We start from the raw sequence: 137,691 nt of genomic DNA, 5'->3' as shown, positions 1-137,691 counted from the left end.
CCTCCCCGTCGGGGAATTGAACCCCGGTCTCCCGCGTGACAGGCGGGGATACTGACCACGAGAGACAGTTTCATCATAGCGCTTGATTGTTTTTGCGACTGCGCTTGGAGAAATTTTCAAATTTGTTGAAATTTTCTGGATTGACTGACCTTCGTGTCTTAAAGTAATGTAGTAAGTTTACAACAGTGGCGTGCCGTGGGCCTGGGGGCTGGGCCTTCAGTGAGGTCCTACACAGTCCCACCCGAATTAATCCACCTCTTATTACCATCATTATGATGCCATGGTTCTAGACACTATACATTTAGACAGAAACGCAGTATAAAACCAGGCGTTGCGTCACATTGAAATGGACATTTTTATTCATTGAATTGCAGGGGAAGAGTACAATACCTTTTCATTGTGCAGCTCCCGTTGCCCTGCGCGCTGGTTCAGTGAGCTGTAGATCCACTCGGGTGTCCCCAAAAGTTTTCAAAAGCACCATTTCTTGTAAGTGCCCAGCCGTGTCTCATTGCTGCCTTGGTTCGACAACTCAAGTTTGCAAAGCCAGTGTGGCTCCAAACACCAAATCTATCACTTGCAAATAATTGGCATTCCCAGCAGTACAGTTTGCAGTGCTTCTCGGAGCCTGTGAGCCATTGTTGTACAGTCTATCTGTGCGTTTTAGTTCCACCAATAAATCATTTTCTATCGACATGGAGGCTAATACTGAAAGCCGAGTCTGTCCAGTAGCATTTCTGGAATACGTTTTGATTCGCTTTAAGGCCGAGAATGACCGCTCGACAGAAGCCGTGGACACACGGATGGTCACTGTCACACATGCCAATGTGTAAAGTTGCCCCATGTCCTCATTCAGATTTTTCTGCTTAAGGAAATCAAGGAGATCAGAGGGACTTTTCCCTTCAAAATCAGTCATAGCATACATTACAGTCAGTTCTGTTTTTAGCTTGGATAGGTCTCTGACTCTCTGTTAAACTGGAGAAGGCTGTTTGCGGGATTTTTTTCCGGTAGGTCTGAAAGTGCTGGGGGTCCAGGAGGGAGAGAAACATACATTTTTCGTGGTCTTGAAACATGTGTCGTATCTGGCAAAGAATGTTGTCCAGAATATTGCTGTGGAGTTGTTGGTTGGTAGTATGTGTGAGGGTCTCCTTGTGCTGGGCCTCTTGCGTGCGCTGGGTGAACTTGAGATGCGCGCTGTGTCATCGTAGATTTGACTGAACCTTGCGCTTCTCTCGCTCAATTGTAATAATAGGCATTCCCAGCAGTACAGTTTGCAGTGCTTCTCGGAGCCTGTGAACCATTGATAGCGCTCGTAGTTGGAACTTTGAAAGTGGCGAACGAACCCCTTTCCCGCCTGTGACAGGCTTTGTAGCGTCGGCGTCGACCTCTCTTGACAATGTCTAACTTTTCTTGAAAAGTTTGTCTTGAGAATGGCGTTATAATTATATCCTCGACCAAATCGATATCTTCTCCTCCTTCCGCCATTGTGGGTTAAAAAAAAAACTGTTTAGTAGTACGCGAATTAATTTGTTTATCAAATTCAGTTTCCTAGTTCTGAGGTTTGCATAGACCTGCCCATATAGGACCTGCCTCTCGATATTGGTAATCCAATCAAAAGACGTGCACGCACTACGCCTGCTAGCTGGCTCCTGTGTAACACTGGAGCCAGCCAGCAGGCGTACAATAGCCAACTCTAAAGCTGATTGGGTGACACTAAATTTTCATTTCCATTCACTTTAAGCTACATGCGCCCGCACTGTTGATTCTGAAGGCCTGAGGGCAGATTTTAGACCCCTGGCAACACATGATGGCTGAATATGATTGGATAAAAGATCTGACATAAAGACCAGCCCTCCAAATCTCAACCTGGGGCTGGAAGCAGTGCAACCAAGAGGACAGCTATGAAATGAAGAGTATAACTCTTACTCTGGGGAATAATTTAATACATATTTGTGGGAAAATATATATATTTTTTAATTATATTCTGATGATGTTTAGGCCAGCAGAGACGGCCCACCACTGGTTTACCATGAGGCTTATCTCACAGACAGAAGTCTAATAAAATCCAATACATTCTCCCCGTCGGGGAATAGACAGAGAGTACATGAGGGAACACAAGTATATATAAATTATATACAATGGACAATTGAGATAGGGGGTACAGTATTACACACCTTAAGGGACATACATACACTTATAATTCCAACAGATTTTTGGTTAGTAGAGTATTTAATCGTCTTAAAATACAGTTCAATTTATTTTTGTAGGTTAAGAAAATTTGTTTTTTTGTTTGTAAATTTACATTTGTGAATATGAAATTTTGCCAAAAGAAAAATGAAATTAATTACATAAAAATGTTTCAGCTTATTCCTATGGTAGGTAAAGAATCCAAGCAGTACATCTCTCCACAATAGTGTAAGACCTTCATAAAATTGTTCAATTATAAATCTACTGATGTCTTGCCAGTTTTCTTACATGATTGCAGAAATTGACCCACCATCCCGTTTACTTTCTACATTTACGTGATTTTGCTGAGTCTAAATCGGAAACGGAATGAGCAGCTTGAAATGACAACAGAGCGGAGCAACCAGGATTTTTAAGCTGCTCTTTCATGCTCCCTCACCTCTAAAATCTTAATTTATCAAAGAATATAAAACCTTCCTTTTCCCATAGTGCTGTGTCTCTGTGGCGCAATCGGCTAGCGCGTTAGACTGTTAATCTAAAGGTTGGTGGTTCGAGCCCACCCAGGGACGTGTTCTTTTTTTTTTTTTTGCAGTATAGGGTTTCATTCTACAAGTCAGGAAATGATCCTCAGATATATTTGTTCATGTATAAGTACTCTCTATTGAAGTGTTACCTAGTTTGTGTTAGTAAACCATAAAACCATGTTTTCCCCCCACTGTTGACTGAAAAGAAAAATCGCAGACAATAACATAGCAGGAGTGGTGGCTGCATTAAGAATAACCAAACATAGAATACTGTTGAAAAATGTGTGATTTTTAAAAAAAATGACTGAAAAGAAAAATCGCAGACAATAACATAGCAGGAGGGGTGGCTGCATTAAGAATAGCCAAACATAGAATACTGTTAAAAAATGTGTGATTTAAAAAAAAATGAAATCACAATTAATCCTACAACAGAGAGGACAATATTACCACAATCTCAGCACAGATTCATTCTGATTTGAATGAGTATTTTTGAGGATAATTTCCTGACTTCAAAACAACTGTTTTATGAATACTTACTGAAAAGATTGCGTCCCTGGGTGGGCCCTAACAGGATAGTCGATTGCGCCGCAGAGACAGAGATGATCGCAAGTAGCTAAAACAAAGAGTTTTGTTTCTGAGAAAGCGCTCACGCTTCACGAGGAAGTGACGGCTTGAGGGAGTAGGAGGCGTACATACAAAGGGCGGGGCTTATCATACAGTGCCCGGCTAGCTCAGTCGGTAGAGCATGAGACTCTTAATCTCAGGGTCGTGGGTTCGAGCCCCACGTTGGGCGTTTACTTTTGATTATAAAGTGGTTTCTCAACCTCCCCAATCGCAACATTTTGCAGCTATGCAATTGAATACCTATACATATAATTTAATTAAGAAATCAAATAAAATACTAAACACAAGGGAGGTGTGCTACAATCTTGTGTTTACGTATATGAGCACAGCGAGGTTAGAAACGTTTAAAAAAAGAACGCCCAACGTGGGGCTCGAACCCACGACCCTGAGATTAAGAGTCTCATGCTCTACCGACTGAGCTAGCCGGGCAATTAGCAAAATGAAAGGAAGAGGTTAATAAGTACATGACAACAAACACATATAAAATTCCCAAAATATGACTGTTATCATAATGCTTCAGTCACTCAGCATAGCATAAGAACAAGGTATGTGCCATGGCAAAATGTGTCAAATTTTCTCTCAGCCCCACGGCAAAATCATTTTAATGCATTCAATATTATTATTCCAGTACTTCCGTTCTCATTGTCGGAGTGGACACAGTTTATAGCTTCAAGCTTTTATCAACTACCGAGATTAGGCTGGCAATACTAAAGTGCCTATAAGAACATCCAATAGTCAAAGGTATACGAAATACAAATGGTATAGAGAGAAATAGTCAACGCGTCATAATTCCTATAACGACTACAACATAAAACTTCTTAATTGGGAATATTGAACCACCAGCTTTCAAATGTTCTCATGTTCTGAGTAAGGAACTTAAACGTTAGCTTATTTAGATGGCACATATTGCACTTTTACTTTCTTCTCCAACACTGTGTTTTTGCATTATTTAAACCAAATGGAACACGTTTCATTATTTATTTGAGATTAAATAGATTTTATTTATGTATTATATTAAGTTCAAATAAAAGTGTTAATTGTTCATTCAGTATTGTTGTAATTGTCATTATTACAAATATATATATAAACATCAGCCGATTAATCGGTATCTGCTTTTTTGGTCATCCAATAATCGGTATCAGCGTTGAAAAATCATAATTGGTTGACCTATATATTCTACATTAAATAACCGAATATGCCATGAACAAAAATATAAAAGCAACATGTAGTGTTGGTCCCATGTTTTAAGAGCTGAAATAAAAGCTCCCAGAAATGTTCCATATGCATCGAAAGCTTATTTCTCTCAAATTTTGTGCACATCCCTTTCAGTGGGCATTTCTCCTTTGCCAAGATAATAGCTTCCACCTGACAGGTGTGGCTTATCAAGAAGCTGATGAAAACAGCATGATCATTATATAGGTACACGTTGTGCTGGAGACAATAAAAGGTCACTCTAAAATGTGCAGTTTTGTCACACAACACAATGTCACAGATGTCTCAAGTTTTGAGGGAGCGCGCAATTGGCATGCTGACTGCAGGAATGCCCACCAGAGCTGTTGCCAGATAATTGACTTCATGTCTCTACAGTGGGGCAAAAAAGTATTTAGTCAGCCACCAATTGTGCAAGTTCTCCCACTTAAAAAGATGAGAAAGGCCTGTAATTTTCATCATAGGTACACTTCAACTATGACAGGCAAAATGAGGAAAAAACCCAAGAAAATCACATTGTAGGATTTTTAATGAATTTATTTGCAAATTATGGTGGAAAATAAGTATTTGGTCAATAACAAAAGTTTATCTCAATACTTTGTTATGTACCCTTTGTTGGCAATGACAGAGGTCAAAGGTTTTCTGTAAGTCTTCACAAGTTTTTCACACACTGTTGCTGGTATTTTGGCACATTCCTCCATGCAGATCTCCTCTAGAGCCGTGATGTTTTGGGGCTGTTGCTGGGCAACACGGACTTTCAACTCCCTCCAAAGATTTTCTATGGGGTTGAGATCTGGAGACTGGCTAGGCCACTCCAGGACCTTGAAATGCTTCTTACGAAGCCACTCCTTCATTGCCCGGGCGGTGTGTTTGGGATCATTGTCATGCTGAAAGACCCAGCCACGTTTCATCTTCAATGCCCTTGCTGATGGAAGGAGGTTTTCACTCAAAATCTCACCCCATTCATTCTTTCCTTTACACGATACATGGCCCCATTCATTCTTTCCTTTACACGGATGAGTCGTCCTGGTCCTTTTGCAGAAATACAGCCCCAAAGCATGATGTTTCCACCCCCATGCTTCACAGTCGGTATGGTGTTCTTTGGATGCCACTCAGCATTCTTTGTCCTCCAAACACGACAGAGTTGAGTTTTTACCAAAAAGTTATATTTTGTCTGTCATAGTTGAAGTGTACCTATGATGAAAATTACAGGCCTCTCATATTTTTAAGTGGGAGAACTTGCACAATTGGTGGCTGACTAAATACTTTTTTGCCCCACTGTACCTCCAACATAATTTTAGAAAATTTGGCAGTATGTCCAATCGGCCGCGCAACCGCAGACCACATGTATCGTGTCGTGTGGACGATGGGTTTGCTGATGTCAATGTTTTGAACAGATTGCCCTATAGTGGTAGTGTTTTTATAGTATGGGCCAATGAAAGCAATTGTATTTTATCGATGGCAATATGAATGCACAGAAATACTGTGATGTCCTGAGGCCCATTTGATTTCCCTGTTTTACATTGGAATCCATTTTTTTATTTTTTATTTTAGTAAATACTTAACACTTATTTTTCTTAAAACTGCGTTGTTGGTTAAGGGCTTGTACGTAAGCATTTCACTGTAAGGTCTGTTGTATTCGGCGCATGTGAACAATAACATTTGATTTGATTATGGCCTAATGAATTTATTTAAATTCCTGTCACTCAGTAAAATCTTGGTAATTGTTGCATGTTTATATTTTTGTTCAGTATAATAGCATAGTATAATTTTACTCTACGACAAAAACAGCATTGTATTCCATCGTGAATTATAATTCTTCAAGTTTTACCGGTGAAACACCCATCCAGCATCTGCATACCAACCATTTGATCTCAATCAGTTTCATGGGGATATGCATTTAGATTTTCTTGAGTTATACAGTGTTGTTTAGAAGTAGACTACAGTGTTGTTTAGAAGTTGCCTACAGTGTTGTTTAGAAGTTGTCTAGTGATGTTTAGAAGTTGTCTACAGTGTTGTCTAGAAGTTGTCCACAGTTCTGTTTAGAATATTTGGTGTTAAACTGTAGCATAGCCTCTGTGTATTTTGCCCAGCGGCGCACACTGTTGAGTTATGACCACATAAGAGAAAAATGCGGTGGTTTTTGTCTTACAGTAAAGTTATACTATGTCATTATATTCACTTCTGTTACGTAGAAAACTACTATTATGTGATCTTGCAGACAGATTTTTTACAAAATAAGTGTTGCCAGCTCACTTACATGCTGACCACACTGCTCACGTCGCAAAATACATGTACACATACATGTTATTCAACCATTGCACCCACATTGTGCGCTAACGATCGTCTGCATTGCCAAGCCCTAAAATAGAAGTTGCTTCTATTTGTGGTGCAGAATGCGCTGCAAGTCCTGCCTCTCCGATTTTCTCAATGGCCTTTGGAAGCATATAACCCACGTGCCAGCTCCTCATTGGTTATACCCACGTGGGTGATTGAAAGATGAACTGAGGTCAGTCGGTTGTGGTAATACACCTTATTATGAATGTTTGATGCCAATCGCCATAAAAAGTCCAAAGAAGAAAAGGCCTGGAAGGAGGAGAGATGACTAGAAACTATTCAGTTGACCGTTTTATGTGTGGATTAATTGTCGGAGTAGAGGACCTTGTGCATTTCAGGTCAAATAACAACTCAACCTTTATATCCCAGGAAAAATTAGCTAGCAACAGCAAGCAGGCTAGCTAAATAGGACAAACTAGCTAGATAAATTGCCATACATGTTGAATGCTTTTCAACCGGTCCCCAAATTAATATAATTGGTTCATAGTTTGTTTTGATATTTTAACCTCTGTGTCGTGATCGCATTTGGAGTGGGGGGACAAAATCTATTTGCGCACAAGCGTGCCCGGTTTGGGCATGGTGTTAGACAGATATTTCCTGTCAGATCCAAGAAAAAACTGGCAACCCACAGGTTGCTGGCTCACCTCTCTAACTGCTAGGCTACCTGCAGCCAAAAGCATGATTCCACTGGGGATCGAACCCAGGACCTTCTGCGTGTAAAGCAGACGTGATAACCACTACACTATGGAACCACATATTTATTACACCACCACGCTCAGTATCGAATCATATTACACATCCTTTATGCCTCAAAGCAGTACGCCAATTATCAATATGTGATATGGATTTTGTGGTTGTTTGGTGTGATGCTGATGTTGACTTGGTGATGTCTTGTTTGCAGGGGAAATTCTGAATAAGAGCAAAACAGTGCAACACTACAAACTACGAAGAGGAAGCTCAGTCAACCTTATTCATCGTTCCTGTGAAGAATAAGTCAACACATTACTTATTGTTACTGTATATGCTATCGTGGCTGAAGAAAGCAAAATGTATAACATTCATATTTATCTTTATGTTAACACTAAGTGAGATAAGATACACAACACTATTATTATCACTATTACTATTACATTATTTTATAGCGGCATCACTGAACAACCAGTATATAAGCTTCTACTTGATCATAACCAATGATGTATAATAGTGGGTCCCAACCAGGGGTAAACTGGTTTTGCATTAAACAACATTTTCAGCCATGACCTTGTCTGAAGGACAAATGGATAAACAGGTTAATGTCAAGCCCTGCATGGAACGTAGGCCTACATTAAACACCACACATTGGCTGCAACAGTAGGCTGAAAGATAGAACAGCATTCAAGCATTCAACTTTCACAGCATTCTAGTTTGTGCTCAGAAGACCTGAAAATTGCTCAGTGCTGAAAAAAACCATTACACACTACATACCATTACCACAGAGTTGTAACAAACACACAAACACAATATTTTGTGGCACTCTTTGCATGTCAATTTGCTTTTAAAAATAAAACGGTAAATTTGCTGACTTGGGACAATTGTAGGGTACTTATTCTAGAAGATTATCATTAGTCTAACTCGTATAAAGCTGGAAGGTAAATAAATGCAAAAAAAATCATTAAGATTTTAACTGCAAACTAGGCTAAAGTCAAACATTGGGCTTACGGGTCTACAATGGTCCCCTTGTTAGGTTCTAATTTTTCAGAGTAAATAACTCACGGACACCAGAGAAACTTAAACAAGTTTAATTATTCCCGAAGGGTCGTTACAGCTGCAATTCAGACAAAAACATGTTCTCACCATCACAAATACAGTGGGGAGAACAAGTATTTGGATACACTGCCGATTTTGCAGGTTTTCCTACTTACAAAGCAAGTAGAGGTCTGTAATTTTTATCATAGGTACACTTCAACTGTGAGAGACGGAATCTAAAAAAAATCCAGAAAATCACATTGTATGATTTTTAAGTAATTAATTTGCATTTTATTGCATGACATAAGTATTTGATCACCTACCAACCAGTAAGAATTCCAGCTCTCACAGACCTGTTAGTTTTTCTTTAAGAAGCCCTCCTGTTCTCCACTCATTACCTGTATTAACTGCACCTGTTTAAACTCGTTACCTGTATAAAAGACACCTGTCCACACACTCAATCAAACAGACTCCAACCTCTCCACAATGGCCAAGACCAGAGAGCTGTGTAAAGATATCAGGGAGAAAATTGTAGACCTGCACAAGGCTGGGATGGGCTACAGGACAATAGGTAAGCAGCTTGGTGAGAAGGCAACAACTGTTGGTGCAATTATTAGAAAATGGAAGAAGTTCAAGATGACTGTCAATCACCCTCGGTCTGGGGCTCCATGCAAGATCTCACCTTGTGGGGCATCAATGATCATGAGGAAGGTGAGGGATCAGCCCAGAACTACACGGCAGGACCTGGTCAATGACCTGAAGAGAGTTGGGACCACAGTCTCAAAGAACCATTAGTAACACATACCAAATCAGAAACATATGGCCTCTGTTCTATGATCACACCATACACTATTTTATTTCCATCTCACATCACACAACAAAATGACATTCCAACTGAATCTGCTGTCTTGTTCCATGTCAGCTAGAGCAGCCTTTTGTTTCTCCACCACTTTCTCCTGATAGTTCCTAAGAGAGTGATAGCACAAGACTTGGAAAGCAACAAAAATACTTAAAACATATGTTTTTTTATGCATTAATAATATGTATGCACAGTTATAATATAATAATATGCACAATTATATATGCATGACAACCAAAAGTTTGAAAACATGACAATTCCCACTCTCTCTTAGCTTGACTATGTCGTCAGGATACTTTTCTGCTGAGGTTGGCAATAATGAAAGCTCTAAAAAAGCTTACTCATGCTTCCGCCCAGTCTTCCCCTCCAGACTACATGATCCAAGAGGTGTTCTCAAGCCATGGCATTCTCACTTTGCTCCCCATCGTCTTCCTCCATAGCCACCCGATATATAAGTGCGGTAGCCTTAATCATTTTTACCTCATCTTGAGGTAACTCAAAAACTGTGTATTTGTTTTAACATCAATGCCCTCAGCACATGATACCAAAGTAACCCCTGCTATGACTAACACTGCTCCTGACACACATCTTACAATACCCCTCATTTGCACTGTAGTCCAGTTCCATGCTGTCTATATAGCATCCTGCACTACTAGTACTGCTCTTTCTGATACTGTCTCTACAGTGACTGCCGTCAGATTAGCTATCACTTGGAGTCCATCTCTTGAATTCCTATTATTTTTGTGGTTTACGGATAGGTCTAGGACTGAACTTTTCAGATACTCCCTACCTGTTTCCCAGTTCATACCCTGGTCCCTAGCCACCAACATCTCCTATGTTCTGCTGCAGTTGGTACCTGTGATAATACTTTTCCATGCTCAAGTTAGGTACACATCTCTCATCCCAAGGCCAATCTACCCCCCACCCATTTGTGAACACCCTTGTTACGGTGTAGACTTTGGGCCCCAACAGTTGACGAGCAGCCACATTCTGACACTTTCTGTTTACCAACACTCAGTCCCAATCTTCTGGGAGGTATGTCAAGTGTTTTTTTTGGTAACCTTTATTTAACTAGGCAAGTTTAGAACAAATTCTTGTTTTCAATGAAGGCCTAGGAACAGTGGGTTAACTGCCTTGTTCAGACAGATTTTTACTTCGTCAGCTCGGGGATTCAATCTTGCAACCTTTCGGTTACTAGTCCAACGCTCTAACCCCTAGGCTACATGCCACCCATGTCAAGTGTTTAATAGCTGTCAGAAATGGTGGAGAGATTAGTGGAGTTGGAAGAGTATCCAACCGTACAAAACTCTGAGTCACATGTTTCATCATCACACTCTGCAGGAGATGTGATGCTATTATTACAGCAAACTGTAATTCTGGTGATATGGCCTCCCCTTTACAGGGATCAGTTGCTATTCTTTCAAGTGTTATGCCTTCTGTGACAAATGCATTACTGAAAGTTGACAACAGTGTCTGAAATTACAACACTATCTCTACTACTTTCACCATGATCTGGGTATGTGTAAAGTTAAATTAATCTTCGTAATAGTCCCTATATTGAACACAACTAGCTGTCCTCCCTTTTCTATGAGCTATTTCCTGTAACAATATACATAGAGTGGTATCGTTCCCAGGAGACTCTAGTACCCACTTCTTTAGCTTACTAGCCAGACAAACTTCCGCCCCAGTTATATTCCATTCTGCTCTTCCAATTCCTTGTAACGTTAACGCCTTGGTTTTTGGGACTGTATAGAATGCACTGATATCGTTTTTTCCCAGAATCCGTAGGACTGACCTTTGACCCCTCCACCATACCATCTACATTGATGGATGTCTGTCTCTGTAACTAGTTCAGCCCCTAAATGTGTCTGTAAGTATGCCTTCATCTGCCCATATGCATCTTCTTCCCCCTGTCACTTGACAGTAAGAATAGTTTGGTTCCCATGTTCCCCGCCTTAGGAGGTTGTCCAGAGTACGATTACCCCAACAAGCTATCTTTCCCCAGGTTCGTGGTCTACTGGTGTCCAAAACTTTCCCTGACCACTTCACTCTCCTAGTTGTTGTACTAAAGGGCATTACTGGTGAATACAACCTCCTTTTACGAGATAGCACTTCCCCACAAAATCCTTTGTTGCTCCATCGTCAGCACTGGTTGTGTCCACGCTGTCGACCTCCTGAAATATTTTAAGTTCTGGAAACATTAATCTGAAAGTTATGGACTGAGCTTTAGCTGATCTTGAAACCTGGCACATGACATCTATCTGTGGCAACAGAGAAAATCTAGTTTTGTTCTGTAAACTCTCAGTATTATTACATTCCTTCCACACTCCTGTCTGTAATAAAACCAAACCTTGTTTAGAACAACCTATGTCCAATGTGCTAGTTCTGTTATCAAGTGGCTCCACCCATATCACCATACCTTTGTGATTAGTGACCTGTCTAGTATTCCAAGCTAATAGTCAATCTATCGTCTTTACATGGTTCATTAACCATCAAGCAACTGACACTAAAACTGTGGAGGTTAAAACAGCTCCCAGACCCAACCCAACAGCTTGCCTACAGTGAACTCTACTCTTCCTCTCTCTCTTTAGCTCCGCTTCAACTCTTATGGCGACATCTAGCTCACCCATTATGCTGCGGGATCTCGCTTCACGTGAGAAGTGTGAACCCACCGAGGAAAGGCTGTGGTCTTTATCGCTGCGGGTGCAGTAAGTAGTTAGGTGTGTGGTACTGACCAACGCTGTCCCAACACCCCCGCCTGTTGGATCTTGATGTACAATCGATCTCCAGGAGTCAACCCGTACTCTCGGTTATCTCCTGGCACCTGTTCCTTGTGTGCTGCTTTCACCTGGGAATATACATACTGCAACACATGGGTCATTTTCTGACAATATGACAACATAGGTTCTTCCATTATTGCCAAATCACTCATTTGTGGTATGTGAATAACAGCCCCTGGTACCCTCATCGGTCTGCCAGTCACCACCTCCTGTAAGCGTGAGTCCGGTAGTGGCCTTAGTTGATGCCCTCTTTGACATCAGTACAATGGGTAAATTCGTAACCCAGTCTTTCCCTTCAGTGCCTAAAGTCTTGGCGAATTTCTCCTTAATTGACCAATTTTGACGCTCCGTAAACCCTGCTGCTTGCGGCCTATATGGACAATGAAAAGCACAGGAGACTCCCAAAGCCTTACATACTGCTTGTAGCACTTTAGAAGTGAAATGCGTTCCATGATCGGATTCTATTGTCCGAAATGAGCCCCATCTCAGTATCACTTCCCTTAACTTCTCTGGGATATGTGGGATGCTAGCCAGCCAGTGAAATTACAGAGCACCAAATTCAAACAACAGAAATCTCATAATTAAAATTCCTCAAACATGCAAGTATTATACACCTTTTTAAAGATAAATGTCTTGTTAATCCAGCCACATTGTCTGATTTCAAAAAGGCTTTACAGTGAAAGCACACCTTGCGATTATGTTAGGTCAGCGCCTATCCAATACCACAGAAAAACATACAGCCATTTTCCAAAGAAGGAGAGGTGTCACAAAAGACAGAAATAGAGCCACATCAAATTACAAAAATACTCATCATAAACATTAATCTAAGATACAAGCGTTATACATACGATTACAGATAAACTTCTCCTTAACCTATCTGGGATATTGGGACGCTAGCGTCCCACCTGGCCAAAAGCCAGGGAAAATGCAGAGTGCCAAATTCAAATAAATTACTATAAAAATCAAGCTTTAATTAAATCACACATGCAAGATAGCAAATTAAAGCTACACTTGTTGTGAATCCAGCCATGTCAGATTTCAAAAAGGCTTTTCGGCGAAAGCAAACGATGCTATTATTTGAGGATAGCACCTCCGTAAACAAAGAGAGTAACCATATTTCAACCCTGCAGGCGCGACAAAATGCAGAAATAAAAATATAATTCATGCCTTACCTTTGACAAGCTTCTTTTGTTGGCATTCCAATATGTCCCATAAACATCACAAATGGTCCTATTGTTCAATTAATTCAATCGATATATATCTAAATGTCCATTTATTTGGCGCGTTTGATCCAGAAAAACACCGGTTCCAACTTGCTCAACGTGACTACAAAATATCTCAAAAGTTACCTGTGAACTTTGCCAAAACATTTCAAACTACTTTTGTAATACAACTTTAGGTATTTTCTTTTGTAAATAATCAATAAAATTGAAGACTGGATGATCTGTGTTCAATACAGGAGGAAAACAAACTGTAGCTAGCTTTCTGGTTTTGCGCCTCTATCTAACAGTACACTTCAAGTGACCCTCGTTCAAGATTGCCGTACTTCTTCATTACACAAAGGAAAAACCTCAACCAATTTCTAAAGACTGTTGACACCCAGTGGAAGCGATAGGAACTGCAAGAAGGTCCCTTAGAAATCTGGATTCCCAATGAAAACCCATTGAAAAGAGAGTGACTTCAAAAAACAAAATCCTCAGGGTTTCGCCTGCTAAATAAGTTATACTCACAGACATGATTCAAACAGTTTTAGAAACGTCAGACTGTTTTCTATCCAAATCTAATAAAACTAATAATATGCATATCTTATCTTCTGGGGATGAGTAGCAGGCAGTTGAATTTGGGCATCAGAATTGAATAAGGACAAGCGTAGTTGCGTCCCTGATGTGTCTGACTTGTAGCCTGTGGAAAGACCCGATCCAAATCAAATCAAATGTATTTATATAGCCCTTCGTACATCAGCTGATATCTGAAAGTGCTGTACAGAAACCCAGCCTAAAACCCCAAACAGCAAGCAATGCAGGTGTAGAAGCACGGTGGCTAGGAAAAACTCCCTAGAAAGGCCAAAACCTAGGAAGAAACCTAGAGAGGAACCAGTTATACCCATGTGGGTGATTGAAAGATGAACTGTTTTGCCAGTAGTCGTGGTAATACAATGAATGTTTAGATGCGATCACCATATAAATTAAACAATGAAAAAGCCTGTAAGGAGGAGAGATGACTAGAAACGATTCGGTTGGCCGTTTTATGTGTGGATTAATTGTCGGAGTAGAGGTCCTTGTGCATTTCAGGTAAAATAACAACTCAATGTTTATATCCCAGGACAAATTAGCTAGCAACAGCAAGCTAGCTAAATAGGACAAAGTAACGTTAGCTAGTGTTAGGGTTGCGTCAATTCGAATCTGGTATCAGGATAAATATGACAATGAGTCACCGATTGTGTACTATGTATTTTTTATTAGCTAAGCAATAAGTGGTAAATGCAATTTTAGTATTTACGGGCTCTGTATCCCACCTCGCAGGGCAAACAAAGAACTGACTTATTCCTGACAAAGATATTATAAATATACTCTGACAGAGGTAGTTCCTGCTTCCGAGCCGGCCTGTCAGAGTAGAGACTGGGCGTGGTTTAGACTCACCCAGCCTATTGTTGATTGTTGGCGCAGAGGCTGGTCCCATTCCTCTAAGCGCTTCAGCGGTCAGTCGTTGTAGCTGTGTAGAATATACAGTTATCAGGCACCTGGCTCCTGTTATCTAACAAAAGACTGTTTGTTCTCGCAACACTACGTTCTGAATGTGCCCCCCCCCAACTCATTGCACAGTTCCTGTCTTCATGTTATTCTGTATTTTTCCATCACGAGAAAGGCACATGGCCCTGAAACTGTTAACAATGTTTCAAGACAGAAAAGTTGCATAACACATACATCCACTCAAGCCAACAGCAGATAATATTCAATCACATATATGGTAATGGGCTATAGTGCATAACACAGAATCCTCATACTAGCAAGTGCACGATAGCAGCCGGTTTGGGTTCTGTGTAATGCTATCCTAAAAGCATGCTATACTTTTCTTCTGAAAGAGTACATTTTCTTCACTTCATGCTTCTTTAGACCTGTCTAAAATAAATAATGGATTTATTGTGAAGGTGTAGGACATGTTACATGGATGTATTTATTCAACTTTTTAAAATGGCTTGTAGGCTATGTGTGGGAGCCAGGAGATGCTAAATGTGTTTGTTAATTACGGTCAATTACCGTGAGACCGACAGTTATTTGCTTGACAATCACCGGCTGATGAAATTTCGTGACCACCACAGCCCTAGTTGAGTCCCTGACCGAGTTCACTTGTTTGATCTCCAGATACAAAGTGAAAGTAAACTATACTGTAAACTGAAAGAGGGGAAGGGCTCAACTATATAATAGGTAGAGGCAGCACACGACACTCGACTCAGAAGAAGCTATAGACCGACAAACTTACATTTACAAGATGGGAGCAATCTACAGTTATTTCTTCCCAGAGGTAAGTAAGTAACTTACATTTCACTATTCTTACCTTGTTTATTCTGCTCTTAGATCATTTCTGGAGTGAACTAGGCTGTAGGATTGAATCTGCAAATGCATAAAGATTTACATTGAAATGAATGATTTGTTGCTTTTCATGAAGAGATACATGATCAGGAATTATGACTAACTTGTCACCAATTAGTGAAGTAACTATTGTCTGTTTTGTCCCAGTATTCAGAGGAAACCACAGTTGTCCCTCGAAGTGAGATCACTCAGGACACATTGGTTACGGACAGGTGAGCCTAGTCTCTCTCTCTCTAGTCAATCAAATGACTCTACAGTACATATGGTTACCTTGCCTAAACCCCAAAGTATAAGTGCCCTTGTCTGTCTGTCTAGCTTTAATTGTCACAACAATTAAACTTCCCTTATCTCCACCCAGGTCACCATGGCAACAATGTGATAAGGCAAAGACAGGTGATTTCGATGTTGAACCTCAGTCCGAGTGTTCAGACAGCGAGGCGGGACAATCCAATCAAAACACAAAGTCTGCAACACAGGTTACAAACAGGTGAGGGCAATCATTAATATCCGAGACCGAGAGACTGAAAAACAGCTTCTATCTCAAGGCCATCAGACTGTTAAACAGCCATCACCGACATGGAGAGGCTGCTGCCAACATACAGACTCAAATCTCTGGCCACTTAAATAAATGGACTTAAGAAAGGTATCATTAGTCACTTTAAATAGCGCCTCTTTAATAATGTTTACATATTCTACATTACTCATCTCATATGTATATACTGTTCTATACCATCTACTGCATCTTGCCTATGCCGCATGCCATTGCTCATCTATCTATATATATATTTATCCCTTTACAAGGTAGTGTGTATAAGGTAGTTGTTGTGAAATTGTTTGATTACTTGTTAGATATTACTGCATAGTCGGAACTAGAAGCATAAGCATTTCGCTACACTCGCATTAACATCTACTAACCATGTGTATGTGACCAATAAAATTAGATTAGATTTGACCTGCATGTGACTGAAATACTCTGGTTTAAGCCTTATAGACTCTTTTACTTTCACTTTGAACATTGGTTTCTGTTGTCATGCAAATTCAGTACTGAGACAGACTTGGTCTTAGTCATTTCTTCAAACAATCATCTTTATTTAATATTGATTAATTATTGCAATAATGAGACCGTCAGCCCACAAGTCTTGACTGACTGTTAGGCTGAGAGTTTAGCCTTTACAGACGATGCACAGTTTTTATGTAGCTGATACCAAGATTGCTTAGTCAGTCACTTCTAACCTTCCCATAAGCCACCTTGGTTATCTACACAGGATGGTATTTTACTTAGTTTCCCAGATGCTAAGAAGATGAGACAATGAGGCATTGTTCTTAACTCTTCCAGGCTCTCTCTATCTCGAGTCACGCACACCACATCATGTCTATAGAATGCTAGCTTTTAGGTTTTTATCACCAACACAAGTCAATTGTCAGCTTCAAGCTCTCTCTAGTAGAACCCATGTCCTCAACACCCAGACTAGCTGCTGGGTGGTAGAGTGGAGACCATAAAACACAGCATTAGCAGGACAGAAATATCTTTCTGTTCGTTAAGTAAATCATTTTTACATATCCAACAAATAAGGTGAATACATCATTTTTCCCTCACACTGTCCACCCAGGTCACCAGGGCCACGAGGTGATAAGACTAACACAGGGAATATCATGGGGGGATCCCCAAGTGCCTTTGGTGTAAGTATCTCTAACTTTTACTTGACTGAAACAAAGACCAACTCATGGAAATGGTGTTGATGGGAGTGGGGTTTTCCCCCCTGACCAAAGTAGCTGGTTGGATAAATATTTGTACAAAAAACGTTGTTATGGTTTTATTATTTTTATATTACTAAACAGCAGGTGGCTATCCCCAAATTATATGAACCTTTTACCTTTTAAAAATGAATCAGTCCTAAAAAAAAATTCTGGTTATTAAATATTCACGTATGCCCTTTTCATTTAGGCTCATGATAACATTGAGGATGTGGACAAGTTCAATGTCTATGTGAAATGTGCAGGAAAGACCCTGGATATGGAGGTGTTCCCTCTGGAGAAAATCACAGTTCTGCTGGAAAATGGATGTCAAAAGGCAGGGAAGAACCCCTGCACAATGCAGCTTGTTTACAATGGTATTTATCTTTTAACATTAAGATTACTTTATTCTGCAATTTCACACAAGGGCCAACCAACGAAATCTGACTTCCACATGAATCCAACCCCTCTGAAAGACACACATCAATACACAGGTTGGAGCAGGGGGCTGCCACACTGGGTGCCAGTGGAGCAGTTGTTGTGGGGGGTAAAGTGCATTGCTCAAGTGCAGAAAGCAGGCAATGGAATCTAGGATTTGATACCACACTAACTAAAATGTTTTTGTGGAAACTCATTGCCTAGACCCATTCAATTAACCTAACACAAAATAATTGATGTGTTCAATATTTACAGTAATGAGGTGACATCACCACCCATTTGGTTATCTTATTAAGTTGTAAATACTTAACTGTTTCGTGTTTCATGAACTTGATACTAAATCGCATTATGTATTCTGAACTATAACGATTGAAGTTACTTGAACATGAATTTAGTTCTAGGGAACCTCAGAATTTAGGGTCCACTTTACGCGAAGAGAACAGGCTACTCAGGCCAATGGTGCTCATTTAATGTTCATCAAAGCTAAATCAATGTCTGCAAGATCACATCATGATAGTATTCTACATTAAATAACAGAATATATACTGAACAAAAATATAAATGCAACATGTAGTGTTGGTCCCATGTTTCATGAGCTGAAATAAGATCCCAGAAATGTTCCAGATGCACAAAAAGCTTATTTCTCTCAAATTTTGTGCACATCCCTTTCAGTGGGCATTTCTTCTTTGCCAAGATAATCCTTCCACCTGACAGGTGTGGCTTATCAAGAAGCTGATGAAAACAGCATGATCATTACATAGGTGCACGTTGTGCTGGAGACAATAAAATGTCACTCTAAAATGTGCAGTTTGTCACACAACACATTGTCACAGATGTCTCAAGTTTTGGGGGAGCGCACAATTGGCATGATGTTGCCAGATAATTGACTTAATTTCTCTAACTTAAGCGGCCTCCAACGTCGTTTTAGAGAATTTGGCAGTACGTCCAACCGGCCTCGCAACTCCAGACCACGTACGTGTATGGCGTCGTGTGGACGATGGGTTTGCTGATGCCAATGTTGTGAACAGATTGCCCTATAGTGGTAGTGGGGTTATAATATGGGCAGGCATAAGCTAGGGACAATGAACACAATTGTATTTTATCGATGGCAATTTGAGTGCACAGAGATACTGTGATGAGATCCTGAGGCCCATTTTGATGCCTTTTTTTAATAGGTATCCATTTTTCATTTTTTATTTGAGTAAATACCTTACCCCTTATTTTTCTTAAATCTGCATTGTTGGTTAAGGGCTTGTACGTAAGCATTTCACTGTAAGGTCTGTTGTATTCGGCGCATGTGAACAATAACATTTGATTTGATTATGGCCTAATTTATTTATTTACATTCCTGTCACTCAGTAAAATCTTGGAAATTGTTGCATGTTTATATTTTTGTTCAGTATAATAGCATGGTATAACCTTACTCTACGACAAAAACAGCATTGCATTCAATCGTGAATGATAATTCAAGTTTTACCGGTGAAACACCCATCCAGCATCTGCATACCAACCATTTGATCTCAATCAGTTTCATGGGGATATGCATTTAGATTTTCTTGAGTTATACAGTGTTGTTTAGAAGTAGCCTACAGTGTTGTTTAGAAGTAGCCTACAGTGTTGATTAGAAGTGGTCTAGTATTGTTTAGAAGTAGCCTACAGTGTTGTTGAGAAGTAGCTTACTGTGCTGCTTAGAATTTTTTTGCAAATGGTGTTAAACTGCAGCATAGCCTCTGTGTATTTTGCCCAGCGGCGCACAATGTTGAGTTATGACCACATAAGAGAAAAATGCAGTGTTTTTTGTCTTACAGTAAAGTTAAACTATGTCATTATATTCACTTCTGTTACGTAGAAAACTACTATTATGTGATCTTGCAGACAGATTTTTTACAAAATAAGTGTTGCCAGCTCACTTACATGCTGACCACACTGCTCACGACGCAAAATACATGTACACATACATGTTATTCAACCATTGCACCCACATTGTGCGCTAACGATCGTCTGCATTGCCAAGCCCTAAAATAGAAGTTGCTTCTATTTGTGGTGCAGAACGCGCTGCAAGTCCTGCCTCTCCCATTTTCTCAATGGCCTTTGGAAGCATATAACCCACGTGCCAGCTCCTCATTGGTTATACCCACGTGGGTGATTAAAAGATGAACTGAGGTCGGTCGGTTGTGGTAATACACCATATTATGAAAGTTAGATGCCAATCGCCATATAAAGTCCAAAGATGAAAAGGCCTGGAAGGAGAAGAGATGAATATATTTGGTTGAGCATTTGTGTGGATTAATTGTCAGAGTAGAGGACCTTGTGCATTTCTTGTAAAATAACAACTCAACGTTTATATCCTTGGACAAATTAGCTAGCAACCGCAAGCAGGCTAGCTAAATAGGCAAATTAGCTGGGAACTGCAAACTAGCAAACAAAATCTTCCGCGCACACGTGTGTCTGGTTTGGGCATGGTGTTAGACAGATATTTCCTGTCAGATCCCAGATAAAAACTGGCAACCCTCAGGTTGTTGGCTCACCTCTATAACTGCTAGGCTACTGCCGCCAAAAGCATGGTTCTACTGGGGCTCGAACCCAGGACCTTCTGCGTGTAAAGCAGACGTGATAACCACTACACTATGGAACCACATAGATTTAACCCCACCATGCACAGTATTGAATCATATTACACATCCTTTATGCTTCAAAACAGTGCACCGATTATCTTAATGTGATATCGATTTTGTTGTTGTTTGATGTGATGCTAATGTTGACTTGGTGATGTCTTGTCTGCAGGGGAAATTCTGAATAAGAGCAAAACAGTGCAACACTACAAACTACGAAGAGGAAGCTCAGTCAACCTTATTCGTCGTGCCTGTGAAGAATAAGTCAACGCGTAACTTATTGTTACTGTATATGCTATCATGGCTGAAGAAAGCAGAATATATAACATTCATATTTATCTTTATGTCAACATTAAGTGAGATAAGATACACGACACCATCATTATTTTATAGCGGCATCACTGAACAACCAGTATATAAGCTTCTACTTGATCATAACCAATGATGTATAATAGTGGGTCCCAACCAGGGGTAAACTGGTTTTGCATTAAACAACATTTTCAGCCATGACCTTGTCTGAAGGACAAATGGATAAACAGGTTAATGTCAAGCCCTGCATGGAACGTAGGCCTACATTAAACACCACACATTGGCTGCAACAGTAGGCTGAAAGATAGAACAGCTATTTTCCATGTTAAAATGTTATGGATGCATTTTCTCCATTGTTTTTGATGGTAGGCCACTCTGGTAGGCCTACATTATGGTCAAATAGCCACTGTTAAAAACAAGATAAAGTGGGTACAGCCTCAGTGTTCACAGTAAATGCACACCAGAAGTTTGCACAGAACTTTCACAGCATTCAAGTTTGCGCTCAGCAGACCTGAAAACTGCTCAGTGCTGAAAAAACACATTAAACACTACACGCCATTACCACAGAGTTGTAACAAACACACAAATAACTGTCAATTTGCTTTTAAAAATAAAATGTGTATATATGCTGACTTGGGACAATTGTAGGGTACTTATTCTACAAGATTATCATTAGTCTAACTCGTATAAAGCTGGAAGGTAAATAAAAGCAAAAAAACATTCAGATTCTAACTGAAAACTAGGCTATAGTCAAACGTTGGGCTTATGGTTCAGACTTCCAATGTCCACTAAAACCTGTGCAGCGAAACTGTGAAATGTACTTCATAATTAATCAGCTAAAATCTATGACCTAGGGCAAATTATATTTCTTACCTCACAAATTACTATGGGGATAGTAGATTGATATAGGCTAGTGCTTTTGCTGTTCGTTAGGCCTACTCATCTTGTTGGCTGACGAAAAGTAATTGTGGACAGTTCTTTCAATATCTTCAATATGCACCTCGGAATTGGATATGGACAAGCGTAGTTGCGTCCCTGATGTGTCTGACTTGTAGCCTGTGGAAAGACCCTGGATATGGAGGTGTTCCCTCTGGAGAAAATCACAGTTCTGCTGGAAAATGGATGTCAAAACGCAGGGAAGAACCCCTGCACAATGCAGCTTGTTTACAATGGTATTTATCTTTTAACAATAAGATTACTTTATTTGGCAATTTCACACAAGGGCCAATCAATATCTGACTTCCACATGAATCCAACCCCTCTGAAAGACACACATCAATACACAGGTTGGCGAGGTTGGAGCAGGGGGCTGCCACACTGGGTGTCAGTGGAGCAGTAAAGTGCATTGCTCAAGTGCAGAAAGCAGGCAATGAAATCTAGGATTTGATACCACACTAACTAAAATGTTTTTGTGGAAACTTGTTGCCTGTTCTGTGTAACTTAAAGGTCCAATGTGCAGAAATCGCTCCCCCATTTCCTGTTTGCTAAAATTCTAATAATTTGCCTAATTACAGTTTGAGACAAAATAAGCACTCAGAGTGTAGAGAATCATTGTACCATCTAAACCGATGTGAAATATGTTATCAATTACAAAAAAATATAGTATTTTCAGCTGTTTTAAGGTGGTGTACAAAACCGAAAGTAAAAGACGCAAAAACCTTAGAACGGAAGCATAGAAATAGAGCACAAACAGATCTACAGCTTCTTAGACTTGCTTTCAATGAGAATGACAGATTTATAAATCCCATTTCTATGTGAATTTGGTCAAGTCGCCCAAAAAGGTACATATTGCAGCTTTAAGGGTTTTGTGTTTTATGACATTTTTGACCCCACATTGCATTAAATATTCTGAACTATAACGACTGAAGTTACTTGAACATTGAGGCGGCAGGTAGCCTAGTGGTTAGAGAGTGTTGGGCCAGATTGAATTCCTGACAAGTTAAAAATCTGTCATTCTGCCCCTGAACAAAGCAGTTAACCCACTGCTCCTAGGCAGTCATTGTAAATAAGAATTTGTTCCTAACTGACATGCATAAAAAAATATTTTGTTCTTGGGAGCATAGAAATGTAGGATCCCTTCTAGTTAAATTATTAACCGTCATTAGGAAAAAAATTCAAGTGTAAGTAGTTCTGATTAGTGATTTTGCATGGCCATGTCTTAATGTTTAACACTGAGTTACTATTCTAGGAGTCTTTAGTTCACCGGGCTAAAGATCATGAAGCTTCTGCGCATGTGCGGATCATGTTCTGCACATGTCTATATTTTAGGGCTGACCACATGTAGTCAACTGTTCGATTGTTTGGTCATAGGCTGTTGGTCAACCAAGATTTTTTTAAAGGAGCAGTGGCAAATATATTTCAAAAAGTATTATGGCACACGAGACACCTGTCTGATTCACACCTGTCTGATTCACACCTGTCTGATTCACACCTGTCTGATTCACACCTGTCTGATTCACACCTGTCTGATTCACACCTGTCTGATTCACACCTGTCTGATTCACACCTGTCTGAGTACACTAATCCACTGCTGCGGCCGTGGGGATGGCACACTTGCCTTTTGTTTGGAGAGCTCCTGTCAATCTTGAGTAAGGACATGCACCTAATTACGCATAGAAGTAGGACTAGTCTACCTGGTCTGTGCGCAAACATAGGCCTATAAATGTGCCCATTTGGGGATCTGATACGATTTCTGATTGTCATAACTCACAATCACTGTAGGGCTTCTCAAAGTACTTTTTTCTTCGCCTGAAACAGCAAGTAAACAAAGTCTGTTTTTACATCCATTGAGAATTAAATAGTTCCTCAGCATAGCCTATTTGAAAAACTTTCCAGCTCTCTCCCTTTTGATTGCCACTCAGCATGAAAGGGGATAAATACTCAATAATCTGATCCGGTGGAAACTTCATAAAACAGGTCAACTTCTTATCCCTTGCGCAAAATAGCCTAAAGCTGTCACGCCCTGGTCTTAGTATTTTGTGTTTATATATTTATTTGGTCAGGCCAGGGTGTGACATGGGTTTATTTTGTGTTGTGTTTTTGTATTGGGGTTTTAGTAGGTATTGGGATTGTGGCTGAGTAGGGGTGTCTAGCATAGTCTATGGCTGAATCAGGTAATTCTCGTTGTCTCTGATTGGGAACCATATTTAGGTAGCCTGGGTTTCACTGTGTGTTTGTGGGTGATTGTTCATGTCTCTGTGTGTGTTAGCACAAGAGAGACTGTTTAGGTTTTCACGTTACGTTTGTTGTTTTGTTCGTTTTTTCTTCATCATTAAATATGTATCTAACTTACCACGCTGCATTTTGGTCCGACTCTCTTTCAACGGAAGAAAGCCGTAACAAAAGCAATGTCTGTCCAGAGCTCACTGGCACTGGAATCTGAGGGCCCAGAATATTTTCTACAATGTTGCAAGTTTGCACCAGACCAAGTAACAAGTGCTACAATAGTTGATGCAATGTATCAAGCTTCTTGCAGACAGGCCAAGCGCAGCCAATGTGATTTATAAGATATTTATTTTTAATAAGGATATTTTCTACCTTCAGGCCACAATGTTTTGATTTGTTGCCTTTATCTATTTTTACATAGTTAGGCAATGGAAGTTAGTTTTTAGGTTTGTATAATTTTCATTTGCATAGAATTTTGATTAACCACATTACAATTTTTTTTAAATATTAATTATATTAAACGGTTTCACAAAAATGTGCATATGAAAACCATAACTGGTATGTAGAGGGGTAGAAATTGTAAGATAAATTGGCATTCTATTTAAGGTTGCCGACTCCTTGTGTAGCCTATTACCGGAAATTTCAGGAGAGAAATGGCAGAATCAGCGAAAGCGGGAGTTGGGTCAGGTGAAGTTTTTTTTCTCTTCTGTTATCTATAGATCTCTGGCGCCCTCTTGAGGCATTTGTCTTATCTCATCAAAATATAAGCTTTTAAACATCAAACAAGTTCAATGCATATAGATGATTTTATGAAAACACATAGGGTGTGTCTATATCTAGTGGTTAGAGCGTTGGGCCAGTGACCGAAAGGTTACTGGATTGAATCCCTGAGCTGACAAGGTAAAAATATGTTGTTCTGCCCCTGAGCAAGGCAGTTAACCCACTGTTCCCTGGGTGCTGACGATGTGGAAGTTGATTATGGCAGGGGTTGGGTTAAATGCGGAAGACACATTTCAGTTGAATGCATTCAGTTGTACAACTGACCAAGTATCTCCCTATATGGAAAATATACTTTTAAAAATGTTGAGTCCATGCCCTGAATAATCGAGGCTGTTCCGTAGGCAAAATGGGGTGGGTGGTGGGGGGTTGCAACTCATTATTAGGTTTCCTAATGTTTGGTATACTCCGTGTAAATGTATATTGTGTATGTAGGCACCGGAGCTGAGCCATAAGTGAAACTGGGTATCTACCACCCCCCTATCAGATAAGGGGGGAAACGTTTGCTTTTTGTCCGCACACTTTGGATCGGAAATCACCATCACCCACTAAGTAATTTTGGCAATTCAAAGTGTTTGAGCGAGTAATATATCAATATTTATCTTTAAAAATGTGTTATGACATAGCCAATGAATATATAGCTCAACTTTGGATTTCAACCCTGTTTCAAAATCGAAAGGTTTAGACAGTTTGGGAGTTTTTACCGAGTGAACTTTTCTTTTCCTCCCACTTTGTCAATATAAAAAAATATGCATATACACCGATTGTTTAAAGCAAACTACCTAAATTATTGCTACTGGGGAATCTGAACAATCGATATGAACGATCAGCAGGTAGGCTATATAGCAGGGATGTGACAAATGGATATAAACAGACATGTTTTGTATCATTTTTTCATTAATACGATAAGAAAAATATCTTACAATTCCACATCAATTCACAATGCAGAATAATTATCCTATTACGTATGTATAACTCCTAGGGCCGGGCAGTTAAATTATATCTTACGCACGCCTTTACAGACATAAAACGCAGCTACAGTAACAAGTCAATAGCGACAATTTGTAACTTTTCAGACCATTAAAAAAAGTGACAGTAGAATTATGCTTTTTCCCTGACAACAATAAACATCGCTGAATGATGTGCTGCTGTGTTAATTTGTATGCTTTTTTTATGGTATGGTAGCTAGATGCGTTTTATTTATACTAAATGTCTTGGTAAGTCATGGTTTTTAACTAACTTTAAAGTACTTTAAGAGATATGCGCGCAGGCAACAGGCAGGCAGGCTGCGCAGAGCAGCAACTCAAGAGTATTTTATTGGCAGTTCTGGTTGCCGAGTGATGGATGTTAGTCCTTTCTAGCGAGTTTTTCCTAGCCACCGCGCTTCTACATCTGCATTGCTTGCTGTTTGGGGTTTTAGGCTGGGTTTCTGTACAGCACTTTGCGACATCGGCTGATGTAAAAAGGCTTTATAAATCACTTTGATTGATTGAACAGACCGAAGACTGAACACACACTTGAATCATTAGCAAAGAGACAGAGCAGGCAGGCCAGCAGAGGGAGGGAGATGAGTGGCAGGCAAAAAGCGTGGGATTTGTGTCTCAGGCGGTTGCTTAGGCTTCTTTATACTGGTAAAACAATTTACAATTAGAGGTCGACCGATTATGATTTTTCAAAGCCGATACCATTATTAGAGGACCAAAAAAAGCCGATACCATTAATCGGCCGATTTTTATATATATATTTGTAATAATGACAATTACAACAATACTGAATGAACACTTACTTTAACTTAATATAATACATAAATAAAATCAATTTAGTCTCAGATAAATAATGAAACATGTTCAATTTGGTTTAAATAATGCAAAAACAAAGTGTTGGAGAGTAAAAGTACAATATGTGCAATGTAAAAAAAAAAACTTTAGGTTCCTTACTCAGAACATATGAAAGCTGGTGGTTCCTTTTAACATGAGTTTTCAATATTCCCAGGTAAGAAGTTTTAGGTTGTAGTTATTAAAGGACTATTTCTCTCTATACCATTTGCATTTCATATACCTTTGACTATTGGATGTTCTAATAGGTACTTTAGTATTGCCAGCCTAATATCAGGAGTTGATAGGCTTGAAGTCATAAACAGCACAATGCTTGAAGCACAGCGAAGAGCTGCTGGCAAATGCAGGAAAGTGCTGTTTGAATGAATGCTTACGAGCCTGCTGCTGCCTACCATCACTCAGTCAGACTGCTCTATCAAACCATAGACTTAATTTTAATATAATAAACACAGAAATATGAGCCTTAGGTCATTAATATGGTCAAATCCAGAAAGTATCAATTCGAAAACAAAACGTTTATTATTTCAGTGAAATATGGAACCGTTCCGTATTTTATCTAATGTGTGGCATCCTTAAGTCTAAATATTGCTGTTAAACCGCACAACCTTCAATGTTATGTCATAATTATGTACAATTCTGGCAAATTAATTACGGTCTTTGTTAGGAAGAAATGGTCTTCACACAGTTCGCAATGAGCCAGGTGGCCCAAACTGCTGCATGTACCTTGACTCTGCTTGCACAGAACGCAAGAGAAGTGACACAATTTCCCTAGTTAAAAGAAATTAATGTTAGCAGGCAATATTAACTAAATATGCAGGTTTAAAAATATATACTTGTGTATTGATTTTAAGAAAGGCATTGATGTTTATGGTTACACATTGGTGCAACGACAGTGCTTTTTTCGCGAATGCGCTTGTTAATTAAATCATCGCCCGTTTGGCAAAGTAGGATGTGATTCAATGCTAAATTAATTAACAGGCACCGCATTGATTATATGCAACGCAGGACAAGCTAGATAAACTAGTAATATCATCAAACATGTGTAGTTAACAAGTGATTATGTTAAGATTGATTATTTTTTATAAGATAAGTTTAATGCTAGCTAGCAACTTACCTTGGCTCCTTGCTGCACTCGCATAACAGGTAAAAACAATAACCTAACAACCTAACTAATAAAGCCTGATATTGAGCAAGCTATTTTACAAACATTTGAATGCTAAAGGTGACGCGCAGCCTACCTGCTGTTGGACAGGCGCGCAAATCAGTGCATTGTGCAGTTTGACTAGGCTACTGATATTGCCAGGGTTGTTTGGCATGAAAAATGGCTTGTTGATCAATGACTGTTACAGTTACATGTTTAGTTCGAGAAAAGATGAGGTATTTTCACAAGGTAACAAGAAAGTAATATGAGCAACAACAAAATTGTGAACCCGGCATTTCGGAACATTTGAATACATTTTCTGACTGATGCAAGCTATTGGATTGGTTTGGTCTCCTGCCACAAGATGCACTCACAACTTAAACATTTGGACCAGGGACTGATATGATCGGTTAATCTTTACATTCCTAACAGTGAATGATTTTTTAGAGCGGATTAAACTGCAGCAAAGCCTATGTATATTTGGCTTTTGGCTACATAAGAGAACAATGCAGTGGTGTTTTTTTTAATCTTACAGTAACGTTATAATATGACATTCAGTTCTGTTATGTATAATACTATTATTATGTGATTTACAGACAGATTTTTTTTTACACTGCAGCAGTACTCCGGTTGCCAGCTCACTTCCAGACAGATTTTTCCTGTCAGACACGAGATATATGACCTGGCAACCCTCCGGTTGCTGGCTCACCTCTCAAACCGCTAGGCAGCCTGCCGCAAAAAGAATGGTTCTACTGGGGCTCGAACCCAGGACCTTCTGCGTGTAAAGCAGACGTGATAATCCCTACACTATGGAACCACATGTATGGTACAGCCATGTATGCATTAATGAGTCAATTATACATTCACATTATACATACATTCAATTTGACTTTGTTTTACCAATCTAACTACATAACAACATAATGATAATAATTTATTTGAATGGTAAATATCTATGGATTATCTGGGTAAATCAAGATGTAGTTGAATTTGTTTTTACGGCCAGCATCCCGGAGTCGCCTCTTCACTGTTGACGTTCGAATTCGGTATAACAGACTCGTTAGAACTTTGACCACACGCCCTCTAGATGCACTACATGCCCTCTATCAAATCAAAACGGAATTTTTACTAAAAACAAAAGTTGAAAAAGCTAGACATTTATAGAATACCTAGTTTGATGTTTCTGTGACAAAGGATGAATTAGTTATTGATTTATACCACTTATACCAATTATAGATTTGATGTATTTCTATCAAATCAAAACTGGAATGTTTACTCAAAACAAAAGGTTGTAAAAGTATGCTAGACATTTATATAATAAATCATACATAGCTTGATGATTCTGTCATAAATAGTGAAAACGTTATTGATTTATATAGCTTTAAATGGCATTTTATAGATGTTATGCGTTTCTATTAAATCAGAACTGGAATGTTTACTCAAAGGTTGTAAAAGCAAACTAGATATTTATAGAATAAATCATACCTAGTTTGATGAATCTGTGACAAACGGTGAATTAGTTATTGATTTATACTTCTTTAAATGGCATCTTATAGATTTAATGTATTTCCATCAAATCAAAACTGGAATTTTTATTCAAAACAAAGGTAGTAAAAGTATGCTAGACATTTATAGAATAAACCATATCTATTTTTATGTTTCTGTGACAATCGATTAATTAGATAAGGATTTTACAATTTTAAATGGCTTTTGGTGATTGTCTGTTGATTGAATGTCTGTTGAATGTCTCTTGAATGTCCGATTGTGTGAGTATAAAACCAACTTTACTTCGGTGACAAAAAGCACATTAAAACACTAATGCAATTATGCTATACAATGGTTTGACTGTTTCTATTTCAATTTTTTTGTCTGCTATTTAAATATTTTTCACAATGGCTTCTGAACTTCATGTTACCTACCACACTTTGAAATGGCGAATGGAAAAGCCTGCGGCCTACTCATACATTTTAAGTGCGTCATAAGACACAAAATATATATTATTTGACCAGCACATGTTAACACGAATGCAATTATGTTTCTTGTTCAAAATGTGTCTGGGTTATTTATTTACTTTTGCCATATTTGCCAACTTCATCTAATTGTCATACCTTCTATGTAGATCTGAGGCCTACTCTTCAACAATTACTTCTCTCCAATTTATCTTGATAAGGGCGTTAATTGGACAATTTTCCTGTCCTGGGTGTCACTGAAAATGTATGGAGTAATTACGTGTCACCGAAAATGTATGGAGTAAAAAGTACAACATTTTCTTTAGGAATGTAGTAAAGTAATATTAACAGTTGTGAAAAATACAGTTAGAAAAGTTAAATACAAATACCCCAAAAAACACTTAGGTAGAAGTTTGAAGTAGATTTACTTAAGTACTTTACACCACTAGTAGTTCATTTACACAGTTTCTATGATATATGGTAGCTCTTGTATTCACGTAATTATCACGAATAAAGCCTTTACAAGATGAGTTTGTGGGAAATTGTAGCATTTTGATTAGGCTATTAAGTCCTATTCATTACAGGTAAATATCCGCAATAAAACTATTATTTAACCTATCCCACCTAAATTACAATTGTCCTTTTTCAACTAAATGTAGCCTATTATTACTTGAAATTAAATGCGCTTTATCTCATGATGATTGAAATTTCTGTTACATTTATTTAGCCAAATGACACCTGGCTGTCAGGTAAGTGCAGCTACAGCTTGTGTTTACATATTCCATTAGTTAACACTACACGTAATCCTAAATCTGATCCGCCGATGTCAAATATTGATCAGATTTCTGCAACTGATTTAACCATTCACATCATGTTTAATTTTGTAGGCTATTCATTGTGATTGGTCCCTGGGCCCATAGGATGTCATTTTGAAATATATTAAAGCCTCAACCTTTTTTCTATCTCTGACATCTGTTAAAGACCAAGAACAGAGACGCGTTGTTAAAAAATATATTATAATAATAACAATAATAATTATTAACTTCCGCTGTCCTCCAAAAGTAGCTGATTCTCCTCCTCACTTCAGCTACATTTAAAGTGGCCACAATGTGGCGACATCATAACATGAATGTATTTTAGTGGTGAGCGGAAGGAGAAAAACCCTGAAATGTACTCGACCCAACCGTCTGTGACATTTCTTACTGTAGATATGCCTTATGTGAGTTAAACATTTGATTGTTTACACGAACATAAACAACATTGCCAAACGCTGTAATTTAGATCCAGATATCTCCAGAATTGGATAGTAAATCACGTAACCAATGCGGAAGTTGGAGGTAGAATTTAATCCAACGAAAGGGGGAGTGGTTTCCACTAAATAACCCAGCCACAAAGTGATATTCCTCAGCCACAAACTCAAAATTGGTTACAAAAATTAGATTTTTGGTCTTATTTTAAAGTTAGACATACAATTAGCAGTGCGATTAAGGTTACGGTTATAATCAAAATCAGATTTTAAGAAGATAAATTCTAGAAATAGGCGAGTAACGACTTTGTGGCTGTGCTAACTAGTGATGACCAAGGGGGAGTGGATGCGTATCTACGGTGGGTGTTCATTCTACTGTTTATTCATTTTCTGTGGACCCATATTCCTTTGCCTATCCTTGATTTGGATACAACCGACAATAGGACACTACCTGGTTGCAGCGTGTGCATTTAGCCTCAATTGCAAGAAAGGTGAGTTCTTGGTGAGCGAAATAAGGTGAGAAATATTTCCATGCTGTTTGCTGCAGTTGCCGGAGCGTAAGCACAGTTTGAACTTTTTGTTATTGTACTGCGAGGGCAACGAGGCAGCAAGTATCGAGACAAGCAGGTTCAAACTCGTTACAGGACGTAGCCGTATATTCTCAGAATATTAGACTATAGGCTAAACTTAACCTCGCATTTCTGCTTTTACTGTTGCACTTAACTCAATTTACATTTAACATAATTTAGCAACGTAAATCTACCAAATGGATAAGGTAACTAGTAATGTTAGACTAATGTTAGCTAATTTCAAGTGAGAGAGTCTTAATAGAATCCACAGTAGAGTCACTGGTAGCATGAGTGATTTGTTCCTGCCCCCAGCTGAGACAGTTTATAGCCCAGAGCAGGATTCCCCAAACTCGGTTCTGGGACCTTCCAAGTGCATGTTTTGCCTTTGCACTACACAGCTGATTCAAATAATCAACGTGATGACGAGTTGGTTATTTGAATCAGCTGTGTAGTACTAGGGCCAAAAATCTACTTGAACCTACAGTAAGCTGTCTCGGTTGGCATATGGCACTCTTGGTGTCATGCTATGTCCACTGCAGAATGTGATATTGAGAGCAGCTTGCACTGTATCTCTCTCTCATTGTGATATTGGTTTGAATAGAATACATTATTAGTAGTTCATAGGATGAACTACAACACATTCACATTTTTACATAAATCTATAGGCTACTGTACAAGTGTTGTTTTTTTTCCTCAAAACCTTTACATCAGCCAAGCCCAAGCCCACATCCCTGTTCCTGGAGTGCCGCAGGTACTAATCCGGACGCTTATAAGAAATCCTGCTAAGCCCTCGGACGAACCATCAAACAGACAAAGCGTCAATACAGGACCAAGATCGAATCCTACTACACTGGCTCTGCTGCTCAGCGGACATGGCGGGGCTTGTAAACTTTCACTGATTACAAAAGGGAAACCCAGTCACGAGCTGTCCAGTGACGCAAGCCTATCAGACAAGCTAAATACCTTCTATGCTTGCTTTGAGTCAAGCAACACTGAACCATGACTGAGATCACCAAATGTTCCTGATGACTGTGTGATGACTCTATCCGTAGCCGATTTCAGTAAGACCTTTAAACAGGTGAATATTCGCAAGGCCGCAGGGCCAGACAGATTACCAGGATGCATCCTCAGAGTATGAGCTGACCAGCTGGCAAGCTGACATTTTCAACCTCTCCCTGACCCAGTCTCTAATACCTACATGTTTCAAGCAGACCACCATAGTCCCTGTGCCCAAGAATGCCAAGGTAACCTGTCTAAATGACTATTGCCCCGTAGCACGCACATCTGTAGCCATGAAATTCTTTGAAAGGCTGGTCATGGCTCACATCAACACCAATATCCCAGACAATCTGGACCCATTCCTTTACATTCCACAGGCCATAGTCAACAGCCTGATCAACTCTATGCGAAGATGTGTTGCGCTGCATGAGGAAAATGCTGGTCACACCACATACTGACTGGTTTTCTGATCCACGCCCCTACTTTTTGTTTTGTTTTAAGGTATCTGTGACCAACCGATACATATCTGTATACCCAGTCATGTGAAATCCATTGATTAGGGTCTAATGAATACATTTCAATTGACTGATTTCCTTTTATGAACTGTACAATCTTTGTTACATGTTGGGTTTATTATATATATATATATTTTTTTATTAAGCTGACCTGAACCTCACCATGCTGGCTCTGTCTTCCTTTCACATTGCATGCTTCCAGCAGCTGTGGTGGATGTGTAACCAGGCCAGCCCAGTATAGCTTGGTTCAGCCCTATAGTGCAAATCAGGCATGAGTTAAGATACAAGGCAATCTATGTGTGCAAGCGTTTCTGTTAATGGACATGTCATATTTTTAATCACCTCCCTCCTTCTTTGCAGTAGAAAAGGAGGTAGTGTTTCTTTCCCAGACTTTTTGAACCTATAGACAACTGGGTTCAAACCTAAAGCGGTTCTAGGGGTCCTTGATCTCCTGCGAGGGAGTTGTTCTTACTCATTGTTCCAAATGTTTAAATGTGTCAGGGAGCAGAAGTCATCTTGGAATGTATCAGGCCTCTGTTGCTGTGGTAATATAACTTGGCTACAAGACATGGTAAAAGCCTGTCTGTCTATAGCAAACAAAATGTTTGCTTTAGTAGATCACTTACCATTATTCAATTCTTCTTTACAGTACCTTCAGAAATGATTCATACCCTTTAACTTTGAACTTTTTCCACATTTTGTTACACTGGCATTGTTCTAAAATGGATTAAGTAAAAATGTCCTCTGCAATCTACACACAATACCCCATAATGACAAAGCAGAAACAGGTTTTTAGAAAATGTTGATAATACTTATTTACGTAAGTATTCATACCCTTTGCTATGAGACTCAATTAAGCTCCGGTGCATCCTGTTTCCATTGATTATCCTTGAGATGTTTCTACAACCTGGAAATAACCTGTGGTATATGAGGTCCCACAGTTGACAGTGCATTTCAGAGCAAAAACCAAGCCATATGGTTGAAGAATTGTCCGTAGAGATCCGAGACAGTATTGTGTTGAGGCGCAGATCTGGGGAAGGGTACCAATAAATGTCTGCAGCATTGAAGGTCCCGAAGCACAGTGACCTCCATTTTTAAATGGAAGAAGTTTGGAACCACCAAGACTCTTCCTAGAGCTGGCTGCCCGGCCAAACTGAGCAATCGGGGGAGAAGGGCCTTGGTCAGGGAGGTGACCAAGATCCCAATGGTCAGAGCTCCGGAGTTCCTCTGTGTAGATGGGAGAACCTTCCAGAAGGACAACCATCTCTGCAGCACTCCACCAATCAGGCCTTTATGGTAGAGTGGCCAGATGGAAGCCACTCCTCAGTAAAAGGCACAAGAGCCCGCTTGGAGTTTGCCAAAAGGCCCCTCTGGTCTAATAAAACCAAGATAAGATTGGCCTGAATGCCAAGCAAAAGCTGGCACCATCCCTACGGTGAAGCATGGTGGTGCCAGCATCACGCTGTGGGGATGTTTTTCAGGGGCAGAGACTGGGAGAGTAGTTAGGATCGAGGGAAAGATGAACGGAGCAAAGTACATAGATCCTTGATGAAAACCTGCTCCAGAGCTCTCAGGAACCCAGACTGGGGCAAAGGTTCACCTTCCAACACGACAATGAAGCACACAGCCAAGACAATGCAGAAGTGGCTTCAGGACAAGTTTCTGAATGTTCTTGAGTGGCCCAGCCACAGCCCGGACTTGAACCCGATCTAACTTTTCTGGAGAGACCTGAAAATAGCTGTGCAGCAACGCTCCCCATCCAACCTGACAGAGCTTGAGAGGTTTTGCCGAGAAGAATGGGAGAAACTCCCCAAATACAGGTGTGCCAAGCTTAACATCATACCCAAGAAGACTCGAGGCTGTAATCGTTGCCAGAGGTGCTTCAACAAAGTACTGAGTAAAGGGTCTGAATACTTATGTAAATGTGATATTTCAGTTTATGTTTAATAAATTAGCAAACATTTCTAAATCTGTTTTTACTTTGTCATTATGGGGTATTGGGTATAAAAGGGGGGGGGGTAACAATTGAATAAATTTTAGAACCTAACAATGTGTAAAAAGTAAAGTGTTCTGAATACTTTCCGAAGGCATGGTATAAAATAAATGTATTTTTTCCCCCTTCTACCCAATTTCGATCTTGTCTCATTGCTGCAACTCCCCAATAAGCTTGGGAAGCGAAGGTTGAGTCATGCGTCCTCCGAAGCATGACCCGCCAAGCGGCGCTTCTTAACACCCGCCCGCTTATCCTGGAAGCCAGCCGCAACAATGTGTCGGGGGAAACACCGTTCACCTGATGAGCGAGGACAGCCTGCAGGCCCCCAGCCCACCACAAGGTTGCTAGAGCGCAATGAGCCAAGTAAAGGCCCCCCCGGCCAAACCCTCCCTTAATGCAGACAACGCAGGGCCAATTGTGCCCCACCCTATGGGACTCCCGATCACGGCCGGTTGTGATACAGCCTGGGATCGGACCGGGGTCTGTAGTGACGCCTCTAGCACTGCAACTCAGTGCCTTAGACTGATGCGCCACTCGGGAGGCCCCGGCACAATTATTTTGTATTTTTTTGAAGGTGAATTGTAAATAAGCACATCTCTTGGCTTGGTACTCTACAGGCAATAGCAATATGGTGAAACACCCAACTTGCAACTGGTCACCAGTCCATTCTTTTCAGGCCAGTAGTTTCAGTCAGTCAGAGGAACTTGTCATTTTTCTTAGTATGACCCTCACCTGACGTTATTGGAATCACTAGGAGTGCTGCATCTTTCAACAATCTTTTTAAGATGCCTCCCTTGATTTTTGTTAAGGTTATATTTCGTCCTTTCTTTCACAGAAACCTGTGAGTTTCTCTGAAAAATGTTTATTTTAACATCTGACACCTTGGTTTTAATTTAATCCTCGTTTGAATGTTTGTTTTTCTTTCATTTAAGTCAGTCGGGAGCCTCCCCTCTCCCTTGGTGATAGTCTGGCACACACAGCTGGGTGCCGTCGTTTGAACAGAGTTAGTAACCTGGGGCTAGGATTTATTAAAGACAAATACCAGCTCGTCTTTCAGAAGTATTTATTTCCTGATTTCATTACAGTTGTGACTTTCTCCTTTCTTTAGCTTTAAGCTCTTTCCTAGTTGCCCTCCCCTTCTTTTGTTAATCCTTTATCATTGAAACCTCTTCTTTATTCTCTCTCTTGTTTCTCTCCCTCTCTCGTGTCTCAGGGTCATTTTGTGGCTGGGCCATAGAGATGACCAGGCTGTGACGGTTGGGTTCTCTCTCTGTCTGTGGACCAACCCTGGCATGGCTACTGCTAGGAAGAGTAAGTACCCTTTTCTATTATATTGTTGTATAGACTCTTGTCCCTTCTCCCCTGTTATGTGGTTTTAAATGCAATAATGGGTATTTCTAAAATGTATTTCAATTCAAAACAGTGCAGCTCTCATATGTCTCAATGTGTTCAAGGTATGAAATTACTTATTTTCAAATGCAATTTATTTTTGGGCATAGTTGTGGCCAATTTTTCAGTTGACAGATTCTTATAACTATGTTCTGGCCCCCCGACCATCCGCTCCGACCAAAAATTGGCCAGCTGCTGAATCTAGTTGCCTACTCTTGCCAACGTCTTTAGGTGGATAAAAACGCATATGGTTACAGAGCATTATGGGTACTGTACTATATCATGCTTTATTACCTAAGCTTCTTCTTCCTCCACATGAACCCTGTCCAGAAACCACTCCAATAGCAGGGTCCCAAACTGGAAGCCTGCTGCCCGAATATGTCCCGTGGATGGTTTTTACATTTTATTTTAATTGTTGGACATAATACTGTTAACACCAGGAAATCAGCTCCAAGTGATTTTATTCCCACGTGTAATAGAGAGACACGTAATTGTATACAAATGTAAGCAAAGTTTGAAATTATTCTGTTTTAGTGAAATATTATATCTGTTTGGGTTTCTTGCGGTCCATTTGCATTCTACAAATGATTTGTAATTATGTTTCGGCCCCCTGACCATCCCCTCAAGAAAAAATTGTTCCACGGCTGAATCTAGTTGATGAACCCTGCCCTATAGCCTCCCAAGGGTTGGCAGACATTGATGTCTGGATCAGGTTTCCATCAGTCTTCATAGAACTTTCCAGCCTCTCCCTCCTACTTTCACACCTCTCAAAGCCAGGGGCGGCAGGTAGCCTAGCGGTTAGAGTGTTGGTCCAGTAACCGAAAGGTGTCAAATCTGTCTGCCCGAGTCCAAGGCACTTGATCCTAATTCCTCCAGGGTTGTTGTTGATAATGGCAGACCCTGGGCTGGGACCCCACTCTCTGAGGGTGTTTCAGGGAGAGTGGGATATGCTAAAAATATAATTTCCAATTCACACTTGTATCACTTCTCAAGTTCGCTATCAAACAGGGAGCCTCCAAAAATCCTCTCTTCCTTTCTCTCTTCCCCACCTTTCTCCCCCTCCTCACTATGTTATAACATCACTACAGTATACAAATGCTTACTTAGTGTGTAATTGAAAGAAGAGATGGGTGGGAAGGGTACAGGAAACCCCCTAGCAAGATGAGAATAAGACCTGGCAATCCAACCCCGACATGGCAATGTTTCTGTATGAAATGTCTTTGTTTACAATGCACACATACTACAGCTTATTCTCCTGAACTAGAAGCATCAATTTACAGTCTTTGGAAGAATGCATTTTTAGGGGAAACATGGGGGAAAACACAATGTGGACTTGTTTGAATCGAGTCTGAAGTGTGTGTGACTCAGTGTGAACGAATATGTTGCACATGACAGATAGGCAGGAAGTGTTCAGGGATCCTCATAGAAACACAGCAAGAGAACAGCACCTGGGAGACGGACTAAAAGTGGCAACACTTTTTTCACTGTCATTAATACGTCTCTTTCCCCCCCCAGTGGAGATTGGAGGCTTTGTTTCTGCACACAAAGCACTCTCCTCTCCCTGGGTCTTTGTTCTCACTTTAATTAGACTGCTGAATGAGAGTGTAGATTTACATCTTATTTGTTTTTGCTTCAATGTATTTTTCATGTGTCTGGGATGTAGCCGCTTTCACAGGGAGCGAGAGAGCGAAAGCGTGGGGTGTGTGTGTGTGTGTGTGTGAGTTTAATTTGGTCCTTGGGGAGAAAGAAATAGCGAGGGGTGGAAGAGGGAACTTAACTTGGAGATACAAGCCCAATGGAGTCTGTTACCATGGTTATCAGACAAAGTTAGTGATCGATCTTTGTTTAAAGTGTTGTGCCGAGCACTGACCCGCCTGGGGGGGACAGGACATGCAGAGAAAGAGACGCAGACAATAGACACGAGACAAAGATGGAGGGGATAGTGAAAGGACAGGTTAGAGAGGGAGAGGACGAGGTAGACACACAGTCATCTAATATACAACAGAGGCTAGGAGAGAAACGATGATCCAAACCCAGACCAACAGATGTAGAGTGAGAGAGGGGAAAAAGATAGCAAGATTATGACTACCAGACAGAGAAGCCAGCTCCTGTACTGTAGACTGCACTGTAGTAGATGTAACAGGCCTTGGGTGTTCAGCAGCTAAGAGACCTGGGTTCAAATAGTGTGTATATATGTTTTGTTTTTTTCAAAACACTTCAGCCGCACTTGACTGAGTTTGCCTGGCACTATTGGAATCAATGAAATGGTCTCAAAAGTACAAATCGCTGCCCACCTGACTCTAAAAAAAAAACAGGCTCAATCTAATGCTTCCAAGTATTTGAAAGAAAACCAATACTATTTGAACCCAAGCCTGGTATCTAGCCAGCACAGTGTCCAGTCCAGTTCACTGTCTGGGCTAGTGTCCAGAGAATGTGGATTAACGAATGGTCTTGTTTGAAAGCCTGTGGATCTCTCTCAGCATTGTCTGAATCCACAAATCCTTTCAACTAGTGTAGCATAGTAGGTAGTCTTCAGACTGGAGTGGACACAGATATACTCTGACTCACCTCAGGGCTCTAAAGTGTGACCAAATTGATTGCATAATCAACAAAAATATTTTGCTGTGTGACAAGGAGTTTTATTTTGGCAGCTGTGTGCGGCTATGAAAAAAATTATAATCTCCTAGGCGCTCTACCCATGTTTCTGAGTGCCCTAGAGAAACAAGCAAGTGCAGATGTGTTAGCGTCATGGTTTCACCATTACAATGAAAACGGCTTGCTTCTAGACCAACCAGGTCAAATGCTCTTGCACATATTACCGACGCCATATGAGCCAGATCTTTTGGTATTCAGTGTCGGTGGGGTCGGCAAAATGAATTTACTTTATATACTGTACATTAGTTGTCTGAGTAAACTGGGAATATTGCCTGGCTAGCCATCCATATCACTCAGGCCCAACCGACTTTTCTTCTCCACGATGAGTCTGGATTTGCCTCCCTCTCCGGCGATTTTGAAAATGCGAAGACATTCTGGCTTGAAAGTCTATGGCAAGACTTGAAAATGGCTGTCTAGCAATGATCAACAACCAACTCAAGAAAGCTTCAATATTTTTAGAGTAATGGGCAAATATTGTACACTCCCGGTTTACAGAGCTCTTAGACTTACCCAGAAAGACTCACAGCTGTAATCGCTACGAATAGTGATTCTAACATGTACTGAGGGGTTTGAATACTAATCTAATCAAGATCTATTAGTATTTTCATTTCCATTTTTTTTTTTAAGTTCACATTTTTCTTCCACTTTGACATTAGTATTTTGTGTAGATCGTTGACAGAATTGCAATTAAATCCATTTAATCCCACTTTGTAACACAACAAAGTGTGGGGGAAAAAAGGTGTGTGAATACTTTCTGAAGGCACTGGTATGAAACCATGCAACTGTAAAGTTGATTTAAGTTCAAGGTTTATATTTCCTCCTCATATCTTTATCTTTTTTTAAATATCATTTTAATCTAAACAGCCACCCGCTGCCTAATGAAATTCTGACTCACAATGTTATTAAAGAAATACAATCACAGTGCCTGTAACTCCTAAACTCTTATCTTCTTGACCCAGATAGGATTAACCCAAGCAAGGCAATGGGAATAAATGCTGTAGATACACATCACTCTTTTTTTAAAGGGAAATGAAATAAGGAGATAAAAATGTTGATGAATATGATGATACTGTGACAATGTATCCCAGAGGGACCGTCAAGGTACAGCATTTCAAAAGATCAGGGATCTAATGTGTTCCACAAGGCATTCAAACAAACCTGGGCTGTGTCCCAACTGGCACCCTATTCCTTATATAGTGCACTAGTTTTGACCAGAGCCACGAGAGACAGTGGTAGAGATCTATTATATCAGTATCTTCTATAATACCATTTTGTCTGTTCCCTCTCCAAATGCTGTGACAGGTGGTTTCCTTTAAGTGTCCATTTTATGAATGTTTAATGGACAATGTTGTTTATTTTATGACTGCAGGGCATTCTACAGTATTAGATAAGGGATAGGTCTTTTCTTTTTTACTCTTTACCTCATATCAAATCCTCAATCTTCTTCCTGAAAAATGTGTTTTCCTTCCATGATTACAAATATATTTAGTTACTATTGCTTTTAAGAGTGATCACAGACATTTTGAAGAGGCATTCAAATGACTGAAATGAAGTCGATTTACACTCCAAAGTTCAAGATGCCATGTTTTTCTCCCTTTGATTTCTTTCCAACTTATTTTTTTGTAATTTTCTTAGATTTTTTTTTTTTATAGCCACTAACCACTCATTGAGTGTCACTGGCATAAGAATGTTGTTCCCATTGGAAACTTGTACCAGAGTCCCTTACCATTTGTGTGTGTAACAATTAAGTTAGTTGCTCTCTCCCTCTTCAGGCTCCGCAGCAAAGGCGGGAGGAGTTGGTTTCTCAGAAGAGCCAGCTGCCGGCACGCCGTCCCATGTCCACTTTGATGAGAAGCTCCACGACTCTGTCGTCATGGTGATCCCTCAGCCTGACGGGAACTTTATGGTCAAGGTGGGTTTGGGTTTTGGATTAAATCATTTAACATGTCTGACGTGAAAATGATCATAATACCCTGACTACACTGCTCGTGTTGCGTGTGTTGCAAAATAAATTTAGAAATCTATATTATTCAATTATTGCACCCACACTGCTCGCGTGCGCCAACAAGTGTCTGCATTGCCACGGGCTAAAATAGAAGTTAGTTCTATTTGTGATGCTGAATGTGGTGCAAGTCCCGCCTCTCCTATCTCCTCATTGGTTTATAGAAGCAGGTACCCACGTGCCATCTCCTCATTGGTTATACCCATGTGGGTGAATGATAGATGAACGAGTTCAGTGGCGGTAATGCATCTAATTTATGAAAGTTGCCAATCGCAATATAAAGTCAAGAGAAGAAAAAGACTGGAAGCAAGAGAGATGACTAAAAACGATTCGGTTGACCATTTTATGTGTGGATTCATTGTCGGAGTAGATGATCTTGTGCATTTCAAGTAAAATAAAACTCAATGTTCATATCCTAGGACAAATTAGCTAGCAACAGCAAGCTAGCTAAATAGGACCAATTAGCTAGCAAGTGCAAGCAAGCTAGCTAAATAGGACCAATTAGCTAGCAAGTGCAAGCTAGCTAGCTAACTAAATTGCCATAAATGTTTAATGCTTTTTAACCTGTCCCCAAATTAATGTAATTGGTTCAGAGTTTGTTTTGATATTTTAACCTGCGTGTCGTGATTGTGTTTGGTGTGGGGGGACAAAATACATTTATGCGCGCAGTCGGTATGGGTTCCGTGTAAGAGTTATCAAAACGGCACACCCAGAGAGCTAGGATTATCCAAAATGTTTCACCTCAATCTCCAGTGGTCTCCCAGCCATCCTTCTTTTCTTGCCATTTTGAACTATGAGGTGAACCTTTTTTATAGGGTTGCAAAATTCCATCAACTTTCAATAAATTCCCTGATTTACCAGAAATCTTTGTTAGAGGATTCTGGATTTCCTGCTTATTCTCTCCTTATTCCTCAAATCTTCCAACCGGGATTTCGGGATAACCAGGGAATTTATTAAAAGTTCCTGAATTTTGCAACCCTAAACCTGTATGACAACAAAGGGGAGGAGGCGAGTTTCTCGCTCATCTCTGCTAATCTTCTGTATCTGTTCTGAAGATTCAGTTACAACTATGCCAGTCCTCTCCCCTCCTGTTTACCAGAGGATGACTGTGGATCAGAGAACTCTTTGCAGCATAGCACTGTAGTCGTGGGCGTGTAGTGTGACTGTGCTGCGGTTCAGACGGCCCTTTGATTCTGCTTCCCCGGTGTGGGAAGTGAGGTCCACCAGACAGACGACAGCGGTGAATGTGCCGTGTGTCTGAAGTTCTCTGCTGCCTCCTTGGAACCACTGGGTTGCCATGGAAACATGTGGGGGGAGGGGGGTGTAACCTAACCAACGGGCTTGTTTAAATCAGATGTGGTGGGATGTAGTCAGTGTGTGGGATGGCTGGAGACAGACGGTATGCTGCAGAGCTATTTAATCAAAGCACTGGGTTTTTGTGTTTCTTTCACTCTTTTCTCCCTCACTTGTTTTTGTTTGTTGTTTGACACGGCCAGAGGGTCATGTGAGGCTTGTTTGACACGGCCAGAGGGTCATGTGAGGCTTGTTTGACACGGCCAGAGGGTCATCCTTTGGTCCCTTTCGCTCGCTCTCCCTCTCTCTCGTTTTCTCTCTAAATATTTTTCTTGCACTCACTCTCTCTCCCGCTCTTACTTTCTCTCTCTTCTCTTGCAGCTTTTTCGCTTGCTCCCCCCACCCCACCCCATCATGCCCTTTTTCATATTCACTCCCTCTTATATATCTGTCAGGTTGGTTTCCTGAAGACCCAGCACAAGTATGAGATTGTCTTCACCCTCCCGGAGCTTCCATCACTGGGGAAGGACGCGTCTCCAGCTCCAGTACCCAACCCCCATATTCGCATCACTGATATCACTCCTGTACCAGAGGGTATGTCCGAGTCTTGCTCAACTCAGCCTCAGCCCTATTCTCTGTCCTATCCTTTGACCTAACCTCAGTCCCTGCTACCTCGGCTATGGCAAGGCTGAACCATGGGCTATCAGCCCCAGTTCCAGGTCCTCGGATACAGTCTTTGCCCTATACCCAGACCTAAACTACCGTTCAAAAGTTTGGAGTCACTTAGAAATGTCCTTGTTTTTGAAAGGAAAGCAAATGTTTTGTCCATTTTTTAAATAACGACTCTGGGATGCTGGCCTTCTAGGCAGAGTTCCTCTGTCCAGTGTCTGTGTTCTTTTGCCCATCTTAATCTTTTCTTTTTATTGGCCAGTCTAAGATATGACCTCTTCACTGTTGATGTTGAGACTGGTGTTTTGCGGGTACTATTTAATGAAGCTGCCAGTTGAGGACTTGTGAGGCAACTGTTTTCTCAAACTAGACACTCTAATGTACTTGTCCTCTTGCTCAGTTGTGCACCGGGGCCTCCCACTCCTCTTTCTATTCTGGTTAGAGCCAGTTTGCGCTGTTCTGTGAAGGGAGTAGTACACAGCGTTGTACGAGATCTTCAGTTTCTTGGCAACTCTCGCATAGAATCGCCTTCATTTCTCAGATCAAGAATACACTGATGAGTTTCACAAGAAAGTTATGTTTCTAGCCATTATGAGCCTGTAATCAAACCCACAAATGCTGATGCGCCAGATACTCAACTAGTCAAAGGCCGGTTTTATTGCTTCTTTAATTAGGGCAACAGTTTTCAGCTGTGCTAACATAATTGCACAAGGTTTTTGTAATGATCATGTGTTTTTTTTCAAAAACAAGGACATTTCTAAGTTATCCCAAACATTTGAACTGTAGTGTAATCCTAACCCTTTTTAAGTTCCACTGATCTTTGCCCAGTCTCCGGTTGGCCAGACCTTCATGTCAGTCATGTTTTATAGTAGCTGTATATCTCAAATGTGCAGGAGAGACTGAAAGTGTGTCGGTCCATGACAGAATCCGAATTGAAGGAAGGAAATGTTGAAATGTTTTGCTAACATCCCTCAGGGAGTTTCTGGATTTCGTAATGAGGGTTATTACCACTCACTTCAACGCTTCAGTAGTTTGTTTTAGCGTTGAGCTGAGTGAGTTGCTCCCTTCCATTACACCATCTGCTGGAAAACCATGACCTTCTACTTTCATCTCTGTGACCTTTCTGTGACCACTTGGACTGTGTGTGTGTTATTTGTAGTGTTTGCCAGTTGTGTTAATGTGTTTGACCCCAGAGTTTTTCCACTCTGGTTGACATTTTGCTCCCCTGTGTATGTGTGTGTTCTCTGTATATGTGTTCCCTATCCTTCTGCCTTTTTGCCCTTCTTACCCTTCTTTCTCCCTCTCAGGTGGTCTGAGAGTGACATGTGAGTACATGGCCCACCAGGAGGGGGTGCTGTGTGAGGAGGTGATGCTGGTCAATGAGAGCCAGGAGGACGTCTGCGTGGGGGTCAAGGTGCACGCCCGCGTCATGGGTAAGACCACAGAGGCCAGCCTCATCATAATGCTGGAAGAGCATGATGAGCTCCTATTGGGTTTTAAATGAGACCTACTGTATTCTGTGTGCCCTAGGGTAGATCTAGTGTTACACCCATAACAAACTCAGTGGGGATATTCCAGGTCGTATTTAATTCAGTCACACTGCTCGGATATTCTGGGTTGTAATCATTAGTCCAACAAAAACAAGTCTATTGGACAAATTCGGGTAGCCCCCCCCCTCCGTTTGGTTCCTAGTGAATACACCCCAGATCTCCCAACGCTTGGAGAAGTGTAGATTGATCAATATGGAGATTCTGGGTTCGAGTCCAGGCTCTTTCGCTGCGACTGGGAAACCCATGGGGTGGCGCACAATTGGCCCAGCGTCATCCGGGTTAGGGATGGGTTTGGACGGCAGGGGTGTCCTTGTCCCATCGTGCACTAGCGACTCCTGTGGCTGGCCGGGCGCAGTGCACGCTGACACCGGTTGCCAGGATACAGTGTTTCCTCCGACACGTTGGTGCGGCTGGCTTCCGGTTTAAGCGGGCATTGTGTCAAGAAGCAGTGCGGCTTGGTTGGGTCGTGTTTCGGAGGACACACGGCTTGACATTCGCCTATCCTGAGTCCGTACGGAAGTTGCAGAGACAAGACTGCAACTACCAATTGGATACCACAAAATTGGGGAGTAAACAGGGTAATAAATACAAAATAAGATTGATCAATATGAAACCATTGCATCACTTAACCTCCTTTCAAGTGTGATGCAATGTCCCGTTCCTAAAATTGATATTTTCTGATCAAAACAGATTGTGTTGTGGTATCATGCAGTATATGCTCTGTAGAGGTACAGGTAACTGCCAAAATAAAGGAAACAGGAACATACTGTCTCAATAGGGTGTTGGGCCACCACGAGACAGAACAGCTTCAATGTGCCTTGGCATAGATTCTACAAGTGTCTGGAACTCTATTGGAGGGATGCGACATCATTATTACACGAGAAATTCCATAATTTGGTGTTTCGTTGATGGTGGTAGAAAACACCTGTCTCAGGCACCGCTCCAGAATCTCCCATAAGTGTTCAGTTGGTGACTGAGACGGCCATGGCATATGATTTACATCGTTTTCATGCTCAACAAACCATTCGGTGCCCTGTGGATAGGGGCATTGTCGTCCTATGGGAGCATTGTCGTTATGGCCAAAATAATCGCCTGCCCAGCATTTTATACATGGTCCTAAGCATGATGGGATGTTAATTGCTTAGTTAACTCAGGAACCACACCTATGTGGAAGCACTTGCTTTCAATACACTTTTTATCCCTCATTTACTCGTGTTAACATTATTTTGGCAGTTACATGTAGTTCCCTCATTATTAATACACGACAGTACTGAAAACCAACTGCCTCTTCAAATAGAATTTCTAAAGTATCAGTTTAGTTCGATTGTAGCCATCTTGTCATTGTCTTCCGAAAGCACAACAAGGCAATGCTGCAGCGTTGTTCACTTGAGTAACAAACAGTCTAGCACCTAGGAGACTGGTTGTGAGAACAGATGTAGTAGTGTGCTGCTGCCACCTGCTGGTGAGTGTGAACAGCATGGTTTAAATTAAGAGCATCACTGATCACTGCGATGCTGTGATCACCTGAGTAAAACGGAATGAGTCACGCATTAGTGGAGAGCTTATGATTTGGTAAAATACTTGTACTGTATTGAACATGGCTGACTGATTATAATCACTGCATCCCGTTCTTTCTTCCTGGCTCTTGAGTTGGAGCCATTTTCTGTCTGTAACACACTGTACTTGGACACCGACTGCATTCACTGTCTGGAAGCTTTGAATAAATTAGGTCATGATGATTCACTTTGGAACCTAACACAAACCCTGTCATTAATTTCCTTTCAACAGAAAATGATTGTATATTTATATATATTTATCTATCTGATTTCAGTCATTTATGCATTTTAAATTAGAAGAGTGGAACAACAAAAAAGTACTGATAGACAGGCCACTCGTGTCAACTAGGGACAAAAACCACAGTGGTGATCCGAACTTGAACATCTGTAGGCAGGCAGAGGACTGGAGGGGATATAGTTGTATGAAAGGGTTCGTGGAGAGGCCGGGAAAAGGATCAACCTACAGCTTAATCCCAAAGGCTTTACAGTCTCTCACTCTACTTTACCACACTGTAATAGAGCGCACTGGTTGGATTTTGTGGACTAAACCATTTCTGAGAGACAGCCTGTTTTTTTTTTCTTGCTCTCTCTTTCATTTTCTGTTATCTCTCCCTCTTTCTTTCTCTCTCCCTGTTTTTCAGACCGTCACCATGGTACACCCATGTTGTTGGAAGGAGTGCGTTGTGTGGGAGTGGAGCTGGAGTATGACTCTGAACAGAGTGACTGGCAAGGATTTGACTAAACCAGACAGTGTGACACACACACACAAAAGAACATGCCACATGTATTCAAATTCAACATCCACTGTACTTCAAACGATCCCTGACCATTTCAAGATGTTATGGTCCTAAAGGGAGGATTAAATTAGGAAATGGATAGAAGTTATTTTAAGTAGTAGTCTGGGTTTTTAATTTTACATTCAGGCCGTACTTGGCCGCTAAAAGCTGAATTGCAGCACACAACGCATACAAGTAAACAAATAAATTCTTACCTTGCTTCAAAAGTAAAAAAAACAAGCATCAAAACCTTTTTTTTTATTTTTTTTTTAAGTCCAATGTGATCCGATCACTGTTGAGATTCCCTCAACTATACTGAACACAAATAGAAACGTAACATTTAACAATTTCAGTTAGTTCATATAAGGAAATCAAATAAATTCATTAGGCCCTAATCTATGGATTTCACGACTAGAAATACAGATATGTTGGTCACAGATACCTTTAAAAAAGATAATGATCATGCAGTTTAATCAGCTTTTTGTTATGCCACACCTGTAGGTGGATGGATTATTTTGGCAAAGGAGAAATGCTCACTATGGATGTAAACAAATTTGTGCACAAAATGTAAGAGATGCTTTTTTTGCATCTGGAAAAGTTCTGGGATCTTTTATTTTAGCTCATGAACCATGGGACCAGCACTTTAAATGTTGCGTTTATATTTTTGTTCAGTATAGTTAACATACCTGAAATGCATCTGTACGAAGTACTGTTGTTAGTACTGTGATAACACGCTATCCAACTGCCCATGCCATTCCACTGCCTGCCTGCCCCTATGTTGTTTAGAATGTGTTTTCTGAGTAAACCTTTAGGGGGCAACAAAGTTCACGTAATCAAGCCAGACCATTTCACCCAACCTAAACTCAACTGTACCAATAGGGGGCGACAAAAAACACTAAAATTATCCCTCTCATCTGAATCCAAAGGTGTAGAGGGATTCAAAAGGACTTTTTTAAATGAAAGAATTATACGCTATTAATCAGTCGCAAGTGCCTACGTTGCTGTACAGCTTTTACCATCAACAACTGCCTTCGGTCCCGTACTATCCTATCTATCAAGTATCTCCCCTTCAGGAGTTAAAAGATTTTGGACTTTAGTGGATCAACGATAGCTCAGCCTTCCAAGATAATTTTTATATCTACAAAACATTTCAAGTATATTTATAAAATATTAAAGATTGGCGCCATCAGTACCATTGGTAGTAAATCCACACTCAAATTAGATTGCCAGTTGTTTTTTGCTCTTTTAATATATTTCAGGCAACAAGAAGAAATAAAAGACAAATATTTTGGTTGTTAGCCCACCATGAATCTGCCAACAACTAGTAACACTTACCCTTTATCTACCCCCAAAGCCCTCACCATCCTCTCTGAGCACTCATACTCTCATTGCAACCTAATAGTTTAGTAGTCACTGTTTACTGTCAATAGCTAGTCATTGTAAATGTATATTCCGATCCAATAAGAATGTCAAGTATCTAGCATAAAACATATCCTAATTTCACATAGCTAAACGGACAAAGCCCTGTTTTAAATATTATTATTTTTATATCGGACAATCTTCATGTGTTAACTGTGTTCGGCCTTAATTGAGGAGAACCTGTATATCGTTTGTGTTTGTATAAGAGGCTCTAATAATGTCTTAAAGTTATACCTTGTTGTTATGGTGTCCATACTAAATCCATGCTCCAGGGTAGGGGTCAATTCCATTTCAATTCAGGAAGTACATTTGAAATTGACTGAGCTACTTCCGGCGTGCAGAGCTACTTCCGGCGCCGACAGAGATGGCCGCCTCGCTTCGCGTTTTTTTTTACGTGTTATTTACATATTCTTTATCCCCTTACACTGTGTATAAGACAGTAGTTTTTTGGAATTGTTAGTTAGATTACTTGTTCGTTATTACTGCATTGTCAGAACTAGAAGCACAAGCATTTCGCTACACTCGCATTAACATCTGCTAACCATGTGTATGTGACAAATAAAAAATTTGATTTTTGATTTTGAATTCCAGTTCTTTTCAATTAGGAAAATGTGGAATTGGAATTAGTTTACTTTCTGAGTTGACTGGAATGGAAATGTCCTGAACCCTGCCATGCTTCAAAAGCTAGTGAGACCGAGTGTGGATTCCGTTTGGATACAAGGCCATCTTGTCCTTTTGAATAGAAAAGAGAGGGCACTATTGTTCATGCAGTCAGACTTATCAAAATAATATCCTTAGCCCATATTGTGATGGGCATCATAGCAGGTTTGGGGTCAATTCCATTTCAATTCCAGTCAATTCAGAAAGTAAACCAAAATACAAATGGTCCGAATTGAAATGTCAGTGTACTTTCTGAATTGACTGAAATTCAAATGGAGTTGACCCCAGCTCTGGTTGTTGGGTAATTGTACTGAGGGGTTACGGTACTAGGGGGGTGTGGCATTTTGTCAGTCGATATGCAATACATGTTCCTTCATTGGTGTTTGCTACTATGGTCTCTGTTCTTTTCTTATGCCATAAAACAAAGTTTAAGTGCTTATCAAGAAACACTTCCAAAAGGACTGATTTGAGGTAGAAAGAAGTTAGAGCACTCAACAACAAAAAGCAGGGCTGTATTTATTTTAGCTCACTTTAATCCATTCTATGCCGATGTGAACAGGTGGATGTCAAGCTGACAATAAATCAATGTCAGATTTAAAATAAAATGAAATTGTTTAGTGCTCCAACTTCATTCGACTTCAAATGAGTCCTTTTGGAAGTTTAAGCGCTTCTCGTGAATTTTTGTTATTGTTGTTGAGCACCTTTTGTCTGCTGAAGTGTGAACGCCCACCTGAACTAATAAAGTTTGTGTTTAATTGTGCCTTTTGTTTTACCATTGCGTAACTCAGGTGATTTTCTGCTAGAGGGCAGTCCTTGCTGTTACATCGCTGTGTTCTGTTGAATGTAACTACAGGACACAACGATGCTCTGCGGTTTATGGTGTCTAACATGGGCTGCAGTGGGTATGCTATAGTGTGTACTAATGTAACAGAAACCAGTTAGGTGTAAAGTCGGAATCGACTGACCCTTTCTCTTAGACCCTTCATCTCTTTTTCACCTCCGTTTCTTCTGGTGTCCCTGGCTAAGTCCTAATTACAATACAACCTGCACTGCTGCTGGAAACCACAGATGAAAAGCCTGCAAACAGGGTGTGTGTGAGAGAGAGAGAGAGAGAGAACTATTTGTTCCTCTACTATAAAAGATTGGCCAGTGCTTCATGGCTGCTTATGTTCTGTTTCCGACTCAACCATAACTAGCAGCTGGACCCGAGACACGACTGATTCCATCCCCTGGAGATAAGTAGCAATGCCCCTTGGGCGGCAGGGTAGCCTAGTGGTTAGAGCGTTGGACTAGTAACCGAAAGGTTGCAAGTTCAAATCCCCGAGCTGACAAGGTACAAATCTGTCGTTCTGCCCCTGAACAGGCAGTGTGAACAGGCCACTGTTCCTAGGCCGTCATTGAAAATAAGAATTTGTTCTTAACTGACTTGCCTAGTAAAATAAATAAAATAAAATGACAGTCTCCTTTTATGTTATGGTTGAATGACCAACTTGACTTCCAATGTCAGAGGTAAATGTTTTAAATGCATTACTTCTCAATCCAGCATATGGGACAAGGGATTGTAAAACATGATTATGTACCTTCAGTTGACATGGGGCTACTATTCCCTTAGCACACAAACACACACACAGTTAAGTCAGTCCCCTTAGTTGACATGGCCACAGAGAGTCCATTGTTTGTGTCCCCATGGCTGTGCACTGTTTGTTTTTTATAACGGTTCTAGTTCCTTGTTCCGTCTCCCCACCCAGCCGCCGTGGAACAGACGAGGCCAGTGTGATAGGAAACCAGGACGGAACTCGGAACTCGGAACTTCCCCCATTGTGTGTGTTGGGGGGGGCAAAAGATCTCTAGAAGCTTTGTCCTGAATCTTCACCCTTCTCCCAGAGTGCGCACTTGCACACTCCCATCATGGATGTAAGTTAACAATGGTGGAAACTACTTCAACAATTCTTACACCAATTTAAAAGTGTTTAAATCCACAAGGGTTAGTGTGCAGGTGTACACTTTGTGAGGAGGGTGGAGAATTGGGAGGAACCGTTCTCTCCCTCGCACTGTTGTGTGCACTAGTTGTCAGTGGGCACTGAGCAATTCATTAGCTCTCAACATTAAACAGTGCTTTTAGAAAAATGATAAATTGGCCAAAATTATTGACAATGTACTAATGAGCCACTCAACAGACATGATAGCATTACAAATAGTAGGTTATAAACCATTCCCCTTTCTCTCTAGAGATATATCACATTGTTACTGATCAAAAAAGACAGTATGCTTCAAAAACCATGTGAGTCACTGCTTCAACAGCGGTACATCGCTGAACTAAGGTATAGGCCTCCAGTAGGTATCTTTTCCCCCCACCCCTCAATATGCTGCATAGTGAATTATAGACTGTATGTTTGTTTGTTAACTCTGTTGTTTTTGTCTCACTGCTTTGCTTTATCTTGGCCAGGTCACAGTTGTGAATGAGAACTTGTTCTCAACTGGCCTACCTGGTTAAATAAATGTGAAATAAAACAGGACCCAACGACTCTCGTGATAGGACCCTCTGGACTCTCGTGATAACATATGCAAATCAAACGAAGGACCTAGGAACAAAGCATTTGTCATTCAAGTAAATCAAAGTGTTTAGGTTGCCATGTAGAAATGTTATCGGGATTATCACAAGCATATTATATTTGTATTAGACTTTTGATTGTTCAACAGTAAACCAATCATCGTTTGCCTTCTTTACATCTGATTAGTCTATCATTACTATTCAATAGGCCTTGTTATTGTTATATTTGTCTTTCTATTTTCATAAGCTCATTTTCTTTTTAACTCTGCTTTGTTGGGAAAGGGCTCTAAGTAACTAAGCATTTCACAGTAGTCTACACCTGTTGTATTTGGCTCGTGACAAATACGATTTGATTTTTGATATGGTGATCGTAGCCTACATCTCTCTTTAATGCATCCACTGCTCTAACCTATAAGTGCAAACATTGACATTCAAGACTACAAACGCACATGTAACCAATTGCTTTGATTAAATATTGAGTACATACAATGTTTTCATTCATCGTTGACATTTTAACATTTTGAAGCGACGTTCAAATATTTTTTCAGGAGAGGTGCCATAAACAGCCTAAATAAGTATCAATCCCCCTTGGCAAAAATAAACCCCTATTCACTAAATGATTAGGCTCCTGCGTTGGATAAGTGGAACCTACGTGAATCATTTATGTATTAAAACATGTTTCTAAATCAAAGTCTTTAAAAGTCATTTAAAGAAAGGCCTATTTGAGAGAGAACTAACAATCCATCTACATTTTGGAATCTAAATATAATTCCAGTTTTTTGGGTAGCATTACTATGTGCGCCTATGCAGCCTAATTTATAACTACTTTTTTCTTGTGCATTGTTTTTGACTAGCGTTACTCTGTCCGTAATCTTTATTGGGATACGCCTTTAATGCACAAGACAAGACTACCGCCATTTCGATACATGATAGCCCTAAACGAAATTCTGAGCCTTGAAACCACCGCGTTCACCCGCAGAAGCCAACGGGTGTAGATCTCTCAACAACAACAAAAATATAGCATTAGTTTTCTGGACAGTTTCAGTTGTTGCTGAAATTATTTACACACAAAATCCGGCCTCAAATGAGCAAATGCTTCAAGACTTAAACAGTTGGGTACGCCTATAGTGGTTATTTTACGCATATTAAATGATTTATTCGTAGGCCTACTTTCACTTCTAAGTTGCGACTTGTGCTACAAATTAAAAGTTATATAGAATATAACATTAAGAGATGTGTGACCAGAACCAGATATAAAATAAATAAATATAGGCTTACCTTACATAAATCTTACGTAGACCTAGCCTATACATCTTTCGAAATCAAATAGGCTACAAAATGTATTCAACATTTTCCAAACAATTCCCCTTTTCATTACGAAACCGCGCCAACATCTCACCGTTTTTTAGTCGAGACCAAACTTAAAATTCTACTTTATTAAAGTTTTGCCATGGAGGTGTAGGCCTATAGGCCTTATTGAGTTGAAAATAAAGTTGCCTAGGTTAAAAACAAATAAGGCCATTTTCTACATATGCCACCACAGACATTCTACAAGCATAATTTAGGAAATACAAATTTCATTCCGTTATCTAATACAAAAATATGTATATTCAGTTAATTTCTCATTACAATTTCAAAATTATTGTTCTTACCGTTCCATGGGGCAAACTTTCATAGTGTATACAATTCAACAGTTGGTTAAATAAGGTATAGCTGGGCTCAATTATTTTCACTATTCAGACGCTGTTGGTGTTCATGCAGTTGGAACACCAGACTAGACTGCCCCCAGAAACAGGACTAATGCAGCCGGTATTAAAGCCTAATCACCCAAACCAATAGTTTGACACCTGACAGCATGGGGTGATATGTTTTATGTTCATCTGTCACCCTTTGTGTGTCTCTCTCTCTGTCGTTCTCTCGTTCTCTCTCTCTCTCTCTCTCTCTCTCTCATTAATTTTAATATTGCTTAAATTAATAGAACTATGCCCCGTGAGCATTGTCTCACTGCACCGGGAGAGAAAGGCCTAGTATTTCGGTATGGTTGTATCTAGGGTGTTATACACTCGCTCTCTCTCGGAATTGTTCGTCTATAATCTGGTGCTTTGAATCTGTTTTTAAAAAAATGGTTAAACTGTCAAGCTGACGTTGGCTACAAAAAAAAGTTGTATCTGCCATGTGCAGTATAACAGTTGTTCTCAAGAATATAACAAATCAATCAATAGCAAATCATATATTTGCTTGTATAGGTTAATGAACTTGTTGTTGCTTGTATATGTTAATGAACACTGGTGTTGTTGCGGGTCTTGGTGCATAGGCCAATGCCCAGCGCCATGTACTGTATATATGGCTCTGCCTATACAGACGATGAACGCCTGTTGTTACTAATTGCCGTGCGCCCCCCCCTTTAAGGACGCCTCTGTTCAAATACCCATTTTAGTTTCAAACACGTTACAAGAATTGCAGAGACAATCAATGGTATGCCAATCAAGAACACCAAAGTTTGTTGAAGAATAGGCATGCATGCACACACAGTGCCTTCTGAAGTATTTCCACCCCGTTACATTTTTCACGTTTTTGTGTTAGTCTGAATTTAACATTGATTACGTTGTGATTGCGTGGCATACACACAATACCCCATAATGTCAAAATTGAATTTTGTTTTTAGTATGTTTTACAACTTAATAAATTATGAAAAAATGTAATATCTTTAGTCAATAAGTATTCAACCCCTTTGTTATGACAAGCCTAAATAAGTTCAGGAGTACAAATGTGCTTAAGTCACACAAGTTGCATGGACTCCCTCTGTGTGCAATAACAAGGTTTAACATTATTTTTGAATGACTAACTCATCTCTGTACCTCAGGTGAGCATTGAATTTCGAACAGAGATTCAACCACAAAGACCAGGGAGGTTTTCCAATGCATCGCAAAGAATGGAACCTATTGGTAGATGGTTGAGAAAAAACAGACATTGAATATTCCTTTGAGCATGGTGAAGTTATTAATAACACTGGATGGTGTATCAATACACTCAGTCACTTCAAGGATACAGGCGTTCTTCCTAACTCAGTTGCTGGAGAGGAAGGAAACCGCTCAACTATTTCGCCATGAGGCCTATAGTGACATTAAAACAGTTACAGAGATTGATGGCTGGGATAGGAGAAAACTGAGGATCCACAACATTGTAGTTACTCCAGAATACTAACCTTATTGACAGAGTGAAAAGAAGGAAGCCTGTACAAAATACAAATATTCCAAAACATGCATCCTGTTTGTAATAAGGCACTAAAGTAAAACTGCAAAACATTTGGCAAAGAAATTAACTTTATGTTCTGAATACAAAGAGTTATGTTTGGGGCAAATCCAACACAACACTTCAAGGATCCAGGAAGAACGCCTGTATCCTTGAAGTGACTGGGAGTATTGAAACCATACTAAGTGTCATTAATAACTTCACCATGCTCAAAGGGATATTCAATGTCTTCATATTTTCAAGCATGGTGGCTGCATGATGTTATGGGTATGCTTGTCATCGACAAGGACTGGGGAGGATTTTTTAGGATAAAAAGAAACAGAATAGAGCTAAGCACAGGCAAAATCCTAGAGGGAAACCTGGTTCAGTCTGCTTTCCAACAGACGCTGGGAGACAAATTCAACTTTCAGCAGGACAATAACCTAAAACACAAGGCCACATATACTCTGGAGGTGCTTACCAAGACAACATGTAATGTTCCTTAGTGGCCTAGTTACAGTTTTAACTTAAATTGGCTTGAAAATCTATGGCAAGACATGAAAATGACTGTCTAGCATTGATCAACAACCAACTTGACAGCTTGAAGAATTAAAAAAATATATTGTACAATCCAGGTGTGCAAACCTTTTGGATTTACCCAAGACTAACATGTATTGACTTAGGGGTTTGAATACTTATGTAAATTAGATATTTCTTTATTTCATTTAAAAAAAATGTCTAAACATGTTTTCACTTTGTCATTATAGGGTATTGTCTGTAGATGGGTGAGAAAATATATTTAATCAATTTTGAATTCGGGCTGTAACACAACAAAATGTGGAATAAGTCCAGGGATATACTTTCTGAAGGCACTGTACATGATAACTAACTTTAATTTTTTCTAAGAACATTTTTATTTTACTAAAGACAATTAAGATGTATGAAAACAACTAAAAAATAGCTGCCCATCGTTTAACCCCAAAAAATGTAGTCTAAAACAAATGTCATGACCTACAATGCATGCTGGAGGAACTCATTTCGATAGTAATTTACAAATATATTGACAGCTATACTGATAACAATAATGATAATCATGAAACTACTTTAAATACCAAGATAACAAGTAATAGTTAACAATGTTTTAGTTTCAAAAACACTTAACCCAAGGCAGGGGACCAGTATCTGAGAATGCAACAAAAGCAGCTATATTTAATGTGCGTCTACCTCTGATTTAAACTGTTCCAGGCTAACCTCTGTTACATACAGGACCTAGGCCTCCAGGTTGAGGCCTCAGATAGCCTATAACGCAACGCAACCACACAACTTCTTTAGTAGATTTGGCTGCGTAAAAAGCCTGTTGACTGTGATTTCTGCATGGCCTGGTACCCCAACATTGACCCGTTGGATTACAGTAATCTGGAGTGATCTATAAAATGCATATCCACTAGGGGTTGGATCAGACACACAAACAGACTACGTTGCAATTCGGAGACACATTTGGCTGTAAGATTACATGTATGTAACGGTTAAATATAGATTTCAAATGGACGCGCATTACCTGTAACGCTTGTGTATGCCGTCTTACTTTTGGGGCGTAAACGCCTATCCATTGTAGGCCTAAACTTTGTAAAACAGTAGCCTATTCTGTAGTCATACAATATGAATTCAATATTTATCCAAATATGTGCCATTTGGTGAAAGAAAAATACAATTTGATGGTGTTGTCTGACAAATAAGATTGGGACCTTAAATGCTATGTGGCAGAAACACATGATAAGGGAAATGTATTGCGTTAGGCCTACAACTTTTCTTTCTATAGTGATACGGATGGTATGTGAAGAGGGGTGTTCTCTGAGCTATAAGTAGAAACGTCAACAGATGTGTGAAATGTGTAACCATATGGAGGAAACGACGTATTGACATATGGCTGTTTAGATGACTGGCAAGAGACAAGCATTCAGTTCAATTTGATTTGAATTCAATACAAATGTATTTATCACCTCAGGGGCAACTAAGAAAGGCGAGTCAGTTGACAGTATCAAACGCCATATTCCACATAAAAATACAGTATACAACGGACATCAATCATTATGTGACTGAAACCATTAAGGCCCCATGAGCTGTTGTTGGTTTGTTTTGATTGTCAGTGTGATGTACTGTATATTGGATGTTTAGTTGTCAAAAGATATTTGCATTGAAGTGAGAAAAACCATATGATTGGCATAGTGTATATTATGATACTGATTACTATTTCAATTTTGATCAATAATATTATTGATGTAAACACGTGATGAAGTTTGAATAGTTGAACAGTTCAACCAGTGTGATGATGCCATGAATGACGTTAGGCCCATATGGGATGAGGGACTGCGGGTGTGGGAAAGTGTAGGCCTATTGAAACTGCAAAACATTTGAAATGTGTGTGTGTGTGTGTGTGTGTGTGTGTGTGTGTGTGTGTGTGGTGTGTGTGTGTGGGTTGGTGGGTGTGTCGTCACCCTCACACACACAGAGCTGTCGTGGCAATCAGTCCTCTCTTATCTTACTGCTGAGTGTGGGATTTGATTGACAGGTACATTCAACACATTCACAGATTACAACATCTGAAACGAATAATCAGCTATTTAATAATTATTACCTTCCTAATTATGTAATCCCATTCATTCCCAATGTGGATGTTTTGTGCCTTGTAAATGGGTATAGGCCTACAACAGACAACCACCTGCGGTTGGTCCCAGTTACAATTCGCAACAGCCACAATTAGGCTATACTGCGCAGTCACAACAACGGTAGGCATGTAATGAACTCAAAATAAGTGAAGGCTTTAGTTGAACATACAACAATAGAACCCATCGCTATTAAATGTGAATTTGGGCAAAGCAGCCCAAGTCTTGTTCAAATTTTCGTTAATATTAGGCCTAATGGACCGATGGAACAAGGCTAAATCATTTAGCACAGTTCATGCGTTTCTGAAGAACTGAATATATACATTTGAGGAAAAAACTAGGCATATAAACTTTGACTGAATTTCAACTTTTCCAAGTAAGACTATGTTACAAATATATAAAACTAGGCACGCTCGAGGAAAAACTATGTCATCTCTAGTTGAAAAAAGCTTATTTACCATCAAAGGTCTTGTGCATGAGTTGTACAAAATGCATTGTACTATCAACTATAATAACCGTCTTTTTTGTTGTTTCAGAAATTAGGCTGCGTAGGCTATAGATCTTGGCCTATTGACAAGATCTATAGTGAACTCCAAATGTAACCTAGGCTAATGAGTGGTTGCAGTGCACTTCGGGTTTATCATTGAAGTTTTAGCTATAGGCAATTTTTGGTGGGCAATTTATTTGATTTTTTTGTACATTTCTGCTACTCGCTGTTTATAATCTATGCATAGTCACTTTACCCTTACCTACATATACAAAGTACCTCGACTAAACTGTACCCCAGCACACTGACTCGGTACAGACCCCTGTATATAGCCTCGTTATTGTTATGTAATCTTATACTGTTATTTGTTACTTTAGTTTATTTAGTATAGATTTTCTTAACTCTATTTCTTGAACTGCATTGTTGGTTAAGGGCTTGTAAGTAAGTATTTCGCGGTAAGGTCTACACCTGTTGTATTCGGTGCATGTGACAAATACAATTTGATTTGATTTAGACTATGTGTATTTTACGTTCTCTAAACTTCTCTCAACTCTAAACATCCTCTCTTTTCTTTAATGTTTTCGTGAGATGATATTACGGCTTTGTACAAGAGAATTTCATGATTTCCCTCTAAAAAGATCATGGCAAAATAGCCTACTGTGGTGACTGAGCTTATTGCATCCATTGACTATTCCAGGCTTCGAGTAGCCAGTTTCTTTTCGATAGCGTTTAAATAATTTATAATATCCTATAGGTATGCATAGTATATGCACGCGTCTATTATTCGGTTTAAACTAGTCGGGGGAAAAAAATCTATAGTGTCTTAAATGTAGAAATTAGAATAAAAAACAAGGGTTCCTTGGACTATATACTACATATACCGATCTGAGTCTGTTCACCAATCAAAGACTAGCCTGAGCAAACCGGATATTACGTTACTAGTGACAGCCACTTTAGTGCACCCTGTCATTACAATATTGTCGATATACGACTGTCAAACCGGCAAGACAAAAACAAAACTACAGCCACCAAGATCTAAAAAAAATCATACAATAGTTATACACAAGAATGGCATGGCCATGCCTTATATGGTTCGTTTTACCTTATGTGACCCTTTCCCCCATTTGAACACCCCCTTCTCAACGTTTTCTACACAGACATTATTGCGATCTCCAAATGCAGAAGACCCCGAGCAGACCACCAACAATCCAATAGCCGTGACCATGCCACCACAGCGCCGCCGAAACCAGCAAGTCAAACGGGGGTAAAGTAACTGATTTCAAGCCCATGCTCTGGGGTGCATGGTTGGAGAAAAGGTTCCTTTCTTGGATACAGAGTGAACTGACTGGCTTTGCAGAGACTAAGATAGATCATGCTGGTGGTTACACGATTGTCTTTCAGTTAATTTTTTACGTGGGTGAACAAGTATAGCACCTCCCAGTTTCTTTGGTCATAGATCTGGTCTCTTCTTGTAGGCTACACTCATTGTATACGTACAACATGCATTTTGGGTTTAGCGCGTATCTATAGCTGAGGAGGCTCGCTATCTGGCTTGTCCACAGGGCCCCCTCCTTCTCACCACATCCACCATCTCTCTTCTCTACTTCGGGCCGCAGGATAGTGCTGAAACATGCCGAGACACTTGCAGGGCAGCTCGTGTCCGTCGCAGGTCCGCGAGGCTGGTTCTGGTTTGTAGCCTAGCTGGATCTACTTTGTGGTGTAGTCTCCCCCAGCATATCTGAATATAACTATTGCAAAGGAGGGAAACAAGTTAAAGAATATAAATAACTGCCCAATAACGAGGTGAAGAAAACAGGAGATCTATACACCAATATTGGAATCGATGTTCGATCAAGCTACGACTATGGGCGATGGTATCGCCGAGGACCGCAACCACCACCACCACCACCGCCGTGGATCCAACTCTCTGTACGGTGACCGGATGGACAAATGCCATATCGAACTTGGGAGCAGGTCGCCGGTGCAGAGTACAACCGATACCGCGGGTACATCGGCGTCAACCCCCACCTCCTCCAGTGAAGACGGACATGATAAACTGGACCACGTGGACCCAGACTACTGCCAGAGGATTTTAGTTCGAGGTTAGTAAAATATTCTCTTTTTTGTTGTTGTTGAGAAAATGTACATCTAGAAAGATGAATTGCAGAAAGAGAGCATAGATTTTCTGCAAAGGTTTCTGCACAAACCCAGAGGTTCACAATTATTAAGATTTGAGAATTTTCATAAAATTAACTTATTACTAGGCTATTATTTTTTAGAAGGATACATTTACATCTATACCACTATTGCAATTAACTTATATTACACTACTTCGATAACAACTACTACTACACTGTTATTACTATACTACTTTTAGGCTTACAAATAAACCAATAGTTTAAGTGATTTATTGTAAATAAAATCTGACGGTATTCTCATATTCAGATGAAGATATAATACTATGTCTAATGTAATTCAACATTAAAATATAGCCATATATTCTGACAACAGGTTAGATTTTTTTAAACTGCTCAACTATTCAAACTTCATCACATGTATTTACATCAATACTATTATCAATCCCAATTTATATAATAATAATCAGTATCATAATATACATTATAGGATCACATAATAATAGCAGTACTTGCTTTGTACTATATGAGCCAACAAATGATTCAGTAATCATTGGCAAACAAAATGTTTTTTTCAACACAAACCATCATGTGTATGTCTTAGTGTGTGTTTACTCGTGGTCATGTTGTTGCCTTTGTTTGAGTTAAGGTATTGTTATCAAAAACGGGATAAGAAATAATCTAAATGGTCCACGCCCTCTTTGTTAAAAAAAAAAGGGAACCACCTTTGTTGGTCTACGCCACCTCTGCATGGAATTCTCCAAAATATGTAGACTCACTAAATAGACCCCAGGAAAAAAATTAACCCCAGGAAGAGGTTCTGCTGCTTCAGCAATAGCTGATGGGGATCCTAATAAAATACTAAAAACTAAATAGTTATTTTTAAGAATGAATCAAATGTATTTCTGTGGACCTTAAGGCCTACAACCTATTTTAAAACGTGTTGACAGGGAAACACAATAGTTTACATTTTAGTCATTAAATAGACTCTCTTATCCTAAGCAACTTACAGGAGCAATTAGGGCTAAGTGCCTTGCTCAATGGCACATCGACAGATCTTATAATTGTATGCAGCCATGATGGCAATAGTGCTTCAGTAGTTTGTAGTAAATTATGACAATAATCATCCTCCTCAGCAAACTTCCCGTCTCAAAGCACAACAAACACAGAGCCATGCTTCTTTCAGAATTAAAAACAAATATTAACTGCAAATCTATAAGGAAAGTATTGGTTTTTCATATTTGGTGTATACCAGTTACCTTTCAAATGTTTATATTTAAAACGTTATAAAATAGTTTTAGGGGTGTGAATTGTTAAAACATGTCACATTGTTAAAAGTGTGACTAAAATGCTATAAAATGCTATACTTGTCTTGTAGTCGATAGTAATTAGGTTATGTGACTGACTAACTTAGAATTAAATGAATTGAATATGCATCTCTATAGTTTTGTTTAGTGCTTATAGACATATGTCTTTGCGCTGCTTTGCAGGGCTGTAAAATGCATTATGATGTCAACAAACCCCAAACAATACAGGTAGCAAACATGTTTGGGAAGACTATTCTTATCAACAGTTTTAAAATGGTTTTATTTTTAATAATAGTCATAGTGAACAGAAAACACATTTTATTTAAGTTTATTCTATTCACAATTTCAAATTGACCACTCATTTCAAAAATATAATATCCATATCCCTTACCCAGATAGTTTTCACACCAATGTGGGATGCATATCGGGCTAACATGACATGTAGGCACTGACAATATCAATATCACTCTTTACAAAATAAAGTTAAACTTTCCCCCCTTTGTGTGCACAATTAGATTTTCACCAAATGTGCAACTGGCCCATTCATTTGAACAATGATGATCATACATTGCCTACTGGAAAGTTCTAAATCATTTAGTTAAATGCTCATGCCCAGGCCTTGAAACGGTGTCTTGGTGGGTGTAAATCTGAATAGAAAGCCGGTAATTGTAGCAAGGAGCGACCTCCGCGGCAGACCGAGCTAGATTAGAAGTGGCGAGGGCGAGCTGAGCGCTGAATCCAAGATAAATCTGCAGTCCCCGGTGTCACTATATGTTTTTAAAGCTGACGATTGAATGCGCTGGATACCTCGTGAGAACCCGGGGTCAGCGAAAGGTCAGCATGTCTGACCCGCGACGTCTCGATGCGCGTGCAAACTGTTTTAGAGGCCCTGCTGTAACGTTTAACATTGAGATGATTTTAATCTATCGTGTTATTATGAATGAATGGATGATGTATTAGTTGGAAATCATAAATATTCGAAATGTTAGAATGAATCTCTGCATGTGCTCTGGCTAACACCACGCTTGCATGCCATGGCAGATGGGCTATGGTGCCCGAGACTATGCTGCATATAGGCCTAGATGCTATTTCCAGTGTAGGCAACACATATGGAGTCACTGATGGTAGTCTCCGTCATCCATAAGTATAAATATCTATACATTGTGCAATCTATAGGCTGTTGTCAATGGTGCAACCATATAAGTAGCCTCAAAATATATATACCACTCACGTGACTGCAATGACAAAGGAAACAGATAGTAGACCCAATGGTGGTTACGCAGGAAGTAGTAGGCCCAGAGCCATGTATTTAGGTTATAGGCTTATGTTCCATTCTGTCAAGGAATTCAGAATTCTGAAGCTTCTAGAATTTGATGGACGTTTTGCTGGGGAATTGATATGGATTTAGGCGCAACATTATATACGACAGAAATGCTATAGGGCTATACCTCATTTGACAGTTGTATTTTATTGTGGGAAACCAGCTGGGTTAGGCTATATGTATGTTTCAGATGTATATATCACTTATAGGCGGGCCTATCTATTGTAAAGACTGTATTATTTCAAAATACTGGAAATTGTTTAACATCCGATTTCGGTGAGGGATTTAGAAAACATTTGGTTGATATATTTTATTATCATATATTTAGTTTGATTAGTCACATTTTTTTGGACAGTGGACCTAGATTATTTCATTGTTTTCAGTCAAAACACGTCCCTCTTTCTAGCCTACTTGAGGAGCGTTTCGTTGTTTTAACCATGTCTAGTATTGGCTGACTGATAAGTATTAAAGACATATATATTGTTTAGGGCGGATTGTAGGATATGCATGGGACCATTGTGACTACGTAAAGCGTGTTTAGATTTTTGTTTAAAAATATCGATTTTTCTATTCCATCTACATTGACAGTCCGTTTGGACTTATAGCAACTTTAAAGTTGTCAAGATAAAGTTGCACAATTAGGTTTGCACTCAACAGCTATTTGGTGTTGGTTTAATAGCATATTCCCCATAGCAAGACTTGGCATATGACCTAATTTGATATAAAAACACGCATTTCCTGATGTTGTATGTATTGAACCAAACAATTTAATATTGTCCCATAAATTGCTATATTAAACGTGTATTGATGCATCAACTAGCCTAGGCTACATTCTCCAGGGTTCTAGGACGCATGGCAAATGCAAAAGTACAATTGAAATAGAACTCTGAAAACATGGTCTCCAAACATTCGCTCTCGCTGAGGCAGACAGTGCACGTAATATTTAGTAAAATTAGGTATAGTTTAGTAATGTGATGGGGATGTTTCTTTCAGCTCTAATTTTCCGGACTTCTGGCTATTACTTTTTTGGGGAATATTCCCCAAACATATTGCAATGCAACAATGGTATTCCGATTTTTAAAATTCTTATTATTTGACCTTACTTCCAGTTCCATGAGAGAGCCTAATGTAGCCTACGCTCAGTTGGAAGTATGGGAAAACTATTCTAAGGCATCAGAACCTTAACATAACGGGTAGACGTATTATCTGGTGCATTGAGTTGTATTTACGGATATTGTCATTCTTACAATATATACTATTTTACGCCCTTTCTGTATTTCTTTCCCTAGTAACTTGACTAGCCTACACTATAATTCCCAAGCATGCAAACTACACGTCAATTTCCTCATACTGAAAATAATGATCACTTCAAGGTTATTCTAAAATAGCGTGGGCCCTACTTATATGAAAGCACACATTTGTGCCATAAAGTAGCACAATGTTTAACTATATTTTCTTGGTCTGTCCAAAGAATTATGACATTGGTACAACAGTATATGCAATTGTAATGTTAAGCAAAGTAGCCTAAGACTATTATTTGTAATTGTGACATTTCACACTGTCCGGCTGCAATATCCACAGATGCTAAGGGTACCATCCGGGAGATCGTGTTGCCAAAAGGTCTCGACCTCGACAGGCCAAAACGCACGCGGACCTCCTTCACTGCAGAGCAGCTCTACCGGCTCGAGCTAGAGTTCCAGCGCTGCCAGTATGTAGTCGGCCGAGAACGCACTGAGCTTGCGAGGCAGCTGAACCTGTCTGAGACACAGGTAAGAAACAGACATCATTTGACAGAGTATTTCCTCAGTCGTGGGGATAATATATTGATATCCTGTTTTAACAACGAAGACAAATAGGAAGTACATTCAGGAGTCCCAATTTGTATAGGCCTAAATATTCAAATATTAGATTACATTTATTTTACCCAAAGACAGTTTGAGATTCATGTTTAAATAGTTTCTTTACCAGTTCAAAGAACATGTTTTTTGTTATCCCTGCGGTGGTGTGCTTATTGGTTTGATAAAGGTAACTTATTAGGCTGAGGTTATACCATACATTATAACTAATCGCTGTGCAGTGCAGTCACATCCAACTGGACACAAACATGTTGGATCAACGTTGTTTTAATGTAATTTGTTAACATATTGTGAAGTGGAATCTTCGTGGAAAATGCATTGGAGTTGAAAAAAGTAATCAACATAAACCGTTTTTTTAGGGTAAAATTTCAACCACAGGATTTTGTCATCATGGAAACCAAATTGTAACATACAACCTTGTATAACATATGTTTGAATTTGTACTTTTAAACCAATGTCATATCTCGGTATGTCTGAAGGAAGAAAAACAATAGTCTGGGCAGCACCTCCTTCTGAATTTATCTATCTACAGCTACCTTCTGGTGTCCCATCCAGGGTTTTTAACCAAGCCCCACTATGACATGTGTCACTGACTATTACCAATGTGCTGGCATGAGAATGATTGTTAAAAGATCTCCACTTAGCAACCCGTGAATCTATTTCGTTTTTATCGAAGTTATTCCAAAGAGAAGGTTTAACAGAGCAAATTAAATGTGACCATACTTTATCATGCTTTAAATCAACCCATAATTCAACAAGAATAGACAATACAATAGGCCTTGGGTTTCAAGCTCTGGTTGATTTAAAATGTAATGATATTTAGTGATATTGGTGCGGCAGGTAGCCTAGTGGTTTGAGCGTTGGACCCGAAAGGTTGCTGGATCGAATCCCTGAGACGACAAGGTAAAAAATCTGTCGTTCTGCCCCTGAACAAGGCAGTTAACTCACTGTATCTAGGCCGTCATTGTAAATAAGAATTAGTTCTAAACTGACTTGCCTAGTTGAATATTGAACTTTTCGGTTTTCAGCGCAACAAAATATCAACATTTGAAGGAGATATCTAAAGTTTGAAGGAGATATTTAAAGTTTGATTTGATTTAGTTCTACTTTGTTTTTTTTGATAGCGATGTGATTCCAACATATCAATTATTAATTTGTGGACTGGAATTAAACTGTAATTAAAGCCAAACTAAATCAGTGGCAAATGTTGATATTTGGTTGCGTCGTCAACCAAAAACTATTCAATATTACTTTTGCAATAGAGTAAATAGCCCAAAATGAAGGTTATTTAACAAACTAATATAACATTCAACCTTAAAATGAGGAACACATCCATGGCCACATTTTGAGGTTACTGTAACTATAAATGCCTTATTATGTAATCATATAACGCGTGCAGGTTCAAGATAGCATGCATAGGTCATCGCAGGTTTGTGGAGAGATCTTCAAAATTGCTGTAATAATCTGAGGCAAATCTCGAACAGTATTGATCACTTGCATCATGTACTTTTAATGTAATCTCAACTGCAATCCAGGTCATTTGGCGCTGTTATTAGATGAAGCAGAGTGAAAACACATGCATCTGTTGTATGAATAAAATATCTGACATGGTATTCCCATTTGAACTTTGCTGTGCCTTTTTAAATGGTTGAAAGCGCATTGATAGACATTTGGGTGTCAACTAAACCAACAATTCAGACATAGTTTTTCCACTGAAATTTGGTTGTGGTTTTAGAATTTAGATGGTAGAATTAGCTTTTAGTGATAGCACATAGTAGAATTTCCTAACGTTTGGCTGTTACTTTGAGTGGGGTGAATATAGGTGGTAATCTCATTGATCAACTTCTCAAACAAATATTGCGCTATTATCCAAATTGGAATGACGTGGTGTGCTCAGTGGGATTCTATTGTATAATGTCTCTGAATTATTTTATACCTAACTTTTGTCATGTAGACTAAATGTATCTACTGGGGAGAAGCACGAGGTGTAGACCTATTCCATCTAAGACACGACCAATGTCTTATTCGGAAACTCCACGCAGTCATCATCATCATATAGCCTTGCATTTGCGCAATGGCTCCATTCTTGGGGCCTATCTACGAGTTCATAACCTATTGTCAGTGCTGACGTTTCTTTGCGGGAATTCATAGTAGCCCCATCAGCCAAACACCATCACGCCCTCGGCGCTTTACACTAAGTATTCTATAATAATAACAATAACGATAATGTTAATACATTTATATTATTTAAACTTTTTTTGCAACGATACAGTGTGTTGTATAAAACAAACTTCTCTAGACAACAGTAACAAGGGAAAGATGGATGGTTGTAGGCTATACTATAGCCCGTGTCCTCCAAATGAAGGATAGAGCAATGATAGCGCATGACAGAAAACATGGTGTGAAAGAATAGGACAAAATGGCAACTAAAATATGATGGAAAACATCCATGGCCTCAATTGTCAACTGATGCCTTACTATGTCTCTGAAGCGAGTTGTGCCTATAGGAGCTGAACTATTTACACGGTAAGTTATCATTTCCGCAGTATATTTAGTAGACCTAACGTAATGTGTAGCCTATACGTTTATCCCTGATAATGAGAGAGTGACAGGGTTCATTATCGTCAAATGGTTGGTGTGAATGAAAACACTTGCTAGAGATGCTATAGGCCCCACTTGTCTGTCCAAGACTGCATCTCCCTCCATTTAGAACCACACCATGGTGTGACAGAAAACAACGATTGGCAACTAAAATATTATAGATAACATGGAGGATCCAGAACCTCATATGTTTTCTGTCAACTAATGCATTACTATGCCGCTGGTGTAATTATACGAGTTATGCCTATAGAACTAAACTAGTTACATGCCTAGTTATAATTTCCGCAACACATTTAGTAGGCTAGACCTATGTGTAGCCTGTACGTTAATTCCTGAAAATGAGAGAGTGACAGGGTTGATTATCGTCAAATGGTTGGTGTGAATGAAAACACTTGTTAGAGACGCTATAGGCCCCAGCCTATTTGTCGAAAGGGCTATTCAAGACCAAGTATTTCTAGTTCAACGGCATCTCCCTCGATTTAGGACCAATGAGAATCAGAATCAACTTTATTCACCATGTACATTTACATGTATGCTACCAGGAACTTGACCTGGTGAAATAGTGCTGACCACAATAAGCAGAACATACAGACAGAATATATGAACAAAGAATGTATACATGATCCACATACAGTATGTAGACCTACACTATATAGATACAGCAACAACAGAACAATTAGCCTACACTATATAGATACAGCAACAACAGAACAATTAGCCTACACTATATAGATACAGCAACAACAGAACAATTAGCCTACACTATATAGATACAGCAACAACAGAACAATTAGCCTACACTATATAGATACAGCAACAACAGAACAATTAGCCTACACTATATAGATACAGCAACAACAGAACAATTAGCCTATACTATATAGATACAGCAACAACAGAACAATTAGCCTATACTATACAGATACAGCAACAACAGAACAATTAGCCTATACTATACAGATACAGCAACAACAGAACAATTAGCCTACACTATATAGATACAGCAACAACAGAACAATTAGCCTATACTATATAGATACAGCAACAACAGAACAATTAGCCTATACTATACAGATACAGCAACAACAGAACAATTAGCCTATACTATATAGATACAGCAACAACAGAACAATTAGCCTACACTATACAGATACAGCAACAACAGAACAATTAGCCTACACTATATAGATACAGCAACAACAGAACAATTAGCCTACACTATATAGATACAGCAACAACAGAACAATTAGCCTATACTATACAGATACAGCAACAACAGAACAATTAGCCTACACTATATAGATACAGCAACAACAGAACAATTAGCCTACACTATATAGATACAGCAACAACAGAACAATTAGCCTACACTATATAGATACAGCAACAACAGAACAATTAGCCTATACTATACAGATACAGCAACAACAGAACAATTAGCCTACACTATATAGATACAGCAACAACAGAACAATTAGCCAACACTATATAGATACAGCAACAACAGAACAATTAGCCTACACTATATAGATACAGCAACAACAGAACAATTAGCCTACACTATATAGATACAGCAACAACAGAACAATTAGCCTACACTATATAGATACAGCAACAACAGAACAATTAGCCTACACTATATAGATACAGCAACAACAGAACAATTAGCCTACACTATATAGATACAGCAACAACAGAACAATTAGCCTACACTATATAGATACAGCAACAACAGAACAATTAGCCTACACTATATAGATACAGCAACAACAGAACAATTAGCCTACACTATATAGATACAGCAACAACAGAACAATTAGCCAACACTATATAGATACAGCAACAACAGAACAATTAGCCTACACTATATAGATACAGCAACAACAGAACAATTAGCCAACACTATATAGATACAGCAACAACAGAACAATTAGCCTACACTATATAGATACAGCTACAACAGAACAATTAGCCTATACTATATAGATACAGCAACAACAGAACAATTAGCCTATACTATACAGATACAGCAACAACAGAACAATTAGCCTATACTATACAGATACAGCAACAACAGAACAATTAGCCTACACTATATAGATACAGCAACAACAGAACAATTAGCCTACACTATATAGATACAGCAACAACAGAACAATTAGCCTACACTATATAGATACAGCAACAACAGAACAATTAGCCAACACTATATAGATACAGCAACAACAGAACAATTAGCCTACACTATATAGATACAGCAACAACAGAACAATTAGCCATACTATATAGATACAGCAACAACAGAACAATTAGCCTATACTATACAGATACAGCAACAACAGAACAATTAGCCTACACTATATAGATACAGCAACAACAGAACAATTAGCCAACACTATATAGATACAGCAACAACAGAACAATTAGCCTACACTATATAGATACAGCAACAACAGAACAATTAGCCAACACTATATAGATACAGCAACAACAGAACAATTAGCCTACACTATATAGATACAGCAACAACAGAACAATTAGCCTACACTATATAGATACAGCAACAACAGAACAATTAGCCTATACTATACAGATACAGCAACAACAGAACAATTAGCCTACACTATATAGATACAGCAACAACAGAACAATTAGCCTACACTATATAGATACAGCAACAACAGAACAATTAGCCTACACTATATAGATACAGCAACAACAGAACAATTAGCCAACACTATATAGATACAGCAACAACAGAAGAATTAGCCTACACTTAGGTGTACTATTACACATATCTACATACAATTCTCCAGCGCATTTGTACTGCCCTTATACAGATAGATCAATGACAATGAGGGAAAGGAGACGAGGAAAGCAAGCCAATACTTTTGCGATGCAACAACAGCTATTAGCTGTATCATTCAAAGACGTGGCCTCTATTGGTTGACCTCTGCTCTTGAAGTGCTTTTGAGATTCTATGAACAGCGCTATAGAAGTTTAACACATTATTATTAGTATCTTTCGGAGGTTATTTGATTTCCAGGTCCACTTACGCAACGTAAGTGTGTGGTTTGAAACCATTATGTGTGGTTTGAAACAATTCCCATTGCTTCTTCGTTGTGAGAGAGCTTTCGCGAAATGCAGGATTTAAGCGTGGAAATAACAGCTTTTATGAATACAATACGAACTCATCTTAACTCAAGGCTAGATTTAACTTTGATGGTCAGAAACACGATTTAATTAGCATTTTCAATTTCAAGGAGGCGGTGATAACCGAAATGCACGTTGGGAAAAAATGTACTCTGATTTCTGAGTACGTTTAGCCAAACTCATTCGTATTCATCCAGTGACGCCCTCGTTCAAATATTTCCATTCAAGGTCAAGTTTATTTCACAATATGAAATATCTAGAGTCCTACATTCTATCTACAACATTTTGTTTTATAGTCTATCTCCATGTAGCCTCATATTGAAGGGAAGAAGGTTCACCTACCAACATTGTCGACCATGTCCAATTTGCTATAGCTACACAAACAATCATGCGACGAAAAGACACATCAAGTTAATTAAAAATACAACTATGGCAATCTTATATCTAATTTTATCACAATATACCAGTAAACTTCAAACCAAGAGCATCACAAATCATCTTTTTGCTGTTCGGCCAAAACAAAAGAAGAGGTGGGACTATGTCATGGATGTTTTGGCCACTGTGAAGAATGTTTACATCAACATGTTCATCACTTACTTATATTTTTAAATGCCCATTCCATGCTATGACATCTCTTGTCGATTTCTTTCGATTAAAAAATAAGTGATTGAATTCATCAAATGCTATTCTTAATTTGATCATTTAAAGAGATCAAGCCTAATACGAATTCAATTCAATACATGGGATAGGCTCGTAGCTTAAACCTTAGCGCATCCAATAACGTCATAATAACACCTAATAACGCGTCATTTAACCCAAAATCCTTCCATGCTGTAAGATATTGCTACATTTTGACATTGTAAGCCCATTTATATTCACTAGCCTATTATAGTTGACTAACACGAAATATCGAAGTCCCGACAATATTGGGCCTAAAAATATATATATTTTACAATAAGTTTAGTAAGTTTATTAAAGGGGGGCAGCGTATGCACACAAACAGATATAGCCTAACTTGTGATATTGCGCTCTTATAATATTACGTCAGTCATGTAAATAGTTTATTGTTCCGAAGTTCGTTAAGACATTTGCGCGGATTCCTAAGCACCATGTGTTTGAGGATATGGTCGTTGACCCAAACTAACTCGAATTAGGTCACGTTTGGTCACGTATCAAAATTGCCCAGGCAATGAGGCATAGGCTACATTTGCTCAACAAAATACATACGGGAAATACTTTTTAACAGTTTCATTTAATCAAAAAAGACAGAAAATATATGAAATAGTGTGCATGTTTTGCTGTTCAACTTGTACTAAGACAAATTATTCAATGGGGTGTCTGAATATGCTTCGGGCTACCTAAACCGTTTCCCAGTTAAAACAAAGTTTCCATGCCAGTTGTGCGTAAAAGCCTTGAGTTCACCAAGAGCTACATGAAAGCAAACTATTTGCAGGTTGACGTTTATTGGGAGAAGTCTTGTCCTTGAGGCAGAAGTGAGCGATTTCTGCTAGATGGACCAGCTGCAAAGTTAAAATGGTCTATATTGTAAAAATTCTTAAAAACAAAAATGTTTTTTTTTTACATTTAAGTTTAGGGTTAGGCATTAGGCGTATCAGTGTGGTTAGGGTTAGGTTTAAAATCAGATATTATTAAAATCAGTTATTACTTTGTGGCTGTGCCAGCTAGTGACCACTGCAAAGCTGCCTCCAGAACACGATCCATGACGAAAACGCGAACCTATAAACTATTTGAGTCGGGTGAATAACCTGTAAAGTCAAACCCCTCCCTCATTCAGGCAACATCTCGCCTCTCCCCAGAGCCCAGCAGGTGGCTCCCCCTTCCCATGTAACGCGGCGGGGAGCCTCGCACCCTTGGCACGCTATGGAGTTTTCTTGGGGATGTCTGTTCTAGCAGGCTTAACTGCTCCAAGGATTGATACTGTTCATAGTATATCAGGAAATACATCCCTAAAGGCAGCGTAATTGTGTTACTATTGTCTCTGTCACTAACTTCTCTTCCTGTTCACTGCTACAATGATTTACTCAGCTATAGAAGAAACACTCACATTGCATTTCGGGATGGTTCTTTGACTGTGCACCCCAATTGTTCTTGCTTGTGCTTTCTCCAATTGGTTTCTCGGACTCCTTGTTTTACATAAAAGCTTAAAAGTACATTTTGGATTGACCCTCGGTTAATACCTCCATACAATTTGGAGCACTTTCATCCCATGCACTTGTAATCTCTTACAATATTAATACATTTTCAATTCCGTTATTCTGTCTATCAGTCCACAGAGTAGGCTACATTTTCAGTTTGCTTGAGAAACGCCTTAGTCTGGGAATGCGCAGAAATGGCAACCTACGCTGAGTGTACAAAACATTAGGAACACCTTCCTAATATTGAGTTGCACACCCGTTTGCCCTCAGAACAGCCTAATGTCGTTGCTGCATCTACTCTACAAGGTTTCGAAAAACGTTCCACAGGGATACTGGCCCATGTTGACTCCAATGCTTCCCACAGTTTTGTCAAGTTGGCTGGATATCCTTTGGGTGGTGGGTTATTGTTGATACACAAAGGAAACTGTTGAACATGAAAAACCCAGCAGCTTTGCAGTTCTTGACACACTCAAACCTGTGCGCCTGGCACCTACTACCATACCCGGTTCAAAGGCACTCTTGCTCAATCACCCTCTGAATGGCACACATGTCTCAATTGTCTCAAGGCCTAAAAATCCTTCTTCAACCTGTCTCCTCACCTTCATCTACACTGATTGGAGTGGATTTAACAGGTCACATCAATAAGTAATCCTAGCTTTCACCTGGATTCACCTGGTCAGTCTATGTCATGGAAAGAGCAGGTGTTCCTTAATGTTTTGTACACTTAGTGTATTCTCCCTATATAGCAGGACCCTACTCATGCACAGGGCTCTGGTTTAAAATATTGCACTATATTGGGAATAGGGTGCCATTTCAGATGCACCGCAAACGGGGTCTAATGATTGTCTTTCACATCGAGACTGTCTTCGTTAGCACCTTTCATTGTGTTACCTTTTCATTTGAATTTGGTTGTAGATAAGTTACATTCCACAATGTGAGAAAGGAATGTCTTCTAGGTGAGGGCTACCCTGGAGTACAACGCTTTAATAACCAGAACTGAAATGACCTTTACTGAAACCACGTTTAGTGAAAATACTTTTACTGAAATTACTTTTAACGGAATGGACTTTTACGGAAATTACTTGTGCAGAAATTATTTTTACTGAAATGGTTGACTGAAATGACCTTTGACTCCGACTGAAATGATAATTTAGACCAAAAATACAAACATTTTCCACCAAATACTTAAGTTAGTAAGGCTTTATCTTTTCACTTATGTAAATAATGACAGGTATCTTAATCTGTCACTTGACTCTGAGGCCTTGGCATAAAGATGTTGAGTCAACGTAGTTTCCATGTTATTGCAACGTTGGTATTATTACTCTATAGCAACGATGAAAACTGGTCGAATTTTAGCCAATGACACAAGTTTGCATATAGAATCACACTGTTCCCATCAACACTGTCCCCACCCACCTGGTACCATCCCACCCAGTACCATCCCACCTGGTACCAACCCACCTGGTACCAACCCACCTGGTACCATCCCACCTGGTACCAACCCACCTGGTACCATCCCACCTGGTACCAACCCACCTGGTACCATCCCACCTGGTACCATCCCACCTGGTACCAACCATGGGTCCACCATGACCAGGCCTTATTTTATTGACGTATTGCATTGTATCACTCTATTGTTCTCTAATGCCCACCCAGGGGAAAACAGGATTTAATGGTGGAAGGGGCTGTTTAAAACTGGTTTATTCCGGCCCTGGGACAAATAGTAGAGGGCTAAGTTACAGAATGAATGGAATCCCTCTAGTTCATGTGGAGCTTTGGACACAAGCTGGTCAGAGCTAGCAGCTGTGAGTGACCAAATATTTGTATATATTTTGATCTATCAAGGCAGCAAAGCTTGCTAAACATGCACAGTTAGATAGGCTGATGAGCTGCTGGAAAACACCCACAACCATGTTTGTTTTAGAGACTTGTGTGTGAAGTACAGTAAGTGTGGTACTGTAAGTGTGGTACAGTAAGAGAGGTACAGTAAGAGAGGTACAGTAAGTGTGGTACAGTAAGTGTGGTACAGTAAGTGAGGTACAGTAAGTGAGGTACAGTAAGTGAGGTACAGTAAGTGTGGTACAGTAAGTGAAGTACAGTAAGTGAAGTACAGTGAGGTACAGTAAGTGAGGTACAGTAAGTAAAATACAATAAGTGAAGGACAGTAAATGTGTGCATGTGTGTTGTGTTGATAATGACTGTAGTGACATATAGGTCTGCCATGCCTGTGTCTAACCTTCCAACACAGTGGTTTTGCAGAACTTAATGCAAGATAAATACCAGGTTAAATACTAACAGAAACAAGAGGTAATCTATTCTAATCTGTGCTGTACTGACCATGGATTTGCACGAGAGAAAGAGAGAAAGAGACAGACAGATCGATAGAAAGACAGACAGACAGATGACCGAGAGAGAGAAAGAGACAGACCGACCGGCAGACAGACAGATGACAGAGAGAGAGAAAGAGACAGACCGACCGGCAGACAGACAGATGACAGAGAGAGAGAAAGAGACAGACCGACCGGCAGACAGACAGACAGATGACAGAGAGAGAGAAAGAGACAGACCGACCGGCAGACAGACAGATGACAGAGAGAGAGAAAGAGACAGACCGACCGGCAGACAGACAGATGACAGAGAGAGAGAAAGAGACAGACCGATCGGCAGACAGACAGATGACAGAGAGAGAGTAAGAGACAGACAGACCGACCGGCAGACAGACAGATGACAGAGAGAGAGTAAGAGACAGACAGACCGACCGGCAGACAGACAGATGACGGAGAGAGAGAAAGAGACAGACCGACCGGCAGACAGACAGATGACAGAGAGAGAGAAAGAGACAGACCGACCGGCAGACAGACAGATGACAGAGAGAGAGAAAGAGACAGACCGACCGGCAGACAGACAGATGATAGAGAGAGAGAAAGAGACAGACTGACCGGCAGACAGACAGATGACAGAGAGAGCGAGAGAGAGAGAGCAGAGACTTAGAGAGCGGATCTGATCCTTATCTTAGTAAAACCCAGGGAGGAGGGAGGAGCACTGAGGACGTATTTGAGAGATACATAACTCCTGTTTTCAAACATCAACTTGTCAGAATCCTTTACACACACAGCTCTACTAATACCTTCTGTGTGTGACATCCCTCTATCCCTCTGTGTGTGACATCCCTCTATCCCTGTGTGTGTGACATCCCTCTATCCCTCTCTCTGTGTGTGTGACATCCCTCTATCCCTGTGTGTGTGACATCCCTCTATCCCTGTGTGTGTGACATCCCTCCCCTGTGTGTGTGACATCCCTCTATCCCTGTGTGTGTGACATCCCTCTATCCCTGTGTGTGTGACATCCCTCTATCCCTGTGTGTGTGACATCCCTCTGTCCCTGTGTGACATCCCTCTATCCCTCTCTGTCTGTGTGACATCCCCTATCCCTGTGTGTGTGACATCCCTCTATCCCTGTGTGTGACATCCCTCTCCCTGTGTGACATCCCTCTATCCCTCTCTGTCTGTGTGACATCCCCTATCCCTGTGTGTGACATCCCTCTATCCCTGTGTGTGTGACATCCCTCTATCCCTGTGTGTGTGACATCCCTCTATCCCTGTGTGTGTGACATCCCTCTATCCCTGTGTGTGTGACATCCCTCTATCCCTGTGTGTGTGACATCCCTCTATCCCTGTGTGTGTGACATCCCTCTGTCCCTGTGTGTGTGACATCCCTATATCCCTGTGTGTGTGACATCCCTCTATCCCTGTGTGTGTGACATCCCTCTATCCCTGTGTGTGTGACATCCCTCTATCCCTGTGTGTGTGACATCCCTCTCCCTGTGTGACATCCCTCTATCCCTCTCTGTCTGTGTGACATCCCCCTATCCCTGTGTGTGTGACATCCCTCTATCCCTGTGTGTGTGACATCCCTCTATCCCTGTGTGTGTGACATCCCTCTATCCCTGTGTGTGTGACATCCCTCTGTCCCTGTGTGTGACATCCCTATATCCCTGTGTGTGTGACATCCCTCTATCCCTGTGTGTGACATCCCTATATCCCTGTGTGTGTGACATCCCTCTGTCCCTGTGTGTGACATCCCTATATCCCTGTGTGTGTGACATCCCTCTATCCCTGTGTGTGTGACATCCCTCTATCCCTGTGTGTGTGACATCCCTCTGTCCCTGTGTGTGTGACATCCCTATATCCCTGTGTGTGACATCCCTCTATCCCTGTGTGTGTGACATCCCTCTATCCCTGTGTGTGTGACATCCCTCTATCCCTGTGTGTGTGACATCCCTCTGTCCCTGTGTGTGACATCCCTATATCCCTGTGTGTGTGACATCCCTCTATCCCTGTGTGTGTGACATCCCTCTATCCCTGTGTGTGTGACATCCCTCTATCCCTGTGTGTGTGACATCCCTATATCCCTGTGTGTGTGACATCCCTCTATCCCTGTCTGTGTGACATCCCTATATCCCTGTGTGTGTGACATCCCTCTATCCCTGTGTGTGTGACATCCCTCTATCCCTGTGTGTGTGACATCCCTCTGTCCCTGTGTGTGTGACATCCCTATATCCCTGTGTGTGTGACATCCCTCTATCCCTGTGTGTGTGACATCCCTCTATCCCTGTGTGTGTGACATCCCTCTATCCCTGTGTGTGTGACATCCCTCTGTCCCTGTGTGTGTGACATCCCTATATCCCTGTGTGTGTGACATCCCTCTATCCCTGTGTGTGTGACATCCCTCTATCCCTGTGTGTGTGACATCCCTCTATCCCTGTGTGTGTGACATCCCTCTCCCTGTGTGACATCCCTCTATCCCTCTCTGTCTGTGTGACATCCCCTATCCCTGTGTGTGTGACATCCCTCTATCCCTGTGTGTGTGACATCCCTCTATCCCTGTGTGTGTGACATCCCTCTGTCCCTGTGTGTGTGACATCCCTATATCCCTGTGTGTGTGACATCCCTCTATCCCTGTGTGTGTGTGTGACATCCCTCTATCCCTGTGTGTGTGACATCCCTCTGTGTGTGTGACATCCCTCTATCCGTCTGTGTGTGTGTAACATCCCTCTCCCTGTGTGTGTGACATCCCTCTATCCCTGTGTGTGACATCCCTCTATCCCTGTGTGTGACATCCCTCTATCCCTGTGTGGATGTGACATCCCTCTGTGTGTATTTGACATCCCTCTATCCCTCTGTGTGTGTGACATCCCTCTATCCCTGTGTGTGTGACATCCCTCTGTCCCTGTGTGTGTGACATCCCTATATCCCTGTGTGTGTGACATCCCTCTATCCCTGTGTGTGTGACATCCCTCTGTCCCTGTGTGTGTGACATCCCTCTATCCCTGTGTGTGTGACATCCCTCTATCCCTGTGTGTGTGACATCCCTCTGTCCCTGTGTGTGACATCCCTATATCCCTGTGTGTGTGACATCCCTCTATCCCTGTGTGTGTGACATCCCTCTATCCCTGTGTGTGTGACATCCCTCTATCCCTGTGTGTGTGACATCCCTCTCCCTGTGTGACATCCCTCTATCCCTCTCTGTCTGTGTGACATCCCCTCCCTGTGTGTGTGACATCCCTCTATCCCTGTGTGTGTGACATCCCTCTATCCCTGTGTGTGTGACATCCCTCTGTCCCTGTGTGTGTGACATCCCTATATCCCTGTGTGTGTGACATCCCTCTATCCCTGTGTGTGTGTGACATCCCTCTATCCCTGTGTGTGTGACATCCCTCTGTGTGTGTGACATCCCTCTATCCGTCTGTGTGTGTGTGACATCCCTCTCCCTGTGTGTGTGACATCCCTCTATCCCTGTGTGTGTGACATCCCTCTATCCCTGTGTGTGACATCCCTCTATCCCTCTGTGTGGATGTGACATCCCTCTGTGTGTATTTGACATCCCTCTATCCCTCTGTGTGTGTGTGACATTCCTCTGTGTGTATGTGACATCCCTCTATCCCTGTGTGTATGTGACATCCCTCTGTGTGTATGTGACATCCCTCTGTGTGTATGTGACATCCCTCTGTCCCTGTGTGTGTGTGACATTCCTCTGTGTGTATGTGACATCCCTCTATCCCTGTGTGTGTGTGACATTCCTCTGTGTGTATGTGACATCCCTCTATCCCTGTGTGCATGTGACATCCCTCTGTGTGTATGTGACATCCCTCTGTGTGTATGTGACATCCCTCTGTCCCTGTGTGTGTGTGACATTCCTCTGTGTGTATATGATATCCCTCTATCCCTGTGTGTATGTGACATCCCTCTGTGTGTATGTGACATCCCTCTGTCCCAATCCTTCTGGCGAGCTCCTCTCTCTAGACTGACATTAACGGTCTTAGTGCTCCACGGAATTTGTATGTAGGGGCCAGGAGTTTTTCCACGCTGTTCAGAACAGCACAAGAATAGAATAACATAAAAATAAAATAGCTTTGTGTTTCCCCGCAGGAAACTTCAGTCAGAGGTTCTATTGTACAACTTCCCAGCTGGTTTCCTAACAGATTGCTGGTGTAGACGGTTGCTAGGCCTGCCATAATTAATACTACATTTTCCTCATTCTGTATCTGAATGTGTTTGGATGCTGTTCTCTTGTGTTCCTCCCAGGTGATTTAACACCTGAGCATCTCCCATCTACTTATCTGTTGTCACTCATTAATTGCTTTGCTGTGGGGTCTTGCACTGACTACAACAACGTACAATTGAATTGGTTGTCCTGGTCTTTGTTAATGCCTTTCACCAAGGTTGCAGATAGCAGGGGTCTGAGTGTGTGTGTGTAGGTGTGTGTGTGTTTTTCTCTCTCTGTTTCTGTGTGTGTGAATGTATTTCACTGTGCATTGTTCCCAGTAACTCCTAGACATACAGTGTCTGGCCAGTCGTCTGGAGCATTACATAGTCCCACAGATGTCTGAGAGAGAGAAACAGAGACAGGGACAAAGACAGAGAGAGAAAGAAAGAGAGAGTGCGAGAGAGACAGAGTCCAAGACAGAGATCATGTAAAAGCCGAACGTATAGGGAGGGAAGCAACTAACTTCATACAATTCTACACATTTAGTATTTTTAAAGAAAATGTCCTGCAATTCTACACATTGCCATGGGTCAGAGAGAAAATGATGCAGTTTTACAGCTAATTTCCTGTAATTCAAATTTCACATGTTCATATCCTATCTGGGGAACGGAGGAGGGGGCGACCATAGAGATCCTATTAAATTCCAAGAGGGGCTGTGTCATAAACCCTAAAAGTTCCAGAATGGTTACATATTGGTCATATTGGTCAGGAAGAAATCCAAATCAGTCTAATTGGAATGAATGGCAGAAGAGGCATAATACCGATTTGACTTATGCAGGAAAATAAAACGAAGGCATGTGATGTATCAGACATTGTGTAATAGAATTATTGTCAACCTAAAGTATTGTAATATAATCATAAGTACAATTTACATGTTTGGTTTTTTTAAACCAATTTTTCTGTATAAACAGCCTCCAAAATATACGTGAACAGACCATAAACGTCTTAATTGTTGTTTTCTTGGAAAGCTGAGTGCTATTATATGATACAACATCAGTACTGGTTGCATTTCCTACTGTGGTGGAAATTCTACCTTTAACGAATAATGAGGAGAGGCAAAGTCAATAATCAGTCAAGGTACTACTTTTATTAATACAATTATTGCAGTATGGGAGCCGGTCACACCACACACACACAGTGAATGAAGTGAGAGCCCCCTGCACAAAGAGTCTGGAAGCCTTATATAGTCACGCTATCTTATGCAAGCATCTGCAAAACACATGATCTTATGTGTGTGTATGTGTGTGTATGTGTGTGTGTGTGTGTGGAGAGAGACAAAACTGGGTTACGGGGTACAGGCTATAATGAAAAGGTTGTCTCGTTCTGTCGCAACTGAGTGAGGACAATAGGTGCCAATGTGACAGGAAGTCACTCCCAGACATACTTCCTCTAACAGTAGCTCAACGGTTCCCCCAAGTTGGGCGAGCAAGCGCCTTTGACTGTATGAGGAGGAGAGGATGTATGGTCCTACCCCTACACACATACACACAAGCATGAACCTTTTCACCCAGAAACTGGCTCCTAACAGAACCACAGCCTTATCCCTGGTGTTCAGGATATAACACTTTGCTCTGAGGAACCAGTTTCTGTCAGGTCTTGGCTGAGTTTCTGTCAGGTCTTGGCTGAGTTTCTGTCAGGTCTTGGCTGAGTTTCTGTCAGGTCTTGGCTGAGTTTCTGTCAGGTCTTGGCTGAGTTTCTGTCAGGTCTTGGCTGAGTTTCTGTCAGGTCTTGGCTGAATGACCCCATGACATCATGGGGTCATTCTACACACAGAACAGTTAGAACAGGCCTATCTTAATACACACACACGTTTCTGTCTTATATGATTTCTCTAGCCCAATGCCGAGGCTTAAAGAAGGATATTTGAGTACACAAGCATTAGTAAGGTTTAACAGAAAATGCCCTCTCACAACTTGTCTAAGTCCTGACAGCTACTGATTTCAGCCAGTGCGTGGATTGACTTTGTTGTTTGAATGGAATGTTGACATATTGACAGTTAATTTGAAAAAATAATGGAATCATTCCTCTAAAACTGGCTCGCTAGCTAACAAACACTGAGTACAGATACATTCTTAAAATTAATTATTTCACACAATATCTTATCGTGGCACTTGCAAACCACGGTGGACCAACTTTCTGACAAAAATGGCTGACCTTTGGACCATCATAAGAAGGATCATGTCCATTCTGGTATTATAATTCCTAACTCCATAAGGGTGACCTCCAGGTCCTTGCAGGGGCCAGGCGGGTGTGTAGTATGCCAGTGTAAACAGTACAGAGTTAAGACGCTGGCTCAGGAGGAGCTCATTGCCCCTCATCAGCTTAGCTAATCAATCAAATTCTATTCATCTGTCTGCTCATATGAATCAATAAAATAATATTTCTTTATTGATCTGAGAGGGATGTGGTAGGGGACATGTCAATACATACAGGTGCATGACAATTCATTGCTAAGGACGATACACTATTGGACCCAGCGGTGACACGCTGAAGGATGTGTGTGTGTGCATGCGTTTCAGGCCTTCCTGTTATTCGCCGGGCAATGCCGTAATGCTGTTATCTCATTGGATTAGCAAGAACAGAAACCTGCAACATCCATATGGATAGAGTATTCCTTAGAACACTGCCTGGAATCCCTGCCCCCGTGTCCAGATAACACACCCACGCACGTAGGCTATACAGACACACACTTATACACACGCAAATGCGTCTGACACACCCACACACATTTGTAGCCGAGTGGTAATTATCGAGGGTTGTCTCATGAACTGCATATCCCTAGTGTTAAGCCCTGTTCAAGAGTCCATTTTATTGAGTAGTTGTCTGTAGCACATTGAGATGTGTGGCATATTCCACCATCTGTAGCCACCATCTGTAGATTAACTATGTCAGGCTGCAGTGCTTGGACTCCACCACACAGAGTGCTGTGGCGTGGTAGGAAGGAACAAGGGAGTGGTGAAGAAGTTAGGGGTATCCTCTTAGGCTGTGTTTACACAGGCAGACCAAATCTGATTATTTTTTTCCCCATTAATTGGTCCTTTGACCAATAACATCAGATCTTTTTCAGAGCTGATCTGATTGGTCAAAATACTAATTAATTGTGCTGTCCCTGTAAACGCAACACACACACACACACACACACACACACACACACACACACACACACACACACACACACACACACACACACACACACACACACTGTGAGCCTAATTCCCTTATCCAAACCTCGACGTCACAGAACTGTTGGAAGAAGGGCCTGGTCCACCTCGGGGCGGAGCAGGGTGGCGGGACAGGGAGGGGGACAGAGCACGAAGCAGAGAGCCTAATAATACTCCCAAGTGCTTTTTTACTAAGAAGGATTAGGGAGCCACATCTATCAGCGATTCGCTAAGACTGGGTTGACCCTTGGCTGAACCTGCTTGGACATGTGTTTCAGTAATGCAAGGGAGGGATGGCAGGAGAGAGGGAAGGAGGGATGAGCTTGGACATGAGGGCAAGAGGTATCAGAACAGATATAGGAGAAAGGCAGGATGTAAGAGGTCTAGGAGGCAGGGAGTGGTAGAAGCTAAGAGCTAGGAGGTAGAGATTCGGATGGGGACAGTCAGAGGGGCCTGGTGTTAATACAGCATGTGGCTATTGGAGAGAGATAGAGGCTGTGGAGGAAAAGGACAGTGTGGAGCTCTGTACATACACTCGCCATATAGAAAAGTAGTCATATTCATCCATGTACAATGTTACCATACAGTTTCCATACAGAAAACTAGGTTATTGTTACCATACAGTTTCCATACAGAAAACTAAGTCATTGTTACCATACAGTTTCCATACAGAAAACTAAGTCATTGTTACCATACAGTTTCCATACAGAAAACTAGGTCATTGTTACCATACAGTTTCCATACAGAAAACTAAGTCATTGTTACCATACAGTTTCCATACAGAAAACTAAGTCATTGTTACCATACAGTTTCCATACAGAAAACTAAGTCATTGTTACCATACAGTTTCCATACAGAAAACTAAGTCATTGTTACCATACAGTTTCCATACAGAAAACTAAGTCATTGTTACAGTAGTTTCCCTATAGAAAAAAAATGTAATTGTTACCATACAGTTTCCCTATGGAAAACTAAGTCATTGTTACAATACAGTTTCCCTATAGAAAACTATGAAAACAAAAACTGTCATTGTTACCATACAGTTTCCATAGAAAAACAATGTCATTGTTACAGTAGTTTCCCTATAGAAAAAAATGTAATTGTTACCATACAGTTTCCCTATGGAAAAGTAATGAATTGCCTACAATTCGGTCTAAGAGAACAATCTGATGTTCATCACGTGCCATCAGTTTCATGGAAAACAATGTCATTGGGGACCATGAGCCTTTCACAGGGTCACAGAAAGTGTTAGAAAGATTGTCAGCAGGTGCCCTGCATAATGGAGCTAGGCTTCTCTTAGAGAGATTAACTAGCTCTCACTAGTACAACTACAGCTTATAAAGGTAATTCACAAGGCCTTATAGGGCATTCATAAGGCTTTATAGGGCCTTCAAAAGCCATCATAAGCACTATACATAGAGGGGTAATAACAAGTAATTTATTAACAAAGTCAACCAATGTAAAGGCTGATAAAAATGCGACAACATTTTGGCTCACCTAATCCTTTTAATATAGCATTACATTTTGGCTCACCTAATCCTTTTAATATAGCATTACATTTTGGCTCACCTAATCCTTTTAATATAGCATTACATTTTGGCTCACCTAATCCTTTTAATATAGCATTACATTTTGGCTCACCTAATCCTTTTAATATAGCATTACATTTTGGCTCACCTAATCCTTTTAATATAGCATTACATTTTGGCTCACCTAATCCTTTTAATATAGCATTACATTTTGGCTCACCTAATCATTTTAATATAGCATTACATTTTGGCTCACCTAATCATTTTAATATAGCATTACATTTTGGCTCACCTAATCATTTTAATATAGCATTAAATTTTGGCTCACCTAATCATTTTAATATAGCATTACATTTTGGCTCACCTAATCCTTTTAATATAGCATTACATTTTCGTAGGAAAATCTAAACCTCGACATCATAGAACCATAGGAAGATGGGCCTGGTCCACCTCGGGGCGGAGCAGGGGGCGGGACAGGGAGGGTGACAGAGCGTGAAGCATAGGGCCTAATAATAGTCCCAAGTGCTTTTTTACTAAGAAGGATTAGGGAGCCACATCTATCAGCGATTCGCTAAGACTGGGTTGACCCTTGGTTGAACCTGCTTGGACATGTGTTTCAGTAATGCAAGGGAGGGATGGCAGGAGAGAGGGAAGGAGGGATGAGCTTGGACATGAGGGCAAGAGGTATCAGAACAGATATAGGAGAAAGGCAGGATGTAAGAGGTCTAGGAGGCAGGGAGTGGTAGAAGCTAAGAGCTAGGAGGTAGGGATTCGGATGGGGACAGTCAGAGGGGCCTGGTGTTAATACAGCATGTGGCTATTGGAGAGAGATAGAGGCTGTGGAGGAAAAGGACAGTGTGGAGCTCTGTACATACACTCGCCATATAGAAAAGTAGTCATATTCATCCATGTACAATGTTACCATACAGTTTCCATACAGAAAACTAGGTTATTGTTACCATACAGTTTCCATACAGAAAACTAGGTTATTGTTACCATACAGTTTCCATACAGAAAACTAGGTTATTGTTACCATACAGTTTCCATACAGAAAACTAGGTTATTGTTACCATACAGTTTCCCTATAGAAAAGTAGTTATATTCATCCATGTACAATGTTAGCATACAGTTTCCATACAGAAAACTAGGTTATTGTTACAATACAGTTTCCATACAGAAAACTAGGTTATTGTTACCATACAGTTTTTGTACTGAAAACTACGTCATTGTTACCATACAGTTTCCCTATGGAAAACTAAGTCATTGTTACCATACAGTTTCCCTATAGAAAATGAAGTCATTGTTACAATACAGTTTCCCTATGGAAAACTACGTCATTGTTACCATACAGTTTCCCTATAGAAAACAATGTCATTGTTACCATACAGTTTCCCTATAGAAAACGAAGTCATTGTTACCATACAGTTTCCCTTTAGAAAAGTAATGAATTGTCTCACTTCGGTCTAAGAGAACAATCTGATGTTCATCAGGTGTAGGATCAGTAGGGTCATGGGAGGAGTCACAGGGAAGTCGCGGAGGGGACCGCTGAGCCTTTCACAGGGTCACAGAAAGTGTTAGAAAGATTGTCAGCAGGTGCCCTGCGTAACGGAGCTAGGCTTCTCTTAGAGAGATTAACTAGCTCTCACTTGTACAACTACAGCTTACAACAAAGTACTGAGTAAAGGGTCTGAATACTTATGTAAATGTAATATTTTGGTTATTTATTTTTCATCAATTTAGCAAACATTTCTAAAAACCTGTTTTTGCTTTGTCATTATGGGGTATTGTGTGTAGATTGATGAAAAAACAAAAGTATGTAATGTAAAAAAAAATGTGGAAAAAGTCAAGAGGTCTGAATACTTTCCTAAGGCACTGTATACAGAGCCCCAGATGAGCAATGCCCTGGGTTAGCCCAAACAGTTGTCTTCACACCTAATCCAACCCGGCCCAGACCTGTCCTGTCTTCAGCTTGTGTAGTAGTGGACACAGGCCTACCCTGTAGCAGTCCAGCTATCCTGCATGTTGCACTCTTGGTCTATCCTCGATACTTCCGGCGCTGACAGAGATGACCGCCTCGCTTCGTGTTCCTAGGAAACTATGCAGTATTTTTTTTTTAACGTGTTATTTCTTACATTGGTACCCCAGGTAATCTTAGGTTTCATTACATACAGTGAGGAGGAACTACTGAATATAAGAGCAACGTCAACTCACCATCATTACGACCAGGAATATGACTTTCCCGAAGTGGATCCTGTGTTCTGCCTTCCACCCAGGACAATGGATCGTATCCCAGCTGGCGACCCAAAACAACGACGTCGTAAAAGAGGCAGACGAAGCGGTCTTCTGGTCAGGCTCCGGAGACGGGCACATCGCGCACCGCTCCCTAGCATTCTTCTCGCCAATGTCCAGTCTCTTGACAACAAGGTTGATGAAATCCGAGCAAGGGTAGCGTTCCAGAGGGACATCAGAGTCTATAACGTTCTTTGCTTCACAGAAACATGGCTCACTCGAGAGACGCTAGCGGAGTCGGTGCAGCCAGCTGGTTTCTTCACTCATCGCTCCGACAGAAACAACCATCTGGTAAGAAGAGGGGCGGGGGTATGCCTTATGATTAATGAGACGTGGTGTGATCATAACAACATACAGGAACTCAAATCCTTCTGTTCACCTGACTTAGAATTCCTCACAATCACATGTTGACCGTATTATCTACCAAGGGAAATCTATTCGATTATAATCACAGCCGTATATATTCCCCCCCAAGCAGACACATCGATTGCACTGAACAAACTTGATTTTATTCTATGCAAACTGGAAACCACATATCCTGAGGCTGCATTCATTGTAGCTGGGGATTTTAACAAGGCTAATCTGAAAACAAGACTCCCTAAATTGTATCAGCACATCGATTGCGCAACCAGGGCTAGTAAAACTCTAGATCATTGTTATTCTAACTTCTGCGACGCATATAAGGCCCTCCCCCGCCCTCCTTTCGGAAAAGCTGACCACGACTCCATTTTGTTGCTCCCAGCCTACAGACAGAAACTAAAACAAGAAGCTCCCGTGCTCAGGTCTGTTCAACGCTGGTCCGACCAATCTGATTCCACGCTTCAAGACTGCTTCGATCACGTGGATTGGGATATGTTCCGCATTGCGTCCAACAACAACATTGACGAATACGCTGATTCGGTGAGCAAGTTCATTAGAAAGTGCATTGTCGATGTCGTACCCATAGCAACGATTAAAACATTCCCAAACCAAAAACCGTGGATTGATGGCAGCATTCGCGTGAAACTGAAAGAACGAACCACTGCTTTTTTAACCAGGGCAAGGTGACCGGAAACATGACCGAATACAAACAGTGTAGCTATTCCCTCCGTTAGGCAATCAAACAAGATAAGCATCAGTATAGAGACCAAGTAGAGTCGCAATTCAACGGCTCAGACACAAGAGGTATGTGGCAGGGTCTACAGTCAATCACGGATTACAAAAAGAAAACCTGCCCCGTCTCGGACCAGGATGTCTTGCTCCCAGGCAGACTAAATAACTTATTTGCCCGCTTTGAGGACAATACAGTGCCACTGACAAGGCCCGCTACCAAAACCTGCGGACTCTCCTTCACTGCAGCCAACGTGAGTAAAACATTTAAACGTGTTAACCCTCGCAAGGCTGCAGGCCCAGACGGCATCCCCAGCCGCGTCCTCAGAGCATGCGCAGACCAGCTGGCTGGTGTGTTTACGGACATATTCAATCAATCCTTATCCCAGTCTGCTGTTCCCACATGCTTCAAGAGGGCCACCATTGTCCCTGTTCCCAAGAAAGCTAAGGTAACTGAGCTAAACGACTACTGCCCCGTAGCACTCACTTCCGTCATCATGAAGTGCTTTGAGAGACTAGTCAAGGACCATATCACCTCCACCCTACCTGACACCCTAGACCCACTCCAATTTGCTTAAATAGGTTCACAGACAACGCAATCACAACCACACTGCACACTGCCCGAAACCATCTGGACAAGCGGAATACCTATGTGAGAATGCTTTTCATCGACTACAGCTCAGCAACTCAGCATTTAACACCATAGCAGCAGCGCCTCTTCAACCTCAGGAGGCTGAAGAAATTCGGCTTGTCACCAAAAGCACTCACAAACTTCTACAGATGCACAATCGAGAGCATCCTGTCGGGCTGTGTCATCGCCTGGTACGGCAACTGCTCCGCCCACAACCGTAAGGCTCTCCAGAGGGTAGTGAGGTCTGCACAACGCATCACCGGGGGCAAACTACCTGCCCTCCAGGACACCTACTCCACCACCCAATGTCACAGGAAGGCCATAAAGATCATCAAGGACAACGACCACCCGAGCCACTGCCTGTTCACCCCGCTATCATCCAGAAGGCGAGGTCAGTAAAGATGCATCAAAGCAGGGACCGAGAGACTGAAAAACAGCTTCTATCTCAAGGCCATCAGACTGTTAAACAGCCACCACTAACATTGAGTGGCTGCTGCCAACACACTGACTCAACTCCAGCCACTTTAATAATGGAAATTGATGGAAAATGATGTAAAAATATATCACTAGCCACTTTAAACAATGCTACTTAATATAATGTTTACATACCCTACATTACTCATCTCATATGTATATGTATATACTGTACTCTATCATCTACTGCATCTTTATGTAATACATGTATCACTAGCCACTTTAAACTATGCAAATCAAATTTTAAATCAAATTTATTTATATAGCCCTTCGTACATCAGCTGATATCTCAAAGTGCTGTACAGAAACCCAGCCTAAAACCCCAAACAGCAAGCAATGCAGGTGTAGAAGCACGGTGGCTAGGAAAAACTCCCTAGAAAGGCCAAAACCTAGGAAGAAACCTAGAGAGGAACCAGGCTATGTGGGGTGGCCAGTCCTCTTCTGGCTGTGCCGGGTGGAGATTATAACAGAACATGGCCAAGATGTTCAAATGTTCATAAATGACCAGCATGGTCGTATAATAATAAGGCAGAACAGTTGAAACTGGAGCAGCAGCACGGTCAGATGGACTGGGGACAGCAAGGAGTCATCATGTCAGGTAGTCCTGGGGCATGGTCCTAGGGCTCAGGTCCTCCGAGAGAGAGAAAGAAAGAGAGAATTAGAGAGAGCATATGTGGGGTGGCCAGTCCTCTTCTGGCTGTGCCGGGTGGAGATTTTAACAGAACATGGCCAAGATGTTCAAATGTTCATAAATGACCAGCATGGTCGAATAATAATAAGGCAGAACAGTTGAAACTGGAGCAGCAGCACGGCCAGGTGGACTGGGGACAGCAAGGAGTCATCATGTCAGGTAGTCCTGGGGCATGGTCCTAGGGCTCAGGTCCATCCTGAGACAAGGCTGAGTATAGCCCACAAAGATCTCTGCCATGGCACAACCCAAGGGGGGGCGCCAACCCAGACAGGATGACCACATCAGTGAATCAACCCACTCAGGTGACGCACCCCTTCCAGGGACGGCATGAGAGAGCCCCAGTAAGCCAGTGACTCAGCTCCTGTAATAGGGTTAGAGGCAGAGAATCCCAGTGGAAAGAGGGGAACCGGCCAGGCAGAGACAGCAAGGGTGGTTCGTTGCTCCAGAGCCTTTCCATTCACCTTCCCACTCCTGGGCCAGACTACACTCAATCATATGACCCACATGAAGATATAAGTCTTCAGTAAAGACTTAAAGGTTGAGACCGAGTTTGCGTCTCTGACATGGGTAGGCAGACCGTTCCATAAAAATGGAGCTCTATAGGAGAAAGCCCTGCCTCCAGCTGTTTGCTTAGAAATTCTAGGGACAATTAGGAGGCCTGCGTCTTGTGACCGTAGCGTACGTGTAGGTATGTACGGCAGGACCAAATCAGAGAGATAGGTAGGAGCAAGCCCATGTAATGCTTTGTAGGTTAGCAGTAAAACCTTGAAATCAGCCCTTGCTTTGACAGGAAGCCAGTATAGAGAGGCTAGCACTGGAGTAATATGATCAAATCTTTTGGTTCTAGTCAGGATTCTAGCAGCCGTATTTAGCACCAACTGAAGTTTATTTAGTGCTTTATCCGGGTAGCCGGAAAGTAGAGCATTGCAGTAGTCTAACCTAGAAGTGACATTTTTTTATTTATTTCACCTTTATTTAACCAGGTAGGCCAGTTGAGAACAAGTTCTCATTTGCAACTGCGACCTGGCCAAGATAAAGCATAGCAGTGTGAGCAGACAACACAGAGTTACACATGGAATAAACAATTAACAAGTCAATAACACAGTAGAAAACAAAGGGGGGAGTCTATATACAATGTGTGCAAAAGGCATGAGGAGGTAGGCGAATAATTACAATAGCAAAAGCATGGATACATTTTTCTGCATCATTTTTGGACAGAAAGTTTCAGATTTTTGCAATGTTACGTAGATGGAAAAAAGCTGTCCTTGAAATGGTCTTGATATGTTCTTCAAAAGAGAGATCAGGGTCCAGAGTAACGCCGAGGTCCTTTACAGTTTTATTTGAGACGACTGTACAACCATTAAGATTAATTGTCAGATTCAACAGAAGATCTCTTTGTTTCTTGGGACCTAGAACAAGCATCTCTGTTTTGTCTGAGTTTAAAAGTAGAAAGTTTGCAGCCATCCACTTCCTTATGTCTGAAACACATGCTTCTAGCAAGGGCAATTTTGGGGCTTCACCATGTTTCATTGAAATGTACAGCTGTGTGTCATCCGCATAGCAGTGAAAGTTAACATTATGTTTTCGAATAACATCCCCAAGAGGTAAAATATATAGTGAAAACAATAGTGGTCCTAAAACGGAACCTTGAGGAACACCGAAATTTACAGTTGATTTGTCAGAGGACAAACCATTCACAGAGACAAACTGATATCTTTCCGACAGATAAGATCTAAACCAGGCCAGAACTTGTCCGTGTAGATCAATTTGGGTTTCCAGTCTCTCCAAAAGAATGTGGTGATCGATGGTATCAAAAGCAGCACTAAGGTCTAGGAGCACGAGGACAGATGCAGAGCCTCGGTCCGATGCCATTAAAATGTAATTTACCACCTTCACACGTGCCGTCTCAATGCTATGATGGGGTCTAAAACCAGACTGAAGCAGCCTTTTCAAAAAATGTTGAGAGGAATGGAAGATTCGATATAGGCCGATTAGTTTTTTATATTTTCTGGGTCAAGGTTTGGCTTTTTCAAGAGAGGCTTTATTACTGCCACTTTTAGTGAGTTTGGTACACATCCGGTGGAAAGAGAGCCATTTATTATGTTCAACATAGGAGGGCCAAGCACAGGAAGCAGCTCTTTCAGTAGTTTAGTTGGAATAGGGTCCAGTATGCAGCTTGAAGGTTTAGAGGCCATGATTATTTTCATCATTGTGTCAAGAGATATAGTACTAAAACACTTGAGTGTCTCTCTTGATCCTAGGTCCTGGCAGAGTTGTGCAGACTCAGGACAACTGAGCTTTGAAGGAATACGCAGATTTAAAGAGGAGTCCGTAATTTGCTTTCTAATAATCATAATCTTTTCCTCAAAGAAGTTCATGAATTTATCACTGCTAAAGTGAAAGTCATCCTCTCTTGGGGAATGCTGCTTTTTAGTTAGCTTTGCGACAGTATCAAAAAGGAATTTCGGATTGTTCTTATTTTCCTCAATTAAGTTAGAAAAATAGGATGATCGAGCAGCATTAAGGGCTCTTCGTCACTGCACGGGTACTGTCTTTCCAAGCTAGTCGGAAGACTTCCAGTTTGGTGTGGCGCCATTTCCGCTCCAATTTTCTGGAAGCTTGCTTCAGAGCTCGGGTATTTTCTGTATACCAGGGAGCTAGTTTCTTATGAGAAATGTTTTTAGTTTTTAGGGGTGCAACTGCATCTAGGGTATTGTGCAAGGTTAAATTGAGTTCCTCAGTTAGGTGGTTAACTGATTTTTGTCCTCTGGCGTCCTTGGGTAGACAGAGGGAATCTGGAAGGACATCAAGGAATCTTTGTGTTGTCTGTGAATTTATAGCACGACTTTTGATGTTCCTTGATTGGGGTCTGAGCAGATTATTTGTTGCAATTGCAAACGTAATAAAATGGTGGTCCGATAGCCCAGGATTATGAGGAAAAACATTGAGATCCACAACATTTATTCCATGGGACAAAACTAGGTCCAGCGTATGACTGTGACAGTGAGTGAGTCCAGAGACATGTTGGACAAAACCCACTGAGTCGATGATGGCTCCGAAAGCCTTTTGGAGTGGGTCTGTGGACTTTTTCATGTGAATATTAAAGTCACCAAAAATTAGAATATTATCTGCTATGACTACAAGGTCCGATAGGAATTCAGGGAACTCAGTGAGGAACGCTGTATATGGCCCAGGAGGCCTGTAAACAGTAGCTATAAAAAGTGATTGAGTAGGCTGCATAGATTTCATGACTAGAAGCTCAAAAGACGAAAACGTCATTTATTTATTTTTTTGTAAATTGAAATTTGCTATCGTAAATGTTAGTAACACCTCCGCCTTTGCGGGATGCACGGGGGATATGGTCACTAGTGTAGCCAGGAGGTGAGGCCTCATTTAACACAGTAAATTCATCAGGCTTAAGCCATGTTTCAGTCAGGCCAATCACATCAAGATTATGATCAGTGATTAGTTCATTGACTATAATTGCCTTTGAAGTAAGGGATCTAACATTAAGTAGCCCATGTGTATGCCACTTTGTTTACATACCCTACATTACTCATCTCATATGTATAAACTGTACTCGATACCATCTACTGCATCTTGCCTATGCCGTTCTGTACCATCACTCATTCATATATCTTTATGTACATATTCTTTATCCCTTTACACTTGTGTGTATAAGGTAGTAGTTTTGGAATTGTTAGGTTAGATTTCTCGTTGGTTATTACTGCATTGTCGGAACTAGAAGCACAAGCATTTCACTACACTCGCATTAACATCTGCTAACCATGTGAATGTGACAAATACATTTGATTTGATTTGTTCTGCTATCCTACATCTGTTCTGCCCTGCCCAGCCCTGCTCTGCCTAGCCCTGCCCCGCCCTCTTGGCACATCTAAAGCCTATTCTTTTGGGGTGTTGCTATAGGCCACCAAGTGCTAACAGTCAGTATCTAAATAATATGTGTGAAATGCTTGATAGTGTATGTGATGTAGACAGAGAGGTCTACTTTCTTGGGGACCTGAATATTGACTGGTGTTCATCAAGCTTTCCTCCCCAGAGGAAGTTTCTTACTGTAACCAGTGCCTGTAATCTGGTTCAGGTTATTAATCAACCTACCAGGGTGTTTACAAACACTACAGGAACAAGATCATCCACATGTATCGATCACATTTTTACTAATACTGTAGAACTTTGTTCTAAAGCTGTATCCGTACCCATTGGATGCAGTGATCACAATATAGTGGCTATATCCAGGAAAGCCAAAGTTCCAACAGCTGCGCCTAAAATAGTGTATAAGAGATCATACAAAAGATTTTGCTGTGACTCTTATGTGGATGATGTTAAAAATATGTGTTGGCCTGATGTGATTACTAAGGAGCATCCAGACGCTGCACTTGATGAATTGATGAAATTGCTTCTTCCAATTATTGATAAACATGCACCTGTTAAGAAACAGACTGTTAGGCCTGTTACGGCGCCATGGATTGATGAGGAATTAGGGCAAAAGGAGTGGCTAATAAGTCTGGCTGCACATCTGACTGGCTGACTTACTGCAAATTGAGAAATTATGTGACTAAACTCAACAAAAAGAAGAAGAAACTTTATTATGAAGCCAGAATCAATGACACAAGGACTGATGGAAAACAAGTTTGGAGTACTTTAAATGAAATTATGGTCAGAATGACAAATTCAACTCCATCTTATTCATCACAAAACCGTTTGATGTTGCCAATTATTTTAATGATTATTTCATTGGCAAAGTGGGCAAACTTAGGCAGGAAATGCCCACGACAAACAGTGAGCAATTATATTAATGGATAAAAAAAACTAATAATGAAAGAAAAGCAGGGCAATTTTTTATTTTGTAAACTTAGTATGGGAGAGGTGGAAAATTATTGTTAACTATCAATAATGACAAACCTCCTGGCATTGACAACTTAGATGGAAAGCTAATGAGGATGATAGCTGACTCTATAGCCACTCCTATCTGTCATATTTTTAATCTGAGCCTAGAGGAAAGTCTTTGTCCTCAGGCCTGGAGGGAAGCCAAAGTAATTCCCCTACCCAAGAGTGGTAAAGCGGCCTTTACTGGTTCTAACAAGAGACCTATAAATAAGCTTGCTGCCAACTCTTAGCAAACTGTTGGAAAAAATGGTGTTTGACCAATTACAATGCTATTTCTTTGCTTATAGAGAAGGGCACTCAACATGTACACATGTGATGATTGGTTGAAAGAAATTGATAATAAGAAGATTGTGGGAGCTGTACTGTTAACTTTCAGTGCAGCCTTTGATATTAGTGACCATAACCTGTTGTTGAAAAAACTTAAGTGCTATGGCTTTTCAACCTCTGCCATATCGTGGATTCAGAGCTATCTATCTAATAGAACTCAAAGGGTTTTCTTTAATGGAAGTGTCTCTAATGTCAAACATGTAAAGTGTGGTGTACCACAGGGAAGCTCTCTAGGCCCTCTACTCTTTTCTATTATTACCAATGTCCTGTCACTGGCATTAAACAAAGCATGTGTGTCCATGTATGCTGATGATTCAACCATATACGCATCAGCAACCACAGCTAATGAAGTCACTGAAACCCTTAACAAAGAGTTGCAGTCTCTTTTGGAATGGGTGGCCAGTAATAAACTGGTCCCGAACATCTCTAAAACTAAGAGCATTGCATTTGGTGCAAATCATTCCTTAAGTGCTAGACCTCAGCTGAATCTGGCAATGAATGCTGTTGAACAAGTTGAGGAGACTAAATTACTTGGCGTTACATTAGATTGCAAACTGTCATGGTCAAAACATATAGATTCAATGGTTGCAAAGATGGGGAGAGGTCTAGCAGTAATAGTGATGCTCTGCTTTTTTGACACCACACTCCAAAAAGCAAGTTCTGTTTTGTTTAATCTTGATTATTGTCCAGTCGTGTGGTCCAGTGCTGCAAGGAAAGACCTAGGAAAGACCCGGAACAGAGCGGGACATTTTGCTCTTAATTGTAATCAGAGGGCTAATATTAGTACTACGCATGCCAGTCTATCTTGGCTATGAGTTGAGAGACTGACTGCATCACTTATTTTTATAAGAAACATTGTGTTGAAAATCCCAAATTGTAACACACAGCTCTGACACACACTTATCTCACCAGACATGCCACCAGGGGTCTTTTCATAGTCCCCAAATCCAGAACAAATTCAAGAAAACATACAGTATTATATAGAGCCCTTATTGCATGGAACTTCCTTCCATCTCATATTGCTCAAATAAACAGCAAACCTGGTTTATAAAAACAGATAAAGCAACACCTCGAGGCACGTGCCTCTCCCCTATTTAACCTAGATAGTTTGTGTGTATGCATTGATATGTAGGCTGCTTTTGCAACAGCTAATGGGGACCCTAATAAAATAACAACATACCAATACTCTGCTTTGTCCAGTTTTGCCCAGCCCTGCCCATCCCTGCCCTACCCAGCTCTGACCCGGCCATGCCCTGCCCTACCCAGCTCTGACCCGGCCATGCCCTGCCCAGCCCTGCTCTGACCCGGCCATGCCCTGCCCTACCCAGCTCTGACCCGGCCATGCCCTGCCCAGCCCTGCTCTGACCCGGCCATGCCCTGCCCAGCCCTGCTCTGACCCGGCCATGCCCTGCCCAGCCCTGCTCTGACCCGGCCATGCCCTGCCCAGCCCAGCTCTGACCCGGCCATAACTTGCCCAGCCCAGCTCTGACCCGGCCATGCCCTGCCCTACCCAGCTCTGACCCGGCCATGCCCTGCCCAGCCCTGCTCTGACCCGGCCATGCCCTGCCCAGCCCTGCTCTGACCCGGCCATGCCCTGCCCAGCCCTGCTCTGACCCGGCCATGCCCTGCCCAGCCCTGCTCTGACCCGGCCATGCCCTGCCCAGCCCTGCTCTGACCCGGCCATGCCCTGCCCAGCCCTGCTCTGACCCGGCCATGCCCTGCCCAGCCCTGCTCTGACCCGGCCATGCCCTGCCCAGCCCTGCTCTGACCCGGCCATGCCCTGCCCAGCCCTGCTCTGACCCGGCCATGCCCTGCCCTACCCTGCTCTGACCTGGCCATGCCCTGCCCTACCTTGCTCTGACCCGGCCATGCCCTAGTAGAAGCGGTGGGGAGGGTGATGGCTTGAGGGCAAATCCTGGTCATGCCTGCCCAGCTCTCTCTCGTTCTCTCCCCCCCCTCTCTCAGTAATCTCTGCCCCATCTCTGACCCCTGGATCCCATTAGGACGGATTTATTTCCAATAGTGTAGATGTATGGAGAGGGTAGAGATTTGCTCTCTTTCGCTTTTCATAATTTCCCCCATAGTAAAGTCCCCTGTAAACCTTAGGGTTTTTCCTCAAGCGGACGACTGTGAAATGAACGGCCCACCTCCTCCAGCTCCCTCTCACCACAGCCCCTGGCTAAGCCATGCCCCATCGAGGAAGCGCAGAGAGGTGATTGCCTGAAGGTGTGTGGGTTTTCACCCAATTTGGAGGAATTAGGAACACACAGGAATCAGTCAGAGGCTTTGCTTGAAAAACCCTGATTTGGGAAGTGGTATTTTTAACTTAGGCTCGTATAGTATATACTGTATACATAAAGAGGATTAAGACAAGACTGAGACTGTGGATAGGGGCCCAGGTCTTTACTACTCTAAGTCTAAGATGTGGCGTCAGTATCCTTCTCAGCTGGGGAGGATTCCTCCCCAATCTCATTATACACATACTAATGGTCTGCTGAGACCATGGTGCCCTGAAAGGGACTCAACTAACCAACAGTTCTATCCAGGGTTGGGGACAATTCCCTTTCCATTTCAGTCCATTTAGATTGGAAACCAAATTCCACTTCCAATTCCAAATGTTCTACATTGAAAAGCATTGGTTTCTGTTCTGTGGTTGAGTGGCGGTCGCGTGCTTTACAGACATATGAGCTCTCTATGACTGTTGTGTGTGATGTGAATGCAGCAGCTCACGGCAGCGTTGTGTGTGCCCTTGCCACACTGCTGCTAGTCATATAGGCTAGGTAGGTCCTACTCATCGTGGATGTGTTTCAAATGGCACAATATTCACTCTATAGTGCATGGGCCTGGGTCAAGAGTACCCTGCCCCTCCCTGCCCAGCCTTCTCTGCCCAGCCCTGCCCAGCCATGTTCTGCCCAGCCCAGCCCTGCCCAGCCCAACCCCGGGCTGCCGTGTGGTGCAGTGGTCTAAGGCACTGCATCTCAGTGCTAGAGGTGTCACTACACCCTTGTTCAAATCCAGGCTGTATCACAACCATAGGGTGGTGGACAGTTGGCCCAGCTTCGTCTGGGTTTGGCCGGTGGACAGTTGGCCCAGCGTCGTCTGGGTTTGGCCGGTGGACAGTTGGCCCAGCGTCGTTTGGGTTTGGCCGGTGGACAGTTGGCCCAGCGTCGTTTGGGTTTGGCCGGTGGACAGTTGGCCCAGCGTCGTTTTTGGGTTTGGCCGGTGGACAGTTGGCCCAGCGTCGATTGGGTTTGGCCGGTGGACAGTTGGCCCAGCGTTTTGGGTTTGGCCGGTGGACAGTTGGCCCAGCGTCGTTTGGGTTTGGCCGGTGGACAGTTGGCCCAGCGTCGTTTGGGTTTGGCCGGTGGACAGTTGGCCCAGCGTCGTCTGGGTTTGGCCGGTGGACAGTTGGCCCAGCGTCGTCTGGGTTTGGCCGGTGGACAGTTGGCCCAGCGTCGTCTGGGTTTGACCGGTGGACAGTTGGCCCAGCGTCGTTTGGGTTTGGCCGGTGGACAGTTGGCCCAGCGCGTTTGGCCGGTGGACAGTTGGCCCAGCGTCTTCTGGGTTTGGCCGGTGGACAGTTGGCCCAGCGTCTTCTGGGTTTGGCCGGTGTAGGCTGTCAATGTAACTGGAACTCACTCTGCTTCGCTCTACCAATCCACCAATCCCCTCTTTAGCTTAATTAGATGGCAGTGTTCTCCAGATAAAGAGTGGATGAGTTGACGATGGTAGCGTGTACTGTATGTGTACACTATGTGGTCTGTGACGGTCCTATACATGTATATGTACATTATGAGCATGTGAGTGTGGACGTGTAGGCTGCGTGTTAGTGTGAACACTACACTACATGATCTGTGCCAAGAGATGTGTTTGTCTCATGGTGAATGTATAGAGTGGCGGAGAGAGAAGAATACGAAGGAGAATCTGACAGAGGGTTTATTCTCGATATGAAGATGCAGCGATCGCATTCTTCCATTCAGCTCACATCAATGGGTCATGTGTGGTGATCGCCTTGCCCGGATCGAATGCCATGACACACACACAAACGTACGAATGCACACACTCACACCCGAGAGGTGAGGAAAAGAGCAGTACATCAGTGAAGATTGTATACATTTTTCATGAGTATGATTTCTCTGTGTGTGCAAACGCATCTGATCTCCCCTGACCCCCATTACCCTGTGTGTGTGTGAGCAAACGCATCTGATCTCCCCTGACCCCCATTACCCTGTGTGTGTGTGAGCAAACGCATCTGATCCCCCCTGACCCCCATTACCCTGGGTGTGTGTGAGCAAACACATCTGATCTCCCCTGACCCCCAGTACCCTGTGTGTGTGAGCAAAGACATCCGATCTCCCCCGACCCCCATTACCCTGTGTGTGCGCGTAGCCCCCCCTCAAACCACACTCTATACATTAAAGCACCTGTGCATCAATTAAACATCCAGAAACAAGCACAGTCAGAGTTCAGTGAGCTTTTCACACTGTGTGCTGTTGTGTGCTGCTGTGTGCTGTGTAGAGAAGCTCACTGTGTAGACCTACAGTCCAGTACAGTGCAGTACACTACAGTACAATACAGTGCAGTACACTACAGTCCAGTACGGTGCAGTACACTACAGTTCAATACAGTACAATACAGTGCAGCACAGCGCAGTGCAGTACACTGCAGTATAATACAGTGCAGTGCACTACAGTACAGTACAGTGCAGAATAATACAGTACAGTGCAGAACAATGCAGTACAGTACAGTGCAGTACAGTACAATGCAGTACAGTACAGTGCAGAACAGTGCAGTATAGTACAATGCAGAACAGTGCAGTGCAGTACAGTACACTACAGTGCAGTACACTACAGTACAGTGCAGCACACTACAATGCAGAACAGTACAGTGCAGTGCAGTGCACTACAGTACAGTACAGTGCAGAACAGTGCAGTTCAGTACAGTGCATAACACCACACTACAGTGCAGAACAGTGCAGTACAGTGCAGTACACTACAGTGCTGTACAGTACAGTGCAGTGCAGTACAGTGTAGTACACTACAGTACAGTGCAGAACAGTGCAGTACACTACAGTACCATGCAGTATACTACAGTACAGTGCAGTGCAGTACAGAGCAGAACAGTGCAGTGCAGTCTAGTACACTGCAGTACAGAGCAGTGAAGTGCAGTACACTGTGGTACACTGCAGTACAGTAGAATACCATGCAGTCCAGTACAGTACAGTGCAGTAAAGTCCAGTGCAGTACAGTAAAGTACACTGGCAGCAGAACAGTGCAGTGCCGTACAGTGCAGTACACCGCAGAACAGTACAGTACTGTGCAATACAGTGCATAATAGTGCAGTGAGAGATGAGAACTTTGCTTTGCCCTTTCTTTGTCTCTCAGTTGAAACCGGTTTAGGCAACACCAGCATCCTAGATACCATTGAAACCTATCCCTGTTGTTATAGCTTTTACTTACTTGGGCAAGCGTATTAGATACTTTAGTCTCTGTTGTCATTGGTGGCACCAGAATCGATTCCACTCTCACACCCACTGACTGACGAGGTCCCCATTCCACTCCCATCTCATTCTAATCCCTCCCCCTTGTCTGCGTCAACCTCTCGGGGCAATCAAATATAATTTGATCTCTGAGAAGTTAATTTATTATTCACTTTACATGTACATACTGTATTCTCCACATAGCCCATCCTATATAACTACTACCGTACCAACTGTATTCTCCACATAGCCCATCCTATATAACTACTACCGTACCAACTGTATTCTCCACATAGCCCATCCTATATAACTACTACCGTACCAACTGTATTCTCCACATAGCCCATCCTATATAACTACTACCGTACCAACTGTATTCTCCACATAGCCCATCCTATATAACTACTGCCGTACCAACTGTATTCTCCACATAGCCCATCCTATATAACTACTGCCGTACCAACTGTATTCTCCACATAGCCCATCCTATATAACTACTGCCGTACATACTGTATTCTCCACATAGCTCATCCTATATAACTACTGCCGTACATACTGTATTCTCTACATAGCTCATCCTATATAACTACTGGCGTACATACTGTATTCTCTACGTAGCTCATCCTATATAACGACTGCTGTACATGCTGTATTCTCCACATAGCTCATCCTATATAACTACTGCCGTACATACTGTATTCTCCACATAGCTCATCCTATATAACTACTGCTGTACATACTCCTATTCTCTACATAGCTCATCCTATATAACTACTGGCGTACATACTGTATTCTCTACGTAGCTCATCCTATATAACGACTGCTGTACATGCTGTATTCTCCACATAGCTCATCCTATATAACTACTGCCGTACATACTGTATTCTCCACATAGCTCATCCTATATAACTACTGCTGTACATGCTTTCTTCCTACTTTTATATTGTCCATACTGTCTGTGCGCACCACATTTATATTCCACCATATTTATATTCTGTACTCTGACATTACTCATTCTGATAAAAAAAATAAAAAATTCTCCAGGAATTATTTGTGTATTAGTATTGCACTGTTAGACATTTACTGCACTGATGGAGCTGGAAACACAAGCATTTTGCTTTAACATCTGCTAAACCTTGATTTGATTTGAGTGGAGAGAGATGAGGGTAAAAACCAACCAATCATGGTTGAACCCAGTGGGAAATACAACAGTGTTTATCCAATGAGGTGTACTGGGGGTTGTCTCTGTATGTATACTGCTTGTGTCTGTGCGTGCATGGATGGCCAGGCACTTAGCTAGGTATCACGTGTCACCAACTTGTGGAAATATCATATACTATCATATACTTTACTGTAGCCTCCACTGAAAGAATATAGTTATGTATCGTAACTCTCAACTTGGAGGTGCATTCTTGACAATGACTTGCTGAATTAAATAAAGGTTTCATTTTCATAAAAGTTTCATGCAACAGAATTAACCGGAATCCAATGATGGCTAAGATGATTGTTGAGACAGAATCTGTGTTTGTGTGGTTTGAACTAGACATAAGTAAGAGTTATTATTTCTCCTATTGTCTGCTGATTTAGTGAACCGTTCAATGAATAAAGCCATGTTTTAACTCTTTAGTCTGTCTCACTTCTTCTGTCTTTATAGGTTAAAGTGTGGTTCCAGAACCGCCGCACCAAGCAGAAGAAGGACACGACCAAGGACTCTGACAAGCACTCCTCCTCCACCTCAGAGTCACTGGCCACCTGTAACATTTTGCGTCTCCTCGAACAGGGCCGCCTCCTCTCCGCCCCGCCCCCCAATCCCCCATTGGGCCACCACCCAGGAAATGGCTCTCTATTGGTCAGCTCCGGAGGGGGCTCCTCCTCGCCAGGCGTGAGTAGGAGCACGCCACCAGGAAATGGCATTCTTGGCATGGGTGGAACTTTCGGGCTGTCACTGCCCTCCCTGGGAGGGACTTCACCTTCACCACGTCTGGGCATGCCGCCGCCGCACTCACTGTGCTTCTCAATGCCGCTGCTAGGGGGCGCTCATCATGAACTGGCGTCTGGGTACGGGTGCGGGTCCTCGGCATTTGAGCCATACATGCGGCTGGACAGGATCTCCAAGGATGGAGATCTAAGTGGGAAGAAGAGAGTTTCCTAAAAAGCGGCCATTAAGGGGTTGGGATGACCCCCCGCCTCTGGTCTCCCACCTATCCACCCACCAACATTGCTGTCCATCATTGGTTGGCCCATCAACATCATTGTTCAGCTACTGCCTGCCACGGTGGGGGGGGGGGTTACGGAACAGGACCTCGTGGTGTGACAGACAGGGGTGATGATGAAGCCCGTCACACACAAAAACGTTGCTTGTGAATTATTTGGGAGAAATGAAATGTGTGTGTGATTCATACGGAGAACAGACCTTTTTTTCTTAACGCTTCTCCTCCTTTGTTCACTTTGTCCAGTCAGTATGTTTGTGTGATCGTTCTCTTCTTTCTCTTTCTTTCTTTCTATTTCTTTCTTTCTGTTCCATAGTATGTTTTTTAAAAGCCTGACATTGTAGAAAAGGCCCTGACTGAGTCAGTGTAAGTGAATAAGCGTGATGTCGTCTGTAGATTACATTACAATACAAAGGAGTGCAACCAGTTACCCCTTTAACATATTACATACCTTCCAGCAAAATTACCAGGTTTCCCATCATGTGGCAGTTTTCTGCCAGAGTGTTCCAAGTCAAATAATCATACGCGTTAGCAGTTTCTAATGTTAATTTGCACTGTATAGTGTCCAACACTGATTCCTGTAAATTCTGTATTTGGTTGGTTGTGTGTGTATTTAAAAAAAATGTGGACAAGTAATATGTGAAGTAAAGCTAGTCCTAGGTCAAATCCATGCTATGAAGAAGAAATAGCAGTTGAGAAAAGGTACTGGGGGTTACAGTATGGCCTTGCCAAAGTAACGGGTTAGCAATAGCACCATTATCCTGGCCCCTGCTCTGCGCTACGTCCTCACGTCGTCGTGTCGTCCAATCAACTGGAGTAAATCCAGGTCAACCTGAGGAGCTTGACCTCTGACCTCTAACCCCCTGACCTTTTATCCACTCCCATGAGATTAACTCTTGATGTGTAATTCACCGGTGACAGTATCACTCCGTATGCTTTACCATTGGCTACAGAGACTACTCTCTGGTTTAAAGCCACCCACCCGCAGGTTGCCACAACAACCCCCGGTTTAGATTATCTCTGAATGTTTGCAAACAAAAAGGGCTCATCATCGTTGGGGGGCGGGGTGGGGGGTGAATTTGTTTTGGTGTACATAAAAAGCGACCCATCTGTCCCGTACATATCCCACCACCGCCCCCTGTGCTTGGTCTGGCCAAACACTCCTTATCCCAAATCTTGTGTTTGAATGTTGTTCACGTAGGTTTGGTGCACACACATACACAAACACACACACACACACACACACACACACACACACACACACACACAAACAGACAGAATTTCTAACCGGTTCATATCAATCCTTCTCCTTATCTCATGGAAGTCTGTGTGTGATGTTCTGATGGGTCGACAGATACTGTAGGATGCAGTAGACATCATCTCTTTTAAACTGGTTTCTTCTCCCAAGTCCTAATAAGCTTTTTTCTATGTATATGTTTTCTCAGATTGGTACATTCAGTGGCTTCTATTTCCCCTTTCCCTGTTTATTATCTAACAATTATATTTGGCTATTCCTTCCTAGACCCTCTCCCGCACTCAAGACTCGCCCATTTACTTTGATCTAAAGCACTTTATGTTCCTTGAAGATTTTTACATGATCTCCCATCTCCCTCTTTTTTAATATAGTTTGTTGTCATGTGCTAGACCGTGAAAGTTATTTGAGATCTTGAGGTATCAGATATTCACAGGTTGTTTCACCTATAGGTACAGTTCCAAACGCAGTGTACGCAGACTATCTATTAAGAAGACAGGTTAAGGGTTAGTCAGAGATTCTGGATTCAGTTCAGACACGTTTCGATTATTTTCTCAAAGAGACTCGAAGCTCCAAGCCCTGGTCACTGTAGTTCGACCTCAGTTTGTCAATGTTAACTAGAGTTATCTCCACTGGGTTTTTTCACAACTTTCTATTTCTCACCTCTAGCTTGGTGGTTTTCCTATTCATTGGGGCCTGGACTCCACAAGGTGTCGAAAGCGTTCCACAGGAATTCTGGCCCATGTTGACTCTAATGCTTCCCGCAGTTGTGTCAAGTTGGCTGGATGACCTTTGGGTAGTAGACCATTCTTGATACACATGGGAAACTGTTGAACATGAAAAACCCAGCAGCGTTGCAGTTCTTGACACAAACCGGTGCACCTGGCGCCTACTACCATACCCCGTTCAAAGGGCAGTCGTATATTTTGTCTTGCCCATTCACCCTCTGAATGGCACACATACACAATCCATGTCTCATTTGTCTCAAGGCTTAAAAATCCTTCTTTAACCTGTCACCTCCCTTTCATCTACACTGATTGAAGTGGATTTAACAAGTGACATCAATAAGGGTTCATAGCTTTCACCTGGATTCACCTGGTCAGTCTATGTCATGGAAAGAGCAGGTGTTCTTAATGTTTTATACACTCAGTGTATATGGATCACATTTTGGTCCCCCTATTTCTTGCTCTCGTGAAGGTCCTGGTTTGCTATGTGATGACATCAATGAAAAAGGGCCGACCTTATCGCCGACCTTCACAAATAATCGCCAAGGTCATCTACCTAAATTGTTCCAACGCCTGAAAAAATCCCCTTCTGTGAGAAAAGTGTGTGGGGAAAAAAGATTCTGATAGTAAAACAACAGATTTGCTCTACTACGGTGTCTCTCTGACCTTCTGACCTTTGTCTGCCAGTCTCACCTTCACGTTGTCGTAGTGAAGCACCGCTGTGGGACTTGTGGTCATGGAAACCTCTCTGTTTGTGTGTTGTTGCTGTGGTTCTACCAGGGCTGTTGTTGAACATCATGCTATTTTCAATAAGCAGCATCCATAATTCACACCGTCCTCCATCAAATATTGAAGGGAGAGGCAGACCTGAGAGGCAGAGAGGTAGGGAGATAGACAGGGAGGGAGGCAGAGAGGCAGGGAGGGAGGGAGATAGACAGGCAGCCAGAAAAGCAGGTAGGCAGGAACCAACTTACCTAGCTTCCCACTTCTACTCGACATCCTTTTTTGTCTTCTTTCATCTTTCTTTTATTTTGGTCCAGAACTCTTTGCTTCTCCCCTGCCACTATGTCAAAGGCATTCTCTTCTCACACTGTATTTATTTATTTGTATTTTTAACAGTATTCCTAGAAAACAATTATTTCTTCCTGTAAAGTCAAAGTGGTATTTTTTTGGCAGTTCTCAGTATCTGTGTCAAACTCAGATATTCACCCAGCTTCAATCCCTTCAAGACTTCGACCAGTAAACAACTAAACAAGTAGAGTGATCCCTCTCCCGGTCATGTGATCCCTCTCTCTCTCTCTCTCTCGTCTGACCATCTCTTTCAATAACAACTCCTTTTCCTGCAGCTGTACAGTCCTGTGTTTGTGTTGTACGTTCAGCCGACACTGTTCTTGTGCACGGTGTTGGAACCACATGGAAAAGCAGCGCTGAAAAGCTAGTACGTGTGTTTCATTTAAGGAGAGGCCGTTCTCATTTTCAAAAAATAACATTCAAAGGCACCACAGAAGGAAATCTAACCTTTGCCCTTCCTGGGTTGAAGATGATAGTGCTTTCATAGCAAATAGCCCAGCATCAAACAGTTTCTCTCTTTATCTCTCTCTTTTTCTCTCTCTCTCTCTGCCCTCGCTGACTTTTGTTACGAGTTTTCTCCTGACACCGTGCAACACTGAAAATTCACCTTCATATACAAATAAACCCATGTCAGAGAGATGTGACTGGGGGTAGAACATACCAGGGTTGGGGTCAATACCATTTAAATTCCAGGCAATTCAGGCAGTACACTGACATTTCAATTCTGATTCTATGCAATGCTTTTTAATAAGGAACATTTGGGATTGGATTTGGAATTTGGTTTACTTTATGAATTGAATTGAATGGAATTGAAATTGAATTGACCCCAAACCTGGATAACACTGTTTCCTCTCCTCCTTCAGGCTCTCCAGGGCCCATATTCCCAAAGTATCTGAAACACGTTGTAAATATGGGCCCAGTTCCTCTCTCTCTCTCTCTCTCTCTCTATACGTGGTGCTACTGTATCCTGAGTTTGATGGTTTTATGCGATTGTGTGGCAATGTTTGTTTATTTAAAAAATAAATAATAATAAAGTACAGAGGCAGTGTTTTGTTCTTATGCACAGTAAGGTTATGTGAGGGTACAGTATATAATGCCATACAGTACATTATTTCCTTTTGGCAGTAAAGTTGAAGCCTGATTCCCAATCTGTATGTGCTTAAGCCAACTATAATTTGTCATGCTGTTGGATAAAAGTACAAACTGATCTGTGATCAGGCTAAGTAAAAGTTGTGTTTGACCATGTCAAGTTAATCGGCACCGTTCTACTACTCACAGTGAAGAACTTTACAATGTAAATATATGGGTATTAGCACAAGTATCTCCATCTCAGTACCATGTGATGTTTACAACAACAAAAAACAACAACATCAAGAAACAGCAACAACAAAAAACAACAAAAAAAGACAGAAAAAATTTAAAAACGTGATATATGCTTTACAATTCTTTGTCTCATTAACAAATTGCACTTATTTAAAGAGACTTTCTTTGTGTTCTGGTTTGAAAAAGTGGTTTTCAAGCTCTCTGGCTCGAAAGGACAAAATATTGTATAATATGTATTTTTATGCATATAAATATATGTCTATGTAACTTGGTCTGTCTGTCTCTTCTATTCACCACAACACTTCACGGAACTGACTTTACTTCATTCTTATGGACAACATCCTGTTCAAAACCAAGACTATGATCCAATAATGGCTGCACGTGAACTGTAGCATTTGCTCTAGGGGAAATATATTTAATCTTATGCTGATTCACAAGTTGGCCACTAACTGTACCCTCTCTGGATGACAAACAATTATATACCTCTCCTCTCCTCTCCTCTCCTCTCCTCTCCTCTCCTCTCCTCTCCTCTCCTCTCCTCTCCTCTCCTCTCCTCTCCTCTCCTCTCCTCCTCCCTCCTCTCTCCTCTCCTCTCCTCTCCTCCTTTTCCAGCAACACAGGGACAATTGACTCCAGGGTGCCAATTAAAATGATTGGCGCCTTTTTTTGAGGGCGCGAGAGGGCCCGGAGACAGGAGACCAGATGGGTGGCCCGTTTCACAGTGACGGAGGGATGGAAGGAAGGACGGAAGATAGAGAGGCAGGGAAGGTGGGGAGGTAGGAAGGAAGGGAGCCCCCCCTTTATTATGGAATGAAAGGAAGGAGGAAAGGTAGAAAGGGAGGCAGGGAAGGTGGGGAGGTAGGAAGGATGGGAGCCCCCCTTTATTATGGAATGAAAGGAAGGAGGAAAGGTAGAAAGGGAGGCAGGGAAGGTGGGGAGGTAGGAAGGAAGGGAGCCCCCCTTTATGGAATGAAAGGAAGGAGGAAAGGTAGAAAGGGAGGCAGGGAAGGTGGGGAGGTGGGAAGGAAGGGAGCCTCCCCCTTTATTATGGAATGAAAGGAAGGAGGGAGGCAGGGAAGGTGGGGAGTGGTGGAGGTGGGGAGCCGGGTAGCACTCCCTGTCGCAGTGGACAGAAGTAGAGAAGGTAAACCCTGATGAGTTGTAGGGCCAGTGGATAGAAGTAGAGAAGGTAAACCCTGATGAGTTGTAGGGCCAGTGGACAGAAGTAGAGAAGGTAAACCCTGATGAGTTGTAGGGCCAGTGTAACAGGAGTGCATGGGGCTAAAGTTGTCGTTTCACCTGAGCTCCAGTGACGCTAAACCCAGAAAATCTGTATTTAATTTAGTTTTTTGTAATCAGAATGATCAGGAAATAAAACACTTGCTTGTATGTCCTTTTCTTTGTTCTAATCAGTAGTGCTGTGTGTGTGTATGTGTGTGTGAATGTGTAGTCAGTTTAGTGCTGTGTGTGTAGTCAGTTTAGTGCTGTGTGTGTGTGTAGTCAGTTTAGTGCTGTGTGTGTGTGTGTGTGTAGTCAGTTTAGTGCTATGTGTGTGTGTGTAGTCAATTTAGACAATGTTAATGGGGGTCTGTTCGGCACTCCATTTCCTATAGCCAATGATCAGCTCCTTTGTCTTGTTCAGGTTGAGGGAGAGGTTGTTGTCCTGGCACAACACTGCCAGGTCTCTGACCTCCTCCCTATAGGCTGTCTCATCGTTGTCTGTGATCAGGCCTTCCACTGTTGTGTCATCAGCAAACTTAATGAAGGTGTTGGAGTCATGTTTGGCCACGCAGTTGTGGGTGAACGGGGAGTACAGGAGGGGACGAAGCACTCACCCCTGAGGAGCCCCAGTGTTGAGGATCAGCGTGGCAGATGTGTTGTGCCCGGCCAGTCTGAAAGTCCAGGATCGAGTCGCAGAGGGTGGTGTTTAGTCCCAGGGCTTAGCTTAGTGATGAGCTTTGTGGGCACTACGGTGTTGAACGCTGAGCTGTAGTCAACAAACAGCATTCTCACGTAAGTGCTCCTTTTGTCCAGGTGGGGAAGGGCAGTGTGGAGTGCGATTGAGATTACGTCTTCTGTGGATCTGTTGGGGTGTCATGCAAATTGAAGTGAGTCTAGGGTTTCCTAGGATGACTGTGTTGATGTGAGCCATGACCAACCTTTCAAAGCACTTCAAAGCTACCGACGTGAGTGCTACGGGGCGGTAGTCATTTAGGCAGGTTACCTTCACTTTCTTGGGCACAGGGACTATGGTGATCTGTTTGAAACATGTAGGTATTACAGACTCAGTCAGGGAAAGGTTGAAAATGTCAGTGAAGACACTTGCCAGTTGGTCCACACATGCTTTGAGTATACGTCCTGGTAACCGTCTGGCCCTGCGTCCTTGTGAATGTTGACCTGTTTAAAGGTCTTGCTCACATTGGCTGTGGAGAGCGTGATCACACAGTCTTCCGGAACAGCTAATACTCTCATGCATGTTTCAGTGTTACTTGCCTCGAAGCGAGCATAGAAGTTATGTAGCTCGTCTGGTAGGCTCGTGTCACTGGGCAGCTCTCGGCTGTGCTTCACGTTGTAGTCTGCAATAGTTTGCAAGCCCTGCCACATCTGACGAGCGTCGAATCCGGTGTAGTATGATTTGATCTTAGTGTCACGAACATCGTAGTGATGAGACCAAAGCGCAGCGTGATGTGAATATATCTTTTTTTAATGAAAGATGAAAAAACACGAAGTACACTAACCAAACAAACAAAATAACAAGACGCACGTGACCGCTAACATGCAACATCACATAGACAATAACCCACCAAATACCCAAAGGAGATGGCTGCCTAAATATGGTTCCCAATCAGAGACAACGATAAACAGCTGCCTCTAATTGAGAACCAATCTAGGCAACCATAGACATACAGAAACACCTAGATGGTAAACAACCCCATAAACCTACAAAAAACCCTAGACAGTACGAAAACACATACTGTACATCACCCATGTCACACCCTGACCTAACCAAAATATATAAAGAAAACAAAGAATACTCAGGTCAGGGCGTGACACTTAGTCCTGTTTTGATGCTTTGCCTGTTTGATGGTTCGTCAGAGGGCATAGCAGGATTTCTTATAAGCTTCTGGGTTAGTGGCAGCTCTACCCTTTAGCTCAGTGAAAATGTTGCCTGTAATCCTTGGTTTCTGGTTGGGGTATGTACGTACAGTCACTGTGGCGACGATGTCCTCAATGCACTTATTGATAAAGCTAGTGAATGATGTGGTATACTCCTCAATGCCATCTGAAGAATCTCGGAACATGTTCCAGTCTGTGATAGCAAAACAGTCCTGTAGTTTAGCATCTGCTTCATCTGACCACTTTTTTATAGACCGAGTCACTGGTGCTTCCTGCTTTAATTTTTGCTTGTAAGCAGGAATCAGGAGGATAGAATTATGGTCAGATTTGCCAAATGGAGGGCGAGGGAGACCTTTGTACGCATCTCTGTGTGTGGAGTAAAGGTGGTCTTGAATTTCTTTCCCTCTGGTTGCACATTTAACATGGTGATAGAAATGAGGTTAAACAGATTTAAGTTTCCCTGCATTAAAGTCTCCGGCCACTAGGAGCGATGCCTCTGGATCAGCGTTTTCCTGTTTGCTTATGGCGGTATACAGCTCATTGAGTGCGGTTTTAGTGCCAGAATCGGTCTGTGGTGGTATGTAGACAGCTACAAAATATACAGATGAAAACTCTCTAGGTAGATAGTGATACTCTACCTCAGGCGAGCAAAACCTTGAGACTTCCTTAGATATCGTGCACCAGCTGTTGTTTACATATATGCATAGGCCCCCACCCCGTGTCTTAACAGAGGCTGCTGTTCTATCCTGCCGATAGACTGTATAACCCGCCAGCTGTATGTTCTTAGTGTCGTTGTTCAGCCACGACTCAGTGAAACATAAGATATTACAGTTTTTAATGTCCTGTTGGTACGATATCCATGCTTTCAGTTCGTCCCATTTAATTTCCTGCAATTGAACTTTAACTTGCTGGACGGAAGGCAAAGGCAGATTAGCCACTCGTCGCAGGATCCTCACAAGGCACCGTGATCTTTTTCTGGAAAGTTTCGGTTTCCTTCTCCAGCGAATGACGGGGATCTGGGCCTGGTTGGGTGTCTGTATAGTATATCCTTCCCATCCGACTTATTGAAGAAAAACTCTGTTCTGATGTCCAGAAGCTCTTTTCGGTCATAAGATATGATAGCAGCAACATTATGTACAAAAGAAGTTACGAACAATGTGAAAAATAAAATAAAATAGTATGGTTGGTTAAGAGCCGATAAGATGGTAGCCATCTCCTCCGGAGCCATCACCTAGTCCTGTGCCATATCTTAGTGCTACGTGTGTGTGAAATTAGTGTGTGTAGAATTAGTGTGTGTAGAATTAGTGTGTGTAGAATTAGTGTGTGTGTAGAACCCTGGCCTCCCAGGCCTTTAGCCACGCATCACCGTCCTGCCTGCTCCCCTTCTCTCACCCCTCCCTTAACCCATCAGGGGGCCCCTGCACTAATTAGGGTTACTAATTGGGGCCCATCCAGTGCCAGGGACTTCTCCACACCTGCACAGTCATGTGAAATTCAAAGAGGTGCGCAAGGTCAGAGGTCAGATGAGGGGGAGAGAGGCGATCAGCTGTGGAGGTCCTCTGGATTAGAGAGAGAGACTTGGGGAAAGGAGTGTGTGTGTGTGTGTGTGTGTGTGTGTGTGTGTGTGTGTGTGTGTGTGTGTGTGTGTGTGTGTGTGTGTGTGTGTGTAAGGACAGCGAGAGAGAGAGAGACATTGGGTGGGGTGGGGCACCTCTTGGGGTTAATTGCTGGGTGACCTTAGTGGACTGGAAGGCCCTCACCTCTCCTCACCCCTCCTCACCTCTTCCTTAGCCTGCCTGCTTTTCTCAGCCTAGGGTGGAATGATGGCTGCTTGTTTTGACATGCTTCACACAAGAGGCTGACTGACTTAGCCCTCGGAAAGAAAGAGCCCGGCTGCATTCCTGAGACCAGTCGACCGACCAGGGTCCTCAACAGGCAGACAGGACGGGGCGGGAGGGGATGGGGGGACCATTAGTGATTCTCTCTCTCTCGCATACACACACACACACACACACACACACACACATACACCTCCCACCCTGTGTTCTATTCTTCCTGTTCAAACAAGCTAACACCGCTACTAAAGGGTTGGAAGGAAAAGTGTGAAAGGCATGTAGGTTTAGTTTTTAGTCCCCATTGGTGTGCAGTGCACAGTCTTTGCCCCTTGTCTTTCTTCGGCGCCTTTTGATGATGCGTAAACAAGGAAGTGCATAGGGAAGCAATAGAGGGACATGGTCAAAGGGCGAGAAAAGACGACAGCATCGTGCTTGATAATGGTTTGATGGGGCGAAGTGGTCAATGGGATTTAGTATGTCATTCAGAACAGTTGCATTCAATTTCAGTTGTTATGGAAACATTTAGAAGAAAGAATAACTAAATATGTTTTGAGATACAACACTGACCGTCTTCCATGGTTGCATAGCATTTATTTATGTCAGTGTTTTTCATATTATAAATCAGATTGATGAAATCGTACTTATTGACAGAGGTTGTGATAATCCCACAATAGATTTGGAAAATATAGTTTTTTGTCTAGCTTCCATACCCACCGCTCCAGTCTAAAATGGAGTGTTCGCTGTTCCCTTATGGGGAAACACACATGATTTCAAGTGAAATTGTCACATTTTGCACATTTTATTTCCCATGTGAAATCATGTGGTTTTGGAATATTTATGTGAAATATCGTCACGTGGATTTTCACAGAACCTTTCTCATATAAAATCATGTCAAAGCATGTGGTTTTGGAACACTTCATATGAGATGATATTTCACATGAAGTTACACGTTAATGTCCTGCAAACAAAAATGAGTTGTTCGGATGTCCCCAAAGTACCCGCAATGTTTTCAACTTACATATCTGACACAGGATTTACACTGTCATTATTCAACACATCCTCTCCTGGGATTTGAACTCACAACCTCTGAGTTCACAGCATACCAAACTTCCTGCAATGCCACCATGTCTGTGTCAATAACTGATTTCATCTGTATTCCTACACTTTTGACTTCAAAGTAAACTTTGTATACGTTCAAGAAAAAATATTATATTCAGGAGTAACATTAAAACCTATTATATTTATCATAGTTATTCAGGAGTAACATTAAAACCTATTATATTTATCATAGTTATTCAGGAGTAACATTAAAACCTATTATATTTATCATAGTTATTCAGGAGTAACATTAAAACCTATTATATTTATCATAGTTATTCAGGAGTAACATTAAAACCTATTATATTTATCATAGTTATTCAGGAGTAACATTAAAACCTATTATATTTATCATAGTTATTCAGGAGTAACATTAAAACCTATTATATTTATCATAGTTATTCAGGAGTAACATTAAAACCTATTATATTTATCATAGTTATTCAGGAGTAACATTAAAACCTATTATATTTATCATAGTTATTCAGGAGTAACATTAAAACCTATTATATTTATCATAGTTATTCAGGAGTAACATTAAAACAGAGTAATATGCCCCAACAACATTAGACAATTATACAGAAAACACTCAAATTGCTGAATCCAGGAAATGAAATCAATGATGACAGAATAGTGAGATGAACTGATAACTAAAACAGCAGTGTAGATAGCATTATTTTGCTACATGCAGAGATGTATTATAGGTATTGAATGTATATGTTCAACTTTGACACTATTTTAGCTGAACATTGTACCACTTACCTTAAAACCCCATTTCATTTCATTACTTCCATTACAACAAAAGTAATTATGTGAAATAACAGTTTTCACATGTTGAGCTGAATTGTTCACATGTGAAAACAAAAGAGGCGTGATGTCAGTTTTTCCACATGTGTTCAATATAGAGTTTACATGTTAACACCACCTTTACACATGTGAGGAGAATAACATCTAATCGAACTCTCACAGGTGGAATTGCATTTTCATGTTTGAAAAACGTTTGCATGTGACAATAAAATGTTCCTTTCCACGTGTTAAAAATGTTCACATGTTGTCACACGCAGTTTCATATCAGATGTTGAAAAGCTGCATCCCCATGTCACATTTATTTAACACCAGATCATGTTTTCAAATGTTGTCAAATGTTGTCACACGCAGTTTCATATCAGATGTCGAAATGCTGCATCCCCATGTCACATTTATTTAACACCAGATCATGTTTTCAAATGTTGTCAAATGTTGTCACATGTAGTTTTATCAGTTATCACATGTTGTACAGGTCTGCTCATTGGCTAATCCAGTCCACTGAGCTGACTCACATGTTGTGCAGGTCTGCTCATTGGCTAACCCAGTCCACTGAGCTGACTCACATGTTGTGCAGGTCTGCTCATTGGCTAACCCAGTCCACTGAGCTGACTCACATGTTGTGCAGGTCTGCTCATTGGCTAACCCAGTCCACTGAGCTGACTCACATGTTGTGCAGGTCTGCTCATTGGCTAACCCAGTCCACTGAGCTGACTCACATGTTGTGCAGGTCTGCTCATTGGCTAACCCAGTCCACTGAGCTGACTCACATGTTGTGCAGGTCTGCTCATTGGCTAACCCAGTCCACTGAGCTGACTCACATGTTGTGCAGGTCTGCTCATTGGCTAACCCAGTCCACTGAGCTGACTCACATGTTGTACAGGTCTGCTCATTGGCTAACCCAGTCCACTGAGCTGACTCACATGTTGTGCAGGTCTGCTCATTGGCTAACCCAGTCCAATGAGCTGACTCACATGTTGTGCAGGTCTGCTCATTGGCTAACCCAGTCCACTGAGCTGACTCACATGTTGTGCAGGTCTGCTCATTGGCTAACCCAGTCCACTGAGCTGACTCACATGTTGTGCAGGTCTGCTCATTGGCTAACCCAGTCCACTGAGCTGACTCACATGTTGTACAGGCTCGTGCCTCTTTGCTCAGTGATGTTTATTTGATGTGTTTCATCTGACCCTAATCCAACGCACAATCTGTTGGACATCTTATTTAGAACTGTGTCGGGGCAACCCATCCAGAGGTATCATGGTATATATAACATATGATACATAATGATATGAAGACTTACAATTAGCTACCATATATACATTGTATCATTAATGTGTCACGTTTCTGGATAAACATTGTCTTTTGTTTATTTTCACCTTTTGATTTATTCACTTTTCTGCACAATGCACTTTTTGTGCATCATGATGCCCCAATAAATCCAGTCTATTTTTGAATTCAAGCCTCAGTGGTGGATTTGTCCGCTTTATCAACAGTTTTTGGGTCTCTGTCTCTCCTAGAGTCCTTATACAGTATATACATTACAAAATGTTCATGGTGTTGGGCCATACTTTACATTGTGGTGTTGTTGTTTCTCTGTAATTATTCCGATAAGTACAGCGTAGATGTTGTGTCACTCCAACACTTTCGTGACTTCTTCTTTGCTTATTAATCAAAAGCGTACAGAGAAATCATGGAAGCGTACAGGTCACCTACTGTACCAGTGTCCACAGTAACTCCCCTCTTCCTCTCCCACTATTTTCAATCTCAAAATCCTTTCAAAACAAGTGTCAGTTAGTATTTTAACTTAACCTTTATTTAACTGGGCAAGTCAGTTAAGAACAATTTCTCATATACAATGAAAGCCTACCAGGGAACACTGCCTTGTTCACCTTGTTCAGAGGAAGAACAACAGAGTTCTACCTTGTCAGCTCAGGGATTTGATCCAGCAACCTTTTGGTTACTCGTCCAACGCTCTAACCACTAGGCTACCTGCCTTTCAAATGATAGAATCCCAGTATAAAAGGGATTGAAGCAAGGACTAAAAGTTAAGATTACATATTGTTCTTCTTCCTGTGCAGGCATCAATGTGATCAAGGCAAAACATTTTGATGGAAAAATAGCATTGCCATAAAATAAAATGTTCACCTCACAGACTAATTCCCCCAAACCAAGGACCATTTGACAACTCTCATTTTAGGTTTGAACAGTTATGTTTTGTAAAGGCCTGTATATACTGTACGTCAGTATCACCTCTTCTTTTCCTTCATTGCTTGACAATGAATTTGTTCTTTTTCTTTGGGACAGACTGCAATGTCACACAATTTAATGGATTGGTAGGCGATATGACAAGAACATACAAGAACATGAAAAACACTGTAAAACAAACCTCTTTCACCTCAAAAAATGCCCCCTCTCTCCTCTCTCCTCTCTCTTCTCTCTCTCTCTCTCTGTGAGTTGGCCTTGACTCCATGCTCTCCACCTAACTCTGGGAGGTTTAGTGCCTTTGCTTTTCTCCATCACAAGAGTCAAATGGTTTGACCCCTTGACTATTCCCTTTTGAACAGTCTGGTACATTAGTATACAGAGAGAATGTCACATCTACACAGCACATGTCACATCTGAAGGAGACAGACATTGTCCCCTCTCCCGCCATTAAACAAGTTAATCACGACAAGGAAATGTTTATTTTCTCTTTAACCACCGCTCTTACAGCTCACCTCATAACCTCTCTCTCTCTCTCTCTCTCTCTCTCTCTCCCTCTCTCTCTCTCTTTCTCTCTCTCCCCTCTCTCTCTCTCTCTCCCTTCTCTCTCTCTCTCTCTCTCTCTCTCTCTCTCTTCTCTCTCTCTCTCTCTCTCTCTCTCCCTTCTCTCTCTCTCTCTCTCTCTCTCTCTCTCTCTCCTCTCTCTCTCTCTCTCTCTCTCTCTCTCTCTCTCTCTCTCTCTCTCTCTCTCATCACACACAGAAGATTAATGTTGTGGTATCTAAACCTCCCTCGCCCTGTCTGTTTTAGTGACTACCTCATAGTAGTCTACTACCCAATAGTACATGCAAATAGTTTCTCACAGGACTACTCCACTACACCATAAACAATACTGAGCATATGACTTAAAATAAGTTAATGTAAGCTAAACCCAAGATTACCTTAACAAACTGAGTTAACTCAAGTTTAAAATGTCCCACAAGTTATAGTCCAAACTCAGCCAAGTGGTCCTGCACAATGCAAACTCTCCGTCTTCTCCCCCCTCCTCCTGCCGCCCTCCCCCTGTTGGGCTCGCCACTCCTCTCTGTAACTGCCGGGTCCCGCTTGCCTCCCTATTGTGGCGCTGACAAAGGGGGCCGGTGCCCTCTCGCAGGCTATGTTACAGACGGCCGTATGAGGTGGACACTCTGGGCCGGCCCGGCGTTATCTGCTGTGACACTTCAGATTATTTCCACGGCTTCCCTATCTGATCTGCACATCCAATTCAATTAGTGCCAATTAGTCAGTCCCTGCTCTGCTCTCCCCTCTCCCCGCTCCCCTCTAGCTCGTCCACCCCTCGTCCACCCCTCGTCCACCCCTCGTCCACCCACCCACCCACTTCTGTCCTCCAGTCCCCCAGCTTCTGATATTGTACCATCGTCACTAGCTAGTCGCTGCCTCACCACCCTCCATCACCGCCTGGACCAGAGAACGGTCCGCACCAGTGCTCTCAGGAACGCTTGTGGAACCCCCTTTGTGTGCCCACCACCCCCTCACCCCCTTACCCCTTCACCCACCCCCTCCCTGGCTAACTCTGGGCCCAGGCACACCTGGCCTTTGCAAATTGGGAGCCCTCAAAAAGCAGCAAGAGAAAGGCAGGATGGGGGGAGGAAGAGGGGGAGGAAGGGAGGGGCGTTGTGGTTGACAGGTCTTTCAGCATTCCGATGGAGCAAAAAGTTAATGATGGGTCTTTTGTTTGAGTCCCCCAAAGAGAGAAAAGCTGGCCGGAGAAAATGCTACAGAAAATCACTGCTTATGCCAGTGAGCAGAGATAATAAGGTACGCCACCAAGTACATGGACCGTGGGGATTTTCCCCTGTGTTTATATCGCTTACATGATCCCTTTATGTTTAGCTGAGAAAGTGCACTCATCCTGACTCGTTAGTGTGAAGTCATGTCTCTGTTGTTTACCGTTCCAAATCAGTGACACTGAATTGAATTGACCTCATAATCTAGAACACATCGAACTACACAGATCCAGACCTGTAGCTACAGCCAGATAATGGAACTTCCCCAAGAACCCATAGGATCATAAGTGTGCTAACTCACAGAAATCTGAAAGTGTAACATAATGTTTCAATTAACAGCCTTATAGGAAATAGGAAAAATGATGGTCCACCATAGTCCCCTTCTCTCTCTCTTTCTTCACAATCTCTCTTTCCTTTTCTGCCCTTCTCTCTCTCCCCCATACTCTCCCATACTCTCCCATACTCATCCATCCATCCATCATTCTCTCTCTCTCTCTCTCGCCCCCATCCCTCTCTCATCCCATCCCTCTCTCCCTCCTCCCTCCAGATCTCTAATAAAAGACCCCCTCATACGCCCTCCTTCCCCAACAGGCTTTAATCTGGGCTGACAGCTTCCCCCGTAATTGGTCATAACACCCAGATGGGCCAGTCCTTAATTTGCTGTTCCCAATACAGTGATGGAGGAGGCCATGGAGGGGGTGCGGGGAAGTGGATGAGAGGCCAAAGCCTTGATTTGTTGGTTATAGATACAAGAGCAGTAAACACCCAAGGCTCCGCGCCCGACAGTTTGAACAGGCTTTTGTTCACACGTCTATTGAAAAGGGAATGAGGGCCCTCCCTCCCTCCTTACCCTCTTTCACTCTCCCTCTCCCTCTTTCTCACCTCATCTCTCTCTCTCTGTTTCTTTCGCCAGGAAAAGAGATCTGGTGGAGCAGGGAGAGAGGAGTGTTTATTTAATGTATTGAAGGTGGACCTGAATATGATTATTGATTAATGATGAATCATTTTCTGATTGATTGAACAGGTGAAGGACCAGGGTAGACTTACAAGGCAAGGTGTTTAGGGTGAGAGGTGAGATGGTGTAGAATAAGGAGACACTGCTCCTGTGTGGTCGTATTTCTCCATGGGAGACTGTGGGGACAGGGGGGTACAGCGGGGCAGCCAGGCCGAGGTGAGGACCCCCTGGCACTAATGAGGGCAACCCGCTGGACACTGTGATCCTAGGGGTGTAGGGGTCAACGGGGCCTGATGGAGGTGTCAGACAGGGCTTGGTAGGGTCTTTAGTCCAGAGTGTGTGTGTGCCACTCTAAGACAGTGGAGGTCACACCCTGACAGGCTAGTGGTCAATGGTCACCATAAGGGTCACTGTGGGGGGTGTTAAGTAAGACATAATCATCCACTGGTGGCGGAGCCGAATGCCAACAATTGTTGAGAGAGAGAGAGAGAGAGAGAGAGAGAGAGAGAGAGAGAGAGAGAGAAGAGATGAAGAGAGATGAAGAGATGAAGAGAGATGAAGAGAGATGAAGAGATGAAGAGATGAAGAGATGAAGAGAGAGAGAGAGAGAGAGAGAGAGAGAGAGAGAGAGAGAGAGAGAGAGAGAGAGAGAGAGAGAGAGAGAGAGAGAGAAGAGAGATGAAGAGAGATGAAGAGAGATGAAGAGATGAAGAGATGAAGATGAAGAGATGAAGAGATGAAGAGAGAGAGAGAGAGAGAGAGAGAGAGAGAGAGAGAGAGAGAGAGAGAGAGAGAGAGAGAGAGAGAGCTGGGCCCATATTGATACTTTGGGAATATGGGCCCTGGAGAGCTTGAATGAGGAGAGGAAACAGTATTCTCCCGGGTTGGGGCCAATTTTTTCCCCAAGCCTTGCAGCAGCAGTCCAATTACAGGCAATTTCTCCCACTGCACATCTGAGGCCCTTGAAGCCGTGCGGTCAGTTGGTGCAGTTTGAGAAGAGGAGGAGGGGAAGAAGAGTGTTGTCAGCACACACCCCACAGGGCCGTTGGGGTGTGTGTGTGTACGCCCATATGTGTGTGTGAAGGGATGTGTATGCGCAGTGGGGCAGCGGAACAGGACTAGGGCACGCAGATGTGTGAGTCTCTAGACTAAGTCCTGCCAAGATCTGCTGTGAGGGTCATGACCTTTACAGAATCAGTGCTCCTGCTTGTCAGTACTAATGAAGGTCAAGGTCCCACCAACACCAGCTGCATGGAGGGAGAGAGAGAGAGAGAGAGAGAGAGCAGGAGGGAGAGAGGGAGGGAGGGGGAGAGAGTTAGGGAGGGAGTGGGAAACAGGGAGGGAGGGAGGGAGGTTTGGGAGGGAGGGAGCGAGGGGGAAACAGGGGGAGACAGGTGGAGAGGTGGAGGGAGGGAGCGAGGGGGAAACAGGGGGAGACAGGTGGAGAGGTGGAGAGAGAGAGAGAGAGAGAGGGAGAGAGAGAGTGTGGGAAACAGAGGGGAAGAGAGAGAGAGGGAGAGAGAAAGAGAGAGAGAATGAAAGAGGGGGAAAGAAAGAGGGTAGACAGGGAGGTGATAGGGAGGGTGGGTTCACACATTGAAGCCCCCACAGCTGTCCAGTCCAGGACAGGGGAGGTAGAGAGTAAAGATGGGCTCCTCTCAGCAGCTCAGAAGACACTACAGAGTTGAGAGGGGGAGCTACCAGCCACAGGTGCTGGTGCAGAGCACATGGGGTGAGTAGAGTATAACCTTTAGAGCTCCGCCATCATTACCATCACCACCTCTCTGGTCGATTCTTATCCTCTTTGTCTGTGTGTGATTGTGTGTGATTAACGAGTGTGGAGGGGAGGGGGGGCAAACCACTGTTCATCTAGTGAGGGAATTGATTGGTGTGGAATCAGTTTAACTGTATGGTGGATTTATGCGAAACTTCTGTGATCTCAGTAGATGGGAATTTATCTAGTGATGTGATAGACAGTGAAGCAAGGGGACATGTTGCTATTACATCATTGCTAGCTAACGTTTGGTTCTCTTGGGGTTTGTGATCTAACAAGTAAGAGATGGAGCGAAAGGCAGGAGTGGGTGAAGGTTAGACAGGGCAAGAGAGTTAGAGAAAGGGCAAGATAGAGGGAGAGAGAGAAATAGAGACAGAGAGAGAGAGGCATAGAGAGAGAAATACAGAGAGAGAGAGAGAGACAGAGAGGAAGAGAGAGAAAGACAGAGAGGAAGAGAGAGATGAAAACAGAGAGAGGGAGAGAGAGACAGAGAGAAAGAGAGAGTGAGATAAAAACAGAGAGAGAGAGAGAGACAGAATGACTTAGAGAAAGAGAGAGTGAGATAAAAACAGAGAGAGAGCAAGACAGAGAAATAGAGAAAGACAGAGAAATAGAGAAAGACAGATAGCATTATAGTATTACGTGTGGTGGGATCCAGCTTTAGAGAGACATGCGCTTGATTAAGATCTCTGTCTCTCTCAGTTGATCTTTTGTCCATGTCACCCACCCATCATCCTCCTACGTGTGTGTGTGTGTACGTGCTCGTACATAATACCATTTATCTGACCTATAGGATCAGTTGCTGGCAGGCATTGCCTAAGCCTGAGCTGAGAACGCATGTTGCGTACACCATGGCACACCCACTCATGGTGCCACTTTATTTTGCGGAAATGACCTAATATTTCCTTGGAACCTACATGGTAACATGGTAATTACAAAGTAATAACCTATGAATTACTTCATTGTGCTTTTGGGACTCTTTGCAACAAGCACCATTTGGTTCCAGGTGGTTATTGTTACAATGATTTGAAGTAAGTATAAGAAAGTCCTCACTAGCTCGGTTTCCATCCAATTGGCAACAGATTTCCATGCAAATATTCTAAAAGCCATATAAAAACAAGATGCACATTTTCCCACCAGTGATGTTTCCATCAAATGTACACATTGCAGATTAAAGGCTGTGCGTGATGACGTGGTGCTCATTATGGCTGGGCGCTATTAGGGGAGATCTCTTCGACAATATGCTACTCAGAACATTACAATACCAGATATAATCGTTTTGTGCCTTTAATGACTAGATTATTCCAGACTGCAATTGTTGTGCTTATTTATGGTCACATTCTCATTAAATAATCGTATTATGGCAACAACAAAAAAAGGCTTAGTTAATTCATTTAGACTTCATTTTCAACATCTTGATACAGTCTATCTGATGACGCTGCACAGTTTTGATTGGTAAAGTTCAAATACATCAAATCAAATCAAACTGTGTTAGTCACATTGTAAATGAGAACTTGTTCTCAACTGGCCTACCTGGTTAAATAAAGGTGTTCTCAACTGGCCTACCTGGTTAAATAAAGGGCAAATTGAATTTGTCACATTGGAAATGAGACCTTGTTCTCAACTGGCCTACCTGGTTAAATAAAGGTGAAATAAAAATACATTCAAATATAACTGGTCGATAAAATACACAGCTACAGAATTGTATATTTGACCCAAGGTGTGTCAACAGTGTGTTACAGTGAAATGCTTACTTACTAGCCCCTAAACAACAATGCAGTTTCAAAAAAATACAGATAAGAATAAGAGATAAAAGTAACAAGTAATTAAAGAGCAGCAGTGAAATAACAATAGTGAGACTATATACAGGGGGGTACCGGTACAGAGTCAATGTGCGGGGGCACCGGTTAATTGCGGTAGTATGTACATGTAGGTAGAGTTATTCAAGTGACTATGCATAGATGACAACAGTGAGTAGCAGTGGTGTAAAGAGGGGGTGAGAGGGATGAGGGTTGGGGGGCACTGCAAATAGTCTGGGTAGCCATTTGACTAGAAGTTCAGGAGTCTTATGGCTTGGGGGTAAATAGAGTATAGTCTTGCACTTCACAATATATTGTCAATGTCAAATGACACGATATTCGATTTAATCATGTATCGGGACAAACCTAGTGCACATAAAATACATGTAGTGTTTAAATTACCATCTACTGAATAACAAATTAGAGTTAATTGGGTTTCTATCGCATTTTCAACTATACTGATGGTTTTCTCCAATAACATGTTGCGTTATAGAGTGAGTGTGCCCACCTTGGTATTGGCACCCACCTTGGTTTTGGCACCCACCTTGGTACTGGCACCCACCTTGGTACTGGCACCACACCTTGGTTTTGGCACCCACCTTGGTATTGGCACTTTAGCTCTAGCAAACAGCTGGCAGATACAGTGCTGGTAGAGCCTACATGATGAGATTATTATGGACAAAAAAGAGTGACATTATTTTTATTTGTGAAACGGCCGCCAAGCATCGATGATCATGTCACCAGAATAGGACCATTCGATATTTATTGGAAAGGAGCATCGAGCTCATTACAGTGCACTGTGAAGTTACTTATTTCATCAGTAGCCTCACTAACTGCATGCTTTCCCGGCGAGTTGTAGTGGGAGGACCACACAACATGTCATCGCGTGACTCCAGGTTTACTTCGATATGATGGTTATTAAATCGCGGTTATTAAATCGTTATTAAATTGCGCATAAAAGCATTTCCACTGACATTTCTTGCATAATTAATTTTACAGACACAAAAAGATCCCACCTTGTCGAGTATATTTTGTTTTGTCGACATTTGGAAGATTTACTGACAAATTGTCAGTTTCCATCGGGCCTGTCATGACATTTTTTTTCGACATACATGTACTTTACTGCATGAAAAGGTTGGATGAAAAACTGATAATTGATGCCTCATAATTTACCAGGGAAATACACATTTTTCATTATTGTAAAATAAACGAATAGTCCTCTCTCATATTGCCCAACCAGTCTCCTTCAGGTCCATCCCTGTCTGTTTCTATATCAAGGTTCGGCTCAATTCATTTCAATACGTTCAGGAAGAAAACTACCACGCCAAATAGTGACCATAAGATTGACCAAGATGCACCACTAACACATCTGGGACCAGGTTGCCTTTATTCAACCAGTCTCCCGACTTCCCAGTCTGTTCTCTTTGTCCACAGTTGTGCCAGGGATGTCTGGTTGGCGGTTGCTAACTATGTCACTTTGTGCCTGCCCAGACGACTGCTTCCTCTGCCACCATTCTGGCTCCACGCTGAGACAGTGACCATCCATTACGGGTCTGTGCCACAGTGTGCCAGTCGGCTCCAGCAGACAGACAGTATCTTCTGTGACCTCATCATCATGAGACAGTGGTGAGAATGGTAATGATGATGATGATGTACCGCCGTGTGTGATGTCACCTAGTCTTGGCCAGTAAGGCTCTCACTGACTGACTGGCATTGTTTGTCTGTCAGCGGATTCTGATGGAGTTTTCTAGACTACAAATGACCTCTTTGTGCTGCTATTTGTTTCTTTGAGATAGTCATGTGCACACACAGCAGCAGCATCGTTTTCATTCTCAATTCACACACACACACACGCACACACTTCTAATCATTAATGTTTGTCACCTTTTCACTTACTTGAAAAATGTTTTGCTCAAATAAATCGAATTTAATTGCATAATTTTTAACAGTCTGGTAGAGATAAATTTTAAAGCCAACTTTAAAATAACAAATAGGTACATTTAATTTCAGTTCCAAATCATTCAGAGTAATTGAACTCGACTTGGAATGTACATTTATATTAAATTATTATTATGTTAAAATTCGATCTAATTATTAAATGGGAACGGAATTGCGTGAAAATAATGGAATTGAACACAACACCAAATATAATCTGAAGCTTCATGTGATGCACCTTATTTGTTTTAAGGGACGCAGGTTGTCTAATTCGATATCTTTTAATGAACGAATTCGTCATAATTAATTAAATGTGCAAAACTAACAATATATTCTATAGCCTATTTATTTGTAGGCCTGTGGTCCCTCAGTTTCAATGAACTCAATGCCTTTGACTGCTTGGCAACAGTGTCCTGGCTGGCACTCTGCTGGTTGACAGTCTACTTGTGGTCTCTACTGGAAAAGAGCAGGGAACGCAACAGGTGGCAGAACATAGAGTTAGAGCACCACCTACAGGCCTCCCATCAGTAGGACCGTAGTCTCTACTCTAGTCTAGCAGTGGACAAGCACAAATGCAGCAGACATGTTGCCAGTTCTAGAACAGTTGTAGAATTCCATACTGTACAGATGTGTTATTTCTTATTTGTTTGTGTGTGCATGTACTGCAACGGCTCGATATTATATCATGTCAATATCACATCGTATCGAAATCCCCTATCCAAATGTACTGTGTTTATTTAGTTTTATTTAACCTTTATTTAACTAGGCAAGTCAGTTAAAGAACAAATTCTTATTTACAATGACGGCCTACCAAAAGGCAAAAGGTCTCCTGAGAAGAGAGACAACACAACACTACATAAAAAGAGACCTAAGACAACAACATAGCAAGGCAGCAACACATGACAACACAACATGGTAGCAGGACAACACATGGTACAAACATTATTGGGCACAGACAACAGCACAAAGGGCAAGAAGGTAGAGACAACAATACATCACGCCAAGCAGCCACAAGTGTCAGTAAGAGTGTCCATGATTGAGTCTTTGAATGAAGAGATTGGGATAAAACTGTCCAGTTTGAGTGATTGTTGCAGCTCGTTCCAGTCGTTAGCTCCAGTGAACTGAAAATACAAGCGACCGAGGGATATGTGTGCTTTGGGGAATTTAACAGAATGTGACTGGCAGAACAGGTGTGTATGAACAGGTATGTGGAGGATGAGGGCTGCTGTAGATATCTAAGCATCAACCAGTGGGTCTTGCGACAGGAATACAGAGATGACCAGTTTACAGAGGAGTATAGAGTGCAGTGATGTGTCCTATAAGGAGCATTGGTGGCAAATCTGATGGCCAATTGGCAAAGAACATCTCGCTGCTCGAGAGCACCCTTACCTGCCGATCTATAAATGATGTCTCTGTAATCTGGCTTAGGCAGGATGGCCATCTGAATCAGGGTTAGTTTGGCAGCTGGGGAGAAAGAGGAGCGATTACAATAGAGGAAACCAAGTCTAGATTTAAGCTTAGCCTGCAGCTTTGATACGTGCTGAGAGAAGGACAGTGTACCGTCTAGCCAAATAACATCTAGCCAGAAGGACAGTGTACCATGAGGCAAATGTTTGGAGGTAGCTTAACATTTAAGTGCATTGGGTCAGTAACTGAAAGGTTGCTGGTTCCAATCCCCTGGGTAAATAATATGCCGATGTGCTCTTGAGCAATGTATTTAACCCTAATTGCTCCGGAAAAGAGTGTCTGTAAAAAATGGAAGTGATATGCTTGATCCGTTTAGTTCCAAAATGTTACATTTAACTTTGTTTGTACACAAAAAAAATTATGCAGAAATAGAAAGAGAGGGACGGACAAATCTGCTTAGAAATCGGGACTCGTGGCATCATTCTGGTTTGGTTTTGTTTTCACAGCACAGCGGAGTCACCGAGGGTTCAGTGGTATCTACAAGGCTGCTCTGTCACATTTAACGCATTTAACGCTCGTTGTCTCTCTCTCGGTCTCTCTCTCCCTCTCTCTATCTCTCTCTCTTTCTCTCTTTGTACCTTCTTTCTCTCTCTCTTTCTCTCTTTGTATCTCTGTCTTTCTTTCTCTTTCTCGCTCTCTTTCCCTCCCTCTCCCTCCCTCTCTGTCTGTCTGTCTCTCTCCCTCTCTCTCCTTCTCTCTCTCTCTCTCTCTCCCTCCCTGTCTGTCTCTCTTCCTCCCTTCCTCTACTGTATTCTCTGGTTCACAGCATCATCCTCGATTCCCTTGTTCTAAAATAGTTTCTTGTCCTTGTCTCATCCTCTTCTCATCCGTACCAAACCTCTCTCCTGCACTATCTTTAGGTCTGACCGAGCAATGCCCTCCTCCACTCCTCCCCCTTTCCTCCTCCTCTCCTCCTCCAAGTCGCTTTCCCCCCTCCTCCTCTCTCCCCCCCTTCCTCCTCCTCTCCTCCTCCAAGTCGCTTTCCCCCTCCTCCTCTCTCTTCCCCCTTACTCCAGTCGGTTGTCTTGTGCTCTGTCTGCCCTGTGGGGTTGTGACCCATTGACCTTTGGGTGCCCTCTGCAGTGTAGCCTCTCAGTCAGCTGCAGCTGTGGTCCTGCCAAGAGAAGGGATAATCCTATCACACAGTCATGCTGCTGAGAGAGGCAGGGCAGGTGAAGAACTGTATGTTTGTGTGTGTTTATGTGTGTTTGTGTGTGTGTGTGTGTTTATGAGTGTGTGTGTGTTCCGATATGTGTGTTTATCCATGTTCACGTGATGCATCATTATTAATTGTCAACAGACTGAATATAAACTGACTGACAGAGTGTTTGTGAGTGGTATGTAATATACATTGATCTACTCTCCCCAACCAAACCTGCATTTATCTGGGGCATTAGTCCTAGTACCATGGCTACAGTACGATACGCCAGCCAGCTACAGTCGGCACCAGCAGAACAACAACTTGTAAACAGACACAGATGCCAGATGCCGGGCTGAGTGTGTGTTCTCAATCGACGCAAGGCATCAGATCATTATCTCCTAAACCCAGTGAGCTCTGTATTATCTTAGTTAAAATCCACACTGACTATCAACACACAGATGCTGCTGCTCGGTGGCTGTACTGTCCTGGCCCCATTTCTCTCTCTCTCTCTCTCTCTCTCTCTCCTCTCTCCTCTCTTCTCTCTCTCTCTCTTGGAAACCCTGTATTAGCTAGCTGCCCAAGACGTGATGGTAATGATAAACAACTCAACTTCTCATCCCTAATGCCGAGTCCCTATGGGTTTATCCATTGAGTCAGGTCAAATTCAGGACATGGTAGGCCTGTATGTGTTTATATATTGTTTTATAAATTGTTACCTAACGGAAGCCTATAATAAAAATAGAACATGGAAATGTGTTTATTTTCAGTGTCCTACATCTCCTCCCTGAGTCATAAGCATCAATGACTTATTATAACAGCACATTAAAGTGCCAATCAGCAGTAGCAACTATAACAAAGTGTATTGTTTCTCCTCCCCGCCCCGGGTTTGGTAAAAAGCTGATTGAGTGAGAAATGTAACCAGATGTCAACATGATATTTTTAACCATGTTTGTTTCAGTTACATTGTTTACAAAACTTGGAGTAAAACCAGCTTCTATTTTGATGGGTATGACAGTTGAACTTAAAGTTCATGCCACTGGGCACAAACAAACATCAGTTCAATGTTTAATTATTATTATTTTTTAACCTTTATTTAACTAGGCAAGTCAGTTAAGAACAAATTCTTATTTGATTTACATTTGGTTGAGGCCAAATGCCAACTAATGTGAATTCAAAGTGAAATCAACAAACAATTTCAGCATGTTGTTAGATTTCGGTTGTACATTGGATGACATTAAGAGGAAAGGCCTTTACATTGATGACTTTGCAAATCCAATCCGTTTTCCATGTCATCACATAGATTGTGTGGGTTGAAAGGGGGTAGAAAGAACGTTGCCTAAACCAATTTTTTTTGCACAGTGGAATGAGGCATTTCTAAATTATATTCTCCAAGAAAGTGGGTACAGATCATTAATTTAATTCCAAAAATGAATGTAGCAACCGCCGATTGCTCCTTTAAAGCGTTAGCATTGTGCTCATTAATTTACTTTGCATGTTTTTGTTTTATCCCAGTACAAACACATCTGATTCCAATAGAAGTGGGTCGGCTATGAAATCGTTAGGTCCTGACTGCTAATAATTCCCTATACATTTATACACTCATAAAACAGTAAAATCGTTTTAGTACAAAAGTGCCGATATTTTTACTCTCAAAGTGATTTACGAAATAGTTCAATTGATCATAGGAATGATTCACAAATTTGTTTATTGACACATTTTCTAATCATTTCACACGTCAGGATGGCCGAGCGGTCTAAGGCGCTGCGTTCAGGTCGCAGTCTCCTCTGGAGGCGTGGGTTCGAATCCCACTTCTGACAAAGTGTTTTGCGGAAATTCTGAGAAATTACAATGAATAATAAAATGAATTGTGCAATGACAGTACACTACTCCATGACACCATGCATGCAGGAACCGCTAAAATAACGTCTTTGCTCTTATTTTAAATATTCGTTTAATTGCATGAAATTAATTCGTGTTACTTACGCATTATGATCATGAGAAATCAATCAAGTTCAGAATTGTAATTAATTCATATTTTGTATTGTGCAATAACGCAATAATTTGTGATAGCCTGGTGAAGATACAGGCCTATCTGAATAAAAGTTTGTGTTGTTCTTATTCTTAATTCGTTTATTTCAACTTATTGATTGAAGTATTTTTTCTGTATAAATTATTAATATTTAAATAAATAAACACATATTTACAAATAAAAAAATTGATAACTTGCAGAAAGCATCTTAAAAAGATCGACATTATTTCTCTCTATCTTGCAGCAATCACAAAAATGTAAGACCAGTTTATAAAATAACTGTAAAACTAAAGAATTTCATAGAACTTCTAGAAATTGACGATGGACAACCTCGAACATTTTCTCTAATGGCACTTTTGTCCGCCACAAATTTGTAGAAACATGAATCATTTAGAAATAAGTAGGAACATAAGGTATATATGTTTTACAACTAGGCCAGTCATGGTTGCCTATGTTGTTTTCTTTGAGAAAACATGAACATGGATAATAATGTGTGGAATGTCTTTACAAAGATGACAAAACATACAAAGAGGAGCAAAAAAGGTTGCACCTGCCACTATTTCTAAATTTCCACCTTTTATGCTGATCCTGGGTCAGTTTTGCATTTCCCCCACTAATGGAGAAGCTGATCGTAGATGTGTACTTAGGAGGGCAATGTCACCCTACACCAGTGGGGCTTTTACTGTGCTTTTACTGTGATAATGTCCTCTGCTAATAACATCAGACAGCAAGGATATTATGTGACAATTTCACCTTTATCACCATGCTGTAATTACTGTAACAAAGGTCAGAGTGCCAGACAGAGCTAGAAGTCTGGACGGCCATGTATCCACAGCGACAGACAGGTTGAGAAGCCTGGAGTGCCATGTATCCACAGCAACAAACAGAGCTAGAAGTCTGGAGTGCCATGTATCCACAGCAACAGATAGGTCGAGAAGTCTGGAGTGCCATATATCCACAGCGACAGACAGGTCGAGAAGTCTGGAGTGCCATGTATCCCCAGCGACAGACAAGTTGAGAAGCCTGGAGTGCCATGTATCCACAGCGACAGACAGGTTGAGAAGTCTGGAGTGCCATGTATCCACAGCGACAGACAGAGATAGAAGTCTGGACGGCCATGTATCCACAGCAACAGATAGGTCGAGAAGCCTGGAGTGCCATGTATCCACAGCGACAGACAGGTCGAGAAGTCTGGAGTGCCATATATCCACAGCGACAGACAGGTCGAGAAGCCTGGAGTGCCATGTATCCACAGCGACAGACAGGTTGAGAAGTCTGGAGTGCCATGTATCCACAGCAACAGATAGGTCGAGAAGCCTGGAGTGCCATATATCCACAGCGACAGACAGGTCGAGAAGTCTGGAGTGCCATGTATCCACAGCGACAGACAGGTTGAGAAGTCTGGAGTGCCATGTATCCACAGCGACAGACAGGTCGAGAAGTCTGGAGTGGCATGTATCCACAGCGACAGACAGAGATAGAAGTCTGGACAGCCATGTATCCACAGCAACAGATAGGTCGAGAAGCCTGGAGTGCCATGTATCCACAGCGACAGACAGGTCGAGAAGTTTGGAGTGCCATATATCCACAGCGACAGACAGGTCGAGAAGCCTGGAGTGCCATGTATCCACAGCGACAGACAGGTCGAGAAGTCTGGAGTGCCATGTATCCACAGCGACAGACAGGTTGAGAAGTCTGGAGTGCCATGTATCCACAGCGACAGACAGGTTGAGAAGTCTGGAGTGCCATGTATCCACAGCGACAGACAGGTTGAGAAGTCTGGAGTGCCATGTATCCACAGCGACAGACAGAGATAGAAGTCTGGACGGCCATGTATCCACAGCGACAGACAGGTCGAGAAGCCTGGAGTGCCATGTATCCACAGCGACAGACATGTCGAAAAGCCTGGAGTGCCATGTATCCACAGCGACAGACAGGTCGAAAAGCCTGGAGTGCCATGTATCCACAGCGACAGACAAGTCGAGAAGCCTGGAGTGCCATGTATCCACAGCGACAGACAGGTTGAGAAGCCTGGAGTGCCATGTATCCACAGCGACAGTTAGAGATAGAAGTCTGGAGGGCCATGTATCCACAGCGACAGACAGAGATAGAAGTCTGGAGGGCCATGTATCCACAGCGACAGACAGGTTGAGAAGTCTGGAGGGCCATGTATCCACAGCAACAGACAGAGATAGAAGTCTGGAGGGCCACGTATCCACAGCGACAGATAGAGATAGAAGTCTGGAGTGCCATGTATCCACAGCGACAGACAGAGATAGAAGTCTGGACGGCCATGTATCCACAGCGACAGACAGGTCGAGAAGCCTGGAGTGCCATGTATCCACAGCGACAGACAGGTCGAGAAGCCTGGAGTGCCATGTATCCACAGCGACAGACAGGTGAAAAGCCTGGAGTGCCATGTATCCACAGCGACAGACAGGTCGAAAAGCCTGGAGTGCCATGTATCCACAGCGACAGACAGGTCGAAAAGCCTGGAGTGCCATGTATCCACAGCGACAGACAGGTCGAGAAGTCTGGAGTGCCATGTATCCACAGCGACAGACAGGTGGAGAAGCCTGGAGTGCCATGTATCCACAGCGACAGACAGGTGGAGAAGCCTGGAGTGCCATGTATCCACAGCGACAGACAGGTCGAGAAGCCTGGAGTGCCATGTATCCACAGCAACAGACAGGTCGAGAAGCCTGGAGGGCCATGTATCCACAGCGACAGACAGGTCGAGAAGCCTGGAGTGCCATGTATCCACAGCGACAGACAGGTCGAGAAGTCTGGAGTGCCATGTATCCACAGCGACAGTTAGAGATAGAAGTCTGGAGGGCCATGTATCCACAGCGACAGACAGAGATAGAAGTCTGGAGGGCCATGTATCCACAGCGACAGATAGAGATAGAAGTCTGGAAGGCCATGTATCCACAGCGACAGACAGGTCGAGAAGTCTGGAGTGCCATGTATCCACAGCGACAGACAGGTCGAGAAGCCTGGAGGGCCATGTATCCACAGCGACAGACAGGTGGAGAAGCCTGGAGTGCCATGTATCCACAGCGACAGACAGGTCGAGAAGCCTGGAGTGCCATGTATCCACAGCAACAGACAGGTCGAGAAGCCTGGAGGGCCATGTATCCACAGCGACAGACAGGTCGAGAAGCCTGGAGTGCCATGTATCCACAGCGACAGACAGGTCGAGAAGTCTGGAGTGCCATGTATCCACAGCGACAGACAGGTCGAGAAGCCTGGAGTGCCATGTATCCACAGCGACAGACAGGTCGAGAAGCCTGGAGTGCCATGTATCCACAGTGACAGACAAGTCGAGAAGCCTGGAGTGCCATGTATCCACAGCGACAGACAGGTTGAGAAGCCTGGAGTGCCATGTGTCCACAGCGCAGACAGAGATAGAAGTCTGGAGGTCCATGTATCCACAGCGACAGACAGGTTGAGAAGCCTGGAGTGCCATGTATCCACAGCGACAGTTAGAGATAGAAGTCTGGAGGGCCATGTATCCACAGCGACAGACAGAGATAGAAGTCTGGAGGGCCACGTATCCACAGCGACAGATAGAGATAGAAGTCTGGAGGGCCATGTATCCACAGCGACAGACAGAGATAGAAGTCTGGACATGTATCCACAGCGACAGACAGGTCGAGAAGCCTGGAGTGCCATGTATCCACAGCAACAGACAGGTCGAGAAGCCTGGAGTGCCATGTACCCACAGCGACAGACAGGTCGAGAAGTCTGGAGTGGCATGTATCCACAGCGACAGACAGAGATAGAAGTCTGGACAGCCATGTATCCACAGCAACAGATAGGTCGAGAAGCCTGGAGTGCCATGTATCCACAGCGACAGACAGGTCGAGAAGTTTGGAGTGCCATATATCCACAGCGACAGACAGGTCGAGAAGCCTGGAGTGCCATGTATCCACAGCGACAGACAGGTCGAGAAGTCTGGAGTGCCATGTATCCACAGCGACAGACAGGTTGAGAAGTCTGGAGTGCCATGTATCCACAGCGACAGACAGGTTGAGAAGTCTGGAGTGCCATGTATCCACAGCGACAGACAGGTTGAGAAGTCTGGAGTGCCATGTATCCACAGCGACAGACAGAGATAGAAGTCTGACGGCCATGTATCCACAGCGACAGACAGGTCGAGAAGCCTGGAGTGCCATGTATCCACAGCGACAGACAGGTCGAGAAGCCTGGAGTGCCATGTATCCACAGCGACAGACATGTCGAAAAGCCTGGAGTGCCATGTATCCACAGCGACAGACAGGTCGAAAAGCCTGGAGTGCCATGTATCCACAGCGACAGACAGTCGAGAAGCCTGGAGGGCCATGTATCCACAGCGACAGACAGGTTGAGAAGCCTGGAGTGCCATGTATCCACAGCGACAGTTAGAGATAGAAGTCTGGAGGGCCATGTATCCACAGCGACAGACAGAGATAGAAGTCTGGAGGGCCATGTATCCACAGCGACAGACAGGTTGAGAAGTCTGGAGGGCCATGTATCCACAGCAACAGACAGAGATAGAAGTCTGGAGGGCCACGTATCCACAGCGACAGATAGAGATAGAAGTCTGGAGTGCCATGTATCCACAGCGACAGACAGAGATAGAAGTCTGGACGGCCATGTATCCACAGCGACAGACAGGTCTGGAGTGCCATGTATCCACAGCGACAGACAGGTCGAGAAGCCTGGAGTGCCATGTATCCACAGCGACAGACAGGTCGAAAAGCCTGGAGTGCCATGTATCCACAGCGACAGACAGGTCGAAAAGCCTGGAGTGCCATGTATCCACAGCGACAGACAGGTCGAAAAGCCTGGAGTGCCATGTATCCACAGCGACAGACAGGTCGAGAAGTCTGGAGTGCCATGTATCCACAGCGACAGACAGGTCGAGAAGCCTGGAGTGCCATGTATCCACAGCGACAGACAGGTGGAGAAGCCTGGAGTGCCATGTATCCACAGCGACAGACAGGTCGAGAAGCCTGGAGTGCCATGTATCCACAGCAACAGACAGGTCGAGAAGCCTGGAGGGCCATGTATCCACAGCGACAGACAGGTCGAGAAGCCTGGAGTGCCATGTATCCACAGCGACAGACAGGTCGAGAAGTCTGGAGTGCCATGTATCCACAGCGACAGTTAGAGATAGAAGTCTGGAGGGCCATGTATCCACAGCGACAGACAGAGATAGAAGTCTGGAGGGCCATGTATCCACAGCGACAGATAGAGATAGAAGTCTGGAAGGCCATGTATCCACAGCGACAGACAGGTCGAGAAGTCTGGAGTGCCATGTATCCACAGCGACAGACAGGTCGAGAAGCCTGGAGGGCCATGTATCCACAGCGACAGACAGGTGGAGAAGCCTGGAGTGCCATGTATCCACAGCGACAGACAGGTCGAGAAGCCTGGAGTGCCATGTATCCACAGCAACAGACAGGTCGAGAAGCCTGGAGGGCCATGTATCCACAGCGACAGACAGGTCGAGAAGCCTGGAGTGCCATGTATCCACAGCGACAGACAGGTCGAGAGTCTGGAGTGCCATGTATCCACAGCGACAGACAGGTCGAGAAGCCTGGAGTGCCATGTATCCACAGCGACAGACAGGTCGAGAAGCCTGGAGTGCCATGTATCCACAGTGACAGACAAGTCGAGAAGCCTGGAGTGCCATGTATCCACAGCGACAGACAGGTTGAGAAGCCTGGAGTGCCATGTGTCCACAGCGACAGACAGAGATAGAAGTCTGGAGGTCCATGTATCCACAGCGACAGACAGGTTGAGAAGCCTGGAGTGCCATGTATCCACAGCGACAGTTAGAGATAGAAGTCTGGAGGGCCATGTATCCACAGCGACAGACAGAGATAGAAGTCTGGAGGGCCACGTATCCACAGCGACAGATAGAGATAGAAGTCTGCCATGTATCCACAGCGACAGACAGAGATAGAAGTCTGGAGATGTATCCACAGCGACAGACAGGTCGAGAAGCCTGGAGTGCCATGTATCCACAGCAACAGACAGGTCGAGAAGCCTGGAGTGCCATGTACCCACAGCGACAGACAGGTCGAGAAGTCTGGAGTGGCATGTATCCACAGCGACAGACAGAGATAGAAGTCTGGACAGCCATGTATCCACAGCAACAGATAGGTCGAGAAGCCTGGAGTGCCATGTATCCACAGCGACAGACAGGTCGAGAAGTTTGGAGTGCCATATATCCACAGCGACAGACAGGTCGAGAAGCCTGGAGTGCCATGTATCCACAGCGACAGACAGGTCGAGAAGTCTGGAGTGCCATGTATCCACAGCGACAGACAGGTTGAGAAGTCTGGAGTGCCATGTATCCACAGCGACAGACAGGTTGAGAAGTCTGGAGTGCCATGTATCCACAGCGACAGACAGGTGAGAAGTCTGGAGTGCCATGTATCCACAGCGACAGACAGAGATAGAAGTCTGACGGCCATGTATCCACAGCGACAGACAGGTGAGAGCCTGGAGTGCCATGTATCCACAGCGACAGACAGGTCGAGAAGCCTGGAGTGCCATGTATCCACAGCGACAGACATGTCGAAAGCCTGGAGTGCCATGTATCCACAGCGACAGACAGGTCGAAAAGCCTGGAGTGCCATGTATCCACAGCGACAGACAAGTCGAGAAGCCTGGAGGGCCATGTATCCACAGCGACAGACAGGTTGAGAAGCCTGGAGTGCCATGTATCCACAGCGACAGTTAGAGATAGAAGTCTGGAGGGCCATGTATCCACAGCGACAGACAGAGATAGAAGTCTGGAGGGCCATGTATCCACAGCGACAGACAGGTTGAGAAGTCTGGAGGGCCATGTATCCACAGCAACAGACAGAGATAGAAGTCTGGAGGGCCACGTATCCACAGCGACAGATAGAGATAGAAGTCTGGAGTGCCATGTATCCACAGCGACAGACAGAGATAGAAGTCTGGACGGCCATGTATCCACAGCGACAGACAGGTCTGGAGTGCCATGTATCCACAGCGACAGACAGGTCGAGAAGCCTGGAGTGCCATGTATCCACAGCGACAGACAGGTCGAAAAGCCTGGAGTGCCATGTATCCACAGCGACAGACAGGTCGAAAAGCCTGGAGTGCCATGTATCCACAGCGACAGACAGGTCGAAAAGCCTGGAGTGCCATGTATCCACAGCGACAGACAGGTCGAGAAGTCTGGAGTGCCATGTATCCACAGCGACAGACAGGTCGAGAAGCCTGGAGTGCCATGTATCCACAGCGACAGACAGGTGGAGAAGCCTGGAGTGCCATGTATCCACAGCGACAGACAGGTCGAGAAGCCTGGAGTGCCATGTATCCACAGCAACAGACAGGTCGAGAAGCCTGGAGGGCCATGTATCCACAGCGACAGACAGGTCGAGAAGCCTGGAGTGCCATGTATCCACAGCGACAGACAGGTCGAGAAGTCTGGAGTGCCATGTATCCACAGCGACAGTTAGAGATAGAAGTCTGGAGGGCCATGTATCCACAGCGACAGACAGAGATAGAAGTCTGGAGGGCCATGTATCCACAGCGACAGATAGAGATAGAAGTCTGGAAGGCCATGTATCCACAGCGACAGACAGGTCGAGAAGTCTGGAGTGCCATGTATCCACAGCGACAGACAGGTCGAGAAGCCTGGAGGGCCATGTATCCACAGCGACAGACAGGTGGAGAAGCCTGGAGTGCCATGTATCCACAGCGACAGACAGGTCGAGAAGCCTGGAGTGCCATGTATCCACAGCAACAGACAGGTCGAGAAGCCTGGAGGGCCATGTATCCACAGCGACAGACAGGTCGAGAAGCCTGGAGTGCCATGTATCCACAGCGACAGACAGGTCGAGAAGTCTGGAGTGCCATGTATCCACAGCGACAGACAGGTCGAGAAGCCTGGAGTGCCATGTATCCACAGCGACAGACAGGTCGAGAAGCCTGGAGTGCCATGTATCCACAGTGACAGACAAGTCGAGAAGCCTGGAGTGCCATGTATCCACAGCGACAGACAGGTTGAGAAGCCTGGAGTGCCATGTGTCCACAGCGACAGACAGAGATAGAAGTCTGGAGGTCCATGTATCCACAGCGACAGACAGGTTGAGAAGCCTGGAGTGCCATGTATCCACAGCGACAGTTAGAGATAGAAGTCTGGAGGGCCATGTATCCACAGCGACAGACAGAGATAGAAGTCTGGAGGGCCACGTATCCACAGCGACAGATAGAGATAGAAGTCTGGAGGGCCATGTATCCACAGCGACAGACAGAGATAGAAGTCTGGACGGCCATGTATCCACAGCGACAGACAGGTCGAGAAGCCTGGAGTGCCATGTATCCACAGCAACAGACAGGTCGAGAAGCCTGGAGTGCCATGTACCCACAGCGACAGACAGGTCGAGAAGCCTGGAGTGCCATGTATCCACAGCGACAGACAGGTCGAGAAGCCTGGAGTGCCATGTATCCACAGCGACAGACAGGTCGAGGAGCCTGGAGTGCCATGTATCCACAGCGACAGACAGGTCGAGAAGCCTGGAGTGCCATGTATCCACAGCGACAGACAGGTCGAGGAGCCTGGAGTGCCATGTATCCACAGCGACAGACCGGTCAAGAAGCATGGGGGGGCCATTTAACCATTGTTTCCCATGCTTGTTCAATGAACCATAAACAATTAATGAACATGCACCTGCGGAACGGTCGTTAAGACACTAACAGCTTACAGACGATAGGCAATTATGGTCACAGTTATGAAAACTTAGGACACTAAAGAGGCCTTTTACTGACTCTGAAAAAAACCCAAAGAAAGATGCCCAGGGTCCCTGCTCATCTGCGTGAACGTGCCTTAGGCATGCTGCAAGGAGGCATGAGGACAGCAGATGTGGCCAGGGCAATAAATTGCAATGTCCGTACTATGAGACGCTTAAGACAGCGCTACAGGACGGGCAGCTGATCATCCTCGCAGTGGCAGACCACATGTAACAACAACTGCACAGGATCGGTACATCTGCAACAACAACTGCCCGAGTTACAACAGGAACACACAATCCCTCCATCAGTGCTCAGACTGTCCGCAATAGGCTGAGAGAGGCTGGACTGAGGGCTTGTAGGCCTATGGGCAGAAATCCACCGTCGCTGGACCACACAGGACTTGCAAAATAGTGCTCTTCACTGACGAGTCGCGGTTGTGTCTCACCTAGAGTGATGGACGGAGTCACATTTACTCTGGAGCGGGATCGATTTGGAGGTGGAGGGTCCTTCATGGTCTGGGGCAGTGTGTCACAGCATCATCGGACTGAACTTGTTGTCATTGCAGGCAATCTCAACGCTGTGCGTTACAGGGAAGACATGCTCCTCCCTCATGTGGTACCCTTCCTGCAGGCTCATCCTGACATGACCCTCCAGCATGACAATGCCACCAGCCATACTGCTCATTCTGTGCGTGATTTCCTGCGAGAGAGGAATGTCAGTGTTCTGCCATGGCCAGCGAAGA

At 42.4% G+C, this 137,691-nt stretch overlaps 2 protein-coding genes and 7 non-coding genes across 12 annotated transcripts; 5 read left to right on the top strand and 4 right to left on the bottom strand.

Moving 5' to 3' along the window:
- The first annotated feature begins 2,676 nt into the window (after positions 1-2,676).
- trnan-guu lies at positions 2,677-2,750 on the top strand. Its single transcript has one exon. It is a non-coding gene; the product is annotated as a tRNA-Asn (tRNA).
- A 675-nt stretch (positions 2,751-3,425) lies between these two features.
- Positions 3,426-3,498, top strand: trnak-cuu. Its single transcript has one exon. It is a non-coding gene; the product is annotated as a tRNA-Lys (tRNA).
- Positions 3,499-3,685: 187 nt separating this feature from the next.
- trnak-cuu lies at positions 3,686-3,758 on the bottom strand. Its single transcript has one exon. It is a non-coding gene; the product is annotated as a tRNA-Lys (tRNA).
- A 3,796-nt stretch (positions 3,759-7,554) lies between these two features.
- Positions 7,555-7,627, bottom strand: trnav-uac. The gene has a single exon. It is a non-coding gene; the product is annotated as a tRNA-Val (tRNA).
- Positions 7,628-20,563: 12,936 nt separating this feature from the next.
- trnav-uac lies at positions 20,564-20,636 on the bottom strand. Its single transcript has one exon. It is a non-coding gene; the product is annotated as a tRNA-Val (tRNA).
- Positions 20,637-28,584: 7,948 nt separating this feature from the next.
- Positions 28,585-28,657, bottom strand: trnav-uac. Its single transcript has one exon. It is a non-coding gene; the product is annotated as a tRNA-Val (tRNA).
- A 2,641-nt stretch (positions 28,658-31,298) lies between these two features.
- On the top strand, positions 31,299-49,840 carry LOC112259893 (UPF0687 protein C20orf27 homolog). Of its 4 annotated transcripts, none has more exons than XM_024434575.2 (6): positions 31,299-31,394; positions 36,325-36,422; positions 40,928-41,067; positions 42,906-43,044; positions 44,427-44,552; positions 46,867-49,840. In XM_024434575.2, exons 2-6 carry the CDS (start codon positions 36,404-36,406, stop codon positions 46,965-46,967), a joined length of 525 nt encoding a protein of 174 aa, XP_024290343.1. In that variant the 5' UTR covers positions 31,299-31,394; positions 36,325-36,403; the 3' UTR covers positions 46,968-49,840. The 4 variants fall into 4 exon arrangements, with proteins under 4 accessions (XP_024290343.1, XP_024290341.1, XP_024290342.1 ...); XM_024434573.2 differs by having other exon boundaries at positions 31,394-31,526; XM_024434574.1 differs by lacking the exon at positions 31,299-31,394 and adding an exon at positions 31,401-31,551.
- Positions 49,841-58,905: 9,065 nt separating this feature from the next.
- On the top strand, positions 58,906-103,898 carry LOC112261033 (ventral anterior homeobox 2-like). Its single transcript, XM_024436392.2, has 3 exons — positions 58,906-60,114; positions 64,357-64,544; positions 101,320-103,898. Exons 1-3 carry the CDS (start codon positions 59,856-59,858, stop codon positions 101,815-101,817), a joined length of 945 nt encoding a protein of 314 aa, XP_024292160.1. The 5' UTR covers positions 58,906-59,855; the 3' UTR covers positions 101,818-103,898.
- Positions 103,899-127,894: 23,996 nt separating this feature from the next.
- trnal-cag lies at positions 127,895-127,977 on the top strand. The gene has a single exon. It is a non-coding gene; the product is annotated as a tRNA-Leu (tRNA).
- The last annotated feature ends 9,714 nt before the right edge of the window (positions 127,978-137,691 follow it).

This window comes from Oncorhynchus tshawytscha, linkage group LG10 (genome assembly GCF_018296145.1).
Source record: "Oncorhynchus tshawytscha isolate Ot180627B linkage group LG10, Otsh_v2.0, whole genome shotgun sequence".
NCBI lineage: Eukaryota > Metazoa > Chordata > Actinopteri > Salmoniformes > Salmonidae > Oncorhynchus > Oncorhynchus tshawytscha.
The sequence above is the reverse complement of the archived record's forward strand: the minus strand, read 5'-3'. Positions and strand labels throughout refer to the sequence as shown.

Excerpts from the sequence above, each read along its gene's own strand:
- LOC112259893 (XM_024434575.2), top strand. Across the intron at positions 41,068-42,905 it reads ACGGGAACTTTATGGTCAAG|GTTGGTTTCCTGAAGACCCA; the intron begins GTGGGTTTGGGT and ends TATATCTGTCAG. Across the intron at positions 43,045-44,426 it reads TATCACTCCTGTACCAGAGG|GTGGTCTGAGAGTGACATGT; the intron begins GTATGTCCGAGT and ends TCTCCCTCTCAG.
- LOC112261033 (XM_024436392.2), top strand. The coding sequence starts at position 59,856 with ATGTTCGATCAAGCTACGACTATGGGCGATGGTATCGCCGAGGACCGC. Across the intron at positions 60,115-64,356 it reads CCAGAGGATTTTAGTTCGAG|ATGCTAAGGGTACCATCCGG; the intron begins GTTAGTAAAATA and ends CAATATCCACAG. Across the intron at positions 64,545-101,319 it reads TGAACCTGTCTGAGACACAG|GTTAAAGTGTGGTTCCAGAA; the intron begins GTAAGAAACAGA and ends CTGTCTTTATAG.